Source organism: Castor canadensis, chromosome X, assembly GCF_047511655.1.
Source record: "Castor canadensis chromosome X, mCasCan1.hap1v2, whole genome shotgun sequence".
Taxonomy (NCBI): domain Eukaryota; kingdom Metazoa; phylum Chordata; class Mammalia; order Rodentia; family Castoridae; genus Castor; species Castor canadensis.
Window position 1 is genome coordinate 111,102,659 of NC_133405.1, and position 127,195 is coordinate 111,229,853.

Below are 127,195 nucleotides of genomic sequence, written 5' to 3' on the forward strand. Positions count from 1 at the left end.
AAAAAGAGGCTTGAGTTCTGGTAAAGTGCCGCTATCTATAGACCTGTTTTTGTTTGTTAAGCACTGCAGGTAGTTTGCAGAGCTTGTCTCATTTAATGCTCACATAATGTTGGAAAATAGAGCATATTATTATTTTTACTTTATAAATGAAGACACTAAAGTTCTGGTGAAATGATTTCTGTAAAGTGATTCTTCCAATAAGTAGCAGAATCAAGTTGCAAGCCCCAATCTGTCATATTCTAAACTACAGCTCAAAATTCTAGCTGATAAATTACTGTTTTGCAGATTCATCAAGTATGGGAAAAGGGGTGTAATATTTGGATTGTACTTTAGGGTAGGAAGAATTTGAGGGCTATAATAGGCTTTGAGGGTGTTATATTGTGAGTTTAGCATTTTTTGCATGCTGTCCCCATGATTGTGCCAAGCTCCTTAGGGAATAAAACATGATGGACTCAACTAGGTAGTTACAATTTGGATATACATCTCTTTGGTTAAGGCGTCCTATGGCTAGGAGAAATCCGAGAACAATACAAAAGAAAAGAAGCAGAGAAAAATAAACTGTGTTAAATTCAATTTGTATTCAAAATAGTATTTTCATTTCTTCTGAATAAAGAGAGTCTGAGAATGCTCAGTCATAGACCCAGATTTTGATTTTCAACTCTACGCTAGTCCAGGAGCTGCTTTCTCCAGAAACTATTCCTATTTATGTACCTGTTCCATTGTAGCACTGTTATAGCTGGCAGTGGACACTGAAGAGAGCTGATGATTGTATAATGGAAGTTGAATTTTAAAAAGTAGCAAGTTGAGAGAGATCAATATCAGTGGTCTAACTAGCATTGTCTAGTTTCTCATCCATACCTAAGCCCTGACTCTACACCACACAACCTACTCCAGCTACATAGCTTTGGCCTGAGTAAAAATTAGATCACTTCTTTATTTCATGAAATGATTATTGAGCATTGCAATAGACATTATTATTGCTGTGTATGCATCCCTCAGATTCCCTTTGGCCATGTATATACATATATACATATACCTTAGTTTCTCTTTGATTTGATTGTGCTTCCAACAGGCAGCAGCAACTTTACATCTTTTCTACAGCACAGACCTTGGGCTCCTACTAGCACCACTTTGCTACATGTACATGTGCATGCGTGCACAAAACCTCAGCTTTCCTTTCTTGGGTCAAGATAACTCAGAAGCTCAACTTTCACTCCAGCGTTACTCTGTGGAATCAGGTTCAAGTCTTACTTTCCATAGGAATTTCCCTGAGATCACATCCCAGCTTGATTTCCTCTCCTTGCTTGTCCTGCTTCTGTCACTCTCTCAGCAGTCTCCCCTCTGTCAGGAGCACTTCCTTGATAAATTACTTGCACAGGAGTCTTCATCTCAGATTTGTTTCTAACCTAAGAAAAGCACCTACCAAACCTGAGGCACTATGTTAAGCAGTAAGAATGTCTGTTGCTTTCAAAGAGGTAATTGAATAATCATTATCCTGTGTGCTATCATACATTATGAAATACTACTGAGAAGGGAATAGTTATCATTAGCAAGTGTCTTAAGAGAAATTAGTATTTAAGCAAATTCTTGAAGGGTAAACAAATGAGTTGGTATTCACCAGGATGAAAAGAAATGAAGGGAATTTTACACAAAGGAGACAGACTCTACAGTTTTCCTTGAAAAGATTTTTGTAGACTTCATTTTATTCTGAGCCAAAATTTAACAAAGACCTGTGGAAGAAGAGCTTCACTGTGAACTCTGAAAAGGGAGGGACCCTTCCTGAATTATTCTGGCTCTATCACTAGTGTCTAATTCAGTGTATAACAGAAGATGTGTGAACATTTTTTGGCAAGTGAATCCAGAAAACAGTTCATTCTGGCTTTTCTCAATTTTCTGCCATTTTCTCCAGGCTTAGCAAGTTGAAATTTCTTAGGTCTTCTGCATGTAACAGAATAAGATGTTCTTTGGGTTTTTTTTAATGTACAAATTCATAAAGGTAGCATTTAATCAATCTCATTGAGCATCATTAAGTCTCTACTGTGTTTCTGTGTTCTGATTATTAGTCATAGTAATTAGGAACTCAAAATTTGTAATTTTTTATATATACTCAGCAGATAATTCTGTGACTTTGAGCAAGTTTCTTACCTTCATGAGAATAAAAACAGTATCTATCTTTAGGGTGCTGAGAACAATATTAGATATTAAATTTATTATTAATGCATATAAAATTAAAATCATAGTTCCTGGCACATAGTAAGTGTTCACTCAGTATTAATTGCCACTGGTATTAGTGTTAGGACTATGGTGGTTGTTTCTGTTATTTTGTCCTGCACGAGATTTACATAGGTAATGTGACTTTTTTTTTGCTGTAAAGTCAGACTTTTATTGTGTTCCAGTCTTCTAAAAGATTAAGAAGGATAGATGATTACATTATACGATTTACAGAAACCTTGACATACCAGTCAGCTATGGAATGGTTACTTTCCTCATTCATCTCAAAACCAAATGATTAACTCAATATCTTGATAAGACAAATTCATATATAATCGGTTGGTTTCCATTTAGCGGATGACTGTAGATTTTCAATGTAACCAAAAGCACAATTGTCTGCTGAAATTTCTCCCCTGGCAAACAAGGAAGAACAAATGCCTTTTGTATAGTAAAAAAACAACTTCAAAGGTATTCAGTCAAACACTGGATAAATACCGGATGTTATATAAGTCTTTATAAGCCAATAAAGAAAGATTACATGTTCTTAATATCAAAATTTGAACATGGGCATTTTGCACATCTAATTCTGTTCTGTAATTCTGAAAACTTTTTTAAGTAGGATATTAGTTACGATTTTCCAATTGATAATTTTTAGGACTGTAATTCCCTACTTAATTTCTTGCAGGTGCTTTCAGATTAAAATGTCTAATTTGATAAAAGAAAATAGAGCCTCATAATAATTATTTATCTAAGATTTTAGTGTTAAATATGTAGGCCACATTTTTTATTCTATTTGGAGTAACTGACTTGCCACCATTTTAATATAGTTTTCTGCATTGGAGGAAGACACTGGAATATTTTAAAAAGATAATTTAATATCAAGTACAGTGAGGTATGCCATTTCTTATTGCTTTGTTAGGTAAAATTTGCATAAAGAATTAACAATGAAATATTATTATAGCTAGCCTTATCTCAACCAGCAAAAACCCTTGTTCCTTCCTATTATTGCTTATACTCTCTCTACAACAAAATTAGAAATAAGGGCAAAATAGTTTCTGCTGGGTATTGAGGGGGGGGAGAGGGAGGGGGCGGAGTGGGTGGCAAGGGAGGGGGTGGGGGCAGGGGGGAGAAATGAACCAAGCCTTGTATGCACATATGAATAATAAAAGAAAAATGAAAAAAAAAAGAAATATTATATGCTGCTTGACACTTCTACTTAAGACATAAAAAAGGCATTAAAAGAATGGTATTACGGGCTGGTGGAGTGGTTCAAGTGGTAGAGCACCTGCCTAGCAAGCATGAGGCTCTGAGTTCAAACTCTAGTACCATTCAAAAAAAATGGTTATTAAACATAAAAGTCTAATTTTGCATCCACTTATTACTTTGTACTTACAGTTGAGTTTAATTAAAATCAGCTTTAATGTTTTATATTATTTTATGCACTTAAGTTATTCCTAAATAAAAATGATATACAGTGCATACAACTTTTATTTAATTGCTTACCGTGATCTGGGAAATGGTGCTTGTTCTTTAGTATAAACTTGATAAATGGCTTTTCCAAGTTTCCAGTAATGTTCACACACTGTTGAAAATGTTCTTTAAGGGTCTTCAAATCAATACTTTTTTCATTTGGTTCCAGCAAAGATAGCCTTCCCTGCTATTGTGAAAATTACTTCCCTTGGCAAATAGAATAGCTAAATCTAGATCATGAACATCAGAATTTCATGAGTTTCCAAGTTACATTGAAAAGGTATAAAATATTATGCACTGAGAAAGCTTTGTATTTGATGATAATATTTTATAACAAAATTAAACTATCACCAAAATTACTCTTTGAATGTCTGGGAGAGTGTTGTGTGAAATTATATTTAAACCCTTAAGCACTTCATTGAATTTTGTCCTTAAGAGTCATCAGATTATGGCCCTAAAGAACTTATATTAAGTACTCTTATCAATGCATATTTATTGAACTCAAAATTTCTTTTTTAGAGCCATGTATAGTACAAATAAATGGAAGACTGACTTTTTACCTTTAAGTTTAGTGTTTATTTCAGGCAATACACTGAGTAGAAATATTTTGGCAGGACTGAGGTTTGAATTCAGAGCCTCACATTTGCCAGGCAGGTGCTCTTACCGCTTGAGCCACTCTGCCAGCCCTGAATAGAAATATTTTTATTTTTTTGGTGGAACTGGGGTTTGAACTCAGGTCTCATGCTTGCTAGACAGACACTTTACCATTTGAGCCACTTCACCAGCTCTTTTTTGCATTGGATATTTTTAAGATAGGGTCTTATGACCTATTTGCCAAGATTGGGTTTGAACCACATTCCTCCTGAGCTCTACCTACTGAGTAGCTAGGATTACAGACATGAGTCACCAGTGCCTGAGAAATAATTTTATTAGAGAACAGTTAAATATAAATCTGGACAGCACAAAGGGAGAGACTATCATTGCATTTATTAGATTTTTCATCTGAAATAATTTTTTAATTTTTAGAGAAAATACTAGATTGCTTGTTAATAATCAGTATAGATATTAATGACAATGTGTATTTTAGAAAAATTGATGTATGTATAGGCTTTAAATAATAATGAAAATAAGCCACTTATAAATTTTATGTTTTCTCATTTCTCAGACTACATTTTTTTTCTTTTTGTTGGTACTAGGATTTGACCTCAGGGCTTCCCATTTGCAAGGTTGACCCACATTGCCTGAGCCAGGCCTCCAGCCCTTTTTGCTTTGGTTAATTTGGAAATAGGGTTTCACATTTTTGCTCAGGCTGGCCTGAACCACAGATCTATTTTAGGCTTATGGTCTTGGCTGGGATGACAGACATGTACCATCATGCCCAACATTTTTCCCTTGAGATGGGGGTCTCGCAAACTTTTTTTGCACAGGGTGATCTGGTATTGTGATCATCTAGGTCTCAGCCTCTGGTATAGCTTGGTATAACAGGCATGGACCACTGTACCCAGCTATGGGTTGAGATAGGGTCTTGGGAATGTTTTGCCCTGGCTGGTCTTGAGTCATGATCCTTCCAATATCAGATTCCCAAATAGATAGGACTTCAGGTGTGAGCCACTGGTGCCAGCTTCCAACTACATTTTTGTAGTCAGAAATTTGGCTGTGAACCAAAGACTCGGACACATCTTGGTTCAAATCTTGACTCTGAAACCTAACAGATATATGGTCTTAGGGAAATTATGAATGCTAGTTTCTTCATTTATAAAACTGAAATAATAATTGGACACAAACCCATGGGTTTCTGAATAAATACTTCAAAATACTTGGGGATGTTTCCTGTCTATAGGACCATTGTAAATATTTAATATGTTTTATTTTTACTTCTGAAAGGATTTAGAATTTCAACAAACTATACTAAAATAATAATATATAGAATGATTTCTTAAAATTAGGTCAGAATATTTCAACTCATCTGGTCAATCCCTTAATGGATTTGACTAAATGTCAAATCTTTATAGTGGCTAATCAAGTCCTCTGAGTTCTTCTCTATTCCCCAACTTTATTGAGGTGTAATTGGTAAATATTTTCTTTTTTAATATTTAAAGTGTATGACATGATGTTTTAATACACATATATATTGTGAAATGATTACTATAATCAAACTAACCATCTGTCACCTTATTTTTTGTATTTAGTGAGAATACTGAACATCTAGATCTGAGATCACAAGGTATGGTGGTACAGATCTGTAATCCTAGAACGCTGGAGACTAAAACAGGAAGATCATGAGTTTAAGGCCAGCCTGGGCTACATAGTAAGACGCTGTCTCAAAAAAATCTACTCTCTTGGCAAATTTCAAGTGTACATTACCATCAACTTTAGTAATGATGTTCTACATTAGAATTCTTGTTTTTTGACCCCTACATAACTGAAACTTTGTACCCTTTGAATATCATCAACATATTTCCTCCATTCCCTTGCAGTTGGCAACCACAACTCTACTCTAACATATAAGTGAAATCATGCAGTGCTTGTCTTTCTATGCCTGACTTATTTCACTTAGTATAATGTACTAGAGGCACATTCATGTTGTCACAAATGTGCCTTCTATTTACAGACTGAATTTTATATATATATATATATATATATATATGTAAGATTTACTGTGGCCATTTGCTATCTGACTGATTTTTAGTCCTTTTTTCCTTGTTTGCTATATTCCTTTGTGATTTGTTCTTGTACTAGTGTGCCTTCATTTCTTTCAGGTATCTGCCACAGGTTTTCCCTTTGTTACTAAAATATTTTTAGTAAAGGTTTACATAAAATATTTATACATAGAGCAATCTATTTTAAGCCAATAGCAACTTAACTTTGATTGCATAGAAAAATTTTTGCTTTTACTCCCTTCCCCACCATGTCATTGCTGATGTTAGAATTTAACTCTTTTTCTAATGTGCATCAATTAGCAAATTATTATAGCTATATTTATTATTAATACTTCACTTTGTTTTGGGAGATCAAACTCAGGGTCTTGCACATTAGGAAAGCACTCTAATAATGAGCCACAACCCAGCCCAATATTTTGATCTTTTTTTCTCCTTAGACATATTTATTAAAGACAATTTCAAGGAGAAAGGACAACATAATGATTTCCATCATCACCCTGCTTCAATGGAGTATCAACTTCTACCTGATCTGGTAGCCCTGCCCTGTCCTGTTCTCCTTTCCCTCTTTTTTTTTTTGTGTAGTTTTAATTTTATTTTATTTATTGATTTATTTTTATTCATATGTGATACAATGTTTGGGTCATTTCTCCCCCCTTCCCTCACCCCTTTCCTTACGCCCCTGCCCCCTCCCTCTCACCCTCACTCTCTTGATACCTGGCAGGAACTATTTTGCCCTTATCTCTAATTTTGTTGTAGAGAGAGTATAAGCAATAATAGGAAGGAACAAGGGTTTTTGCTGGTTGAGATAAGGATAGCTATACAGGGAGTTGACTCGCATTAATTTCCTGTGCATGTGTGTTACCTTCTAGGTTAATTCTTCTTGATCTAATCTTTTCTCTAGTTCCTGGTCCCCTTCTCCTATTGGCCTCAGTTGCTTTAAGGTATCTGCTTTAGTTTCTCTGCGTTGAGTACAACAAATGCTATCTAGTTTTTTAGGTGTCTTACCTATCCTCATATGATAGATCAATGTTTACCTTTATAAGCAGCCTCCAGATTTTTTTCCAGAGTGGTTGTACTAGTTTGCATTCCCACCAACATTGTAAGAGAGTTCCTTTTTTCCCCGCATCCTCGCCAACACCTGTTGTTGGTGGAGTTGCTAATGATGGCTGTACTAACAGGGTCGAGGTGGAATCTTAGTGTGGTTTTAATTTGCATTTCCTTTATTGCTAGAGATGGTGAGCATTTGTTCATGTGTTTTTTGGCCATTTGAATTTCTTCTTTTGAGAAAGTTCTGTTTAGTTCACTTGCCCGTTTCTTTATTGGTTCATTAGTTTTGGGAGAATTTAGTTTTTTAAGTTCCCTGTATATTCTGGTTATCAGTCCTTTGTCTGATGTGTAGCTGGCAAATATTTTCTCCCACTCTGTGGGTGGTCTCTTCAGTTTAGAGACCATTTCTTTTGTTGAGCAGAAGGTTTTCAGTTTTATGAACTCCCATTTATTTATGCTATCTCTTAGTTGCTGTGCTCCTGGGGTTCCATTGAGAAAGTTCTTACCTATACCTACTAATTCCAGAGTATTTCCTACTCTTTCCTGTATTAACTTTAGAGCTTGGGGTCTGATATTAAGATCCTTGATCCATTTTGAGTTAATATTGGTATAGCGTGATGGATCTAGTTTCAGTTTTTGCAGACTGCTAATCAGTTTTCCCAGCAGTTTTTGTTGAAGAGGCTGTCTTTTCTCCATCGTATATTTTTAGTGCCTTTGTCAAAGACAAGTTGGTTATAGTTGTGTGGCTTCATATCCGGGTCCTCTATTCTGTTCCACTGGTCTTCATGTCAGTTTTTGTGCCAGTACCATGCCGTTTTTATTGTTATTGCTTTGTAATATAGTTTGAAGTCAGGTATTGTGATACCTCCAGCATTGTTCTTTTGACTGAGTATTGCCTTGCCTATTCGTGGCATCTTGTGTTTCCATACAAATTTCACGGTAGATATTTCAATCTCTTTAATGAATGTCATTGGAATTTTGATGGGAATTGCATTAAGCCTGTAGATTACTTTTGGGAGTATAGACATTTTTACTATGTTGATTCTACCAATCCATGAGCATGGGAGATCTCCCCACTTTCTATAGTCTTCCTCAATCTCTTTCTTCAGAAGTTTATAGTTTTCCTTGTAAAGGTCATTCACATTCTTTGTTGGTTTAAACCTAGGTATTTGATTTTTTATGAGGCTATTGTAAATGGAATTGTTTTCATATATTCTTTCTCAGTTTGTTCATTATTAGTGTATAGAAATGCTAATGAATTTTCTATGTTGATTTTATATCCTGCTACCTTGCTATAGCTGTTGATGGTGTCTAGGAGCTTTTGAATAGAGTTTTTTGGGTCTTTAATGTATAGGATCAAGTTATCTGCAAATAGGGATATTTTCACAGTTTCTTTACCTATTTGTATTCCTTTAATTCCTTCTTCTTGCCTAATTGCTCTAGCTAGGAATTCCAGTACTATGTTGAATAGGAGTGGAGATAGTGGGCATCCTTGTCTAGTTCCTGTTTTTAGAGGGAATGGTTTCAGTTTTTCTCCATTAAGTATAGTGCTGGCTGTAGGTTTGTCACATATAGCTTTTATAATGTTGAGGTACTTCCCTTCTATTCCTAGTTTTCTTAGAGCTTTCATCATGAAATGGTGTTGGATCTTATCAAAGGCTTTTTCTGGATCTATTGAGATGATCAAGTGGTTTTGTCTTTGCTTCTGTTAATGTGGTTTATTATGTTTATTGATTTTCGTATGTTGAACCACCCCTGCATTACTGGGATGAAGCCTACTTGGTCGTGGTGAATGATTTTTTTGATGTGTTGTTGAATTCGGTTTGCCATTATTTTGTTGAGGATTTTTGCATCAATATTCATTAAGGAGATTGGCCTATAGTTCTCTTTTTTGGAGGTGTCTTTGCCTGGTTTTGGGATAAGTGTAATACTGGCTTCATAAAATGTGTTTGGCAGTTTTCCTTCCCTTTCTATTTTGTGGAACAGTTTAAGGAGGGTTGGTATCAGCTCTTCTTTAAAGGTCTGATAGAATTCAGCAGAGAATCCATCAGGTCCTGGACTTTTCTTTTTGGGGAGACTCTTGATTGCTGCTTCAATTTCATTTTGTGTTATGGATCTATTCAGGTGATTAATTTCCTCTTGGTTCAGTTTTGGATGATCATATGTGTCTAGAAATCTGTCCATTTCTTTAAGATTTTCAAATTTATTTGAATATAGGTTCTCGAAGTAGTCTCTAATGATTTCCTGGACTTCCATGGTGTTTGTTGTTATCTCCCCTTTTGCATTCCTGATTGTACTAATTTGGGTTTTTTCTCTCCTCATTTTAGTCAGGTTTGCCAGGGGTCTGTTGATCTTGTTTATTTTTTCAAAGAACCAACTTTTTGTTTCATTATTTCTTTGTATGGTTTTTTTGGTTTCCAGTTCATTGATTCCAGCTCTTATTTTTATTATTTCTCTCTTTTATTTGTTTTTGGATTTGTTTGTTCTTGTTTTTCTAGGAGTTTGAGATGTATCATTAGGTCATTGATTTGGGATCTTTCAGTCTTTTTAATATATGCACTCATGGCTATAAACATTCCTCTCAGGACTGCCTTTGCTGTGTCTCATAGGTTCTGTTAGGTTGTATTTTCATTTTCATTGACTTCCAGGATCTTTTTAATTTCCTCTCTTATTTCATCGATGATCCATTGTTCATTAAGTAATGAGTTATTTAGTTTCACTGACTTCCAGGAACTTTTAAATTTCCTCTTTTATTTCATCAATGACCCATTGTTCATTAAGCAATGAGTTATTCAGTTTCTAGCTGTTTGCATGTTTTTTGTCTTTACTTTTGTTGTTGAGTTCCAGCTTTATTGCATTGTGATCAGATCGAATGCATGGTATAATTTCTATTTTCTTATATTTGCTGAGGCTTGCTTTGTGCCCTAGGATATGATCTATTTTGGAGAAGGTTCCATGGGCTGCTGAGAAGAATTTATATTGTTTAGAAGTTGGATGAAATGTTCTGTAGACATCAAGTAGGTCCATTTGATCTATTGTATATTTTAGATCTACGATTTCTTTATTGATTTTTTTGTTTGGATGACCTATCTATTGATGATAATGGGGTGTTAAAGTCTCCCACAACCACTGTGTTGGCATTTATATATGCTTTTAGGTCCTTCAGGGTATGTTTGATGAAATTGGGTGCGTTGACATTGGGTGCATATGGGTTGATAATTGTTATTTCCTTTTGGTCTATTTCCCCTTTTATTAGTATGGAATGTCCTTCTTTGTTTTTATTTTATTTTATTTATTTATTTATTTTTTTTTCATTTTTCTTTTATTATTCATATGTGCATACAAGGCTTGGTTCATTTCTCCCCCGTGCCCCCACCCCCTCCCTTACCACCCAATGTGCCCCCTCCCTCTACCCCCCCCCAATACCCAGCAGAAACTATTTTGCCCTTATTTCTAATTTTGTTGTAGAGAGAGTATAAGCAATAATAGGAAGGAACAAGGGTTTTTGCTGGTTGAGATAAGGATAGCTATGATCAATGTAGGTTTGAAGTCTATTTTGTCAGAGAGAAGTATTACTATTTCTGCCTGCTTTGGGGGGCCATTGGCTTGGTAAATCTTCCAGCCTTTCATCCTAAGCCTATGCTTATTTCTGTTGGTGAGATGGGTCTCCTGTAAGCAACAAATTGTTGGATCTTCCTTTTTAATCCATTTTGTCAAATGGTGCCTTTTGATGGGGGAATGAAGTCCATTAACATTAAGTGTTAGTACTGATAGGTATCTGGTGATTCCTGTCATTTAGTTTTCTTACTTGTTTGAAGGTTTCATTGTCTGTACCTAAGTTGAGTTTACTCTCTACTTTCTTGCTTTTTCTTTTCCTGTATTTTGGTGCTGCCTGCCCTTTCATGGTTATGTTGGGTTTCACTTTCTGTGTGCAGAATCCCTTGAAGAATCTTTTGTAGTGGTTGCTTTGTGGTCACATATTGTTTTAGTTTCTGCTTATCATGGAAGACTTTTACTGCTCCATCTATTTTGAATGATAGTTTTGTTGTGTAGAGTATCCTGGGGTTGAAGTTATTTTCATTCAGTGCCCAGAAGATCTCACCCCACGCTCTTCTTGCTTTTAATGTTTCTGTTGAGAAGTCTGCTGTGATTTTGATGGGTTTACCTTTGTATGTTATTTGTTTTTTCTCTCTTAAAGCCTTCAATATTCTTTCTCTAGTTTCTGTACTTGTTGTTTCAATGATGATATGCCATGGGGTAGTTCTATTTTGGTTTGGTCTGTTTGGTGTCCTGGAGGCCTCTTGCATTTGTATGGGAATAGATTTCTCTAGATTTGGGAAATTTTCTGTTATTATTTTGTTGAATATATTACGCATTCCCTTTGCTTGCGCCTCTTCTCCTTCTTCAATGCCCATGATTCTCAGGTTTGGTCTTTTGATGGAGTCGGTGAGTTCTTGCATTTTCTTTTCACAGGTCTTGAGTTGTTTAATAGTTCTTTGGTTTTTCCTTTAATTACCATTTCATCTTCGAATTCTGAGATTCTGTCTTCTGTTTGTTCTATTCTGCTGGATTGGCCTTCCATTTTGTTTTTCAATTCTGTTTCATTCTTTTTTCTGAGGTTTTCCACATCCTGAGTTGTTTCCTCTTTAATGTTGTCTATTTTTGTCCTGAGTTCATTTATCTCTTTATTAATCGTGTTCTTTGTTTCACTTTGGTGTTTATACAGTGTTTCTATGGTTTCTTTTATTTCTTCTTGTGCTTTCTCAAATTCTCTGTTTTTGTTGTCTTGGAATTTCTTGAGTGTCTCCTGTACATTTTGGTTGACCCTATCTAGTATCATCTCTATAAAATTCTCATTGATTACCTGTAGTATTTCATCTTTTAGATTGTTCTTGTGGGCTTCGTTGGGTTCTTTGGCATAGTTTATCTTCATTTTGTTGGAGTCTGACTCTGAGTATCTGTTTTCTTTTTTTCCCTCTGGTTCCTGTAGTAATTTTCTGCTGTGGGGAAACTGGTTTCCATGTTTTCTCTGTCTTCCCATCCCTGTACTGTGTGCAATTAAATATTTTCTAGCTTGTAATAATAACAATGGTGATATTAGAATGGAAGGGTGAGAGGCGATGGAAAGCAAAGAAGTTAAAGAAAAAGGGAAAAAGAAAGAAACAAACAAGTAGAAAAAAGCAAAACAAACAAACAAAAAAGTTTCAAAGATATAAACAGGGAGAGATAGTGTACTAACCAACATTAAGCTGAACAGGTGTTAGAGAGACAGAGAAAGTATTGAAAATAAAAAAAATAAATAAAAATTAAAAATAAAAATAGAACTAAAAAATAAATAAATGAAAAAAAATCTCCAAGTTCAAATGCAATAAAGTTTCAGTCTTAATAATTTTGGTGTTAATTCCTCAGCCTCCAATCCTGGAGATGGTGTCTCAGAAGTAGTTCTGTTGTTGTCTCATTAAAGGGGAAAAAACTAAAACAAAACAAAACAAAACAGCACAAAACAAAACAAAAAGCCCACAAAGTGTCCCAAGTTCAAATGCAATACAGTTTCAGTAAGTTTTTCAGCATGCAGGTTCAGTTTGGTTGTTGTCTCATAAAAGGTAGGGAGGAAAAAAAAAGTCTGGAGACAGTTCTGTGAATGGCTATCTGAGGCTGTGGCTCACCTGCCCACTGCTGTCAGCCTGCTGTTGTTGGAGGCTTTATTTATGCAGATCTCAGGGGTGAGCTTAACACTCAACTAGCCCCTCAGGGTTTGTTTACTCAGAGTCCTCCTGTGCACGATGCCACTGCTACAAGCTTTCCCCTTTCCAAGCACACTTGGGGAGGTGACACTGCACCAGCTTTCTCAGGCCAGCGTGTTTATTTACAGTTCATGTAGGAAGTGGGTCTTCCCCCTTCTCCTGTGGAGTTTTCCTCCCACCACCATTTTTACAAGCTTTCCTGTTCCTGATTGCTGGGTGTGTGCCACTGCTCCTGCCTTCTCTGGATGGCTTGTTTATTTACAGCTCAAATGGGAAGTGGGTCTTCCCCCCTCTCCTATGGAGTTTTCCTTCCACCGCCACTTTTACAAGCTTTCCTGCTCCTGGTTTCTGGGCATGTGCCGCTCCTGTCTTTTCCAGGTGGCTTGTTGTGAGGGATTTCCCCTCTCTCCTTCTTTGTTGCTCAGGGTGCCCTGCCCTCTTTGCTACATGTCTTTTTTGTTGTTATTGCTTATTATTCAGTTTTTTTTTTCTTTTTTTCCCTGGGTGGGGGTCAGTCTGTCCAGGGGGCTATGCTGATCTGGTCCAGGGTTGTTTGTGGGAGTACTGCATGCTGCTTAGCTCACTTTGTGGTCCACGTTTTCCCAAGCCATCTGGGCACTGCCATCTGGCAGCGGCGCGGGAGCCCTCCTGGTTTCTCCGTTTAACATGAAGTGGAGATGCTATGCGCAGGCTGGAGGTGTGGAGGAGTCAAAGTTTTGCCTCTTCTCAGTGGTTTTTCCTATAAGTTGTATCTCCATCGTCTCTCCAAGATTTTACTTTAGGAGGCACACTTTCTGCTTCCTCCCTCTAGCTGCCATCTTAGAATCCCCCATTTTGATCTTTTAACATTTACACTCAAGTTAAAAGTGTTTTATGCACCAGTATTACAGTATTAGAATATTCTGAATTTGACAGTATTCTTAATTACATACATTGTATTTTCATGCTGCTATTTAGCAACCTTTCATTTAAACTTGAAGAATATTCTTTAGCATTTATTCTAAGGAAGTTCTGGTGATAATGAATTCTCATCTTTTGTTTGTCTTGTAAAGTCCATCTCTCTTTTATTTGTATGGAACAGCTTTGTCAGGTGTATCATTTCTATTTGGAAGTTTTATTTTTCTTTCAGCCATTTTTCTTGGCTTACAAGGTTTCTGGCTTTTACAAGAGTTCTTTGACTAGAATAGACCTTCACTAATTAGTATAGCTTATGATATACTGGCCCAGCTTGTAATGACCTTGGTGAAAGAGAGCTTGCTTTTGGGTTCTTTAGATGGCTAGACTGCTACCTTTGCTCTAAAGTCACCTCACGCAGCTGGCTAGACTCTGCTATACAGCAAGAATACGGACTGAGCTCTGCTATTAAGCTGAGCTGCTTTATGGGCCCTGCAACTTCCTCTGATCTGGCTGGGTCACAGTGTGTATTCCTTAGCCAGAAGGTATTGCTACAAGTTCAGCAACTGGATAGGGTTGCAAGAATGGCTCTGGGGTTAAGTCAGTCAGGATGGATGGGACTAATTTTTATGCACACTAGACATAAACAATTGAGATTTAGCTCCCTTCCAGGCCATCCTATTTAAATTGAAATGTCACTGCTACCAGAAGACATTTTATTGTCTTTCTTTCCTTTTAATTTTCTCTAAGGCACTTGCCACTCTGTGATTCATTATTATTATTATCATCCTTATTTCTTATTTGACTTCCCCACTGGAATGTGGGCCCCTTTTGTGTATTGCTCTATTCACAATACAAAGAATAACCCTGTTGTTTAGTACATATTTAATTAGATACTTAATAAATAGTATTGATGATTGTGAAATTATTTCTAAATTTTATGAAATGCCATTTTGTTCCAAATAAAATTAACATATTTGGGTATCACTTTTTGTTTAGTATAGATTTTGCACATTTATTATCTGATTTAATATTCACAACCACCTTATAAGATAGGTAGAACAGGAATTAATATTAATTTTTCTTATATAAGAAAGTGAGAATCTTAGGAGTTTCTCATACCATTTAAATCATACCATTAGGAAGATATAGCATTAATATAAAACTAGTTATTTTCCTTGCTTTAGGCTCCTTTATGTGTTATTTTCAAAGGTAAGTAGCTTTGAATTAGATGTATGAAATGAAGTTTGTGATATGCAGTAGAAGTTTACTTAATATTAGATTGACCTGGGCATTAAACAGTTCAGAGTTTTCTTCAAGCATATTTCAGTCAGTTGCATAATTTTATCTCTGAGGAGCTGGTGAATTTTTCACTCATTGCCTGGGAATATTTTGTAGAGTCATCTTCTTAAATGCACATCTGCATAGCAATCAATGTTTATTCCCTACCTACTATGCATAGGAAAATGTGCTTGTCACCATGTAGAATATCACTATTTGCTCCATCTGGAAATGACCTTCTCCAGTCTAAGTGAGTTATCTTTCCTCATTACTTGGGTGTCTGCACAAATGTTACCTTTTAAGACAGGCTTTTGCTTAATACCTTATCAAAAAGATCTAATTCTCTCTCTCTTACCTTCTCCAATCATTTTCTTTCCACCTTGACTAATACTCTTTACACCATCATCTATCATGTACTTAAAGGCTATTATTTATTTCTTTGTTAATTAATTATTGTAAGGCTTTTTTACTAGAATGTCAGCTCCGTGATGCTAAAGAATTTTTTCTTGACAGCTGTGTCTCCAGTACTAGGACAGTATCAGGCATATATAGTAGGAATTTAATAAAAACATGTTGATCCAAAGATTATTCATATGGCATTTTTGTGCTCCACAGCATATATCAAGTTATAATTAAGCAATAGCTATATAGTTAATTGTGTATGCCTTTATCCATTCTCTTACTGGAATATAAAATCCAAGAGACATGAATTATGTCTTTCTTATTCATTGAACTTGGGTTAAATGGAGTGGATACCACAAAAGTTTTATTGCTTACTCTCACAGAATCTAGAAACTTCTCTATATGAAAGAAAAATATGACAAAATTAAAATACAACATAAGAATCTAAATAACAAGGCAGAAGGTGTAACTTAGTCAAACACTTGCTTAGCACGTGAGAGAACCTAGGTTCAATTCCCAGAACCAAGCACAAGAAAAGAAATTAAATTAAATAAAAGTTCAGGGCAATATAAAATTAAGTTTTTTTTTTTTTTGTAGCACTAGTGTTTGAACTCAGGGCCTCATGCTTGCTAGGCAGGTACTCTTACTGCTTGAGCCATTCTGCCAGCCCAAAATTAAGGAATTTGACATAAGCATTCAAATTTGTTAATATTAAGCTATTGTAAATAGTGTGATATTAGATGCTAAATAAATATTTAGCATGTATTCTTAGAAGTGTTACAAGAACCAAATAGAGTTGGGAAAGTAAAAAAAAAGACTCACATAACAGGCAGAGTTCAAGTATTTGAAAGATAATACTCTTACATGGAAATTAGAAAAGGGATTCTGGAAGCAATGAAATCAACACAGCTAAGGGGCACCACTGCAGGAAAATAGTGAGATGAAAAGCTGGAAATTAGGTTGCCAGATGACTTGAATTGAAATTTGGTTTTAGAATTCTAGACTTGGCTATTACTGGTGGGAGAGCCAGAAAGGCTTTTAATCAACTTAGTAAAACTACAAAAGTGACATTTTAGAGATAATTAAGGAGGCATAGCTATGTAAATATAGTGGTAGAAACTGGAGGAAGAAAAATCATATAGTAACCCAGTAATGATATAAGTAGCAAACTCTTCCAATGGAAACTTAAAAGCAAGTAATGAGGTAAAAGAGTTTTTTTTTTCCAATCACGATTGATTCCCTAAAATAGTTCCTAAATTGTGACTCAAAAATGATAGCTGAGCTGCTATACTCAAAGCTGGGATTTATCATTTGCTTCTTCTAGGCAGATGACATGTCTAGACATTTCTCAGCTTTTATATCCTATAAATTACCCATGGTTGTCTGAATACTTCTTCTAAGAAACAGGTGGGAATATCAGAGCAGTTACATTAATTATTAGGAAAAAAGTTTTCATTTATGTGCTTCCAGTCTTCAGCACTAATTTTAAAACAATGTGGTGAGAACTGACCATAAACATAGTTGTTTAAAATGTTCTCTGTCTGATGTGTATGCAAAAGTCCAGTTAAAGCTACTTGGGAATATATGTGAGGAATTAAAGGAAAATTATTACCAAGGAAATGAATAACCATGAACATTTAAGACAACTTATTTTCTTTTAAAAGAAAAAGTCAATCTTAGATGTTATAACTTACAAATATATAAGACTGCATTTCATGAAGCATTTAAACTGTTTCAGCGATAAAGAGATACAATAGGAGGTCGAGTAAAGGGGCTTGTTAAGTTGTATTCAATTCTAAGAAAGCACCTTTTGGTTATAATAATAGGAAAGAATATCTTTCATTAAAGAGAAAGAAACTTAAGAAAAAATTATTTCAACTACTACTCCTATTTTTTGTAAAACATGGCCTGTGAATCTGAAGATATTATTCAAGTTGTAATTTTTGGAGATGTTAGGTTATGTTATATGGCAATCCATAGACTAATTCAGCCTCATTAGGGTATGATACTAAATGCCAATGAAAGAAATGGATGATTCATTGCTTGAGGTGGAATTTGTAATTCTATAGGAAGTATGTTGCAATTTAGCCAGATGTAATGTACTACGATGCTTTTCATTATCACATAGTGCATCCCGGCTTGCCATAAATTTTGCTCAAAGGTAAAACATGCCAATGACTGCAATTACTATGAGTAGCTTTGTAAAAATGCCCTTTTGGAAGGAAAATGAAAAATTTCACACTGATATAAAGTGTTATATTAAAAGCAGTAGCTTTTACTAACTCAAACTACAGCTGATTCCACTTGTTTCAAATATTAGTAAAATTATAATAAAGTAATTTTATTTAAAATTATTATATTGTCATGTTTAAATAATTATTATCATTGTTATTATTTTACGGATTTAGGAGAAAGATATCTTACTTCATAAATTTTCTACAAATTAATAAAGCATCAGTCTAGGAGATCATAACACAACAAAGTCATTTTAAGGAAGGGGGAAATATCAGAAGAAATCTTAATGAATTTCTGATTTGCAACTGATTCTATTTCATTATGCCATATTTGGTAATTAAAAACAGCTTCTTGCTCTGAATTTATTAAATGGCTTTCTTTAAAGCAAACTTACTTTATCATCCCAATTCTGAGAAGAAAATGAGGAACAAAAAGTTTTGATATCAATTTTTCTTGGTGCCAGATTAGTATTGCTTTGATGATTGTGTTTTTAATGCTGACAAACACACAAATCTTCACATTCATTTCAAGGGTCACACTTTTTTTAAAGCTCTGTAAGTCCTCTGGGCCAGTCCGTTTCAATTATACTTTTCGATTTTTCAAGCCATTTGTTCTTCCTGGATGGGTAGGTGGTTCTACACAGGCAGTCATTTTTAATTACCAAACAACATTTTACTTTCCTTGATAGGTTGCAAGTGATAAGAGAGGTTTCATGAATGTGTAACACAGTATGTAATATCAGAGGAAATTGCAGGAAGCTTTACACAGCTGTTCATCAGCTGGGAGACTCAAGGTATGGCTTTCAGAAAGAGAAAAGAAATTTTTTTGGAATGCTCAGTAGATTCCACAGTGGTTGGATGTCATTTCCTGTTTGCTCCCAGGATGATTATGACCCTTTATTTTCTGCATGCCTATGATGTGCCTATGAAAAGTACAAGAAATAATATTAAGCAAGTTTGGTTAATTAACTTTATATATTAAGTATGCAGCTCAAACTATACGCAGTACGTCCTTTTCTATCCTCCCTCAGAATACCAAGCCAAAAGCAGATATTTCTATGCAGTTGTTTATAGATTTTTAAATATTGTAAAGAAAATTGGTTACAGCTAAATACTATTTAATAATTTTCTTATCTTTTTATGCTGTTATTTGTGAACTTAAATGGATGTCCATTTTTTGCTGATTGAGTGCCAGTAGGCTCAGAGGTAAATTTCTGGCCTATTTTTTACAAGTATGCAGGAGTCAAATAATGTTTAAATTATTGTTTTATAGGTATATTGCACTCCTATGATAATATACATAGATGTTAAATGTATAGATGCATGAATTTTTGTTAGGATTTTTGCACCCATGAACTCACCACCCAAATCAAAATAGAGAATGTTTCTAACACCCGAGAATACTGACCCCATGTCCTTTCCCTATCAGTCAGTACCCTAAAAAAGGTAACTACTTTATGAACTTATATATATGAGACTTATTTCATAGTACATACATTTTTTCTTTTAATTTTAATTTATTTTTCTTTGTCAACTGCTAGCTGCTACGCAAGGCAGGCACTTTTAGCGGCAGGTTTCCATACTTACGGGAGTTGAGAGGGATTGTGCTGCTGCCCCTTTGAAAAGAGTGGTAATGCTACTTCAAGGGTTTTTTTATTATTATTATTTTAGCAAATACTCTTTGGAAGAACCAAGTTTTGGTTCATTCTGTTAAGGCAAATTGGAGAAAACTTCAACATTTATATATTTTGTTTTGTTTTGAACATGTGATGATGACTCCAAACTGAACATGCTCAGGAATATGCCTGCCTTTACATGTGAAAATAAGTATTCCCTATAAGAATAGGTGTAATGTGTAAGCTTAAAAGCCACTATTTTCTTTTTTAGGGCAGAACACTGATTTGTACCTTAATTGGAATACTTTCTTTATATGTAACAAGTAATAAGCCTCTTTCCACTCCTTTATCACCTGGTTGTGCTTATCAGCTTTGCACTCACTAAGAGGTGAATTCATTGTGTTTGGTCACACTACTTCTAAATTATATTCTCATGATTTATTTTATTTAGAATTATATCTCAAATTCTTAACTTGGGACAAAATGAGACATAAAATATCCTTAGACAGGAGTTAATTTGCAAAATTACTAAGGAAATGAGACTGGTATAGAAATGTAGGAAGTTGGAAGGACAATTTCTGATATACAGTTGGCTTTTAAATAATAAAGATGAAATGCTAACACAATCTTACCTTTTAAATTTCAAAAGACCACCTTTTACCTACCACCATCCTCACCTATCTTCCTTAAAAGAGATGTACCATTAAATCTAATCCATATATCAGAAATAGAATTCTGTTGCCAGAAGTGTCCCTGATCAAATATTAAATCATTAACAATAATCCATGCAAGGAATTTTTGCTTCTTACCAAGAAGGAGCAAGAATAACTATGTTTATTATCCTCTCTCAAATAAATAAAAAAACAGGCAATATATCTTAGAAATAACAAAAAGTGGAAATAAGCAAAAAGGTGTAGGGAAGGGGACCTAGGTAAAATCCAGCAGACTCCTTATTTTCCAGTGTTCATAGGACAGATTATCTGAGAACAGAGAGTTGCACAAAGCCAGAATCCTAGAGCTCCCCAGAAGGGCCTTCTCCAGTGTTTAGCCAAGTACTGACATTTACAATAGTGAGGAAACTCACTAGGTGGCTCTTTCTGCAGAAAGACTTTTCTTATATACCACATCACCTAGTCTTCCTTACTTTCAGCTTGTGGTCAGGTTTAGATAGTAGGAGGCACTTCAAGGTTGTGGTGAGAAAGCAGGAGAGACATACTGGTATGTTTATTATTTCCATTTCTTCCCTGCCTCTTTTAGGTTCTGCAACCTTGCACACAGGGGTATCTAGTCAGCTGAGCACCACCCCCTGACTCAGTCAGCTAGAAAAGATAGCTAAGGAAAGTCAGAATGGAGATGCTTGGTCATCTTTGTCTATCTTGCCTTGAGGAGTATTGAGGCAGGGCAGCATATCTGAGTTTTTAGTCTGGTAAATTCAAGTTCATTAGATATTAAGCCTCCATATAATAAGTAATATTATATATCTAAAGGAAACAAGCTGTCATGTGATTTCAGGATGAACTTTCCCTGGAGCTGGCTGAACAGAAGGAATGAAGCCAGGGTCAGTCCAGTGGTCCCCACATGCAGGCCTCATGCCCTGAGTGTATAAAGTACAGAGACTAGTCTAAGAGCAATGCAACAGGTTTGGCTCATTTCTCCAACATGGTTTTTTTCATACAAGATCCTTGATTTTTTGTCATTTAAGAAATGTGTCTTGAGATCCTACTGTGTGTCAGAACCTACATGTATAAATGATATGGAGAATAGAGCAGAATGATGGAATTAGGGAGTTTCTGGGAGCTGGGTAGGCTTCCTTTCATTGAGAGTTCAGTGAAGGATTCATTGATGCATGATGGGAATGATGAGAGGAAGTACATTATGTGGGTTTTTAGGAAAAGGGTGTCCTAGGAATAGGAAACATGAAGTGCAAACACCCTGAAGTAGAATCTTGACTGGTTTAAAAAATTATAGCAGGGAGATTAAGGTGACTGGATTGAATTGTACTCTAGGATGAGTAATTAGAGTAGTCAGAGGGGTAGAAGGAAGCTGGATTATGTAAGATGTCTGTATTAGAGCTTTTCAGAGAAACAGAACTAATAGGATGTTTACAAACATATATTTTTTCATATATATCTATATGTACATGGAGAGAGAGATTATGAGATATTTGCTTATGTGATTATGAAGGCTGAGACATCCTACAGTCTGTCATCAACAGATGAGAAGTCTAGGAAATGCAGTAGTGTAGTTTTAGTCCGAGATGAATAAGGCCTGAGAACCACAGGGCCAATGATATATATCTAATACCACTCTAAAGCCCCAAAACCAAGAACTGCAATTTCTGATGGCAGGAAAAGATGGATGTCTTTGCTCAAGCAGAAAGAGAGAAACAGAATTTATTCTATGTCTACCTTTATATTCTATTTGGGCTCTCAAAGGATTGGATAATACTTGCCCACATTGGTGAGGGCCATCTGCTTTATTCAGTCTACTCATTCAAGTGTTAATCTCTTCTAGAAACATATTTACAGAAATACTTTGAAAAAAATGTTTTATCAGCTAGCTGGGTATCACTTAGTCTGGATTAGCACATAGGATTAACCACTACAATGTATCACAGTATGTTAGTCATTTGTAAGGAATTTGGCTATTTCTCTGAATGCAAATGTTCTTGGAGAGAGAAATGACCAGACTTGAAACTTAGTTTCTTTCTTTCTTTCTTTCTTTCTTTTTGTGATGATACTGGTGTTTTTCAAACTCAGGCCTCCCACTTGCTAGGAAGGTGTTCTACCACTTGACCTACTATACCAGCACCTTTTTGTGCATGGGATATACTCAAGATAAGGTCTCACAAACTAATTGCTTAGGATTGGCTTCGAACGATGATCCTCTTGATCTCTGCCTCCTGAGTAGCTAGGATTACAGGTGTAAGCACACTGGCTGTGACTTAGTTTAGCTTTTTTTTTAAAGATTCTTTAAGCTACAGTGTTAAAATTTCTGTGTGTGTGTGTTATCATTTATGAAAGTACTAAAACAGTTTAGGTAAGCATTTGTGCTGGCTGGGAACAGGGTAGACAATTAATGGAAATATTAAGATTGAGCCAATAACATTTGAGGATGAATTAAATTGTGCAGATGACACTTTTTCTTCACTGAGTCACTTAAATTCTCACTGTTTGTGCAGAGGAGCACATCTGGAGTTCCAAGGCAGAAAGGGACTCAAGGAGTCCTGTACCTCTTGATTTATGCCCTTAAAATGCAGTATCTAAGATTGAATGGGAAATCTGATGGTTGTCTTATCCTGCTGGGAACATTCAATTGAGTTTTACTTACATAATATTAGTTTGAGCTTAATAACCATATGGCATGTTTAGTTCTTTGATAAATGTAGTTCTGCCTGGACTCTGGTGAATCTGCTAGGAAACAAAATTAAAGGCAGAGAAGTAAAACCATCATACAGATAATTCCCACTAGGTATAAACCCATGGAGACGATGCAGCATTACGATTTCTGCAAGGTTAAATATGCATGTTACAATAAAAGACTTAAATAAATAGGAGGAATTTCATAAATTGGACAAGAAAGTGGTCTAAAACACATGATAGTCCCAAAAGAGGAATCATTCCTACAAGGACTCAGACACATTGAAAGTAACTCAGATAATTATTTATTTTCAGAAAAAGACTTTTAAAAATCTCAGTAGCTCTCTAAAAATGAAATGAAATGTTTGTCTGAAAATTTGAGGCCCAGTATTGGTGTGGCTTTTAAACCTGTCTCATAATAACTAAATAACAACATCCTGCAGTAGTGTCAGTTAGATGTTTCTTGTCTCTGTCACCAAGTATGACTGACAACAAGGGAAATGCTAGCAGCTAGTCACAGTGTGATTGAAATTCAAATTTAGCTTATCAAGGATAATGTATTAACTCTATCCCAGGAAATTTTTGTCCTTCATGAGGAAAATGATGATGTTTTATTTTTATACTTTGATTTGATCCCAATCTAAGAAGCAAAAATTTTAGGTGATAGCCAAATTAAGTGCAGAATTTTGGTCAAAAGTTCATAGAAAGAAGAACATTCATGAACATGAACTTTGGGGAAAGGGTAATTACTTCAAGACTGCAAAATTCTACTAACTAAAAAGTAGTAGAGAGACCATTTTCCTACATGACAGTGTGAAGAACTTTGCTGATCTTCCACTCCCCAGTGAAACTGGTGAAAACTGTGAAATATAACTATTTAGAGCACCCAGAAATAGTCCCAAGGATGAACAGCAATTGAATAAACATCTATTCGAGAACATCTAAAAATATAACACAGTAAACGTGAGAAATGAATATTCTTCCCCTTCTCCTGACTACCAGTTCATTGAGGCACAGACACCAGACACAGAAGATAGCAACAAAAACAAGAACAACAAAGAACACGAAAAGACAATCAAAACAGACTGTTGTCTCAAGGTTTAGGAATTATGAGGCACAAATTTTAAATAAACATGTTCCATATGTTCAAAGAAGACATGGTAGCTTTCCATTACTGTAACAAAACACCCAACATAATCAGTTTAGAAAGAGGAAAGGTTTATTTTGCTCACAGTTTTAGAGATTTTATCCATGGTTGGTTGGGTCCATAATTTGAAGGACCTGTGACAAGGCAGTACATCATAATAAGAGCACACGGCAGAAGAGGCTGCTCATCTCCTGGCTGTTGGGAAGCAAAAGTGAGAGCAAAAGGAGAGGCTGGGATCCCACTATCCCCTTCAGGGGCATTCCTCCACTGACCTAACTTCCTACTACTAGGCCTTACATCTAAAAGGTTCCACTTCCTCCCAATAGCACTAGAGGCTCACAGCAAAACCTTTAACACATTGATCATTGGGAGACAGTCTAGATTCAAATCATAAAATAAAAATAAAATAAGTAATTGATAATACTTATCAGGGAACTGAAAACTGTGAAACATAAGACACTGAAAATTCAAAAACTGGTAGTACACTTATAGTAAAAATAAATAGATTGGTACAACAACTGATTCATCACAGCAGAACAGAAAATTAACAAAATGGGACACCAGCCAGGAGAAAATATCCAGAATGAAGTAGAATCAAAAAGATGAGAAATACAGAAGATATGGTAAAAGACATGGAGGTTACAGGGAGAAAGTGTAAAAAGAGAAGATGAGAATAGAGCAGACACAGTATCTAAAGAGATAATGGCTAATAACTTTTATACAATGACCAATGACATTAATCCATGGATTCAAGAAGTCTTATGAACTCTATGAACATAAGCAAGATAAAAATAAATTATTCTAGTAATATTATATTAAAACTGTTGGAGGCCAAAACCATAGAGAAAAATCTTAAATGTACACAGTAACAAATTATCATAAACATGATAGCTTAAAAGAAAAGAAATGTTTTCTCTTACAGTTCTGGAGGTTAGAAATCCAAAATTAGCATCACTAGGTGAAATCTAGCAGGGGCTCCTAGGAAAGAGTCTGTTCCTTGCCTCTTCTAGGTTTTGATGGCAACCAGCAATTGCTTGGTTTGCAGCTGTATCACTACAATCTCTGCCTTTGTGATCACATTGACCTCTTCTCTTTTGCATATGTCAAATCTCTTTTGGATTCTCTCTTTTATACATTTGCAATTACTTTTAGGGCATATCTAGATAATCCAGGATAACCTCTTCACATGATTCTTAAATTGTCATGCATGGTAACATTGACAAGTGATAGCAATTAGGAAGTAGATAACTTGTGGGAAGGCCATTATTTAGCCAACCAAACTTCAAAAGAATAATAATTAAATTAACAGCTGGATTTTCAACAGAAAATGTGCATATTTAAACTTATATGTCTATAAGGGAAAACATGCAACCTTTGACCTTCTGAGCCTGGCTTAGTTTGATTAACATGATGTTCTGTAGTTCCATCCATTTACCTGCTAACAACATAATTTCATTCTTCTTTATGGCTGAATAATATTCCATTGTGTATATATGCCACATTTTCTTAATTCATTCATCAGTTGTGGGGCATCTGGGCCATTTCCAAAGCTTAACTAGTGTGAATAATTCTGTGATAAACACGGGTGTGCAAGTGGTTCTGTTGTATCCTGGAGCATATCTCTTCAGGTATATTGTGATTGCTTTTTTTCTTTTCAATGTGAATTATTCCCTTGAGTATTCTTTGCAATGCAGGCTTGGTGGACATGAATTGCTTTAGCTCATCCTTGTCTTGTAAGGTCCTTATTTCTCCATCAAGGTTGAAGGACAGCTGTGCTGAATAACAAATCCTTGGTTGGCAGTTATTCTCTTTCAGAGCTTGAATTATATTGATCCATGTGTTACTGGTGTTTAGGATTTGTGCTGAGGTCTGAGATGATTCTTATGTGTTTACCTTTGTATAGAAGATGTGGTTTTTCTCTTGAAACTTTTGGTAGCTTTTATTGTTTAATTTTGGCATTTTAATTATGATATTGTTATTTGGAAACAGTGCTTTCAGAAGATCTTCATACTTGCATTCCGTATGTAAGAATCCAAGTAGAACATGTGGATGGGGTGAGGTGGAATAGCTTTATTAAGGGAAGGGGAGTCATCCATTCTTTCAGGTGAGGGAAGGGAAGAATAAGGACAGGGGTTTCTTATTAGGTCATTTTTGTACTACCTTGAACTTGGAGGTGGTGAGACAATACATAATCACCTGGCTCCTCTCACCTGTGGGCTAGGGGGAGGAACCCTTGAGCCAAGAGGGGGAGCAGTCCCAGACTATTCCTAACCTAGCCTGCCTCAAACTCCCCCTGAAAGTCAATATTTCAAAAATTCCTTTTTGTGGTTGCCGAAGGGGGGATGGCCCATCTTTGGTAGCTACTTAGAGCTGACAAGGGGCTGTAGACCCTACACATCAAGAATATTGCCCCTTTGCTATCACTGTCCTTGGGGACTTGAACAGTGATGTTCATTGTCTGAATCTTTGTCCAGTCCAATCAAGATTGCTCACGGGCATCTTATCCATCTCCAGAAGCTGACAGTCCTGTCATGTCATGGTTTGGGTTTTAAAGGCTTTTATTCTGGAAGAGATAAATCTGGTTTAGAAAGCATGACCTTAACATCAATAATTATAGGAGTATTAGAAGAGGCCCTGTCAGGTATGGCAGGGAGGTTAAAGTAATTTTGAAAACTGACAGAGAATCTTATTGTTACTTTGCCTACATGTGTTTATATCTGTAGGTATCTTAACTCTCAGGTGACCCTCTATTTTACACTGTCATTTTAGTGGGCAGTTAAAGGCTGATTACATTAGGGTCCTAGTATACCAGGGGGGCAGGCGTTAGTCCAATTAGAGAATAAATATTAATTAGTCAGTTCTGTACAGAAAGACTCACAGTGTTCCTAAGCAGAAATTAGATATCATTGAAAGTTATATTGCCTTTACTTAAACAGAAGGCCTTGACCAAAGACATGAGTTTGTCTTTTGCCAGAAGCCTAGAAGGCTTAAATATTAGAGCACATGTGCAAGAGATTTTTAAAATCTCTTGGCTTTCTTTACTTCTAGAGGTCTGGCATAATTGACTCCATTTGGATCTGGAGAAGTACCCCTCATTTGTGTAGTCTTTTTGAAATGTTTTGGGTGGCTGAATGCCACTTGTTTCTCTAAGAAGTTGGGGAATGCTGGCTGCTCGGAGGCACGTCCTCTTAGACTGTTTCTCTGAACAGTCATCTCTGAAGATTTTGCTAATTTGGTAGTTTTGTCCCTTGGTATGGGAGTGGCTTCCCTGGACAGTCCAGAAATTCAGATTTTGTCCCACAGAGGAGGAGCAGTAACATGTCAAACAGATCAGAAGTCAGTGCCAATGTGACCTTTTTGGCCAAATTGAGCTACAAAGAGACTTATTTTAAAAAGTGGCTCTTAGGCTGTGCTTAATTAATCTAATTGTTTGTCCCACAGAGGATGTACCAACATGTTTAAATTGTTGTAAAGTGTCAGCAGGTAACAGTTATAAAGCTTTTACAAGGAAAATACAAAATGATCCTAATACTTACAAATGTCTGTCCTGGTTGATAGTAAGCACTCATCGAGTCATTTTTTATGAGCTTGTCTGTAAATGCTCCTGAAGGATCCAAACTGTAATAACAAAACTTAAAGTAACCATGGTTAATTACAGTTTAAACCTTGAGTATTGGTTAGGTAAAGTAACAAGTTAGTGGTTGTCAGTACTGTCAATACAGTACTGACAATTAAAACCCCTAAATTTTCTAATGGTTAAGGGAAGGCAGTATCAGTAATTTTAAAAAGCCCCTGTTTTGAGTCTCAATTGTATATCATATTATAAAACAATGTTTATCTAGCCAAGGTCAGATAAACCAAAGTTTATATGATGAACAGATGTTAGGTAAACCAATAGCTGACAAACAGATGTCAGGCCTAAATGGCAGAACATTTAGCATTTGTAATAAAGAGCAGAAATGTTAAAGACCTTATTAGGTGGAATGTACTTTAGATAAAAGAACTATAGCTGTTTACATATATGCATTTTTAACTCTGTAAATGATTTTGCAACATTGAGATAAAAGGCACTAGCAGTATTTTTTAGCGTTATTAGAAAAATACCTTAGGGCTTAGGCAGAATGTAAAGGATAGTAAATTATTTTAAATGGGCTGTGAAGAAAACTAATCATCTTATTGTTGGCTAGTAGGATCAAAACATCTCCTAGGGCTTAAGGATACAGTCAAATGAATAAGTTGGCTTCTCTTATGCTGGCTAGAGGAAAGGGAAGTGGGAAAATCTGTTCACTCCTCAACTCCTGCACAAGGACTCCTGAATGGAATTCCCTATGCTGACTGGTGGAAAGTGAAAGAGAGGAAAATGAAAGGAAGAAAGTTGCCCTTTTGGAGAGGGAGAACAAGAGAGAGCTTTTGAAATCTGCAAAGCATCCTTCTTGTACCTTGAAAGCCTCAACACAGGTCCCTCTGACCTGTTTCTGTTGGACTTCTCTTGAGCAAGCAAGTGGCAGTGGCAGGGTACCCTGACTTGCAAGTCAACCATTCTCCTAAGGGCCTGTCTCTTTAACCCCTGCACGAGGATTTTTAGATGGGATGCTGATCCTAAATGTGGACCCAATTATTAAAAAATCAGAACTATTATGCACTAGGCAAAGAGGATGATACCAAAACAACATGTAAAATGAAAAGGTAACAATATGCTGGAAGACAATCTGTTGAGTGTTAAAAGGAAAACATCTTAATACGAACTGTTGTAACAAGTACAAAATTAACTATCAAATCCAAATTGCACCAAGGTAAGCTTGACTATTGTTCATGGTCAGTTTTCAGTTTAGGCCAAGGGGTTATAGTCAGATTGTATACTGAGAAAAATGGGGGAACATGTACAGTTTTAATAATAAACCAATTAAGATTTATGTTTAAAATGATTAAATACAGAAACAGAAATAAGGGGATAAACATAAAGTTAGAAGACCCAATGATTGAGAGACATGACTTAGATGTTGTTAAGAAATTAATCCTAGACTGCAGATGTTAACTAACAGCATGACTTGGGACCCACAGTGGGGTTGTTATTGACCTGCATGTAGCTTCTGGAGCCCCAAAATAATAGGCTTAGTCATTGGGAGTTAATAGCATGCATAATTTATGGTTTTAGGATTAATTACATTTTTGTAGACTCTTAAAAACTTAAGGTTTTATTATCCCATCTAGAGGGTGAGCTTTTGTTTGGTTTTGGTAAAATTTTGTATCAGCGTATAGTATGAAAAGATCTAGGTAGTTATTTTGATAAAACAAACCCATTGTTTTGAACACACATTAGTACCTTAAACTTTGACCTTAGAAACTTTTAGGCAAACTTTAAGCTACAACCAACCCAATCATACATATAAACCTATAAGCTTTAAGACCTTAATTTGTATTTGAAACAACCTTTGTAAAAACCTGAATTTAGATAACATGGTTTTTAATAAAACTCTTAGCAACCTTATACCTTGAAAGACTTAGGGAGAAAATTGAATTAAGCCATCTTTTTAATAATAGCAGCATACAAGACCACATGGGTCAATAAACCTAATTATAAAAGAGTTAAATGTAAGTTACACTCATGATAGAATGAAACAGAGATTATTGTCCACAATATTTGTGTCTTAAGGCAGAGGATAGTTAGGCCTGTGTGAGATTAGAGCTTTAGATAACTTTCCAGACAGCTGTACATATTAAGTTTATAAAAGTAGCTTAAGAATCGTCTTAAAGACATCTACACACACACACACACACACACACACACACACACATACAGAGATGTTATGACCTAGGCATGCCAAAGGATATAAGTGCACATAATGAGCTCAAAGTAAAAATTAAGTGGCCACAATTGGTAGAAGCCAAAGACACAGACAGAACCCACACACAATGACACACAAAGTAATCACATTAATTTAGAGTGCACTCTTATTAAACAAACCATTTTTTGTCATTATCTTTAGTAGTCAGCTAGATTTTTAAGCAGTTTGTAAGAGATTTCCAATACACTCTACCTTTCATCCTTTTCACGTTGCAAAAACAACGTGTATAGAAACTATATTAATTTAGAGAATTTTAGCCACAAGGTAGTTGTAATTTTCCTAGAGGTTGTCAAGATAGCATCACCCATCCCTAGGGAGTGGCAAGATGGCATTGAATACATGGAGGCTCCATCATGGTGGTAGCATTTCTTGTGACCACATGTTCTCTCCAATGAATCTCTCAAATGAAACACAAAAGATATGTTACATGCAACATACAGGCTCAAAATAGTAATCTGTTCCAGGACTGAAAGATATCTCCCCCTGAGAGACAGGTGTCCATATGAGTTAGGCATTCTAAAGAAAAGACCAAATTGAAGCAAGCTAAGGTGGGATTTAAAAGGTTTCATTAGCCTTTTTGGATGTGACATCACTTGATGGTTTTAGAGAATTAGTCATAGGCTGTAGAACTTTTTCTCTTTGAATATAATGTCCTGTCTTTTAGTTTTAAAGGTTTATTTAAATTTAGGATTACTAGGGCTACTGCAAATGGCAGTAACCTCTAAGCTTTGAGGGGCTTTGTTAGGGGCCACTTTACTCCATGTGTTTATAATTAGATCCTGGATTGCCTCATAAAGGGGCTTTGTTATTACCTAAAAAGCAAAGAATCCAAACCCTGTAGAAACCAGCTATTTACAGATCCACAGTTTGGAAGGGACTTTAAACAAGTTTAGAATCTGACATACTACAAATAGAGAAAAATTTTTTTAAATTTTAAAACAAAAATAATTGTTAAGCATAAACCTCTAATTAAATTGCCTATTTAAAATACCCACACATAAGGACCCATTCTTTTTAACCTGTTGATTGTAAGTAAGCCTAATTTTATCAGCAGAGAACAGTTAAAGTTAGAATGTTTTTAAATGTTTATTGTATAGCACATTCTAGAATAATAATTATGAAGGACAGCATGAATTAGCAACATATTTTAATGTAAAGACATTTTATCAATAGAATAAATTTTCCATTTAAATTTTGCCTTTAGAGTAAATGAATTTTAAATATATTTAAATACATTTAAATGAATTTTTTGTTACAAATACAATTTATGAGTGACCAATGTTAAATCCTTAATTAAATGGCAATGTTTGTAATTTTAGAAAACATACTTAAGACACTTTAAATACATTTAACATTTAAAGATAGCAATAATCAACAGCACAGCTACACAGATGTAATCTATATACTAATTTAGATTTTACCTGCTGAGATAGGCAGACAAGTCCTTGTTTGCCCTGGGACAAGGGAGTGTGAACCTGGGGTAGCATTTATGCAACTCCTGTAGGCCTCAGGGGCAAGAAGAGCTGGGATAGGGTGTATAGGACAAAGGGGCATGTCAGGTAGGCAGGAAAGGGAGTGGATCAGAAGAGGAAGACAGAGAAGGTTGCAGATAGGAAGAAGGCGGTTTGGCCAGGTGCAGGATCTTGGTCACCAAAGGTGGTGCCCCTCTTTTAAAAAATTTTTATTTTGTTCCTGGAGCAGGGACTGTGGACCTAGGTCATGGGGGCATGTAGCCCCTAAGTTTCACCACTGTTGCCATGGGGTTGGGGAACAACATGCATTCACCAAGCTGTGTGCATCCACCATGATGTCTGTGCCCACCCAGAGAGGCAGGCTGGGAGGTGTGTGCACATGCCCATCCCCAGGTGTTGGCAGCAGTTGGGATGGGGCAGTAAGGATCCATTCCCATTCCTATTCCCATTGGAGAGCATTCCCTGACAGATCTAAATATCTGTAGTTTTATGACCCCCAGGGGCAAGTGCAAGGGGCACGCAAATCTCCCAACCTCTGTAATCCAGCACAGCCCCTAGGCAGATTGAATTCCCTCCAACAAAACTGAAAAGCATAAATAGCGAATTGCAATTTAACACTAACAGTGGGAGTTGGGTGGAAAGCTGAATCTGCCCCAGTGAACAGGGGTGGGACAAGGAGCCAAACTCTCAGTGAACAAAGGTGGGAAAAGTAACAAAGGCTGAAAGCAGGGATGGGGTGACAAGCCAACTTCCCAGAAGAGCTGAACTAGCACCAAGCAGAGGTGAGGCAAGGCACAAAGTTTGAAAGTAGGGGTGGGGCAACAAGCCCACGTCCCAAAATGGAGCTGGTGGTGGATCCCTAAGCTGATGTACTAAGACTGAGGGCAGGACTCAAAACTGAATTGCTCCACCTTGCTGGAGGAGAAGCTGACTAGACATCGTTGCAGCTGTAGGGCAATGCAGCTGCCACCTCGGGAAAACAATAGCTCTGAACATCTTGCACAAACTAGTAGTATGTTACTTCAGGCCCCAAATGCAACCTCCCTTGGACAGAAGGAACCAAATACTACTCACACCCTGTCACCTGGTGAGACCACATCAGAGCTCCCACTTGTACTGGAGGGGCCATAAGACCAAGGAAAGTGGGGAAAAAGAAAAAAAAGAAAAAACCCTCCAGCAACCTCCAACCCAAGCTGTTAGACAAGAAGGGCAGCACCTTTCTCCACAAAGCACAGAATACCAAGGTCCACTCTCAGGATTGGACACCAAAGGTATAACTCCACATCTTTAACCAAGCAGAATGAACTTTGTGTTGTTTCTCTACCCAGAGTTTTCTTTCTTTCTTTTTTTTTTGTATTATTAACTTTACTTACCCCCTCCACTTTCACCCCTCTTCTTGTGCTACAATCCACTGTTCTCCCTCCCAACTACTCTTTCTGCCCCTCCTCATCCACTTTCTCCCCTGTCTTCACCTCCCCCTCCTATCCTTCCCCAACCTGTCACATTACCCTTCCCTCCTACAAAATCACAACTCACTAACTAGCCTACTGTTCCAATTGTATGCATGTCTAACAACCAAGTCAGTCACAACACAAAAAATTAAATCAGGGAACGGTAACAGGCAATTAAAACCACCAACCAGAATATCAAGAACACAGTTGCACAACACCAAGTGGAGTGATGGAAAGAAGAAGAAGGGATGGAAACCACACTCCACAAAAAAATAATTCAATAGAGGATTTGGTGGGAAATGAAGAAAATGGATACCCAGTTCCCGATCCCAATAAAACAATGATAAATGTCACTAATGAGCCCAGTGACACACACAAAAAAATCCAAGAGGAAATCATGTAAGAAATCACTGAGAAACTCATAGATAGGATATTAGACATGGTTACCCAAAAAGTACAAGATGCACTCAAGAAATTTCAAGACACCAAAAATAACATGCAAAGACACAGAAATCCTGGAATAAAAAGTCCCTCTAGTCAAACAAAAAACACAGTGGAAGGACACTCCAGTAGACTAGAACAAGTGGAAGACGGAATCTCAGAGCTTGAAGATGAAATAGAAATTAAAGAAAAAACAGAAGAGCTCTTAGTCAAACAACTCAAGAGCTATGAAAGGAATATGCAAGAACTCAGTGACTCCATCAAAACACCAAACCTGAGACTCATGAGAATTGAAGAAGGAGAATAGGTTCAAGCCAATGGGATATGTAATATATTCAATAAGATAATCACAGAAAATTTCCCAAGTCTTGAGAAAGCTTTGCCCATTCAGGTACAGGAGGCCTCCAGGATATCATACTGACTTGACCAAAATAGAACCTCTCCACAGCATATTATCATTAAAACAACAAGCACAGAGAACAGAGAAAGAATGTTAAGGGCTGTAAGAGAGAAAAAATAAATAACATATAAAGGTAAACCCATCAAAATAACAGATTTCTCAACAGAAAACTTAAAAGGAAGAAGGGCATGGAGTGTGGTATATCAGGCACTGAATGAAAATAATTTCAGCCCTACAATACTTTACCCAGCAAAATGATCATTCAAAATTGATGGAGGAATAAAAGTCTTCCACGATAAGCAGAAACTGAAAAATATATGACCACCAAGCCACCACTACAGAAGATTCTACAAGGAATTCTTCACACAGAAGATGAAAGCAAACAAAACCACAAGAGGACAGGAAGTATTAAACTGTAGGAGAAGAAAAGACAATCAGAGAGTAGCACTGATTCAACTGCACACAATCAAAGGGTGCCCACTTTCCACACTCCTACTCAACATATTCCTGGAATTCCTAGGTAGAGAGTAAGGCAAGAAGAAGAAATAAAAGGTATACAAATAGGTAAAGAAATAGTCAAAGTATCCCTATTTGCAGATGAGAAGATCTTATAACTTAAAGACCCCAAAAACTCCACCCAAGAACTCCTAGATACCATAGACAGCTTCAGCAATGTAGCAGGATACAACATCAGCTTACAAAAATCAGTAACCTTTCTATACACAAACAATGAACAAATTGAGAAAGAATACAAGAAAACAATTCCATTTACAGTAGTCTTAATAAAAGTCAAACACCTAGGAACAAACTTAATAGGATGTAAATAACCTATACACGGAGAAATACAAGCCATTGAAAACACAGATCAAATAAGATTACAGAAGGTAGAAAGATCTCCTATGCTCATGGATTGGCAGAATCAACATAGTAAAAATGGCTATACTACCAAAAACAATCTATATGTTTAATGGAATTTCCATCAAAATCCCAATGGCATTCATCACAGAGATTGAAATATCTACCCTAAAGTTCATTTGGAAACACAAGAGACAGGGCAATACTCAGCAAAAAGTGCAATGCTGGAGGTATCATAATATGTGACTTCAAACTATATTACAAAGCAATAGCAATAAAAACAGCATGGTACTGGCACAAAAACAGATATGAATGCAAGTGGAACAGAATAGAAGACCCAGATATGAATCCACACAGCTATGCCCACCTTATTTTTGACAAAGGCACCAAAAACATACAATGGAGAAAAGACAGCCTCTTGAACAAATGTTACTGGGAAAAGTGATTATCTGCCTGCAAAAAACTGAAACTAGATCCACACCTGGCACTCTGTACTAGTATCAACTCAAAGAGGATTAAAGACCATGATATCAGACCTGAAACCTTGAGGAAAAAGCAGGGAATACAGTGGAAGCAGTATGTACAGGCAAGGACTTCCTCAATAGAATTCAAGCAGCCGAGCTACTAAGGGAATGGATGGACAAATGGGACTACGTGAAATTAAAAAGCTTCTGCACAAAACAAAAGAAATTTTTTTTCTCCCACAGAGTGGGAGAAAATATTTGCTAGCTATACATCAAAGGACTGATAACCAGAATATACAGGGAGCTCAAAAAACTAAACTCCCCCAAAATTAATGAACCAATAAAGAAGTATGCAACTGAAATAAATGGAACTTTTTCCAAGGAAGAAGTCCAAATGGTCAAAATACACATGAAAAAATGCTCATTATCCCTGGCCATAAAGGAAATGCAAATCAAAACCACACTAAGTTTCCACCTCACTCCTGTTAGAATAGTTAGCATCAAGAACACCACCACCACCAAATGTTGGTGAGGATGCATGAAAAATGAATACTCATATACTGCTGGTGGGAATGTAAGCTAATACAACCACTTTGGAAAACAATATGGAGGCTTCTTTAAAAACTAAACATAGATCTGCCATAATGATCCAGCAATACCACTCCTAGGGATATACCCAAAGGAATGTGACTCAGGTTATTCCAAAAGCACCTGCACACCCGTGTTTATTGCAGCAGTATTTGCAATAGCCAAGTTATGGAAACAGCCAAGATGCCCCACTACTGACAAATGGATTAAGAAAATGTGGTATTTATGCACAATGGAATTTTACTCAGCCACAAAGAAGAATGAAATTTTGTCATTTGCAAGTAAATGGATGGAACTGGAGAACATCATCTTAAGTGAAGTTAGCCAGGCTCAGAAGGCCAAAAGTCGCATATTCTCCCCCATATGAGGATTACAGACCTAAAACAAATGCAGTAATGTTATTGGACATGGGTCACACACTAAGGGGAGAACGTACACAAGAGGAATAGGGAAAGGGAAGAAAACCTAAAACTTGAATGTGGATGATATGCTCACTGTATAAAAGTGAATATAGTAATCTTAAACTGGCAGAGACCGCTATGGGAAGGGGACTAGGAAGTAGTGAACAGATCTGGTAGAGATGAAACAATGTGGGTTGTAATACACATATGCATGGTAACAACACTTGGAATCTCACTGTATAGCTATCTTTATCTCAGACTAGCAAAAACACTACGTTTTTCTTACTATCTTTTATGTTTTCTCTTCAACAAAGTCAGAAAACAAGAGGGCAGAACAGGTTCTGCCCAGAACCAGGGTGGAGGGGAGGTGGCCCAAAAAATGTATATACATGTAAGTAAATGTAAAAATGATAAAAAATGAACTAGAAATCTTTAAAAAATATAATCTACCCTGAAAAACATTTAGATTTGTAGTAAATTCACATAAAAGAAAAAAAGTGAGAACATATAAAATAAGAAACAATTTTTATTGTATAAGAAGAAAATGCTGGGAAATTTAAAATGGTATATGACTCCATGTATTAAAAGGAGAGAATCAAAACCATTATATGACTATTCCATTGCAAAGAAATATATTATGTGCATATATTTGTCAGACAATCTAAGGAAACACTTTTGGATCAAAATAATTTGGTGAAAATCAGGGATTTACAAGTTTTTGAATAAGATGTTATGGACAAAAACTAAAGTGCTCACAGAAAGAAAAAAATGCAATTCTACAAAGGATAAAATGGAGTAAATAATACAGTAATGAGAAAATTCCTTGGGCACAAAACCAATATTGAATCATAACAATGTGAGACAATTGATGACTTTGTTAAGATAGTCTGAGAATAAAAATGTCAAAATTAATAAATTGTGATTGCAGAAATTAAGAATGTGAGATGAGTACATAACAACAATAGTACAGAAGAAATATTAGCAAAGTAATTAATTATGGCTCCTTTTATATTGGATTGACTTTGTGAATGACAACCATGCATTAAGAAATTGTAATAATCTTCTGTGAAGGAAACTGCTGTTCATTCTTATGCAAATATACTATGCTTTTTAAAGATCAAGGAATGTTTAAATAAATGTACATTTTCAGGTTTTGGGATTAATGGTGGTAATGGCTGAAGTGCATACAAAAATCATTTGTTAATTGTGAACATGGAAAGGAGATATAAGCAGCATGCATAATAAAGCATATAGTCATAATAATTTCTTTTACTATGCTTACCTACCTACAGATCTTTTTATGAATCTTGTATTGAATCATGATATATAGAATATAATTTAAATATAAATACAATTTTTCTTTAAAATGGTAAGTTAATATTCTTTTTGAGTGAGAGCTTTGAAAGCAAAGTGCAAACTTATGTATGTAGCACTATATTTGAAAGTCTGAAAGAAGTTGGGTAACTACATCATAGCCTACTGATTGTGTTTCAAAATACTTGTTACTTTCTAGTTATGTAAATGGTTAGCACAACAGAGACTAAAGCAAGAGGTTGATGTATATTGGAATAAAAACATCTAAACAAAACATGTTTACTTTTGCTTGCCTATGTTATATTTTAAAATGTAATATTATGTAACTATAAGGGTAATTCAAGATTTTTGGAAAACACTAAAAGCACAGGTAAGAAAATTAAGAAAAACAATTGTATTTCCATTAGCAAGAGAAAGGCTTTGTTGCTTCTAAGTTTGTTCTAAGTATGTCTCTATGAACATACATAGGAGTATCACTGTCTTTCAATCCTGGTTTTAATTTAAATAGATTTGAAATACTGGGGCCTGTGTTGTACATAGAAATTAGATTTTAAATTCATTTTTGCCAAAATGAAGTAATAGGAACCAAATTTATACACCAACCTTAAACAACTAAAAACCATAACAAAATACATGAAACAACACTTTTCAATTATTGCGTATTCGGTAAAAAGGATGGTGATTTCTGATAAATGGAAAACAAATGAGGCAAGCCCTGCAATTGCCTCCAGCTTATTGCTTGAAAAGAAATTGCAGCTCACAGTGCACAGAGGATGGCACTGACTTATCCTTGAGTTGAGGGCATGGAACTGAGAGTCCAAGATGGTTGAGATGGCTCTAGCTTGCAGTATGAATTATTGGAAAAGAGAAAGGTGCATCCAGAAATCACCTGAGCTCACAGAAACCTAGAGATAGTTCCCATTCCAATCAGGTAAAGTGCAAAACCTCATAATTGATAGGGTGTTGGGTTAGAGTATTCAGTAGAATTTTGTCTTAGTAGTGAAGAAATACTGATTGTAGATCAAACACTGCTCCAATCTCACATTACAAAGCTTAAAGCAAGACTCAAAGGGATCTTGCTGTTTCTAAGTAACTGTGTCCCAGTATAAAGCTTAAGAATATTTATTCACAGAGATTAAAAATATCCAGCACTCAAACAAGATTTGGCATCCAAACATTACCTGGCAGTCAAAGAAACAGGATAGTAGGATAAACAAGTGGAAGAAAAATCAATGAATATCACTGACATACAAACAAGCCAGATGGATAGATAGAAGAGAAGGATAATAAAGCAGTTATTAAAGCTGAATTCCATATACTCAAGAAATAGAAAAAATAAAAATATGAAGTAGAGATATGGAAAATATAAAGACGACCCCAAACAATCTTCAATATATGAAAACTACAGTTTCCGAGTTGAGAAATTATAATAGTGTATGTTAATGGAAGATTAAACAGTCAGATAAAAGATTAATGAAATTGAGGATATAGCAACAGAAACTTTCCAGAACAGGGCTGGAAGTGTGGGTCAAGTGGTATAGAGCCTGCGAAACATAACACAGAAAGAAAAAAGAAAACACTGAAAGTAATGACCTATGAGGCAATTTCAAGTGGCCCAATATAAATGCCTTTGGAGACCCCCCCAAAGGAGAAGAAATGTGGGGAGTAAAAAATATTTGAAGAAATACTGAATGAAAATGATCCAAAATTAATGAGCACTGTATACTTTCCCAAGGGAAAGAAGCATAAAGAAAAATACATTATGTCTAATAGCCAGTGATAAAGAGAAATATTAAAATTATCCAGAGGGAAAACATGTTTTATCTATTTAGTAATGAAAATCAACATGACAGCATATTTCCTGTCTAAAACAATGAAGAGCAGAGAGGAGTAATATCTTTAAAGTACTGAAGGTAAAAAAAAATATCAATCTAGAATTCTATACCCAATGAAAAAATATTTTAAAACAAGGATGAAATGAATTATTTTTGAATTATATTGAATTATTTTTCAGAATCAAATACGAACAGACACATGTTGGTGCAAAAATTGAAGATCTCCAGACAGGCAGGAAAATGATACAAGACAGAAATTTGGATCCACACTAATGAATGAAGAGCACTGGGAATTGGTAAGTATAAAGATGATTTCTTAGTATGCAAATGGAATTAAGAAGTAATTATTTAAAGTAAAAGTAGTAGCAATGTATAGTGCAGTACATAATGCACAGGAATATGCTAACAATAGATGAGGCTAGGAGAGAGATGGAAATATACTATTGGTTTGCATGTGTCTGCCTATTCTAAGTTTTGATGGGTATGGCAAGCTGTTTTTCTTTGTGTTGGTGAGGCACAGTGGGACCCACATATACTACACATTTATCTGCAATTTTGCAGGGATCATTTCTCACTGTGTTGAAAGGAGTATGGAGCCCAGGCTGACCCCATACTTCTGGATTCAAGTGATGATCATGCCTTAGCCTCCTGAAGAACTGGAACTACAGGCATGTACCACCATACCCAGCTCCAGGCATGTAAATAGCACTCATTTAATAGGTGAACACAGTGTTAATTGAGGGGATCTATGAACTCCAGACCCAAAATTACTCATTTTTTTTCTCTGTTGAATAAGGAATATAGGAGTCACTTTTATGTTTTTAAAGGGAATTACCTATAGTTCTTCAATAGATTGCACTAGTTTCTATCATCAATGTAACACATTACTAAAAATATCCCTGTTTAAAACAGCATAATTTTAAAAATTTTAACTGCTACGTTTTTACCTATTCATCACTATACTGTGTGAAATTTTGATATGTGTATACATTGTATAATGTTCAAATCAAAACTATCTTCTCAAATATTTATCATTTTTATGGTGAAAACATTAAAAATTCTTTCTTCAAGCTTTTAAAAAAATGTTATCTATATTCATTCTACTGTGCAGCAGAACACCAGAACTTATTTCTCCTAACTCTAATTTAGAACCCATAGATCAACATTTCCACAGCCTCTGGTATCCACCATTCCACTCTAATTTGAGATCCACTTCTTTTCGATACTTCCTATGAGTGAGATAATGGAGGAATTGTCTTTTGAGTCTGGCTTATTTCATTTAACATAACGATCTCCAGCTCTATCCATGTTGCTACAAGTGACAAGATTTCATTCTTTTTATGACTAAGTAATATTCCACTGTATACATGTATTTTCATTATCTATTCATCAGTTAAGAGACACTTAAGTTGTTTCCATTTATTAACTGCTGTGAAAAATGTTGCAATGAATGTGGGAGTGCAGATATCTTCAACATACAATTTTCATTTTCTTGGAATATATACTCAATAGTGGGATTGCTGGAGTACATGGTAGTTCTACTTTTAATTTTTTCAGGAACTTCCATGTTATTTTCCTCAATGGTTGTACTAATTTGCATTCCACCAACAGTATGCAGGGATTCTCTTTTCTCTACACAAATTTATTACCTTGCAATTCTAGAGGCTAGAGGTCCAAATGAATCCTATTATGTTAAAATCAGCAGGGTTGGGGCTGGGGGTTTGACTCAGTGGTAAGGGGCTTGCTTAGCATATGTGAGGCCCTGGGTTCCAATACAGAACCACACACACACACACACACACACACACACACACACACACTCAGTAGGTTGGTTCCTTCCTGCTTTCCAAGCTGGCAATGTTCCTGGGCTTGTGACTTCATTATTCTACTCTTTGTTCTTAATGGTCATGATTCCAGATTCTCATGTTTTAAATTTCTCACCATTTCCCCCTTAAAAGAACTTTTTGATTAAAGGTAGAGATCACTCATACAATACAGAAAATTTAACATATCTGACTGTCCTTAATCACTTTTCCAGTGATTTAGGATATGGGTATGTTTGGGAGGTCACCAGAGAGTTTCATTCACTGATTAAAAATGTAGAGCCTGGGGCTGGTGGAATGGCTCAAGGAGTAGAGTGTTCTTACCTAGCAAATGTGAAGCTTTGAGTTCAAGCCCTGGCACCACCAAAACAAACAAACAAACAAACAAAATTCTCTAACCTTCAGTGCATTGATGAGGTTATGCTAGTTGGTTGAATTATTAAGCTTCAGGAACTAATAGGAGAGAGTCAAGAATTACTTTCACCTTTTAAAAACATAGATTTAAATGCATAGAAAAGTTTCCCCCATAGTGACTTGTAAACACTTACTCATTACGTTTTAATATAAAGAATAAAAACATAGTAATAAGGAGGAGAGGTACCAAGTATGATCTTGTTATGTATGAGGGATTTGATGGTCCTAATTACTACCGAAAAAATGACAAATTCATTAATAAATAAGTTGTTAGAAAAGAACATTGATTCAGATTACAAACTCATGTTTATTTGTACTACAACTCTGGTTTATGCTAGCTCTATCCTTTTAGGCACAGTTATAAAAACTGATTATTGATGTCTGCAAAAGTACCTCAAAAAGTATATACAAAATAAATGGTATCTTTTTCTCTCAAAAAATGTGGAGCCTGCCCCTGTCTGGGTCTTCTGCCTCCATGAAGGAACCCATAGTTCACTTATTAACTGTACACATTTACCTTCAGAATTCCCCTGGTAAACGATCACTCTGAGTGTCATTGTGAACCTCTCCCCTTAGGGCCCAAACACCATCTTAGAATTAAGGATGTTCTCAATAGAGTGGTGCACAATGTTTCCTATATTTCATTCTATTCATCCCAACCAGATTAATAAACAAGTGTGTGTCATCTCCACTGGATTTCCATGTACCATGTAAATGTACTTTGGGACAACTCTCTATCCCAGATAGGATCTGCAGGAAATGTATGCCAGCACTCAGAACCACAGGACACCTTCCACCTGTGAGGCCAAGAACTCAGATGTCGTAGGAGGCAGTCTAAGGCAGGGACACTATCTGGATCATTTTGCAAATTATGTCTACACCCATCCCAAACCATGAAGGGGTTGAAGTAAATAGTCCTGGACATCCTACCTCCAGTGTCCTAATCCATGCAGCTGATCCACTACCTTTCACTACTCATTGGTATTCTTGGTTTGTCTCAGCTGTTAGTCATCAGTCACTATCCCACCCCATCACATAGTGGGATTCAGAGAGGCTCCACTGAAACCAGGCAATAAAACATCAGCTCCCAGTAGGCATTAGGGGATATTCTATCTCTGGGACATTGGCCAAGGGGCTCTGCACCACTAAAATGGTCAATAGATGCAGCTCACCCAGAATGATACATGGGACAAGCTATGCTCTTCCTAACATAGATAGGGGAATCCTAAGGGAGGACTGGGGGTCTGGTGTGCTTCTGGTCCAATAATCCAATAAATCTTCCCATTTAGGCCTCATTGCAAATTCTAGCTGATGGTGATGATTTCCATAATTCTTATCTCTATTCATGTACTTCCTTCTTCCCCTCTGCTCCCTTTCCCATTGTGTTGAGCTCTGGATCCACAGCTCTGAGTGTCAGACACCTGAGGCTTTTTGAGTTGGTTTTGTATATGTTTCCTCTCATTGATGCTGGCCATTGCTAGACTCTGAATCCTCCCAATACCCTTTGCTAGGGTGTCCTCTTTGTTTTCCTTTCCTGACTCCTGGACATTTTACAGTGTCTTTGAGCCTCAAAGCAAAAGGGGGAGATATCTTGTTGACGTTTCAGAATTTAAAATCATCTGTGATTTTTATGATAAAACAAATTAGTACAGAATTTTTGAAATAAAATTTTGGCATCTATTTTATTAAGTGTTAAGGCCAATATAAGATCAATAGATACACCATTATCCATGTATGTTAAGTGATCAATATATTTTATAGAACATGTATTTATGAAAATGCCTAAAATGATACACACCAGATTCATCATCTGGTGTGGTGATCTCAGAGGGGACTGAATTATAGAAGAATTTTGAAAAGGATCACTTTATGATATATTTATATTTTTAGAATCTTTGCAACAAGGATAAATGCAGTATTTATGCAGCCAAAACATTTAAATAACCTAACAGAAAACAGTAGCTGTGTATAAGTTATAGTAACTGCTAGCTGATAAAACGATGAACTTTGGTATTTGAATGACTGAAGACAATAAAAGATTGTTCTGGTTGTTCTGGTGGGCATGTAAATTTAAGTGTCATTTGGTAGTACGTCTCCAATCTCAGGTGCCCCAAACATCTAGGCTGCTTTTATCTTGTAGTTCCATGATGCGAATGAGGGGCTGCTGTGTTTGCTATTGAAAGGCAGGAGAAGAATGGAAAGGCATACTGGCTGTCAAATGCCTGGATGTGACAAATAGCACCTCTACTCATACTTCAGTGGTAAGGAATAGTCACATGCCCCTTTCCTAATTACAGTGGTCAGTAGTGTTTCCCTGAGATCAGGTAGGAGAGAAGTTGTGGATGGATACTTCTACTTTCAGAAACTGTTACCTAGTAGTGCTTGGCAAAAAGCAACTACTATGGTTTGTTAAGCAACAATGCTTTTTATCTCTAGGAGAAGTTTCTGAGAAGGCCAGGTTTGCCTTGAAATTCTCTGAATTGTTAAGTGCCTACAGATGTGACAGATGTCTTTAAATTGTACACTATATTCCATGTCATTTGAAGAAGATCATGTAAATATGAGCAGAGAGGGTTCACCTTTTTCACTCAGTAGCAGTTTTCTGTACTTCCCTTTGAAATACTCTCCATCCTCTTGGTAGGATGAGAATTTTCTCCCTTCATTTCATTCAGGGGTAAATTATTTACCTCTGGGTCTCTGCTATGTTCATCATGACCACTCATTCCTGAACACTTGAACATTAGTGACACTGAAAGCCAATATTTTCCTGTGGAGCAGGTGCCAGACAGGAAGCAGTGGAAGGACCGTGAATAAAGAATTTTCTTCAAATTTGTTAGAGCACTTGCCCAGCAAGCATGAAGCCCTGAGTTCAAACCCCAGTACCGTCCCCCCAAACCCCAAAACAACAACAGTAACAAAAACAAATTTGTACTAGCATGGCCACCAAGGAACTATTTCTCACTTCCAAGAGGATTCCAGTGTCACACTTAAGAGGGGGATCCAAGTTCTGATCATCCAAAGAAGATCTGTTTATGCATCCAGTTCCCAGTTTCAAATAAGAAGCTCATTAAAAATCCTAGAGCAAGGCTGAAAGAGTGGCTCAAATGGTACGAGTGCCTGCCTAACAGAATGAAGCCCTGAGTTCAAACCCCGGTGTCGTTAAAAAAAAACCAAAAAAACCCAACCAACCAACCAAAAAACAAACAAAAAACAAATCCTAGAGCATAGCCAGGCACCAGTGGCTCATGTTTGTGATACTAACTACTTGGTAGGCTCAGATCAGGAGGATCGTGGTTGGAGGCAGGCCAGTGCAACTAGTTTCTGAGACTCCACCTCTAAAAGAAACAGAGAAAAATGAACTGGAGGTTTGGCTCAAGTGGTAGAGCACCTACTTTGCAAGCATGAAGCCCTGAGTTCAAGTTCTGGTCTCACCCTCCCCACACACAAAAAAGTCCTAGAGCAAATATTCAAATGCCCTCAAAACTACTCCATCTGCCCAAGAGGTGGTAAATTAACGGCCAAGTCAAAGTCTCCTCACATCCCACTGGGAAAGCAAAGAATGTGTTAACTCCCAGGTAGGGATGGCCAGGTGTCTAAACTTACAGTATGGAGTGAACTTTTCTGGCCAATGGGCCAGAGTTATCAGATCAGACTGAGGGTGAGATGTGGGAGAACCAGGGAGTAGCAGCACTCTGTGTCAGGGGGAGGACAGGTGATCCTTTACAGCCTCCAGAGGTGGCAGCAAGGAAGGGCCTGGTGACATAGTGGAAGGCACATGGTAGATGACCATGCAAGAAAGTGCTGAGACTAGACAGAAATGCCTGCACTGGGGCAGAGTCAGGTCTCAAGGAACCAACCACACATAATCCCTAAATTGTGTTTGATTTGCACTGTCACCATTTTTTAGGGCTGCTTTAAGCATGTTGGCCTCCTCCAGGATCTGTTTGTCACCAGAGAGACATTACATAGTGCTAAGAAATGGATTATGGGTTAGAAGGTCACCCTTAGGCTGGGAGAAGTAGGAAAAGCATAGGCTCCTGATGAATTAAGACCCGAGATCTCCTTCCAGCCCTGTCACTTACTAGCCAGTGATCTGGGGAAATTTCCCCAATGCTGTGATTCTCTTGCAATTCATCTGTGAAGTGAGTTCGATAAGACCTGTCCAGTATGACTGATGAAATGCATGTTTTGTATGTAAAATCCCTGCTGCAGTGTCTTATGTATGCCAGAACTTAGTGAATGGCAGTGGCTGTTATTTCTAATGGTATTTGATCCCAATCCTGTCCACCTTGGAATGTTGATCATGAGTTTACTATTCTCTAGGAAATATCAGAGAAAATTCAGCTTCATAGGACATGGAATAGTTTGTCATCTGAAATGAAATTTCATGAATAAAATTCAGGAAATATTCCCTCTTAAAGGTCACATTGCAAAATTGGGGTGTGAAGGACTCTTCTTTGTTGGGAAGCTCTTTCCTTTACTCCCAGCTACTTTTTCATCCAAACACATATTTTCTTATTTTTAATGGGTTTTATTATTCTGTTTTCATGTATACATCCTTTATCCCTATTCACCTCCCTTCCACCTTGATCACCCTCTTCTTTCGTCTGCCTCCTCCTCCTAATTCCCCTCCTCCAAATAGTCCCCATTTAACAATTATGTCATTTTTGGGAGAGTCTAGATTCTGCATATGAGAGAAATCATGGTATTTGTCTTTCTGAGTCTGGTTTATTCCACTTAATATGATGATCTCCAGTTCCATCCATTTTTTTGAAAATGATGTAATTTCATTCCTTTTAAAGGTGAGTAATAATATTCCATTTCCAAATAACTATTTTCATTCATTCCTTCACCACCCCAAATCTAGTGTTTTCTTACAATTGGCTAAATTTTGTTCAAAATAAACCAAATTAAAATGTCATTTTATAGTTAGCTCTGGCTCTTCCAACCAGGCAGATGAGCACTTGGCAAGGAGCCACTAAGGTCTCACTTCACCAGATATTCACCCTTAACTCTTGGGAAATCCTTGCACATGATGGGGATAAATAACCTACCTCTTATGCTGGGTTCAGGTGCACCTCTCATACCTGCCCCAGGAGGAGATTCCTCTCTGCCTTATCTGGCATCCAAAGGGAATTGCTCAGAGCATTTTTCTATTCTCCCAGCCCTAAGTCACACCATACAAGGATCTGGCCTTGGACCACCACATAGCTTTATTACAATTTACTCCCATGAAAAGAATTGCAGTTTCCCCAAGCCCTAAACTGTCTTGGCTCACGGCACTGATACTCAGAAGCTCTCCCCTGGAGTCCTATTTCTTCATCTCTCTTTTACTTGTTCTTGATGTTTTAGAAGAAAGCTATCTTCCCAATATTGCTGCTAGTTCTACTAGACCCTACCATTCCATGGGTAAGGGTTGGACTGGCTGATCCTAGTTTGCTAGTATCTCCACCACTAATCAAAGACCTTCCAAAGAGCAGATGCTCAATAAAGGTCTGAAGAATAAGACAGTCAGGGATTTATATTTGCTAAGATATAATTTCACCTGGATACTAAAATAGCCAAGGAAATCTAGGTCAACTTAGGTTTTTAAAATGTAACAGGGAAGACAAAATAATAAGGCAAGAATTAACTTTTAATTCCTTTATTTCCTTACACCATCTCTTTTACAGCTAAGTCCTTTCCCATTTCCAAGGAAATATTTAATCCAATGCCATGTCATCCTATTCCAGATCACAAAATGCGAGTGGTTTCTCAATTGGTTGTACAATTAAGCAAGACTCACACCTAACTTATATTAACAGCAGTAAATGCATGGCTACTGTCATTCATAACCTTTTATTACGAAGCTAAACCTTCAACTAAAAGGGACATCTGAAAAAATCCAAAGGAAATGAAGGTCAACTCTGAAATCACCCAAATAGAACAGGAGGACAAAAATGGTAGACAGTTTGTTCCCTTCAACCTGCTGTAGTGCTCCACTAAGCAGAAGGCTTATATTTCACTCTAAATATAAAGTGAAAAAGGGGCGTCATTTCATGTGGGGCAGGAGAGGCTACTGAATGTGACCCTGGAGTGTTTGCCCTAGAAGGTCATCTAAGCCCCATTCACCTTTAGTAGCCTCACTTTACCTCATGCTTAAACACCCTCTTTTTCCTCTCTCAAAGCCTCTTCATACAGGAGTGGGAAGGATCTGGGATCACTCCCACTGAACTGGGCCCAGTGTTTCAGGACTTCCATCTTGCTGGTTTCAGCATGGGCTCTTGGGCCCCACAGGAACTCATAGCGAGCAGGATCGCTGTTGGGCACCTGCCGATACTCCAGGTACTGTTCCTGCACAAAATTTTCAGTGACAAGCTTTCTTGAATTCCCATATATGTAGTGCCCCCATCACACTCAGTGTTTCCCAAATGACCTCTTCAGTGGCATGGTTGCCCTCCAAGAAAATGATCCACAGGATGATTATCAGGAGGCCTGTTTTGGGCATGCCCTGTGCATCACTAAGCATCCCATCATATGTGATTCCTGCAGCAGGGACAAGGACATAGGAGTGGTCAGTGGATCCACTTCCTTCACCTCAATGCCAAAGACCAGCTGCATGCACTGACAGGCTCTGCTGAAGACTTCAGGGAAGTAATCCTGGTGACATTCAATGACAAGATTAACCATTTCTTCCTTGGTGGTCAGCTCCTTCATTTGATACTTGAGGAGTAGAAAGGGCACCAAAGCTAGTGCATCATGCAGCAAGGACACAATATCTACCAGGTTGTGTCGTGGGAACAGACCTTCCCTTTCTTGACTTCTGGAGCCCTGACTGAATTGGCTCTCCTGAGTGGAGACCATGGCAGTAGGGGGAGAGGAGGCTCTCTGAGGACTCTGGAGACAATGTGGTGTCCCAGCAGCAGGCACCTCCATTAGGGTGGCTGGGATCAGATTCACTGCTACCTCCTCCCCCTCCTCAGCCATGGGGACCAGCATACCCATCAGGTCTGAAGCCTCTCTTTGGGCTTGAGGGCTTCCCTCAACCTTGGAGTGCTGGCTCTTTTGACCATGAGGCATCATGACTTTCGTTGGGTACAGCAGGCAGGAATAAGGGCAAGAACTCAGTGATGTTCACTCACAGGCCTAAGGGAAAGAAGGAACATGTGAGTGGCCTCAGCTGAGAACTGCACCCTTGGCAGCTCTCACAAGGCCTATTACAGATCTTCTCTTTGGGTGGTGCTCTAGGGCCATCTAAGCTCCTGTTTTCCTGGTAGGCTTGTTCCCTGAGAACCTGAGAGAAGTGAGTCAGCTTCTCAGGGGCAGGCAACTCAGAGCCTGAGGTTGTGAGGCTACCAATAAGGCATGGGAGGTCAGGTAATGAGGGAGTCCTTGTGTTCTAGGAGGGTGGAGCCCTTGGTACACTTTTAGGGTGTGCATCTCACCTTGACTGCTGACCCTTCCTGGTCCTTGTCTGCTCTGTAACCTGAGGGCACTGCCTCAGATCAAGACCTTCACCTTCTGGTCCCCATAGCAGGTATAAGAGGCACTGAGACATCCCTCCCTCCTCTCAGGCTGCAGACTGCCCCCAACCCAGTGGGCTAAACTCTGCAAGATCCTTACTGTTCTGGGGTGTATGGACTCCTCTGTCCTAGCTCTGGGCCTTCAATATTTCCCTGGCAGGGCCTGAACCCCAGTCCTCTGCTGGCCTGAGGACTCCCCAGAGGAGAGTCTGACTTAAGGAAGGTCAAAACACTATTTCTGTGAGACACCAGAAAAGGATATGAGAGGAGGCCTATCTACCCATATGCCCTAGGTTTTCCTGTAGCTAACAGAGGGAAAGGTTGGGGCTGGAGTCCCATGTGTTTGGGTAAGGGGGTTCCCTCTGTCCTTACTCTGATTCTCGGATACCTCCTTCTGCTGGCCAGATGTGGCTCCTCTTCTGTCCTGATGACTCTTCTCACTTCAAGTCTTTACCTCCCTGAGACCTGTGAGACAGAATGAGGTTATAGCTCATCTGAACATCCCTGCAGAGGTTTCCCAAGGCTGACAGAAGAAGCACATTTCAAGGGTCTTCTTTTGTCTAGAATGTCTTCAAGGTATTCATATTTACTTCTCAGTAGGCCCAGGATCTTTCACTCTGTTGACCTATAGATCCTGCTTGTAGGTCAAGGCCACCAACTCCTCACCCCCAATTCTTACTCTACGTAGGAAGCTGGAGGTGGCATCTCTTCTCCACAGAACCTTCCTGGAACCACCCTAGGCTGATAGGTGGAGCAGGTTCTCATGTCCTAGATCAAAGATCTTCTTGGTCCTCCCTCAGGACTCTGCTGAGCAGAGATCACACTCCTCAGACCAAGGCCCACTCCTCTCTGACAACCCAGAAGCAAAAGTAAAGGTGTCTTGCATCTGGTTACTCTGCCAAGAACCTCCCATGGCTGATGGAAGAGTGAAGGGTACATTTGCTTTGGAATGCTGTGTCTCTTCAATAGGGGCAGGGTTGGACCCTGTTTGGGACCTGGGTCCCTCAGTCCTGCATCATAGGTCCTGACCGGACCTGGGCCCTTCCTCTTACTGAGGTGATGTTCTTTCTGCCAAACCTCTATACCCTCTCTCTATATATCCTCTCTCAAAGAAGGATGAAGACGTAGGGATCACATGCCTGGCCACCCTCCTAGGGCTCACAGCAAGGGTGGAGCTGGATCCATCCAAAGTCCTTGCTAGGTCCTCATCTTGAAGTCCAGCAGTATCTGGCTCCTCACTCTGCTCAACTGAGGCCCTGCTCCATCTACCCAACCACTAACCCCTCTCAGACTCAGATATGAAAGTAGGGTATCACCTATCTGGTCATTTTGCATGGAGCCTCCTAGGATTGACAGCAGTGGCAGGCTTCCATTGGGTCACCCTTGTTCTGGAGTCGAAGTTCCTCTGCTTCACAATCTAGACCCTGTCCCCTTCACCAAAGAATGAATCCTGAATTCTTTCTAACCCTGAATTAGGGTACCTGAAATATGGTCACCTGACTGGGCTAAACAGTGCTAATAATAGGATTTGGGGGCCCCTCTGTTCTCTCTCAGGAACCTCTCATTGAGTCATAGCAGAGCTGAAATGCTGCCCTCTACCAGCCTCAGTCTGCATACCTCAGACCAAGGCTTTGACTCCCAGGGTGTTGATGAAAAGGAATGCTGCTGAATTTTTTAAGGATTCTCTACCTATGAGAGCAGGCTTCCTCTGTTCACCCTCAGCTCTTTCTTCTTCCCATCACAGAGCCTATGCCTCTTCCCTCCAAGGATCTCAGACCAAGACTTGATTCCCAGTGTACCATTAGGCAAAAGGAGAAGGTGGGGGAGGGGCTTGCCTGACTGGACTCCACCATGTGCATGGATGACAACAGCAGCAGGGCTGGATTATTTGGGGATCATGTATTTGAGAGGTCACCTGAGGTAGAAGGAGGATAGATTGTTTGGGGACCCTCTGTGGTGGGGTGCTTCCTCTGTCTACCCTCAAGTCTCATCTACCCAACTCAGAGCCCGGGACTCTCCACTTCTCACACCTGCATAACTCAGAAAAAGGCTCTGACTCCCAGGGTACCCTGAGGCAGAAAAAGGAGAGGGGTAGGATGGACTGCACTTGCTGAACTAGATGCACCCCCCCCTCCATGCAGGGAAGACAACTGAGGTGCAGCTGGATTATTTGGGGACCCTCTATCTGTGGGATGGCGTCCTCTGTCCACTGTCAAAGTCTGACCTCCACCACTCACAGTGCCCAGGCAATTCCACTCCACTCCACTCCACAGACCTACGGATTTCAGAATAAGACACAGACTACCACCATCCCAAGAGAAAGAAGACTGTGCTCTCCAGACTAGATGCCCACCTGTGCAAGGATGACAAAAGGGGTACTGTGGGACTATTGTAGATCATTTTATAGGGTCATTCCTCTGCCTACCCTTTGCTGTTGCCTCTGCTTCTCACGGATACCAGATATCTCACCTCCAAGGACCTCAGACCAAGGCTTGACTCCTATGGTTCTCTGGAGCATGAGGAGAGGATAGGGTTACTTGTCTGACTAGATTACCCTGGGTGCAAGTCTGGCAACAGGGTGTAATGGAGTTATAGTGGGTCCCTTTATGGAGGGGGTCCTCCTCTGTCCACCCTCTACTCTCACCTCCATCACTTTTGGAGCCTGGCTTCTACTCTCCAAACACATCAGACCAAGGCTTGACTTCCAGGGTCCCCTGGGGCATATGGAAGAGTATGGACTAATGGTGGGGTTGCTCACTTGACTACTGCCACCCTATGTGAACAGCAGGACAACCAGGGTACATCTGGATTGTTTGGAGACCCTTTATTGGGGGAGGTTTCCTATATTCAACCTGAGGGTCTCACCTGCACTGCTCACAGTGCCCAGGCCGTCCACTGCACAGATCTGAAGACTTCAGAGCAAGATTTTGACTCACAATGTCCTCCAAAGCAGAAGAGGGCGCTCTCCTGAATAGATGCCTATGTACGCAAGGCTGACAAAGGGAAATAGCGAAATTATTGTAGGTCCCCATAAGTTCCTATGTTCCCACTCTGTTCTTATTACCTCTCATGGAGCCTGGGCAAATCCCGTCCAGGCTTGACTGCCAGGGTTCTCTGCGGTATAAGGTGGGGGTGGGGTGACAGGTGTGGCCACTTGCTGACTAGACACCGCAGGGTGGAGGACTTATAAACCCGGGTGAAATTGGATTTCAGGGGGACCCTGCATCGCATTAACTTTATCTGTCCACCCACACAATCTCATCCCCCTCACAGACCCTGGATCTCACCGCTCCGAGGAACTCCAAGGCTTGACTCCCAGGGTCCTCTGGGGCATAGGAGCGGGTGGGGGTTGGGGGCAGAAGGACTGGCAATCTCGTGAGACTGACAACAGCCAGTGATCACCATTATGATAGGGCTCTTTGTGGGAGGTTTTCTTCTATCCACTCTTGGCTCTCACCACAACCTGCAATATGGGGTCTGGCACTTGGGGTGTATTAGGGTAATTTGGGGACTCTCATCACCACCAGGGACTCCTCAAACCCCCTTATAGACTCCAAATCTCCCTCCTCTTAGTACCTCAGGTAAAGGCTCGGCTCCCATGTTCCTCTGGGGCATTAGGAGTGGGGCGCCACGGATGGATGAGTGGGGAGTTTTGCAAGACTAGGCTGTCCAGGGTGTATAGTTAATAACTGGGTTGCAGATGGATTATTTTCAGACTCATTCTGGGGTGGGGGGACTTTGTAAATTCACGGTCTCACCTCCACTCCTCACAGATTCCGGATCCCACCCCTCTGAGGAAAACAGAAATGGGATTGACCAATACAGCCCTCTGGGGCATTAGGAAGAAGTGAGGGCAGAAGGGTATGCTCTGGAGACAAGAAGCTTGCAAGTGCCCCTCTGATAACAGGGTGCACCTGGGTTATTTGGAGCCCTCTTTTGGGGGTGGCTTCAACTATTCTTCAGCGTCTCACGTCCACCCTCACAGACTCCAAATCTCAACTTTAAAGGACTTCAGACCAGAGGTACTTGACTCCCTGCACCCTCTGGGACACAATTAGGGGGGTGGGGATGGAAGTGTAGGGGTGCTTTCCAGACTGGATGCCCTCTGATGTATAGCTGACAGTGGGGGTTAGGTGGATTATTTGCAACCCTCTATTGGCGGTGGGTTCATCTCTCCAACCCCTCTGGCCTCACTTCCACCCTCACAGACTCAGGATAGGAGTCCTTCAAGCACCTCAGGCCAAGTTTTGACCCCCAGGGTCCTCTGGGGCATAATTTGAAGTGACTTTGGATGCATGGCTTATAACAGATGCATGGAAGAGGCAGAGAGAAGGCACAAACACCAGTACAGGGTTTATTGTTTAGGCAGGAGCCCTGTGGGAGGGGGACCCCAGCAAGAAAGCTAGAGCCCATTGCCATACACAGGCTTGGGCTAGATATAGGGGGCTAGTGGAAAAGTACCAGGAAGGCCACTAAGGGATACCATTGCTGGGCAACCAAGAAAGATAAGGTGTGGTTAGGTCATTGTCTACTCAACTGTTTTTGGCACCCATCAGGGGAGATAAAGGTTACAATTGTCCCTTTGTCCGTCTTTGGGGTTGGGTGGGGAGTTTCTAGTAAGCCATCTGCAAGGGAGGAGGGGGTCTGGTCCTTTCATGGCTGTCCTCATTGTTAACCCCAACATAAATCAGCTCTTAAATGAACATGACTTAGTTACCTTAGTAGTTAAAACTCTGACAAAAATCACAGAGAACACAGGTAAATATTTATGGGGACTAAGTGTGGAGGTAGGAAACCTAATGGCCAAGAATCATGGCTCAGATGTTGATAAGGGATCATATCCCAGACTGTTGACATTAACAGATGGCTCTTGACATACAGCAGGAACCCATCAACCTGTAGTCAATGGAGCACCCCCACCCCACTAAAATTACAGGCCAAATCTAACCATTCCAGGCCAAAAATTCCCTCCGCCTGCCATGTGGAAGGAGTAGGACTAATATCTCCACTCTGTTGACTCCAATAAAAACTAGAGGTCTTTACCTCCAGTGTAATGCTCCTTTGTTGGGTTTTTTCCTTTGCTTTACATAAGTAAATCTGTCTCAACCTTCATACCAGTGCAGCAGTACTCCCTGTGCTCAGCTGTCTCCTGCTTCTCTGTGTTTCAGTAAACTCTTGTTGTCTTTACAAATTTGTGGATTAACCTATAACACTAAAAATTTCTGACAGTTATCTTGACAAAACAAAAACCATTTTAAGACAGTTTTTTGTAAATGTTATTAAGAACAATATTTTTAAGATAGTCTTTTTGTTATGAGCTTAGAGAATTAAGTTTTAGTTTAATATTAGTAAATTTTGACCTTACAAAACCTTTAATGTAACTGGATTTTAGTCAACTCAATCATTTACATAAGCATTTATAAGTTCCATCTTTTTATGACAACTTATTCTGTACCTTTATGACAACTTATTTTGCATCCCCTCGGGGAGCTTGTCTTCATCCTTTTTTTTTTTACTTAAAAGTATTTTTTAACCTTTTATTTTTAAAAACCATATTTTTAATACCATATATATAATATCTATATGTTACTTGTTAAAGATAACTCATAAAACCTTTTAACTTAGAACCTTATATTTGTATGAAAAAATCAGAAAGAAATCAACCTTAAAATTATTTTTTGTATAAAAACAATTTATAAAAAGCCCATTTGTTAATAGACCCATGTATTATAAGAAAGAATAAATCCCAGATTTCATTTGTGACAGAATAAAACAGGCTAAGGTCATTTTTAACTACCCAAAGTTTAAGATTCCTGTTGCAGGCCGTGCCCCCCCCCCTTTTTTTCTTTCTTTTTTTTTCCTCCTTGGGTCTAAGCCAGAGTGTTAACCTCTGAATGCCTGCATCCAAGTGAGACCTTATTGAAATAAATTTGAAAAGCTGTTTTCTTAAAAGTGGCAGTAGAACAAAGCAATAATTTTTTACATTTACTTTATAATAAGAACCATCCTCAAGATGATTACATATTCATGTGTAAAAAGCTTAAGCAGTTTATAACAGAGGTCTTTAAAACAAATACCCTGGTTTTTTGTTACTTTGAATATCACATTAACCTATAATAGCAGTTTAAGAGCCATTTTGAAGATGCTTAGACATACACACATAAACACACACACATAAAAGTTTTATAAATTAAGTATGCCAGAAAAAAATTTCAACTTAAGTGTGCATAAGATAAACTGGAATTCCCAGAGCAAATTAAATTTTGCCAAGTTCTTTAAACAAATTGACATACATATACTCATAAAACTAGAGTGCACTCTCGAAAAAAAAAGAAAAAACTTTTAAATTATACCCAGAGGGCTATCCAGTGGAATGGTAGATGATGCATCTGTTCTCTGTGAGTCTCCCTCTATGGAACTGAATTTTTGTTACCCATCCCTTAACCTGGTTGTGGCTATTTCCAAGGAAAAGCTCAACCCTCCTAACTCTTAGGGGTGTCTCACACATTTTCATATGGCACAGTTCTTCCACCCTGCTCCCTGAACCTGACAGACACAGTTTCACCCCAAAAGGCAGTTACTAGTGGTCTCTGGGAAGTGATCAGTCTCCCCTTCTGCCTTCTGAGGCAGGGCTGAATTCGAACCTGGGTTCTTACCAGTCTGACGAGTGGTGCTCCCCTCCCCTTGCTGGTTCCTACACCTCACCAGGTTCCATTGTGCATCTGAGGCCTTCATCCCAACTTCCCAGGAGGACGAATCCCTCCTCCAGATCAAGCTGTCCTTTGGTGCTTAGTGGGATCTTCTCCTGGCAGTCTGGGGGATGCACTCTGGTGACAAGGGAGGTGACAAATCACCATTTCCACAGTCCCAGCAACGAGCCCCTAAGAAATGTTGCAGGAATCTCAAGCTGAGATAGGGTGCACTGAGGCAGTTTAGAAGGAAGCAACATTTTATTGTGCCAACACAGACTCAGTGGACTAGTGTCCAAAGGCTGAGCCCCAAGAACAAAGAGGTCTCACCTTATGTACCCTTGCATGCAGGTTACAGAAGCAAAAAGCAAAGCTCAACCCACATATGGCTGCATGTGACTTTATTGGCTATTCTATTCCCCCAGTGCAATGTGACCTTCTTCATCTTTCACTCCTTTAAGTTTTACCTCTTTGTTTTGCCATCTCTTCTCCCGCTTAACTATCAGAACACAGCTTGTCTGTTTCTTTTTTGGCCCTCCTCCCTGCTACAATAATACTTCTATTTTATATGTTGAGTCATGACAGAAATAGTGTTTATATCTGGTGGTTATTAATCCTTCATCTTCTTCCATCTGTTTTGGAGGGGGGGAATGAAAGAGGGAGAAAGGATTGCATAAAATCAGATGTTGGATGTGCCTAATATTCTACAGTCTCACCTTTGCTTAGTAAGAGCATTTTTATTAATTACTAGTGCAGATTAAAGATTCTTTTTAGGAAACTCTTTGGTAGAAATTTCCCACAAAACTACAGGCACACTAGTATGTAAATATGCATGTAATATACATAGATATATTAAGCACTGTACTTAGGTGTTTGTTGGCCTAACATAATAATTAGCATTGGCTGTATGAGTATAAAAAATTCAGCTTTCTACAGTATTTTTTAAATGTAAGAGAAATCAGTTTTATTATATTTAGTTCGATTTCTTTGTGCTTACCTCACTTTTTCAAAAATAATTTTGTCTCCATGACTTTAGGGAAATCACTATATTTTAGACTGAAAATGATTTTTGAAATCTTTCCCATGTAGACTTACTAGTCACAATACAGTCATTGCAAAACATCTTGATTTTCAAAAGAATTATTTTAGCCAGAGGATCGTGGTTCAAAGCCAGCCTGGCAAACAGTTCAGGGAACTCTATCTCAAAAAAATCCTATCACTAAAAAAGGGCTGGTGGAATGGTTCAAGGTGTAGGCCCTGAATTATTTTTGAAAACCTTTTTAAAAAGAGTAATTATTTTATTAATATTATAAAATTGACACATGCTCAAAAGTAATTCAAGAACTGGATGAAGATGAAAGGAATTCAAGGGATTAAAAAATCTCATTCCATGTTCCATTTTTCAGCAATAAACATCACCATCATTAGATGAATACAATTTATTACATCTGTATATGAGTGTTTGTAAAAATTTAGGTAGACACACAAAATATTGGGTCATGAAGAAATGGTGTTTTTAATTTCTAGCAGACACTGTTACCTAACACCTATTCAACCTTTATTTCTTTCTGGTGAAAACATTGCCCTTTTTGTGCCCAGACCCAAAGAATGCTAGATCCTAATTTCTCATTCTTTGTAGCTAAAAGTGGTCACATGTTGAAATGTTGGATAATGAAATCCAAGATTATACTGCTCTGAGACTTCTAAAAGTGATTTTTGTCTTCTTGGAAACAAAGATTCAGAGAAGGCCTTTTACCCATAACCCTTATTTTATGCTTGAGGTACTGTTATGTGAACCTGATACTTGGGATTGCAGCACCCCTATGTGACTGCAAAGTGACAAACCTGAGGATTAAAAGTGAATATGATGAGGGTAATAGACAACAAGGATTTAAAAATCACAGTACTTAGTGGTATTGTTGCACTGATCAACAGCTACTGTAACTAACCATGTCCAGACTTCTGGACACTGAATCTGTTGGCATCTTAATCATAGACTCCCCAGCTTCTAGAGCTGTGAATAATAAATTTCTGCTGTTTATAAATTACCCGGTCTAAGGTATTTTGTTATACCATTTGAAAGGACTGAGATACTTCCCTTATTGCCTTTTTGAATTTGCTAGAACTACTCAGACTATTGTATCTTGTTGGTTAATTTCCAGAGTGCTAAAAGTGTTTTCATTTTTGTTTTAAATTTATAGTTGCCTTTTGAAGACAGGATTTGTTGTCTTTCATACTTAGAGATAGACCGAAATTCTGCCTCTAGCCATCTTTTTCTGAATATGTGTCTATAGTCTCTTTATATTCCTCTTTTCCTTCAAATAAATAATTTCATCTGTAATATCTTTTAGGTTATGCAAAATAATTTGCACCAAATATTTCTGTATTCCTTTAGGCAGTAATTGTACATAAATGCTATGTTGATTTTATTATCCGTATTTGACTGGGGCAGACTATGGTGAAGAATAATGGGAGGAAAATGAAGTGAGCTGGCCAGTCTGTTCTCCTATTTAGGCTTTCCTTTCACATCCTTTTTCAAAAAGGGCTTCCCACCTCCTGAAACAAAGTTAGGTGTTGGGCACAAAGTTATTTAGAACAGATGGCTCTCTATAGTAGCATTTTGCATTCCAGACCTTCCTCCATCTTTTGTCCACTTCACACCCTCCCCATTCTCCCTTTCTTAGCAAAAGGCAAGCTTATAAATAAGAGAAAGACTTCTGCCTTGCCAGCATTTATGTTTTCCTTTAGCTCCCCTTCCCTGTGTTTTTGTATTACTGTTATGAGGCTTCTTCAGTGATCTCCTCAACTTTTCCTGTGACCCTAGATCTCAAAGTGCTCTAATCAAAGGGACATTGATTATACCTTTGATTATATTGATCCTTAACTTGGACAAGATCTGAGGTGGCACTGGGACTGTCTGCATTGTTTTAGTCCTGACCTCTTACTATCATGTGGCACTGAGGAAATTTTTGACTGTGTTGTTTACTTTCCAGTTTGTTTTTTACATATTCTTTTGGGGAGATTTGAGGCAGGATATGTAGCAAAAATTCTATTTTATTGTATTCAACCAGAAGTCTTTAAGCACACTCAATTTTGACAATTGCTTCTTGAACTAGGCACACTGGCATGTTGGGAACATAAAGAACAGAGATGAGGCATAGTTTATCGAAAGAAATATAGTTAGCCATGCAAAAGAAAAAAAATCCATCTAGCTTAAGGGTCATTTGTGGCCATCCTACTAATTATTATCTTGGTCACATAATCCTTATAGAAATGATTTCTCCAATCTAACAAGGAATGCAGAACAGAAAAACAGAGAGCTTTAGTATCAAAAAATATTTTTACAACAACCTAGAGAAGTGGAGAGCATGTGAAACAAAAAAGAAATAGTTAATATAAATTTATATCAATGTTTAAACTAGTTCATTAAATAAACCTAATTTAAAAACCTTAGATTAAGTTTTCCAACCTTTTTTCAGAAGTGCATATACTACTTATATTGCTGGATGCTTAGCCTAAATGTGTAGCTAGGGTTACCACTACTTTCTCAGATGTGGCTTCACAATCATAAGAATTAACCCAGAAGGGATAAAGTATAATAGCTCCAAAGAAATCAGTAGGCTTTAACTCTTTGAATTGCTTCTTTCACTTTAAATTTTTCTACAATGCTTTTAAAAAATAGTTGCCACAGTAACCTCAGTAATCCTCCGTCTGAGAATCATGTTTTCTTTTCCTTCTTTCTTTTTTTTTTGTACTGTTCCTCTGGCGAATTTATTGTTCCTATAGCACTGAGAGTGAAGGGACGTTGGGGCTAAATGCTGTGATTTTATGTTCTTACTTGGTGATTCCAAGTGAGACTAATGGAAATTATCTTCTAACATGTAGGTTTTTTTTGTTTGTTTTCAGTTTTTTGAGAAAGGACGAGGTGGCCCTTAAGTCACACAGCTGCAGGCTACTAAAACCAAACAGAATACAATCAAAATAAATTCTGACATCAGAGCACAACACTTTTAAGTTCTACTTTGGTCATGCCTATTTATACCCAATTACTTGAAAATCACGCACAAATTGCTAAAACCAATGTTAGTTTCAAAATGTATTTGTAAATAGTTGACTCTGTTCTATTAATTTAAACTGACTTGTATGCATTGGTCTAGACTTTGTTAATAGTAACAATAATAATACATAGACTCCAGAGAGGATTCCCTAACATTCATAGTGGGGCATTTTAAATGAATTTTTAAAAACCTGCGGAATTTCTCATAAGAAGTTTTATCCAGATGCTACTTCATAAATGAATCTCACTCTCATTCTCCTCTTTCTCTCTGTTTCTCTCCTTAAAATGATTATACAGCTGCATATTTGCTCCTCAAAATTTTTATGTTTAAATTTCAGTTAGTTATCTCCAAGGAGTTTAAAACTAAAGCTTTTCTTTATGTAAAGCCTAAGCATGAAGCCCCTGCAATATTTCCTTGCTGGAAATGTGGCTCAAGTGGTAGATCACCTGCTTAGCAAGTACAAGGCCCTGGATTCAAACTTTCCAGTATATCCAGGAAATAAAAAAAAAGAAAATTATAATTATCATTAGATTAGAATGCTTTCAACATTTCATCTAATATTTCCAGAAAGATCCTCCCAGGAATACATACCAACAACTTATTTGTCAAAAAAAAAATTTGCTGGGAACTTGGCTCTACTGGTAGAGTGCTTACCTTACATGTTCAAGGAAGGGCCTGGATTTAGTCCCCAATACCTGAAAAAAAAAAGTTGGACTGGCAGAATGGCTCAAGTTAGAGCACCAGCCTAGAATGTGCAAGGCTCTAAATTCAATCACCAGTACCACAGAAAAGAAAAAGATGCAGTAGACAAAGTATTACAGTGGAATGTACCTGTGTACATTTCTAAAATGGAAAATGTCAGTAAATTGTAAACCATTCAAATAATTGGTTGTTTTGGTGACATGTGGCACACTGTATTTTCCCTTAAAATAGGATTTTTCCCCTCCACTCTTTCTGCACATATACAATTTTGGTGGGAAGAGAAAAATCTACTTCACTTTCCAGTTAAAATAATGCATATTTCTATTCTGACATGATGTCTTTTGAAGAGATAGTGTAGGGATCTTCCCAATTTAACCACAAATAAAATGTAGATTCCAAGCAAACATCTGAACTTAGAAAATTAAAATCATATGTTTCATTCACAAACTTTGTTTTGCAGTGCTATGGATCAAACCCAGGGCCTCAAGCATGCTAGACAACTGTTCTACCACTGAGTGATATACCAAAGCCTTAACTTAAATTTTTTCTATGGATCTTTAATTACATATTTGTAAGTTGATTCACATTTTAGATTGCAGTTTATTATCAATGCGTGGCAAATATCAAATTTGGAAGATATGCTCATTTACACTTAAAATTTAGTTTCAAAGTTCATAGACAGGAGGAAGGGAGGGAAGAGGTGCAGACTATCAAAATAAACATGTTCCATACCAAAATCAATTTAAAAATATTGCAGGGTGGCCCTTGGTAGACACAGGCTTGGCTAATAGGCACCAACTGATCCCCATGACTGCTATGCTTAAGCCTGGTAAACCTGGGAAAGACGTGGTTTTTTAAAATTTTATCCTTGCCCTTTAAGCTCCTAGGAGTTTTAGATGTTGAAAACATTCTCTGTGCACAAGATTTAGTATTATATGGCTCATTAGGATTTATTGTTGCTGGACTTGAACATTTTTTCTTAACAATTTGAATTAGAAGATCATGTGATGTTAGATTTATCTTGATGACTTTAGGGCACTAGAAGGCCTCAACTGTTTACCTTCTCCCAGTGGGTTATTCCCTGCTTACACATCACATCTGAGATTGGAACTTTGAGTATGTTGACAGGTACTGATGAATTAATATAAAACAACATGGATGAATTCCACATATATATTCTTGAGCAAAGTAAGCCAAACCCAAGAGTTCCTACTATATGATGTGGATGAACTTTCATTTTAAACGATATCAGACTTTTCTGATATTCACAAAATTATTTACAAAAATATTATTTGTTCTCCTTAATTTACTATTACTGATGTTGAGAAATATAGATAGGATTTTAAGGATTTTTGTGGTGCTATAGATTGAACCCAGAGCCTTGCACATGCTAGACAAGCACTCTATCATGAAGTTACCCCGTCAGGCCTTTTTAATTTTATTGAGAGACAGGCTCTCACTATGTTAGGTCTCAAATAGGGCCTCAAATTCGTGATTCTCCTGTCTCAGCCTTCTGAGCAGCTAGAATTACATGTGTGAACCACCACACACTGCAGATTTTAAAAATATTTTAATAACATCTCTTACTCTATAATTTTTCTCTTTCACACTTTCCTTCTTTTGGGTAGCACTATAAAATTTCCTATTTCAAGCTTTGCATATTCAAAATTTTAATTAACATAATTATAAAATTTTTATTAATGTAAGTTTTGTATGTACAATTTAGTTTTAATTCATTATTTTTTAGGTTTTACTCAGTTTTAAACATTTATACACAGGAATCAACTAAATACATTGCTAAAATAGGATTATGTAATCAATTATCATTCACTATTTCCTCAAAAAATGACATTTCCTTTATGGTTTTGGTGGAAACAAAGGTAAAATTACCTACTAAGAGATAGCAGCACTCACTAAACAAGTAGTGCTCTATAAAGCTCTGAGCTAATTCACATATTGGAAATTAAAGATAAATATTCCTACTTAAATGGCACTTTCTATTATATTTAGTGTTTACTGTATTTTGCAAGCAACATGAGACATGAGCTTAGATTCTCTGAGTAGGTAAATTGACATTTTTGTATTTTGTTTTTACTTATTTTTTGTGGTGAATGAAATTAGGGTCTTCTGCATCAGTGCTCTACCACTTGAAACACATTCCCAGCCTCTTTTGCTTTGGATTGCTGGGACCACAGGCTTGTGCCACTACATCTGTCTTGTTTTGTTTTGTGGTACTGAAGTTTGAACTCAGGGTCTCCATGCTTGCTAAGCAGGCATTTTATGTGAGCCATGTCCCTAGCCATATTTTTGTTTGTTTTTAGTTTATTTTTGGCAGTACTGGGGTTTGAACTCAAGGCCTTATGGTTGCTAGGCTGGTCCTCTACAACTTGATCCACAACCCTAGCCCTCTGGCTGGTTTTTGACATAGAATCTTGCTAACTTTTTGCCTTGGCTGGGTTCAAACCATGATCATTCTGTCTCTACCTCCCAACTAGCTGGGATTATAGACATCCTATCATGTCTGGACAACTGATGTTTTAATAAAGTGTGTTGCAGCAATATTTTTCTGTGTTGAAAAAATGCTTAGAAGAGAGATTTTAAAATGCTTCAGTAAACAAAGAACATGGGGGTGTGTTATATTCTCAGAAGTACCTTGCTTATCTATTATTTAGCTACTTTTTGCTGGTGTTAATATTTGCTAATTCAATTAGCTATAGATAAGATTTTATAAATTCTTTCTTCTTATTTTAGAATTTAAAAGTTCTATCACGTAGACTGTTTAATACTAGTTTATCTATACAGCAAAAAAAGAGAGAAAATTTATATTGAATGTTTTATTTTGGCAGTACCAGGTTTAAACTCAGGACTTCGCACTTGCTAGACATGTACTCTACCACTTGAGTCATTCTATCAGCACAATATATATGTTTTTTTTTAAAGTTGGTTTACTGCTTTGTTCTTTTCCTCCTACTCCAGTATCTATCTGTCTGTCTGTTTATCTATCTATATATGTATGTATGTGTCTCTCTATCTTTCTGTCACTCTAGATTTTACTGAATTAACTTAATCCATGCATTTAATAAATCCAATGAATCCCAAAATAGATAAATGAAACAATTCATAGACACATTACAAAAAACAAACATAATATATGGAAATAAGCTAGACACATTACAAAAACAAACATAATACATGGAAATAAGCTAGAATAAAATATTGTACTGAAATGAACAGCAGTTGCACTCACAACTGAATTTTTAGCAGTCACTAAAGTTAGAAAAGAGCAGGTTATCACCAAAGTGCTGCAAAAAAAATACTACATATCAAAACCTTTGGAAATGCTTAGATGAAAATTCAGGGCCTTAAATGCATGAGTTTAACAATTAATGAACTACATAGCCAAGTGAATATGATATATGATAGGAGAAATTTCAGTAAAATAACCCTAAATAATTTAGGAGAAAGCCAATAGTAATATTATAATATATTTATAAATATAAAACAAACTTCTAATAGACAGCATGGATAAGCCAAAAATGACTCTCAAATGATTCAAACAAATAAAAAAAATTAAGGAGACTAACAAAATCAAAATGTGAGAAACACAAAATACAAATTGTGGAAATGAAAAAAAGGGTATCTCTACAAAGACTGAAAGTTCTTAGAAAAAGATATTTGAAGAGGTATATGCCATTCAAATCCAAAAACCTAGATTAAATTTGCAAATTGTCAAGAGCAAAGTTATCAAACTATCTCAAGCAGAATTGTAATATATCTTAAATTACGTCAGGGTTCTTTTTTGGGCTTTTTAATCTGTTCCTATTGTTCATTGTTTTAACATAATTATTAAAATATTTTAATTGGATCAGCAATCAGAAGTTTTTCTACACAGAAAACTCCAGAACTAAATACTATCCTTTATAAAATATAAAATATTTAGAATTGAAATAAGGCACATATCTAGTCTCTCTTCCACTTCTTCCTCTTCTTCTTCCTTCTTCCTTTTTCTTTTTTACGTTTTTTGTGATCCTGGCCTCTCAGTTGCTAAGCAGGGCTTCACACTTGCTAAGGCAGGTGCTCTAGTACTCAAGCCAGTATGCCAGCCCTTCAGTCTTCTAATTTTTTTATTACTTTGCTACCAAAGCACAACAAAAATATGGAGAACTAATGTGAGAGCTGGATTTTGGTCATGAGCATACATGTACAATCTTAAGCATGTTTCCTTCAGGAATTCATGAATAAAAATTTATCACAATCATCTTAAAAGAATAACAAATGCATGTCTGGTAAAATTTAATATTCATCAATGAATAAAAGAAAAAGTCCACTAAAGTAGAAACAGAATGGTACTTTCTTAATCTGATAGAGTATAATTATCCAAAAATATAAACCTCATCTTAATTCTAAAACACTGAAAGCTTTTTCTTTGAGAGCAGGAATTACATAATGATTTCCACTGTTATCACTTATACACAATGTTGTTCTGGGTATTCTAGCCAGTCCAGGAAGAACAGAAGAAGGAAAACCTGGTAAGGAATTGAAAATTAAACAGCTGTTTTCTATAAATGATATGATTGTCTAGGAGCAAAATTCAGTAATCAATTATTATCAATAAAATACCACTTAGAACCCTGTTTGACTTTTATGAAATTTGATATTCTATTTCTCCATTGTACTTGGAATAAAAAGGGACATATGTAGATAAGTGATACTGGAAATATAGTTATTAAGTCTTTTGGACACAAAGATAGTGTAATAAGCAAAGGGAAGAGTGACCAAAAATTACTCTTTTATGTGTGACTGTATGATTCACGACAGACATATTTCCTAAAAGTAGGAAAAAATGGTCATCTCTATAAATGGTGCTGTGAAAATTGGTTTGATGAAATAAAAACAGATGGGAAGCCTACTCCATTTAATAGACAAAATCAATTCCACAGAGATTAGTGCTTTAAATGTAAAATATAAATTAATTAACCTTTTAGCTGGGCACTGGGGACTCACAGCTGTCATCCTAGCTACTCAGAATGCAGGGAGCAGGAGGAGTGCAGTTAGAAGCCAGCCCAGGTAAGATCTTATCTCATAAATACCTAACACATAAAAAAAGAGTGGCGGAGTGACTTAAATGACAGAGCTCCTTCTTAGCAAATGTGAAGCTTTAAGTTCAAACCCTAGTACAGTCAAAAACAAAAACAAAACCCTAAGCTCTTAAACAGTAACATGCAATAACTTTTAGAATTTTTGAAAACTAATTACATCTTAAATAAGACACAGTCACACCAGACATTAGAAAAATGTTTGATATATTTGACAATATTAAAATTCAGACCTTTTGATGATTCATAGATGTAGAAATAGTGAAAAGATAGTCCGCAGAATAGAAATAGTTTCGCTATACATACAACCAGAATTGACTTGTACAAAATACTTCTACAAATTAATTAGAAAAGGGCAGATAACTCGAGAAAAAATGGAGAACACTTAATAAAAGCTAAAAAATCAAATAGCCAATGAAAAAATAAAGACTGGTTACCTTATGGTATGCCAGTAAAATAATAAACCTATAATGCAATATTTATCTCATAAGTAGTCAAAGCAATTAGAATATGGCAAATCGAAGAGATGAAGAGATGGGAATAATGTAGAACAATGGAAACTTGTTTTTTTTTTTTTTTCTGTAGTGGGGCTGGGGTTTGAACTCAGGGTTTTGCACTTGCAAAGCAGGCAGAGCAATGGAAATTCTTGTCCTGTGAAATTTGAATTGTAAAAGCATTTTAGAAAATAGTTTGCCTTTATTTAGCAATTTTAAAGTTATGTGTACTGGGTGGCACTGCATTCCTATGCCTAAACATAGGCATTAGAAAAACACACATGTAAGCACCAGGATGTATGTGTAGGCTCACACCTGTAATCCTAGCTACTCAGGAAGCAGAGACTAGGAGGATCACAATTTCAGGTCAGCCTGGACAAAAATTTTTTGAGATCTCATATAAGCCAATAAAAGCTGAGCATTGGAAGAATAAATACAGTTATGGTCCAGGGTGTGAGACTCCCTATTTGAAACATAACTAAAACAAAAACAGCTGGGAGTGTGGTTCAAGTGGAAGAGCACCTGCCTAACAAGTGCAGGGCCCTGAGTTCAAATTCCAGTACTGCCCCAAAAGAATATTCATTATTTTTTATAATAACCCCAAAATGAACTAATGTAAATTTAAAAGAATGAACAAATAATTATAGCATATTCATCTGATAGAACATCATCAGCAATGAAATCAAGCAAATTTGCATTCAGCAAATTTATGTTGAGGGAAACCAAACAAAAGGATATCAATTGTGTGATTTTCTTTATACAACTTTCAAAAATAAATTTAAAAAAAGTATATTTTTAGAAATATCTGATCACAATTTAAAAAGAAACAATAACCCAAGTGCCAGTGGCTCATGCCTGTAATCTTAGCTACTTACCAGGCAGAGATCAGGAGGATCTGATTCAAAACCAGCAAAGGCAAAGAGTGAGAACCTATCTCAAAAATACCCAACACAAAATGGGCTGGTGGAGTGACGCAAGTAGTAGAGAGTCTATCTAGTAAGAATGAGACCCTGAGTTCAAACCCCAGTACCACTAAATAAATAAGTAAATAAATAAAAGTAACAGTGAAGTATGAGATTTGTAAGGGAGCTTTTGGGGAACGGGTCAAATTACATTTGATTCTTCAAGCATTCATGTCTTCTACTTTCTTTATGATTGCCTTATTAATCTATTAAAATACATAAAAACATTAACTAGACCACATAGTGTTTTTTGTGCAGATTTTCAAAGCCTCTGATGACATTCATTTGAATAATACTTGCTATAACAGAAGTAGATTTGTTAGAAATAATGGAGAAATTAGAAAAGGTATTGTTTTTGTTCTAGACAACCTCAGATTTCTTTTTTAGTATTGAACTTGGTTGCAATCAATCAACAATTTCTCTGCCTCCTTACAAAGTTACATTCCGATGATGAAAATATGATTATTGGTATCATCTTCTTTCCTTGGGAAAATATACAAAAAAATGAAAAGAAATGTTTTTCTTTTTTTTTTTGAAAAACATCCGATAGAAGAAGAAACAAGAGGAACTGTTCAAAAAAAGTGGGCAAAATGGGGAAAGGAAGAGGAAATTTGATCATGACATTATTTTGAAATTGCAGAGAGAAGTCAAATGGAAGGGAAAAATTGTGGAGACTTCTAGTTAATTTAAGCAGTGCAACAATGTCATATGTACTTGCATCTTGCAAATAATATGCATCAATGAACAAATTATACATTGAATAGCCCAGATTTCACTAAAAAGCAAATCTTTGGGAAAATGATCACCCAATAAAACAAAGTAGATTTACTGCTTTATATGCTAATAAATCAAGTGTGTGTGTGTGCGTGCGTGTGTATGTGTGTGTGTGCGTGTGTTCTAAGAAAGGAGGTAGGAAACTAAAGACCTTGTGAAGTGAGATAAGCAGCCAAAATTCTGTAGCAATGATATGGAGAACGTAATTTTATGAACAAAGCTGATTAATGTTTAATGTATAGTGTGCTGCACTAATGAAATGCATTTTCATCAGTCTCTTCATCCACAAATCTGTCTCACTCATGGATGGTTTACAAGTCTTTGTGTTCCCTAGTTAAAGTCACTATGACACAGGCCAACCTGTGAAATATAGGTTCATAGTCATTACTTGAACTAAAATTAAATTAAATGTAATATATAATATTAATACAACTACATCATAGTGTGGGTCTTCTTCATAGTATACCTCAGAGAAGTAAATCTACTTTCTCTCCAAGATCTACCCCTTACCATGATGTATATTAGGGCCAGTGCTCCCTGACTACAAAGCATCAAATATTGGGTACTGCACCACATATGAAGATCCTATGAACCATAGGACCCAAAGCCCAAATATTCAATGCAATTCTTCTCAAAGTGAGGTTACTGTACCAGCCAAATTAGCAACCTTTGAGAACTTTAGAAATGGTAATTATGGGACTCCATTCCAGACCTATTAAATTAGAAACTCTGGAAGGATGAAGTAAATCAATCTATGTGGTAATAAATGTCTTCAGGTGATTCTGATGCTCCCTCAAGTTTAATAACAAGTGACCTAAGCTGCCTGCTGGCTAGGAACAGTTATGTTCCTTTGTGATGGCCACACACCTTTGAAAACAGCCAAGCATGAGTAAATGCCCATTCATACTTGTCACATTGTCTTACATATGAAATCATGTCTAGTTAGGCTAAGGTGATTGTGTAACTTAACAATAATAAAGAATTTATATCCTAGAAGGTGACATTTTATTAAAGAAGACTATGGAACTGGTCTGCCAGGGTTTGTGTCCGAGCTCTGGCTATATAGTTATGTTGCCTTGAGCAATTTACTTAACCTCATTGTGTCTTAAGTGTTTTTCATCTACAAATGGGAACAATAATAGAATCTATCATGTAGAATTGTTGTAAGATTAAATAGGTCAGCATACATAATGCTCTTAGAGGAGTACCGTTAATACTAAGGGAATGTATTAGAAAGAGCAGAAAACTGGCATGCAAACACAGATCATATTAGAAATTTGTTGAGAGAACTTAGTACAGTTAACCAGGAAAAAGAAGACTAAGAAAATGCATTGTCTTTACAAAGCTGTGTCATTTCAGAAAAAATATAGGAATATGTAGGAATATTAGGAATTCAGAGTAGACTCACAAGAATGCAATCTTTGTTTCAACATAAGAATACAGTATATAATAAGTAAAAGTATATGTAATATGTCAAAATATCTAAGTGGAATAAAACTCAATAATAAGCTTCGCTGGATGTTATTGTGATTACTGCACTCAACCTCTTTCTTACTGCATTTGTGATGCTACAAACAGAATACAAAGAACAAAATTTTATTTTCTGGGCTGGATTTGTAGCTCATGTAGTGAGAGCCTTCTTTGCAAGTGTGAAGTTCCAAGTTCATACCCAAGTCTCACCAAAATAAATAAATAAATAAATAAACTCTCCTTTATAAGTTATTTTCTTACAGTTCTAGGGACTTAGAATCTAAGATTAAGGCATTAGCATTTGTTGTCTGATGAGAGCCTTTTTGCTCTGTAAGATGGCAAGAGACAGGCAGGCAAGAGAACAAGCTAGCCTTCAAAAAAACAGCAAGATAGACCCTCAGAAGGAGGCTGTGTATAGCTTCACTTTTAAGTTTTAATTGCCTTAATGAAGAAATAGCCCTTAGTCCTAATCACCTCTTAAAGGCTTCACCTCTTAATACTAACATATTGACAACACTTGAATTTTGAATGAGACACTTTCAAACCATAGCATCCTGTTCATCAACCTGTTCTTAAATGCAACTGGGAAAGGCTTTTATATTGGGAATGTGGGGAAGAGCAGCATCAGAAAGTATTGGTCACCTGACTCTTTGGGAATTTCTAAATTCAGTACATTGTTAAGTAAAATACAAGCTTCACTTCATTTACATTTGTGCTTTTGAAAATGTAGGCTGTTTAAAAATAATTCTTTTTATTAAACTCAAAATACCGTGACACCACATTTTCTATACTTAAGTTTTTGGATGCCACGTAGTATGCTCTGGTGGGGTTTTACTGAATTCTCATGAGAGTTAGTAAAGAGCCTTTTTTCTAGCTCCTGAATGGACCTCTGCTGCCAAGACCCCTCAACTTCACTCTTGAGGCCCTAAAACCTCCTCATGATCAGGAGATTGCCCAGAGGGTACCTCCAAAATGCTGCTCCAAAGTTAAGTCTGCTTTTCATTTGTCTAATATGGTTTATCAATCAGCAGAACAGCATCTAGATTCCCACAACCTACTTGGTTTTTCTTTATGGTATATGTTGAGAAACAATAAATGCACATACATTTGGTTATTTATTTGTTCAATGCCAAAAGGGTACCATCCTATTCTGTCATTCATCACTGTAAACCTAGCACCAAGAAGAGATGCCAATACAATGAAGTATATTTAATTAATGGATGAATGAATCACTATATTTTTATTCTAAGTAGAGATTATCACATTTTGAAGAATGTGCTCCATCTAAAATCTGTCAGGAAATTATCAACTAAATTGAATACACAATAGTTTTAGTTTAGGGGGCATTTAAGATCTGTCAAACATGTCTTAATGTCATCATAAAGGATGTAACCATTCAGCTCTGCAAACTACTAACTTTTACATTACTAATGGATTTCGGTAAACATTTATCAGATTATCAATAACTTTAAGTATATGTAATAAATGATTGGGAGCTTTGTAGAATATGGTCTATAAATACTAAGAATCTGAATAACAAAAATAATCTAGGAGTCTAAGATTTGGGGGATATGTTAAAAATAAGTTCAAATTTTGAGGCTATGGAACTGATGTAAAACAATTTTGGACTACTTATATATCATCTAACACTGGTCTTCAATGGGGGTGTCTCTTGGAATTCAACAACAAAGATTTCTGCACCTTTGATTGACAAGACATTATATATTGAAAATATTCTGACAAAAATCATGGTTATCTTCTTTGTATGTGAGGAGGGTTTTAGTTTGTCAAATTAATAGTCTTCATTTTGTTATCCTAAATTTGTGGTTAATCTACCATCATTTCTGCTCAATTATCATCATCATTTTCAAAATGTAAATCCTGTACTTCTTTATCAATTTTAAGATTCTGTCTACTGCTAGTGAACCTCTAGGTATTTTCCTACAAGCAGAAGAGTGCCAGAAAGAGGAGCAGGATGAACACAAGAAAACAGTGTTAAGTCAAGGTAGAAGTAACTGATGTATACATTGAAGATTCTCAGTGAACATTATTAGAGAATACTTATAAAGCTCTTGCTAACGGTGAACATTAAAGTACTCTTCTCTGCTATTATCGTAGTAGTACATAACTCAATAAATGATAGATTTTTCACTTTTCCCTAAATCCTCTTAATATCACTTCTAGACACTTATCTATCAATATACTATTTTTCTATGCCTAATCTAGGAAATGGTTTCCCCACTTTTTGACATGAATAAAATACATTAGATTTGGAAACAGAGTAACCTTGCTTCAGAAATGACTCCACCTAAAGGTAGCCCTGTGATGATTTAAGGTAGGTTATTTAAATTCTCTGAACCTGTTTTTCTCATTTGGAAAATATTGTAATTTTATAGTTTTCAGTAGTTTAGAGTAGTAATGAAATGTACAGAGATCATGAGTAATGAATGCAATTTGCAAAATATAACACACTTTTTAAGTTGTCATTTAATTAAATGAACATTTAACTCTAGAAATTCTCTAGAACAAAAATTTTTTTAAGAAACTTCCCCTGTTACTCTAATCCTTTCTCACATCCTTAGCCAGATATTTTCTCTTTTTTCTGGAAATGAGGGTGATAAAAATTGTTGTGGTCTTAAGGGGTATCAATGCATTAAGGCTACTATCACAACAGCTTGAACAACATTTAGTTCTTCTTTTCAAGAAGTTATTTAGTCCACTTGTAATTGATTAGAATAAACCACAGGAAAAATTTCAAGCCTAAAATTGATGTCTGGTTATCCATTTTAGTGCTGGCTAAATTGGCATTGTCATAGTGGAGAAGGGTGTCTTTTCTATTATAACTGCAATCATTTCAACTCTGTTTTACATTTTTCCTAGGAGGCTAGATTATTTCAAGAATGACAATGAAAATTCATGGACTCAGAGAAACTTGAAATATGAATTTACCCTGGGGAGATTTGACTAGTTAACTGAAATTTAATAGTAATGATATTGAATTATCTCTTATGGACCAATGGAGTATGCTCCATTATATGGCCTAGAGCTACCCCCTACCCCAATTTAGCCCATTATTTCAGTATTGCTTACTAGACTGAACTGGATGAATCAGCAGAATTATATCTCCATAACTTCAAAAATGCCTAAAATTATATGCCCCAGTGTTATTATTTGAATCTTAATTGTCTCACAAAAGCTAATATATTAAAGGCCTGATCCCAAGCAGGTGGTACTATTGGAAGGAGTTGGAAACTTTAGGAGTTGTGGCTTAGTTGGAAGAAACAGGTAACTAGTGATATGTCCATGCCAGTCTCTCTCTCTCTCTCTCTCTCTCTCTCTCTCTCTCTCAACCTTCCTCCCTCCCCTCTCCTTCCCCCTCCCTCTCTCCCTTCCCCATCCCTCCTTCACTTCCTCCTTCCTTCTCTCCCTCTTTCTATCCCTCCCTCTCCCTTTTCCCCTCTCTGTGTTTCTTCTTCCTGGCTGCAATGAGACAAACATCTTTCTTACATCATGATACACTGCCTCACCATAGGCCCAGAAGCCACCAGGCCAAGCAACCATTACAGAAACCTCTGAAACCATGAGAAAAAATAAACATTTTCTCCTTTATGTTGATTTATCGCAGGTATTTTGTCACAGTGGTAGAAAGCTGACTTACATACGTACTCTTTTGAAGTAGAAACATTATGTTCTGATTAGGAGAAAAGCAAGTGGATAGTTAATATAAACCTTTAAAATGAGTCAAACTCCCCAAGTTCTTCTTAACTTTGATAATAACATTTGTGTTTACATTATATCTCTAGTCAAATCCCAGTACTGCCAAAAATTACTTCTCTAATTGTCAGGTCCAGCATGAGAAAGAAAAGTGCATAAAATATTTGGTTAATAAGTTCCCCATTCTGGAAATAATTGATTCTAGGATGCACCTCTTGTTAGTCTGAAAGATCATATATATTATTAGGTCCCTCAAATCACACTGGAGTTCTTGACATATACCAAATACATGACACACATTTATTCAGTGACTGACAATATATCAGAAGACTTTGGTTGAACATTCTGTTAAGAATTAACTTCTAACAGACTACCAAAAATTCCTGTTGATCAAGTAAATTTAACTTTCTTAGACTTACTGCAGTAGAGAGCACCTTGTCAGAAGATTAGCAGTATCTCCAAGTGGGAAATTAGGGAAGGTTATTTATAGTTCTTTGGGGCCTTGGATGAATGATTATTTTTTTGTGTGGAGGTTGATGTTTGAACTCAGGGATTTTCACTTATAAAACAAGCACACTCCTGTTTGAGCCATACTTCCAGTCCATTTTGCTATGGTTATTTTGGAGATTGGGGTCTTGCAAACTATTTGCCCAGGCTGACCTTCAACTGCAATTCTCCTGATCTCAGCCTTCCAAGTAGCTAGACAGATGAATGATATTAAGGTAAGTCTTGCAATGTGGGAAACTGATTGGATGTGGGTAAAATTTATGATATCACAGCTTTCTTTTTGTTGGCATAATGAGGCAAGGGCTTGAAATGAGTATTGATGAGCATGCTCTTAGTCTTCATAAGAGAGCCCTTCATTGGCATTTCTTTGTTCAAGAATTAAGATACTTTTCTTTGGTGTCAGTACAATTTTAAATAGAAAATGAAAGTATTTCTGGGAGTCTTTACTCCCATTTCCTGCATGGGAAACAGAAGTCTCTCTCTCTTTTCTTCCTTCCCCTTGTCTATATTTTATCCTATTATATTAAAATAAATACTTGCTAAAACTTCCACTTGTGAAACTCCTTATTGTGAGACATCTTGAAATGCTTTTCATGGTTGGGGATCTCAAGGACCTGAGATTTTGCATGGAAACTGTAGAAACTGAGAAGCTGTGGGATCCCCCTTGTCTGTATGCTGGTGACATAAGTAGGCAAGCCTGAGCCAGGAGTTGAATCTCACAAATAAAAGAATAACTTGATGTCTCCTGGTACTGATCTTCACAGCTTGTCAACTAAATTCTCTGCCTTCCAAATTTCCCTTATCACCTCCTAAATTTAAGATAGGGAAATGACTTTTTGATTCCCTTTCTAGGTAGGGCCAGTACCCAAACCTAGCAGGAAGTAGCCATAGAAGATTGGACATTCATCCCTCTGCCACCCCTTTTAAGATTAAAAGGGACCAAGTCATTTAGGGGAAAATGAGGCAGAAGAGATAGAGGAGGAGACAGGGAAATTATATCATTTTAATAAATATTTAAAAGGCCATTCCCTGACATTAAAACAAGGAAATAAAAGCTGGAGAGCCAGAGCACCTAGCCCCCTCCCATGTCTGTTAGATGCTAAATTACAGGAACAGGGAGACATAGAGGAGCTACCTGCTTTTGCTTTCCTCTCTGAGATGTTAACAAGCTTGCAAGGATCCTTAGATGGGTGGAGAATAATAGTGTTTTACAAAGGGAAGTATCAAAGCACACTTATTGTCACTGTATTTGGTGTGGGCTAGGATGAATCCCTCCCTGTTTTACTAGCAATCTCAGTCACCCAGACCAATTATTTTTAACCACGTGTATGTGTATTTCCCCAGCCTCCAATATAAGACGAGGAGATGGGGGCCACCATTTTGAGTCTGTACTCTCATTTCCTGCATGGGGAACAGGAAATGTTTCTCTTTCTTTTCCTCTACCCCCATCCTGGTCTATTCTTTATCCTCTTAACAAAATTAAATCCTTGCTAAAACGTCAAAAAAAAAAAAGAAAAATATTTCTGGTCCAAGTATTATTTAATGTAAGAGTATGAAATAATGTTGATTTTAGTCACCAATTAAAAATTAAACAATTGCTTGCAAACAACTGGAAGCTGAACAGCACATTGTTCAATGATCAGTGGGTCATTGATGAAATAAAAGAGGAAATTAAAAGGTTCCTGGAAATTAATGAAAATGAAAACACTACCTATCAGAACCTATGGGACACAGCAAAGGCAGTCCTAAGAGGAAAGTTTATAGCCATGAGTGCATACATTAAAAGGACAGAAAGATCTCAAATCAATGACCTAATGCTACATCTCAAACTCCTAGAAAAACAAGAACAAGCAAAACCCAAAACAAGCAAAAGGAGAAAAATAATAAAAATGAGGGCCGAAATTAATGAAATAGAAACAAACAAACAAAAAAACCATAAAAAGAATGAACAAAATATGAAGACTTTATATCTAGGGCAAATGCAATAACGTTGTTGGACTTGGGTCATATGCTAAGGGTAGAGCACATACAGGAGGAATGAGGATTGGTAGGAAACCCAAAATTTGAAAGTGTCTGATGTCCCCACTGCAGAGGAGCTAATACAGTAACCTTAAAATGACAGAGGTCAATATGGGAAGGTGACCGGGAAGTAGTGACGAGGTCACCTAGACGTGAGTCAATTCGGGTTCTAATACACTTGTGCATGGAAGCAAAGCCAGGAATCTCTCTATATAGCTATCCTTATCTTAACTAGCAAAAGCACTATGTCTTTCTTATTATTGCTTATGTCTTCTCTTCAACAAAATTGGACAAAAGGGCACAACAAGTTCTGCCTGGAAGCGAGGGTGTGGGGGAGAAAGGGAGGGGGTGGGGGCAGGGGGGAGAAATGGCCCAAACAATGTACGCATAAATGAAGATATGAATAAACATTAAAAAAGAAGCTGGTTCTTTGAAAAAATAAACAAGATTGACAGACCCCTGGCAAATCTGACTAAAATGAGGAGAGAAAAAGCCCAAATCAGTAAAATCAGAAATGCAAAAGGGGAGATAACAACAAACACTGCAGAAATCCAGGGAATCATCAGAAACTACTTTCAGAACCTATATTCTAATAAATTTGAAAATCTCAAAGAAATGGACAGATTTCTAGATATTTATGACCATCCAAAACTGAACAAAGAGGATATTAACCACCTGAGTAGATCTATAACACAAAATGAAATTGAAGCAGCAATAGAGTCTCCCAAGAAAGAAAAGTCCAGGACCTGATAGATTCTCTGCTGAATTCTATCAGACCTTTAAAGAAGAACTAATACAAACTCTCCTTAAACATTTCCAGGAAATAGAAAGGGAAGGAATATTGCCTAACACATTTTATGAAGCCACTATTACACTCATCTCAAAACCAGACAAAAACACCTCCAAAAAGGAGAACTTTAGGACAATCCTTTTAAGGAACAGCAATGCAAAAATCCTCAACAAAATAATGGCAAAATGAATCCAACAACATATCAGAAAGATCATTCACCATGACAATGTCGGCTTCATCCAAGGGATGCAGGGGTGGTTCAACATACACAAATCTATAAATGCAATAGAGCACATTAATAGAAGCAAAGACAAAATCCACCTGATCATCTCAATAGATGCATAAAAAGCCTTTGATAAGATCCAACACCACTTCATGACAAAAGCTCTAAGAAAACTAAGAATAGAAGGAATGTACCTCAACATTGTAAAGGCTATATGTAACAAACATATAGCCAACATCGTACTGAATGGAGAAAAACTGAAAGCATTTCCCTAAAATCAGGAAGGAGACAAGGGTGCCCACTATCCCCACTCCTATTCAACATAGTCCTGGAATTCCTAGTCAGAGCAATTAGGCAAGAAGAAAATATAAAAGAAATATAAATAGGTAAATAAACTATGAAAATATCCCTATTTGCAGATGATATGATCCTATACTTTAAAGATCCAAAACAATGTAGACACCATAAACTGCTTCAGCAAGGTGGCAGGATACAAAATCAACTTACAAAAATCTTTAGCTTTACTATACACCAATAACGAACAAACTGAGAAAGAATTTATGGAAACAATTCCATTTACAATAGCCTCAAAAAAATCAAATATCTAGGAGTAAACTTAACAAAGGATGTGAATGAACTTTACAAGGAGAACTACAAACCTCTGAAGAGATCGAGGAAGACTACAGAAGATGGAAAGATCTCCCATGGTCATGGATCGGTAGAATCAACATAGTAAAAATATCTACACTACCAAAAGCAAGCTACATGTTTAATGCAATTCCCATCAAAATCCCAATGACATGCATCACAGAGATTGAAAAATCTACTCTGATGTTCATTTGAAAACACAAGAGACCATGAATAGCCAAGGCAATAATCAGCAAAATGAGCAATGCTAGAAGTATCACAATACCCAACTTCAAACTATATTACAAAGCCATAGCAATAAAAACAGCATGGTACTGGCACAAAAACAGATATGAAGACCAGTGGAACAGAATGGAAGACCCAGATATGAAGCCACACAGCTATGCCCACCTTATTTTTGACAAAGGCAGCAAAAAGATATGATGAAGAAAAGACAACAGGAATCAAGAATCTTAACTCTGAAGTTAGTAGAGGAAAGAGCAGGGAATACTCTGTAAGTAAGAGGTATAGCAAGGACTTCCTCAATAGAACCCCAGCAGCTCAGCAACTAAGAGAAAGTATGGACAAGTGTGACTACATAAAATTAAAAAGTTTCCACAAAACAAAAGAAATGGTCTCTAAACTGAAGAGACTACCCATAGAGTGGGAAAAAATATTTGCTAGCTATACATCAGACAAAGGACTGATAACCAGAATATACAGGGAAATTAAAAAACTAAACTATCCCCAAATCAATAAACCAATAAAGAAATGGGCAACTGAATCAAACAGAACTTTTTCAAAAGAAGAAACTCAAATGGCCCAAAAACACATGAAAAAATGCTCACCATCTCTGGCCATAAAGGAAATGCAAATCAAAACTACACTAAGATTCCACCTCACCCCTGTTAGAATAGCTATCATCAAAAACACCACCACCAACAAATGTTGGTGAGGATGTGGGGGAAATGGAACCCTCATGCACTGCTGGTGAGAACACAAGATAGTACAACCACTCTGGAAAACAATATGGATGCTTCTCAAAAATCTAAACATAGATCTACCATATGATCCAGCAATCCCCTTCCTAGGCATATACCCAAAGGAATGCAACTCAGGTTACTCCAGAGGCACCTGCACTTATACCCATGTTTATTGCAGCTCTATTCACAATAGCCAAGTTATGGAAACAGCCAAGATGCCCCACTACTGATGAATGGATTAAGAAAATGTGGTATTTATACACAATGGAATTTTACTCAGCCATGAAGACGAATGAAATCTTAACCATTTGCAAGTAAATGGATGGAACTGGAGAACATGATCTTAAGCAAAGTTAGCCAGGATCGGAAAACCAAAAAGCGTTATGTTCTTCCTCGTATGCGGACTTTAGATCTAAAACAAATGCAGTAATATTATTAGACTTGGGTCACATGCTAAGGGGAGAACACATACAGGAGGACTAGGGAAAGGTAGGAAACCCGAAACTTGAAAGTGTTTGATGTGCCCACTGCAGAGGAGCTAATACAGTAACCTTAAAACAACAGAGGTCAATATGTGGTGGTGACCAGGAAGTAGTGAAGAGGTCAGGTAGAGATGAATCACTTCAGGATATAATACACTTGTGCATGAAAGCAATGCTAGGAATCTCTCTGTATAGCTATCCTTATCTCAACTAGCAAAAATGCTATGTCTTTCTTATTATTGCTTATTTCTACTCTTCAACAAAATTGGAGAAAGTTCTGCCTGGAAGCACGGGGGTTGGGTGGAGAAAGGGAGGGAGTAGGGAGCAGGGGGGAGAAATGGCCCAAGCAATGTATGCACAGATGAATAAATGAATAAATAAAAAAATTAAACAGGGTGAATAAACCTTCATAGAATTACCTAATGACAAAATTATCTTAATGAGAATGGTGACATTATATACTTCTTCAAATAAATTACTGTCTCAATGAAAAGGATTCACTTGCATTATTTTTAGTTTTTTCTCTCTCAAGGTTAATTCTAATGTCTTCCTGAAAGTAATTGAATAGACTGAGAGAACAATCACATCTTTTCTGAGATAGTCAATACTTTGTATCGCTTTTAATTAGGTAATTTTGGCACTAATATCTGTGTATCAGCCTAATTTATTTTTCCACACTTCATGGCACTAGCCAGGAAGAGAAGATTTTGAATTTTTATCTTTCTACTAATTAATATTTCTGGCATGTTAAATGTTGGTAACTTATCATGTGTAGAAAAAACTTTTGCTTTTTGAGTTAATTATTTCAGAGTTTGATTGGGAAATAAAATTTCTCTTTGGCTACATTAGTCCCATGCATATTCTAATTCTCAGTTTTGGTACCTTTTTGTTGCTTCATTAGCTCATGGAATTATGTCTGTAGGAAATTCACAGACTTTTCTTCCCATTCTCCATTATTAGGGGGTTGTATTTTTTTCATTCCTTCACATTTACTCAATGGGGTCTTAGGAGAGATAAAAGGAAAGAGTAAATATTTGGTGTGTCACTTTTAATTAAATACATTTAAAAAATTTTAGACATTAATTTGGATATGACATTTCTTTAAAGTAGCTATTAAGTAATTAAACCTATACTATAAGGTATATTATACATACTAATTGAAAGGAACATAAAATGTTGAAAATAACTCTATCTTGGGAGTTAATCAATTTTTAGTTCCATTTTTGAAGATTCTAGCTATATGAATTCAAAACATCACTAATATATTTGATTTCAATATCTACATCTGTGAAATAGTTTATTCGATATATCCTTCTAATACCTTTCCAATGTTAATATTCTGACGCTTCCATTTAAGACAGGGAATCAAAAGTAACAACATTTGAGTTCACATCGATTTGATTATTTCGTTTATCACCTTTCCAACTCACACCTACAATTAGTGTCCTACAATAAGTGTCTTACAATTCATTTTAATTCAATTCTGCACCAACTACTCAGAGTTAGTGTCAAACTTCACAAGTTAAGGACTTAGTTTCACAAGATTGCCTTCACTTTGGAGGGTAGTCATAATTGTCAAATTTCTAGGTTACCCTTCTTTTATCAAACTTGGGCATAAAATCAGTGGTTCCAACAACCCCCATCCTCAAGCTTCATAATTTGCTAAACAAAGCCACAGAGCTCAGGAAAATGCAATACTTACTACTGTAAAGTATTATAAAGTATACAAATAAACAGGCTACATTAAGAGGTCCTGAAAGATTCCAGCATAGAAAGCACTATCTGCATGTAGTTGGGGTGTGACACCCTCCTGCCATGTGAATATGTTTACCAACTTGGGAGCTCTCCAAACCCTGTCATTTAGGTATTTTTTTCTTAGTAGGACTGGTGTTTGAACTCAGGGCTTTGCACTTGCAAAGCAGGCACTCTACTACTTGAGCCACACCTTCAGTTCATTTTTCTCTGGTTATTTTGGAGGTGGGGGAGGGTCTCAAGAACTATTTGTCCAGGCTGGCCGCAAACCATGATCCTCCCGGTCTTTTAGCCTCCCAAGTAGCTAGGATTAAAGGTATGAGTCACTGGTGCCAATCTCATTTAGGGATTTTAATGTAGGTTTCATTACATAGGCGCGATTGTGGCCAATGGTGATTAACTTAATCTCTAACCCATTTCCCCTCTTTGAGGGGGTGGTAGTTGGGGCTGAAAATTCAAGCTTCTAATGAAAGTATGGTCTTCATGACAAACAGCTTTTATCTTGCAGACATCCAGGGATCCACCAACAGAGCTGCTTCATTAGAAGAAAAGATACTCCCATTGCCTTTATCAGAAAATTTCACAGGTTTTAGGAACTGCATGCCAGAAACTAGAGACAAAGATCAAAAAGTTTTCAAATCTCACACACACACACACACAAACACACACACACTTACTTGAATACATAAATATATGTACAAACATAAGAGTATATGTTGTTGAAATTTAACAAATATTTCTTTCCCTTTAAAAGTTGGTGGAAATGTCTCTTCTTACTTGATTGTCTTGGATTTTTGTTTCTTTATTAAATGAACTTTTTACAAGAAACTGATTAGAACTACTTAAGCAAACAATATTTGTAATACTAAATTGGTTTCATCAGGGGGCAAAACTACTCTCCTGTGGTATATTAGCTACATAGAGAACCTATGTTGACTTTGTAAGTCACCAGGGTACCACTTAGGAAAATTGCGACTTTAATGGATTATTAACTTTTTACATTATATATAAATATATATATGTATATAATAAAAAAAGTGAAACTGAATCCCAATAGAATAAAATAGTTGATGCTGAGCTTAGTTTATAAGCAGGAGATAAGTAATGGCAAAGTTGCTTATGGACACTTTATGTACAGGAATCACAGTAATTTCAGAAATAGCTCACTTATATTTGACAATAAGGAACCAAACATAGAATGAATGGATACACATTTTACCTCTTCTTCCTTCAGAGACTCTTCCAGATATTATTTCCAAAAAAAGATTACAAAGTAATCCTCCTCATAACACTATAAATCACTTCTAAAAATTAAAATTGAAAGACATAAGTATCAATTTCATCTTACATTATTATTCTGAATAAGTTAAAATTCTTCATACCTAATATACTTACAGAGCCAAATCGTCTCAGTGACCTAAACTGCAATCTATAAACAAGAAGTTTGATTTCAAAGTAGAATTAACTATTCCTTACCCACTAAGGGCCCATTTGATCCAGTGAAGAAAAGTTATTATAACCCATGTCACCTAGATTCACCGAATTCTATAAAAAGAAACAGTATATTGTTATACTGACATACAGTATGTTTTTGTTTTACTACTTTAAGTTTATGCATTTTCACTGTCTTCCTTCAAGTAAGCATCCTGCCTAGTGTTTATACACAACCTATTGAGGTGTGAATCCATTAAACTGTGTCCCTTTTAATAAAATGTGAGTTCTATATAGCTCTATCTAATGGGAAATATTTGATGGAATAGTTCTGTTTCTTTTGAGTTTTGTGCTAGCTTTCATGATGTACTTTGCTGCCATAGGCTCAAAGCAACATGGTAATGTGACCTTCATCTGTAACCTCTAGAATCACCACCTCAAATAAACCTTTTTTCTCTTTATAAGTTGAATCCTCAGGTATTTTTCTGATAGTGATGGAAAGCTAGCACATTGTCTAAATTTTTAAATAATAACTATTATGAAATAGATGGAGAGTTAACATATATTCTTAAGACAAATTAGCTAGGAAACTTGAATAATAAACTCCTTAGTTTTTCATTTATTGGAAACAGCTTCACAAGTGGTTTGAAAAATCAACCTTGAGGTAAATGCAATAAACCACTTTATTCCCATTCTTGAATTCAACCATTCTTGAAAAAAATACATTACCTCTTGTTAAACATCACATTAATGAGAAAATCTTATATTAAAGTCTTAGCTCTGGATCAGTAGTCTGTCTTGGACTGCCAAGAGTAATTTTCTTCTCAGAATTCTCATTAATAAATTCAAGCAAGTATGTGTAAGAACTACCTTCTGTTTCAGCTCTGGATTCCCTTTCCCAGATCATTTTTAGTAGCATACATTAGTTTTACAGGTGGAGGGGGATTCATTGTAACATTTCGGAATGTGCTGACATTGTATATTGGTTAAGTTTGCTGTATCTTTCTCCCTCATTCCCCTCCCTTAACTTAAAACAATTACAAAAGGTTTCATTTTTTTTCTCATTGCTTTTGGGTAGCACACCATCGTGGGACCATACAGTGGAGCAAAGTTATTCACCCTTTGGCCAGGATAAAAAGATAGAAAGGAGAAAGGAGAATCCGAGGTCCCACAATCCCCTTTGAGAGCATGCCCTCCATTATTAGAAATTTCCAATTGACCACATGTATTAAATTTTATATCACCTGTCAATAGTACCATGGACTGGTGACAAAACCTTTAACATATGGGCGTTTGGGGAGCATTTACGATCTAAACTCTAGCATTTGTGATTCTCCATCTCAGATATACTTACTTCAACTTTTACTTTTAAAAGAGAGCACATCATTAGTAAGATAGAATTAATCTCCAATAGCAGCCAAAGCAGCACGGATAGAAAATGATGCAAACCAATGGGAATTTCACAGGAATTGCAGAATTAAAGAATAGAGTGCTTCCAAAATGATACCGTCATTATCTTCTTGGACTACAGTCAGAGTTTTGGATTCTCTGCCCCCAGGCCAGTGGACTCAGTGGTGAGGCTCCTTCACTGTTCTAGCCATGGAAGTCATAACAGAAGGGTTTTCAATTGCTTTCTTAGCTCCACTATTACAAAAGTCACTGTAGCAACTTGGGATAGTGTAGGAACCAGCCTTTTGTCATCTGAAGATGAACTTTTTAATATGTCTATGTTTATTTTTGACTTTTGGTTGAGGTAGAGAAATGAAGCTGTAATTTTTCTTAGTGTAAGAGTATATAAATAAGACTATTCTTTTCTGATTTGAAATATTTTCCTACCTCTGGAGGGTATTAATGAATTAGATCACACAATCTCCAAAATTAATGGAGGTCTATTTTAATGGGCTTATAGAGAGTTAAAAGTGCTTCTCTCTATCTTATTATCCCAAAGAACTGCAGAAGATTCAAGTGATTGGGTCTTTAAATGTACCATCATTTTAAAAGAAAAATAAATACTTCTTATAGAAGCTGGGAGCATGTTTATATAATAAGCTAAACTCATGTATTCAAAGTAACATTTTGTATTATTTTGACCAATTTGAAAACACTTATATGACTTTCTTTTTTGTAAGTGTTAAGTATAAGACTAGAAATGCATTTTATATTTTATTACATTTAAATTTGCTTTTTGCATGAGGACACCAATAATTCTGAGTTTCCAAACTTTTTATATTGATTTATTCATCAGCTAAGCAGACATATTCTTGTACCAGTTACGATTGAGAAAAATTTAAAACTATGTGTTCTTAAATCTGACAAAGTTATCATGTAAACAGGAAATATGTTCTGAAATATGGATGTTGATATGATTTCAAAAATCTTTTGCTTACTTGAAGGTACCTGTTTTGTGAATGGCCATCATATACATTCATGAGCTTTGCTCATCTGCCAGCTATCATATGATAGCTGATTATCAATTACACATTCCAGATTGTCTTTATGTACAATTAGTCTGATTAAAAGATCCAAGTACTGTGGGTAACTGAGAATCTACTAAGATCAGAGATAGCAGAAAAGCACAAGTGTTTATGCAAGGTACTAGGATATTTGTTTTGTTTTGTTTAAGACAGAGTTTTACTGTATAACCAAGACTGGTCGCAACTAGAACTCTGACTGCCTGAGCCTTCCAAGTGCTAAGATTACAGGAATGTGCCACCAAGTACAGCTAGGATTTGTTTTGTTTATCAAAAAATAAATGAGAGTAGTTTGCTAATTACTCTCTCAGTTTCAAAACCTGAAAGGATGGTAAAAGGCAAAACCAATACAAATACAGAAAGCTTCCAAATTTTTGTGGGAAGGAAATCTTGTCTTGGTTTATTCTAAGTGCAAATAATGGTGCTGAAGAGAGACATTGAAATGTATTAACATTTTGACAAAGTTTGCTTAATGTTGATGTGCTTATTCGTAAGATAATTTTTAAAGCAAGGAGCTTGAGATTCTTTTATTTGGTTGTCTATGAAAATGACAATTGATCTTGAAGTTTATAGTCTTAATAAGGAGTAGTAAAATGGTTACAGTCTGTTGTAATCTGCTCAGAAAGCAGAGATTCAGTATCTCAACAAAACAATTTTCAATACTTTGTGTTAACTTTATTGAGTTCTTAAACAGACCATCAGGTCTCTGTCACAACTATTCTGTCATTATAGTGTAAAAGTGACCATACATAATATATAAGTGGTTAAGCATGGCTGGGTTCAATAATACTTTCTTTGTGAGCACTAATATTTCATACATTTTTCACATGTCACAAAGTATTACCATTATTTTAATATTTTTCAAACATTTAAAAATGTAAAAACCATTCTTAGCTCATGAAATGTGCCCATGAATTCATTTCTAAACCATGGACTATGGTTTACTGATCTTTGTGCTAGATCTTTAAAAAATAACCAAAAGAACAAAGTGTTTTCATTTTTAAAAGGGCTAGATTTCTTATAACATTGTAATCTTTTTCTGTTTATTTAAAAGTATTGTATTGCTTCTTTTATTAAATAGGCAACCAAATATTGCTTCTCAACTTCTCATCATCATATCTTAATCAAGTGCCTAAATATCCTCTGGTACCTGTTTTGATTTTTATCTTCTCAATATCAGACCTTTAATTTTAAAAAAATTAAGATTTCTTTGCACCTGAAAGTCTATTTGACATTTTCCAATGGCTTGCTAGAAAATCTCAAGTATTTCTTTTTTCACTTTATTAGAAAAAAAAATTTTATTTAATGTGCTTCATGTTTATTAATAAACACAATGTTCTTGTAAAAATGTATGAAAAGAACATCCAAAAACTAACAGAAAGTCATTCTTACCTAGATTAATCATTTACATGTAAAATATTTTTAATATAAATACCCAGGGATTTATATCCTTTAAACCTTTTTATAGCAAGGTCCTGGATATTTCTCAACTTTTTTGATGGTACTTGGGTTTTGAACTCAGGACCTTTCCTTTAGATGGTGCTATACCACTTGAGCCATGCCTCCAGCCCTTCAATGTGTTTACTCTTTCTAATATTTAGTTCTTACCCTAACATTTAGTTCTTAAAATATCATGAAATAGTTACATGTTATACACACAAGTAGCTCTTTTCCACTTGGTTACTGTAATAAATTAACTGCAAGCATTTACCCTTATGAGTAAACTTTGCTTTCTTTTGATTTTTCTGAAAGACCCAAAGGTCAGACCTCGTGTCTTCAGAAAAGGACTCTTTCAGATATTGTAAATATTGATATTGACATATTAAAGTTTGGACTCTCAGCTAAAGAATGTTAAATTGGATTATTTTCCTGAGGGGTGGGTAGGGGAGTTGCAAGTGGTGCATAATGCTCACCTGTTCTTTCTGCAGTTTCTCACAAGCAACTTTGGAGCTGGCTGGCAGGGAGAAATAGCCTGATTTTTCCAGTATGGCATGGCGTAGGGAGGGTTTCCCCAGGCTGGTGTCCAGGATGTCACAGAGTTTGATTCTGATTGATGCTCTGTCTTCTGCTTGTTGGGAGAAGAAAAAAAAGAAAAAGAAAAGGGAAAAAGAAAAAATAACTGCTGGGGGCCTTTTATCTCAGGGCCTGAGGCCAGACACACCCTGCTGGCTGTGCCTTGCTGGATTTTTGCAGCTGTTAGGTGCAATTAAAGGCTTACTTAAGGGCCAGTCTTTGAATTTTATGTGCACCTAATGTGATGGTGGTTATTATTTTGGCTAGGAGCAATTAGAATTACCCAAATGTAGCTCCAATGTCTCAAGGAGGTTTCTGAGGACACGGAGCTTGGGATTTCTGATTACCTACCCTAGCCGCCATCTGCCCCGCAACTAAGAAGAAAGGATGGACAAATGGGACTACATGAAATTAAAAAGCTTCTGCGCAACTAAAGAAATGGTTTCTAAACTGAAGAGACCAACCACAGAGAGGGAGAAAATATTTGCTAGCTATACATCAGACAAAGGACTGATAACCAGAATATACAGGGAGCTCTAAAAACTAAACTCCCCTAAAATCAATGAACCAATAAAGAAATGGGAACTGAACTAAATGGAATTTTTCAAAGGAAGAAGTCCAAATGGCCAAAAAACACATGAAAAAATGTTCATTATCCCTGGCCATAAAGGAAATGCAAATCAAAACCACACTAAGATTCCATCTCACTCCTGTTAGAATAGTTAGCATCAAGAACATCACCACTAACAAATGTTGGTGAGGATATGGGGAAAAAGGAACCCTAATACACTGCTGGTTGGAATGTAAGTTAGTACAACCACTTTGGAAAACAATATGGAAGCTTCCTTAAAAACTAAACATAGATCTGCTATATGATCCAGCAATACCACTCCTAGGGATATACCCAAAGGAATGCAATGCAAATTATTGCAAAGGTACCTGCACATCCATGTTTATTGCAGCACTACTCACAATAGCTAAGCTATGGAAACAGAGAAGATGTCCCATTACTGATGAATGGATTAAGAAAATGTGGTATTTATACATAATGGAATTTTACTCAGCCACAAAGAAGAATGAAATTTTGTCATTCGCAAGTAAATGAATGGAACTGGAGAACATCATCTTAAGTAAAGTTAGCCAGACTCAGAAGGCCAAAAATCACATGTTCTCCCTCATATGTAGATTATAGACCTAAAATAAATGCACTAATATTATTAGACATGGGTCACATTCTAAGGGGAGAATGCGCACAGGAAGAATAGGGAAAGGGAAAGAATGTGGTTGATGTGCTCACAGTAGAGGAGCAAATAATCTTAAACTGGCAGAGGCCACTGTGGGAAGAGACCAGGAAGTAGTGAAGAGGTCTGGCAGAGATGAACCAATGTGGATTTCAATACACAAGTGCATGGAAGCAACACTAATAATCTCTCCATATAGCTACCTTTATCTCAAATTAGCAAAAACACTATGTCTTCCTTATTATCTCCTATGTTTTCTCTTCAACAAAATCACAGAACAAGAAGGCAGAACAGGTTCTACCCAGAAGTGGGGATGGGGAGTGGGGGGAGGCGAGGTGTCCAAAACAATGTATACACATGTAAGTAAATGTAAAAATGATAAAATAAACGAAAGAAAAGAGGTTTGGCCCTGCCTCTGTATGCTTTCACCAGGAACCAAGGTCACATGTTGGAAAGAAGTCACCTGGGATGAGCAAGGTGGCATGTTTCCATCCACCATCCTTCCACAAAGACTTGTTGGCATCCACTGTGTGCCAGGCCCTGGACACATACAAGGAGCAAGTCAGTCACTGCTAACATGGAGCACAGTTTGGTGGATCTGGAAAAGCACTGAGCAAATTGTAGTAACAAGGTGTGTGGGTACTCAGAGCCATGGAAGAGCCTCGCCCAGGGTAGCATGCAGCTGAAAACAGAAGGACTAAATTAGGTCATTGTTCCTTCTTATTATGGCTTATACTCTCTCTACAACAAAATTAGAAATAAGGGCAAAATAGTTTCTGCTGGGTATTGAGGGGATGGGGGGGAGAGGGAGGGGGGCGGAGTGGGTGGTAAGGGAGGGGGTGGGGGCAGGGGGGAGAAATGACCCAAGCATTGTATGCACATATGAATAATAAAATAATAATAAAAAAAATTATTTCTTGTTGACCTCAATCAGCAGTTTGCTTACCTAAAGTCATCATCCTCTGAAACAAACAGTGTTCTGGAAAGCCTGTCATATAGTCAAAAATATTTCTAAACAGTACCAACTTAACATTCTTTGTGTGTGTGTGTGTGTGTGTGTGTGTGTGTGTGTGCAGATCATTTATTTTGGAAGGGGTTCACAGAGGAACAGGGTGACTGGGAAGAACAGGGAAGGTGGAGGCCAGTGCAGGGCTGTGTGGGGGCACTGTTACCTGGGGCTAGCTGGACTCAGTTCCTGAGCAGCCCTGGTGTGATTGGCCTGAGACTAGAACATGGGATGCCATTCACAGTCCATGCTGAGTTCCTGCTGCCTTGCCCTCATGCATGAATTGGGTTCCCTGTGGGCTACACTGCCTCCCCATCTTACCCTTCTCCTCACCCCCAATTTGTGTCATTTTTCCACTTCAATACATATGAGCACAGTATTTGTACTATATTCACTCTCCCATACCCTTTCCCTACCTCTGTACCCCTCCCACTGGTATCAATACCCCCAGGCAGGACCTGTTCTGCTCCTCCATTCTCCGATTTTGCATTCACCTTAACTTTGTTCTTGAAATTTTATTCTTGATGAAGTCTCATAATTCAGAAATTAATATTTTTATTCAATTTTTTTTATCTTCGTGGCAATATTTTCATTATTTTAATTAGTCAGTCTTCATTTTAACTCAATTTGGACAAATTAGTTGTACAGTCAAATCATATTGCCATGAAAGTAATAAATAATTTTTGATCAGTTACTAGTGAAACCTGGGGGACGGATTTTCTTGGCCTTGACTTCTTAGTCTCTATAAGAAATTGATAGTCCAATCCCATATTCTTTAATAAAATTTATAAGCAAAATATTTTTGCCTCCACAGATACTAAATGCTGCATAGTCAAGGAAGATTATGTTGTTAACATTTAAGTCTGTTGAATCTGTTAAAATAAACTACATTGAGATTGAGGCCAGCCTTTTTTTTTACTTGATCAATGTTTAGACATTATTCATGTCAAAAGCAGAGGGATTATTTAGAAAATTATTTCAAAAAACCATAAAAAAGAAAACAAAAAATAAAGCAACCATGAATGACATGTGTTTTCAGTGTCATTTTAAGAATTTGCTTGACAAACTCATCTAAGGATTATATAATTTTTTTAATTTACTATGTAATCAGATTCCAGATACTATGAAATTACTTGCTTATTTATACAGTTCTTTCTTTTTTAACAGGTATTATATTGAGAATTTTTGTGTTTATGTTCACCAAGGAAATTGGTCTATACTATTCTTTTTTGTTCTTTCTAGTTTTAGTATCAGGGTAATTCTGGCTTCATAGGATGAGTTTGACAGCATTTCTTCTCTTTCTATTTTATGCAACATTTTGAGGAGCATTGGTGTTAGCTCTTCTTTAAATGTTTGGTAGAATTCAGCAGTGAATCTATCTGGTCCTTGGCTTTTCTTTGTTAGGGGACTCTATTACTGTTTGAATTTCATTGTTTGTTGTAGATTTGCTTATGTATTTTATATCCTCATGGCTTAATTTTGGTAGGTTATATATCTAGAAATTTGTTCATTTCTCCTAGATTTTCCAATTTATTAGAATATAAGTGTTCAAGATGTTTTCTAATGATGCTGTGATTTCATTGGCATTTGTTGTATATTTCCTTTCTTATCTCTAACTTGATTAATTTTGTTCTCTCTTTCTTTTGGTTCACTTAGCTAATGGTTTGGCAATCTTGTTTATCTTTTCAAAGAATCAACTTTGGTTTCTTTGATTCTTTTCCATCTCCATTTTATTAATTTCTGCTCTGATTTTCTTTTCTTTTGGCAGTACTAGGGTTTGAACTCAGGGCCTCAGGCTTGCTAATCAGGTGCTCTACTACTTGTGCCACTTCACCAGTCCCCTTATGTCTTTCCGTCTACTGCTACTGGGTTCAGATTGCTCTTATTTTTCTCAGAGCTTGAATCACAATGTTAGGCAATTTATTTGAGATATTTCTGATTTTTAAATTAGTAAGTTGTGTTTTTATTTTGATTCTAGGAATTTTTTGAATTGCTACTTTATTTCTTCAATGACTCATTGATCACTCAAGAGTGAATATTTCAGTTTCCATGTATTTGAATATTTTCTGTAGTTTCTCTTGTTACTGGTTTTTAGTTTTGTTCTAGCATGGTCTGAAAAAAAATACAGGATAGTATTCAAATTTTCTTGTATTTGTTAAGACTTATGTCCTAAGGTATGATCTGTTTCAGAGAAATTTCAGTGGGCTGCTGAGAAGAATGTGTATTCTGTGGCTGTTGGATAGAGTACTCTGTAGATGTCTGTTAAGTACATTTAATCAATAGTATATTTTAATTCTGAGGTTTCCTTATTGATTTTTTTATCTGGATGATGTATCTATTGGTGAGACAAGTGATCCACTATTATTGCACTATTATTTTCTGTGTTTTTATGTTTACTAATGTTTGCTTATGTAAATGGAAAATGAGACCTGTTGAAACTATTCTTGAATGGGGGGTGAGGTAGGGGAGAATGACAGAGGGGGTGAATTCAACTATGATATATTGTAAGAACTTTTGTAAATGTCACATTGTACCTCCAGTAAAACAATAATAAAAAAAAAAGAAAATGAGTGTGCCAATGTTAAGAACCTATATGTTTACAATTGTTTTCTCCTCCTGCTAAATAGTTTGCTTTATCAATATGAAGTAGCTTCTTTGTCTCTTGTAATTTAGCTTTGTTGTCTCTTTTGTCAGATATGAGCATATCTACTCCAGCTTGCTTTTAGGCTCTATTTGGTAATCTTTTTCCATGTTTGTTTGCCTTTGTGAGTGAGGTGCATTTTTTTTTTTTTTTTGCAGTACTGGAGCTTGAACTGAAGGCCTACACCTTGAGCCATTTTACCAGCCCTTTTATGTGATGGGTTTTTTCGAGATAGGGTCTTACAAACTATTTGTCCAGGCTGGCTTTGAATGGCTTTGAACTGCAATCCTTTTGTTCTCTGCCTCCTGAGTTGCTAGGATTATAAGCTTGGGCCTCCAGTGCCCAGTGATGTTCATTTTTTTGTAGGCAATCTGGTGTTTTAGTCCAATTTGTCAGTCTGTGTCTTTGATTACAGAATTGAGACCATTAACATTCAGAGTAAATTCTGAAAGATATGTAGTAATTTCTTCCATTTTATTGGTTTTGTAGTGTTTGATTCATTTTTACTTATTTACTCATCTGATGAAATTTATTTCTTCTTACATTTAGACTTTCTTGATTTTAATGGTTCCATTTATCTTCCATTTCTGTGTCTAAGATTCCTTTAAGTATTTTTTGTAATGCTGGTTTATAGTCATGAATTGGCTTAGTTTTTGCTTATCCTGAAAGTTTTCATTTCTCCTTTAATTATAAAGGACAGTTTTACTGGATATAGTAATCTAGGCTGGCCATTATTTTTCTTTCAGGGCTTGAAATACATCATTCCATTCTCACCTTGCTTTTAAAGTTTCTGTTGAGAAATCATTATTCTGTTGGATTTGACTCTATATATGACTTGGCAGTTTTCTCTTGCAGATTTCATTATTCTTTTCCTGTTCTGTATGCCTAATGTTTTAACTATACTATGATATGGGGAGTTTCTTTTCTGTTCTTGTCTGTTTGAAATCCTAAAAGCTGCCTATTATCCAGATGACTATTGCTTTTTCAAGATTTGAGATGTTTTCGTCTATTATTACATTGAATATGTTTTCTAGGTCTTTAGCTTGCACCTGTTCTCTTCCTTCTATGCCCAGGATTTGTTGGTTTGGTCCTTTTTTAATGGTGTCTCAGATGTCTTGTTCTATTTGTACTTCTTTTTCTGTCAGTATCTGCATTTTGTAATTCATTTTCCTTCTCATCAAGTCCAAATACACTGTCTTCAATTTTATGCACTCTACTGGAGAGACCTGCAACTGAGTTTTTCATTTGTGTTATTGAGTTTTTCATTCCCAATAATTCAATTTGTTATTTTTTAGAATTTATATATCTTTATTGAATTACTCTTTTGTGTCATGCTTTATTTTCTTTATTTCATTGATCTTTTTGATTGTTCTAGGAATTGATTCAGGTAATTTTTCATGTCTTCTTTAATTTCATTAATCACTCTTACAATCATGGTTTTAATTCTTTGATATTTCATCCACTTCAGTATCATTAATGTTTGTTACTGTGGAGTCGTTTAGTTTGGGTTCAGTCACATTGCCTTGTTCTTTTACATTTTGTATGTTTGTTTGTGTATCTGAAGCCAAGTATTTGGTTCGAAGTTTTAATCACCTCTGGCCTTTCAGGTGAAATATTCTTAATACTCAGGCAGGACAATGTAGTGGCAGGACAATGTAGTCTCAGCACTAGACTGCCCAGAATATGCCAACATGCTAAGGCACTGGACCTTATCCCCAGCACTACTCAGATTGACATAAACTAGCAGGCTGGAGTCTCTTATAGAAGGTCAGTTGTCTACTTCTGGGCTGCACTCACTATAGAAATTTCCCTTCTTTGTGTACTGAAAGATTCTGTTGGCTGCCAGGAGTTTTACAGTCTGTGGGCCAGGCATGTTTTTACTTGCTCCAAAAGCCTTCACCATCCACTCCAGCACCCACAGTTTGTGTCTCCAGGGTTAGTAAGTGTCCAAGCTTCAGGTGACCCCTGAATGTGTCACAAAGGGGAGCTCAAATGGAGCATTGAGTTCTGCAAAGGCTAGGGGAGAAATGAGAAACGTAGTTGCACTGCCTGCTGGTCTCAATGTTTATACACCACATCCAACCATTCATTTTCCTATGAGGAGAAGGAGTCTGTAGAAGTCTCATGATTCAGAGTGTATGGGCTTGGGGCTCTCAGTCCCATCTGGGAGCAAACACACACTAGGGGCAATTTTTCAGTGCTTTCAGATGCTGTGCAGCAGATTCCCTCCCTGTGTAGGGTAGGAGGCTATGGAAGTTGCATAACTGAGAGGGCCTGGACTTGGGGCCTCTCACATAGCATAGCTATCACATGCTAGGATGCAGTTGCCAGAGATGAGCCTCATTGCTTTCAGAAATTTCTTAGTAGTTTGCCTTCCTGTGTGGTGAAGGTAGCTATAGAAGTCTTGTCACTCAGCAAGCCTGGGATAGAGGCCCTGAGACTAGTGTGACAGGAAACACATACTAGTACGCATTTTCTGGCATTGGACATCAGTGCTTCCATACCCTGCCCAGCAGTTCACCTGTCTGTTTGAGGAGAGGAGGCTGTGGATATTCATGTGATTCAGAGTGTCTGGGCTCAGACCTCTGCAGACAATATATGTGTCCAAGAAAGCAGGCCCTAGAGGACAAATACTATATCAGTTACAGGCTCGGTGCTTTGTTTCTGCTGAGATTTAGATGATGAGACTTTCTCCTTGCAGGAGAGTGTAGGGTCCTAAATCAGTGTGATCTTTGCTGAAGAGCTCCCCACAGCTTTAGCATCCTTGCAGGACCATATCAGACCCTCTCACTCTACACCACCAACTCTTGTGGCCAGCTTCCCCAAGACACTGGTAGGGTGTCTGAAGATTCCTTGAACATAATCTTCTTGTTTTCAAGTCCTTAAAGTATCTCAGTGTCAGACAATAGACCATTTATCATAATGGCATCTTTCTATAGCCCACCAAGATAAGGGGAGTCTTTATTTTTAATTCTAGTCTTTCACACCAAAGAAGTCACTGTCTCACCAAATCCCTGCACAAGACTCAAAGTTGAAAGGAGGTATGGGCTAGAATTGCCAGGGTGTCACTAGATGTGTCTGTCTTACCTCAAGAATATGTCTTTGGCTTCCCTTTTCCTTACAGGTAATTGGGGATGAGCTTGGAACTTTTTGCTACTCTTCTTTTTTTCCCTCAGTTTCTTTGTGCTTTCCTGTTGTCCTATCACATCTTTCAAGAGTCCCAACTCTCTTTCTCTCTTCAGAATATAGTCTTTCCTGTGTTACCTGACTTTTTCATAAATGGATTTTAAAAGGTGGACATTTTCTAATCTGCCACCACCTTGTCCTGCCTCTATATTTCTTTCTGAAAGAAAAGAAACCTTAATGTCTATGGTTTTATTGTTCTGTAGGACAATAATGAGTTACCATCTACCTGGAAGTCCTATTCTAAAAGTTTTAGATGTATTTCCTGATGAACTTTATGTGTCCTGTTGATCAAATTCTCTTGTAGTCAACTTTACCAACTTACTGGATCCTTTACTAATTAATCAGCTGAATAAAATATTTGATATATGTTTATTTTATACTTGTATAAGTCATACTTTAAACTTTTTTTCTAAAGTAGTAAAGATTGAATCCAGGACCTCATGCTTGCTGAGAAAACACTTTACTACTTGAGCCATGCTCTCAGCCATTTTGTTTTTGAGTTGGTGTCTGGCTAACTTCGTCTGGGTCAGGTTTGAACTTGTGATCCTCCTGCCTCTGCCTCCTGAGTACCTGGGATTGTATCTATGTACCTCTATGCCTAGGTTATACTTTAATTTTTTTCTAAAATACATACTTTAATCCACATAAGATATTCATGTTTACAAAAGTTTGAATTTTATATAATATGACAGTTCATGTGGGTAATCTCATAAGGTTTCACTGTCAGATAATACAAAATAAGGCTGGATGTTAGCCTTCTTTTAATGTGAGTTACATTTAAATTTTCTGATGAGCTACTTGGGAAGCTGAGATTGGGAGGATTACAGGCCAGCCCTGGCAAAAAAGTGAGACCCCCCCCATTAAGAAAAAAAGCTGAGTGTGGTGGTGTATGTCTGTTATCTCAGCAATGGTGGGAAGCATAAAATAGGAGGAGTGCAGGTTGGCCTGGACAAAAGGGGAGCCCTTGTCTCCAAAATAATCAGAGCAAAATGGACTGGAGGCATGGTTTAAATGGTAGAGTGGATGCCTATCCAGCACAAAGCCCTGAGTTCAAACCCCAGTACTGTGCATCCCTTTAAAATGGTAATGAGGAAGATGGGCATTCTGAACACAGACTAAATGGTGTTAATATCACAAACCAGGAATTGTCACTAGAAATAACTGATCTTATTTTCTAACTACTTTCAGAAAGGACAGCATAGTAGTAAATCTGCCAAAACCAAAATTGTTTTGGGTAGATATTTTCCAAAGGTCATATTATGAATGCTAATGAAGCTAATGCAATGATTTGAATAGTTATTTCAAGGTGCATTTAGCAACTGATTCAAATCTGGCAGGTCATTTGGAAATGATATTATGTAAAATCAAATTATTTTCCCACAGCTTTATACTGAAAGTTTGCTCCAGCCAAGATAAATCACTAAATAGTCCTGTAATTATGGACTTGAAAAAGTATTTTGGCATCACATCTGGGTGAGAATAAGGTCACTTGGTAGCCTCATCTGAACACTTACACCCTCCCTACCTCAATCTTACTATACTTTCTCCTTAGTGCTTACAAAATAAGCATAATAGATATGCTACATTTTCCCTAATAAAGTATAAGCTTCATGAAGTCAGAAATCTTGGACTGTATTTTTCCCACTATAATCTACTACTTAAAAGTAAATCTGATACTTAGTAAGTTCTCAGTATAAATATGTTAAATGGATTGAATAAAGTGAATATATGATATTATTATATGCTGCAAGGTTTAATTTGCTAATATTTTGTTTGCATTTTTATTAGAGTACTTTGGTCTCCTATTTAAATTTCTTTGTCTGCCATGGGTAGGTTTATCTCTTGAAGTTATACTGTCATGGCTATTGTGGAGTATTCTATTTCCTATTTTTTTATTCCCCAAGAATGTATTTATAAGATTAGTTTTATCTTTTCTTTGCGATTTTGTACCTGAAAATCACTTAGTCCTTGTGTTTGCTGCCATTTTACATTTTAAAATACTGATTCAATGTATTTATTGTGGAAATATTTTTGAGTTAATTTTTGTTATTCTCTGGGAAATCAACTATTTTGTATAAGTTTTAAGTTTATTGTGATAAAATTTTTCATGGTGTTTTCTCTACAATCTGAGCCTTATCTTTACTTATATCCTTTCTCTTTTTTGCTCCTTCTTTGGCTGTTTTTTGTTTTGCTTATGTTGGCATTTTTCTTGATTATTTTGAACATCTGCACATTTTATCTATCTTTTTAAAAATAACCAACTTTTGTTGATTCTCCCCATTGTGCATTCGTTTTGAATTTAATAATTCTTGATCTTAACTTTATTATCCCCCTAATGTATCACTTTTGGTTTATTCCATTGCTCATATATTATCCTATTTTGTGAGTTTGAAAATTTCATAATAAAAGTTTCCTATTTGTCAATATTTCTCATATCTACTCTACTAGTTAAGTCTTAACAAATGGGTTCACTTTATTTTTTTGCAAGAATATTTCATAAGTAGTGCTGTCTAAATCATATTATTCTTCCTTTTGAATTTTCTGAATAATAAGTTGATTCTTAAGTAAAAGCTCAAGAGATTAATCATGAAGTATTAAATTTAACAATGAATTTATCAACTTTAATAGATTTTATACATTTCAATAGTCAATCTTCTTTTTGAAGCATACGTTTTTCCATCTTTTGTTAATGAGAATTTCTTCAAGTTACCTCCTTTGTCCTTCTTAGTCTGTGATTTATAGTTTACAACTAGTATTTTAAAAATAGCAGGATGGTCCTGCTCATATTGAATATTTACGTTCTCAGCTTGGAGCCATATACATCCCCAAGGAGCCTTGACAGTTCCTTTTGTGGAAGAAAATATTTGTAAGCCACAACTGGGTGATAAGTTTGATTTTTCTACTTCATTTTCACAGTTTCTGAGGCATGGCAATGGAGCACAAAGAGACATGTATTTATTTTAGAAAGAGAAAAAATTCAAAACTTTATTAATTTTTATCCATTTAAACTTAAATTAAGATTATAGTTTTTATTTTATTTATATCTTTATCTTTTCTTTTACACCGAAAATTCTGGTTCCAAATGATATTGATATATTTATTTGTAGACTTAAATCTACTTTGTATGTAATGGAGTGTGTATGTATATTTATAATAGCTTCAAAATTATGCCTACGTTAAGCCCAATAATAAGACTACTAAATACAACTTAAGGCTTGGTGGTCATTTTTACAAAAAATATTGCATAATGTGAATTAATTGCATATGTAAGTAAAGTTCAAGCCAGGCATCAGTGGTTTATGTCTGTAATGCTAGCTATTTGAAAGGCTGAGATTGGGAAGATCATGATTGGAGGCCAACCTGGGGCAATAGTTTGTGAGACCCCATTTTAAAATAACCAGAGCAAAATGGACTGAAGATGTGACTCAAGCATTAGATTGCCTGCTTGCAAGTGTGAAGCCCTGAGTTCAAACCCAGACCCACACAAAAAGTAGGGTTCAGTGTTATATTTCAATACATGGCTACAACATGTACTGATTAAATTTAGCCTTCCTTTATCCATCCCCTGTTCCCAACATGTAATAATCTAATCACTATTCATGAATATGTAGACTATTTGCATTTTAAAACAATTTGCATTTACTGATATATAAAATATAAAACATAAAATTATATATATTAATGTTGGGCTATGTAATGTTCAATACATATACACATTGCATAATGTTTAAATCAGGAAAACCATATTTACCTCCTCATTTATCATTTCTTTCTGTTGCATTTGTCTCTGTGTCTGATTTTGTGCCACTACCACAATGCTTTGATTACCATAGCTACAGTATTTTGAAATCAGGTACTGGAATGCTTCCAGCTTTGTTTTTTTTTTTTTTTCCTGAGGATTGCTTTGGCCATTCTAGATCATTTTTGGTTTCATATGAACATTTTATTATTTTGATTCCATATGAGCTTTTTTGAAGGATTATGATGTCTTAATTAATATACAATGTGTACATGAATTTTTTCTCAACGTGCTCAAGTAAACATGATCCCTTGGTACTCATTTAAAGATGCACATATAATAATGCGTATTACTACATAGCAATTCATATATATTAATACCTGGTCAAAAGAGCATTATAATAAGGGTCACATGCTCTGGTTCTAAAAGAGACTATGATATTTTCTAATGATATGACTTTGGCTCTGTCATTTAAACCATTTGAACTTTAAGGACATTTTCAATGAAATTGAAATTGGTGACCTATTAGAGTTACTTGCTCTGTGAGGCCTAAGTCAGGTCAGACTTAGGCAGACTAAATCTGGCTTCTAGCTTGTTTAATAAATAAATCCCATTTGTTTACATACTATCTATGGCTATATTCACACTATAAAGGCAGAATTGAGTCACTGCAAAAGAGATCATATGGTCTGCAAAATCTAAAGTATTGTCAATATGGCTCTTAATTGTTTTCATTGAATTTTAAATGCAAAAATGGAGATAACAACAAACACCATGGAAAACCAGGAAATCATCAGAGACTAATTTGAGAGCCTATACTCTAATACGTTTGAAAATCTTGAAGAAATGGACAGTTTCTAGAAACTTACAATCACCCAAAACTGAACCAAGAAGATATTAATCACCTGAATAGATCTATAACACAAAAAGAAATTGAAGCTGCCATCAAGAGTCTCCCAAAACAGAAAAGTCCAGGACCTGATGGATTCACTGCTGAATTTTATTAGACATTTAAAGAAGAACTAATACCAACCATTCTTAAACTGTTCCATGAAATAGAAAGTGAAGGAACACTGCCTAACTCATTCTATGAAGCCAATATTACTCTCATCCCAAAACCAGACAAAGACACCTCCAAAAAGGAGAATTATAGGCTAATTTCCTTAATGAATATCGATGCAAATATCCTTAATAAGATAATGGCAAACTGAATCCAACAATACATCAGAAAGATCATACACCATGACCAAGTCGGCTTCATCCCAGGGATGCAGGGATGGTTCAATATATGCAAATCTATAAATGTAATACAGCACATCAATTGAAGCAAAGACAAAAACCACTTGATCATCTCAATAGATGCAGAAAAAGCCTTTGACAAGTTCCAACACCACTTCATGATAAAAGCTCTAAGAAAACTAGGACTAGAAGGAATGTACCTCAATATTGTAAAGGCTATGTATGACAAACCTACAGCCAACATCATACTTAATGGTGAAAAACTGAAACCATTCCCTCTAAAATCAGGAATAAGACAAGTGTGCCCACTATCCCCACTCCTATTCTGGAATTTCTAGCCAGAGAAATTAGGCAAGAAGAAGAAATAAAAGGAATACAAATAGGTAAAGAAGCTCTCAAAGCATCCTTATTTGTAGACAATATGATCCTATATGTTACAGATCCAAAAAACTCTACCCAAAAATTCTTAGACACCATAAAAAGCTACAGTAAGGTGGCAGGATACAAAATCAACCTACAAAAATCATTAGCATATCTATACACTAACAATGAACCAACTGAGAAGGAATTTATGGAAACAATTCCATTCACAGTAGCCTCAAAAAAAATCAAATACCTACGAATAAATTTAACAAAAGATGTGAATGAACTCTACAAGGAGAATTACAAACTCCTGAAGAGATCGAGGAAGACTACAGAAGATGGAAAGATCTCCCATGCTCATGGATCGGTAGACTCAACATAGTAAAAATGGCTATACTACCGAAAGCAAGCTACATGTTTAATGCAATTTCCATCAAAATCCCAATGACTTTCACCACAGAGATAGAAAAATCTACTCTAAAGTTCATTTGGAAACACAAGAGACCACAAACAGCCAAGGCAATACTCAGCAAAAACAAGCAATGCTGAAGGTATCACAATACCTGACTTCAAACTATATTACAAAGCAATAGCAATAAAAACAGCATTGTACTGGCATAAAAACAGATATGAAGACCAGTGGAACAAAATAGAAGATCCAGGTACGAATCCACACAACTATACCCACCTCGTTTTTGACAAAGATGCCAAAAATATGCAATGGAGAAAAGAGCCTTTTTCACAAATGTTGCTGGGAAAAGTGGTTATCCATATGCCAGAAACTGAAACTAGATCCATGTCTATCACCCTGTACTAGTATCAACTCAAAATGGATAAAGGACGTAAATATCAGACCTGAAACTCTGAAGTTACTACAGGAAGGAGCAGGCAACACTCTGGAACTAATATATATAGGCAAGGACTTCCTCAATAGAACCCCACCAGCTCAGCAACTAAGAAAAAGGAGAGACAAATGGGACTTCATAAAATTAAAAAGCTTCTGCACAACAAAATAAATAGTCTATAAACTGAAGAGACCACCCACAGAGTGGGAGAAAATATTCGCCAGCTATACATCGGACAAGGGACTGATAACTAGACTATACAGGAAACTTAAGAAACTAAACTCTCCTAAAATCAATGAACCAATTAAAAAATGAGCAACTGAACTTAATAGAACTTTCTCAAAAGAAGAAATTCAAATGGCAAAAAAGCACATGAAAAAATGCTCACCATCTCTAGCCATAAAGGAAATGCAAATCAAAACCACACTAAGATTCCACCTCACCTCTGTTAGAATAGCCATCATCAAAAACACCATCAACATCTGTTGGCAAGAATGTGGGGAAAAAGGTACCCTAATCCACTGCTGGTGGGAATGCAAGCTGGTATAACCACTCTGGAGAAAAATTTGGAGACTTCTTAAAAATCTAAACATAGACCTGCCATATGATCCAGCAATCCCAATCCTGGGGAAATACCCAAAGGAATGCAACACAGGTTACTTCAGAGGCACCTGCACACCCATATTTATTGCAGTGTTATTCACAATAGTCAAGTTATGGAAACAACCAAGATGCCCCACTACTGATAAATGGATTGAGAAAATGGGGTACTTGTACACAATGGAATTTTACTCAGCCATGAAGAAGAATGAAATCTTATCATTTGCATGTAAATGGAGAGAACTAGAGAACATCATTCTGAGCTAGGTCAGCCAAGCTCAGAGGACCAAAAATCGTATGTTCTCTCTCATATGTGGACTTTAGATCTAGGACAATGCAGCGGTGTGGTTGTACTGGGACCACATGACAAGGGGAGAGCACATTTTGGTGATATAGAAATAGGTAGAAAACCCAAAACGTGAAAGCATTTGATGTCCCCACTCCAGACAATCTAACACAGAAACCTTAAAGCAACAGAGGTTATCATGAGAAGGGGATCAGAAACCAGGGTAAAGATCAGTTAGAGGTGAATAAACATGGATCATAACACATGTAGATGAAAGCAATGCTAGGAATATTTCTGGATAGCTACCTTAACTCAAAAACACTTTGTCTTCCTTATTATGCTTGTCTCTTTTCTTCAACTACACTAGTGATAACGGCAGAACAGGACCTGCCTGGAACTTAGGGGAGAAGGGGAGAGAGGGTGGGAAGAGGGGCAAGGGGGAGAAATGACCCAAACAATGTATGCACATACATTTATGTGAATAAATGTATAATAAAAAATTTTAATTAATTTTTGATTCATCATATATCAATAAAAGTAGATTTCATTGTGATAACTCCATATATGCATACAGTGTACCTTGAACAAGCTCACCCCTCCATTATATTCCCATTCCCCTTTTCCCTCTTTCCCTCCTTTCATATACAGTTTGGTGAGTTTCGTTATGCTGTTGTCATATGTATATATGTAGTGTACTTCCATCTTCTTCAGCCATCAGTATCCTATCCTTTCTCCCTCCCCCTGATCCCTCCTAGACAGTCACAAATAAACATTTGTTTATTTGTTATTTATGATGTCTCAATATCATCATCATCATCACCATCATCTTATATCTAGTTTCCGCAAATGAGTGAGAATATGTGATGTTTGCCCTACAAGAGAGATACTTCCATACGCATGCTTAATATAGTTTTCTTCCCAGTAGCCAAACTTTTGAATCAGCTGAAGTGCCCCAAAATGAAATTATGTCACTTGCAGGAAAATGGACGGAACTATAGATCATCATGCTGAGTCCATATGAACTTTTTATTATTTTTCTAGTTTTGTGAATAATGTCATTGATATTTGATGGTCAACCAACTGGGAAACTTTGATTAACTCTGGAGGATCACAAGAATACCTAGATTAGTGTGTTCATTTGTCCCAGACTGGACTCCAGAAACAAAAGAGTTGAGTTTATACACTGAGCTATAGAGCTCCACAGTGAGAAGCTTTGGCCTGGTGACTAAGGAAACCTTTCTTAGCTCATATTAAGTTTCAAATTACAATCCTTGATTATATGAAGGAAATAAACTAAATTTGACTGCTATGCTGACATACCATAGGGCTGTGATCACATGGCTAGAACTCGAAGGAGTGGAAAATGGTGCCCAGTTGCCATAAGTACTGAGACTACAAGGCAGGGTTAAAGTCAAGTTTTTACCTTATCAAATCACTACTGTAGCCTGTCCCCTGTTCTAACCATGAAGACTGGTGTTCCCTGTGATAGTCAGCTTCCCATCACTATAAGAAATATTTGAGATAATGAACTAATGAACGGTTAAGACGTATTTTGACTCAGAGTTTTAGAGGTTTCAGTCCATGATTAGCTGTCCCATTGCTTTTGGGCCTTTGATGACACAGCACATCATAGCAAGGATTGTGTGGTGGAGCAAAGCCACTCATCACATGACTGAGAAACAAAAAAGAGAAAGGGGAAGATACTGAGGTCCCATGATGCCTTTGAGTGCAAACCACCAATGACTGAAAGACTTCACAACAGGCTTCACTTCTTGAAAGTTTCTCATCCTCAAAACATTACAACTCTGGCTACTAAGACTTTAACACATAGACTTTTGGGGAACATTCCATATCCAAAATATAGCACTCTTCAAGGATGAATTATACTTAAAAGCACTACAACTTATATGGTAGAATTTTATTGCAAAGTTGGAGGACTTTCTGAAGTATCTCCTCATAGTTTTAGATTTAATGGGCATCAGAAAACATGCACATCCGTTACTGTTTTTTATTTCCATGAGTTTTTTCCAATAAATATGACTCTAGTGTGCATGCTTCTAGACATGTACATCTTATACATGTATGTGTCATACCAAATTTTTGTAATGCCTGGATTGCTTTCTATAATTTCACTTTTCTCTTTATAATATATATAAATGTGTGTGTGTGTGTGTGTGTGTGTGTGTGTGTGTGTGTTCGAGAGAAAGAGTTATTTGTCTCTAGGAATCCATCTTTTTAAAGTGCTTTAAAGTTTTGCTATTTATCTTTTGGGTTCCTCAAGTTTAAATGTTCCTAAGAATAGATTAATATTTTTCTTAATTATGCTATATTTAATATCTCTGCATTACAACCACTTCATTGCATTGCAATTTAATCACTCTTCCAATACGTTGTTTAATACTACTACTCTTTCAAATTAGTTCACTCAAAGGTCACCATACTCCACCAGATTAACTATATAGTGGCTTTTATTAAGTACTCTGTTTTGTTTAGCCTACTTTAGCTATTTATACTTGGTTTACCTACTTGTACTATAAATCTATTTTCCTTGGTTATTAGATGTGTGAGTTAAAATTCTAAAGAGGCAATCACACACAGATCTAGGCACTGTTTTAAATGGAGCTTGCATATCTAATCAAAGTCTCAACCTAATTGGCATGAAAATATGGGCATTATATAAAAATGGGACTCACTTGTTCAGTTGAGCTTTTTATTTACTTCGATAGTGTCTTGCTGTTTAAGCCAGGATTATTTCAAACATGCAGTCCTCTTGCCTTTGCCTCCAGAGCAGGTATTCTCCAGCTAGTTGAACAAAGAGAGGTCAAAGAGATTTGAAGTGTGTAAAGGAATTGATGTTTCAATGCTGGTTTAAAGATGGAGGTGTAGAAGCATGAATGCACAGTCTAGGCAGCTGTAAGTTGGTGAAAAAACTCCCTAGCCAGCCAGAAAGGACTATGGACTTTGGTCATAGAGCTACAGCGAACTGAATTCTGCCAGTAACTTGAATGAACTTTGACATGGATTCTTCCCCACAGTCTCCAGTTAAGAAACCAGCATAACTGACACTTCAATTTCATCCTTGTGAGGCCTTGGCCCATATTTCTGACTCTCAGAACTGTGGTATTCTAAAATGATAATGATTATGATGATGATGGTGGTGGGGAATGAGCATAAAGGAGGACTGTCTAGGGGGAATCAGTGAGAGGAGGAGGGATAGAGGAGAGGGCAGTGGAGGTGAGCAGGATCAAAGTATTTTGCACATATATGCACACATGTATATATATAGATAGATAACATAATGAAACCCACTAAATACTGATTGAAAAAAGAGGAAGGAGAGAAGAAGTTTAAGGTAGTATATTAGAGGTGATGAGCTTATTTAATGTTCAGTGTAAACAAATATCAAAATGAAGCCCTCTTATATAATTAATATACACTAATTAAAAAGGACTGTGGTCTAACAAATGGATGTTACTTCAAGCTATTAAATTTGTGGTAATTTCTTACCCAGCAATAGAAAGGAAATACTCTGGACCCTCAATAATCCTGGCTTTCCTATGACCATTATATCTGTTCCATCTTTAAATTATGTTCTGGATTATCTTCTCTTTGTCTGTTTAAGACTTAAATCTTGGGCCTTTTCATAAATCTTCATAACAAGTCAGTGAATCAATCCTATCCAGAACCTCTCTCCTTCTTTTCCTTTAATCCTCACTTTATAAATTTATTAATCTCATTATGGTTTTATATTTAAATAACATTTGCAAATCTTGAGTTTTTCTCACAATTCTTTAGTTTAAAAAAATTATGGATAAATATAAAGAAAACACTATTATATAAACATTTTTTAATTTGATCTTCAAACTTCATTTATATTTTAATTGAAATGATGGAGTTTAGAATTCTTTTTTAGTATGCTCTTATTTCTAGTCTATTTCCATTCTTCATCTACTATGAAATTGATAACATGGAGAGAATAGTAATATTTTAATTTGGATCATTGTGTAATTGTTTCAAGTATATGAATCCCCTTTCCCTAAACGTGAAGGAAATCCCAGAATTTTGAAGGGAGACTTTGCATATTATATTTACCCTTCCCCCCAAAAGAGAAAGCACATATCTGAGAACTTTGAGTATGTATAAGGTAAGTTTTCTAACTGATGAAATACAATGAGAACTACAAATGGGGATTCTGAATAAAAGGAGAGAATGAAATGGGTTCACAATAATTACCTGCATATTGTCTTGAAATTTTTCTTATATATCTATGAAAAATTATATATACATATATATTACTGGGGTTTGAACTCAGGACTTTGAGCTTGCAAGGCAAGTGCTCTGCTGCTTGATCCATACCTACAGCCATTTATGCTCTGGTTATTTGGAGACATGGTTTGTTTTTTGTCTAGGTTGACCTACACTCCCATCCTCCTATTTTAAAGCTTCCAGCTATTGCTGAGATGACAGGCATGATACCATGTCCAGATTTTTTGTATTGAGAAGGCGTCTTACAAACTTTTTGCCCAGGTTGCCTGGAAGTCTTATTTTCCTGATCTCAGTCTCCCAGGTATCTTGGAATGACAGATGTTTATCACTGCACCCAATTATTGGTTGAAATGGAGTCTTGTGAACTTTTTATCTAGGTTGGACTTGAATTGCAATCTTCCTTGTCTCAGCTTTCCAAGTAGCTAAGATTACACGGTTTTAAGTCACCAGTGCCTGGCTCCATTTATATTTTAACTCAGCAATACCAATGTCATGGTACTACTACAGAGAAAGAAGGGGATCATACTGTGTTTGCTTGCCTTTCTTAACATAAAATACATAAATCTCTGTCCAGCATCTCCTGTATATATCTATTCTAACTGTTAATATACATTTTCTTTGTGGCCTTATTAAAAGGTTTTTCAAAGCAGGAATCTTGGTGTGTTTTGACAAAGACAGCACGGGTTATATTTGATAAATACTCAATAATCAGCACCTGAAGATTCATGTCAGGACTGGCAGATCATGACCATTTGACTTTCTCTAGTGTCCATATCAGCCTTGTGCACAGAAGGGATACAATAAGCCCTTTCTTATGACAGATAAGAATACTACTAGGTTTATGGGCTGGAAAAACCTGAGGTTATATTTAGCCACTGTACTTCTCTTTTGTCCCAAATCTGAATTTATTAATGATTAGTTCTTCATGCTAGTATAATCAGTAGGACTAAAGAGGTCATATGGAAATCACAGGACAAAGATGTGACAGATATAGAAACAGTAGGAAATGATCAATGATATACCCTCTGGGCTACAGGTTACAAAAATTGCATGTGAAAGAATAGATTTTCCTATGCTCTGGATGTATTGTCAAAGAATAAAGTACTAAAAATGCACCTTTTAAATGTTCTCATTTGTCTTTTCTAGATATCTCAATTGCATCCTTTTGCAAAAGCCAAAAATCATAACCAGATTAAATATTAAAAATCCCTACACAAAGAGTTCCTGATAAAATGTTATGAGTGTCTTTAAGGCTTTTCAGAACACTTTAATACAAGGTATGTGAAAAAAATTTAATAACTATAGAAATGTGCTGATTATGGATAATAGTGATAACATAATACTAACTACTGTTTATTTAAGATTTTCTATATGCTAGGCACACTGTGAAATAGTTCCTATGAATTAATCCAGCATTTAAAAAAGTGTAAGCAGGCAAATAATGAGGAAGAGGAAAGACTTGTCAAACGTCATATAGCAAATATATGGTAGTAATGGGTGTTTATTTATTTATTTTGCAGTAGTGGAGTTTGAACTCAGGACCTACACCTTGGGCCACTCCACTAGCCCTTTTTTGTGATTTTTTTTGAGATAAGGCCTTGTGAACTACTTGCCTGGACTGACTTTGAACCACAATCCTCCTGATCTCTACCTCCTGAGTAGCTAGGATTACAGGTGTGAGCCACTGGTGCCTGTCTGAAGTGGGTGTCTTTAAATCAAATTTTATAAGCTTTGTTGCATACTGCCTCTCAAAAAGAGTTACAATTGATTTTGAAAATAATCCAAATCGGAGGCCTTTAAGGTTTACATATTGTTTGATACTATTTCACTAGTGCTATACTAACAATTACTGTTCCAATAATGGACATGTTTATATGAACAACGTTATTATGCATTCACCTTCTTTGTTTTATGTCAAATGATGTTTATGGATGCATTCTTGGAGGATAATGTTAGGAAAATTTAAGAAAGTCGCATCCCTTTATCTGACTATAAATGAAGCTGAGAAAGCTTGAGGGACTTGGTATGAAAAAAAACTTTTCTAGATAAAAATATTTTCAAGCACAAATTGCGTACATAAATAAAATTTAGCTTAACTCTAATTTAAAAAATCTCTTGATATTTAAAGTAGTAAATACAAGTTCAGAAGTTTTCCTCTTTACAATTTTGATGGTTTTTCTTTGTCTCTATATTTCATCTACTAATTTGAATGTCATTTTAATGGAGGCAATTATTTTCTTTTATAGTGTTTATACTGATATCTTCTACCTGGCATTTAAATAGGTAACATGTCTAAGGAGGGTAAATAGAAATATTACTATGCTTCTTATGATATATTTCATATGTGATAAAATGAAGAGTTTTAAAAGAACTTGCACGTTTTATCTAAATTTTTATAGTTCTCATAACTAGTGGATTTTGGAGATAATGTATAAGTTTCAGAGAGCAAACATTTGTGGAAAGTTTTTGGGAAAATATATAATACATAATATTAAATGTTGTGGTAGAACTCTGTGAAGAGATCTTGAAACAGATAATGTTAGCCAAAATGGACTATTTCGGTTTTCTTTGTTGAATGGCTCTTCACAGGTTTTGTTGCAAGGCAGGGAGAAGTTTTAGAGTTTGGACCTGGAACTAGATATACTTACTAGAGGCAAAATTGCTGATGAGATGGGGAAGTCCAACCACTTAGGAAAAGTTGATTATCTTGAAAAAAAGGTAAGGAATTGATCTTGAGATGAACGTACATTCCTAGAATGGTGACAACGTAGAATGGTAGGAATAACCACTTGAACTTGAGTATTGATTACAATCATGACCTTCATTTTCTACAAAACTTGGATTATTTCTAAAACTGAGACAAGGTATACATGTTGGCATTAGTGGTTATAAGCAAGATAATTGTGCTACATGTTTAAAAAGTCTTTGGGGCATAATAAACCTAATAAACTTTTACTTTAGGACTCGTATTTAAGGTAAGCAAAAGTATAATTCACTTTGGTTTTCACTGAGTTTGTTTTAACCAATCATTTTTCCTATTAGAAGCACATGCAGGTTAGAAGGAAAACATGATTTGAAAGAGCTACATCTTGACAAACCAAATTGGAGAAACTATAAAGAAGAAAGATACAAAAAATCCTTAAAGCCATATTGAAACATCTTTCAAAATTATGATCTGGCTCATAAAAGTATCAATTATTTGATCCATCTGGTAGTTTACTGCTTTAAGGAAAATATTTGTCAGTTTTTTACTCAGGAATTTGGCTAAGGGAAGGGATATTTTACTTTTACTTCAAATTTGTTCACCTTCTAGCTTGAAAAATTCTTTGAGCCATTGATTTATTATTTCCTAATCAACAGTAAAGGAAATGATATTTCTTAGGAATACCAGTGTGATTCCCTATTTAAGGAAAATTGTTAATGTAATATAGTAATCAAAAAATTAAATGATAAAATCATGATCACATATCTGCTTTTCCATCACACCCACATTTAAAGATTCTAATAATATCAGTTAAAAACAACTTTGAATATAAAGTCCAATGCTAAATACCTATAATTTCACAAATATTGACCCATTCTTCAAACTCTAATAATGATTTCAGATACCTAAGTGGACTTTAGGTTCTAATTTATATTTTATATTAATTGTATTAGTTCCAACAAAAATGAGATAAGCAAGTATCTCATTTTTAATCATGAAAAACAATGATATGTTATATATTTTGTAGCCTTAATACAAAAAACCAACTTATTTAGCTTGATAAGCATAGGCAGATGTAAAAAAAAACGGCAATGAATGTAGAATACTGAAAAAATAAATCAGTCATATTTGGGGATTTCCCACAACTGTGGAATAAAATGCTGACACAGTGCTGAGGATGTATTGCTGGAACCATCTTAACAGTTGTATGCATGTGTCCTTCCTTTTACCACTCAGAGACAGAGAACTGCTATTGTTTGGCCATGGTAGCACAATCATTTCACATGCTGGCACATGCTGTTTTCTTTTATTTTTTTTTCTTTTTAGAGACAAGATTTCACCATGCTGTCCAGGCTGTCCTTGAATTCTTGATCTTACTGCCTCAACATCCTGAGTGGTGGGATAAAACTCCTACAAGGTGTGTACATCCCTGCTCAGTTTGGCATCTAGACTTTTATATTTTGATAGGATTAATAACCCAAATGAAACATACATAGTTTTTCTCCAAGTGACTTTATGGTAACATTAGAAGGCAATTGAGGCCCAATCCTGAGCTCCTTGGGCCACTAGCCCTTTTTTGTGATGTTCTTTTTTGAGATAGGGCCTTGTGAACTACTTGCCTGGACTGGCTTTGAACCATGATCCTCCTGATCTCTTCTCCCTGAGTAGCTAGGATTACAGGTGTGAGCCACTGGCACCTGTCTGAAGTGGGTGTTTTTGCCTCAAATTTTATAAGCTTTGTTGCATACTGCCTCTCAAAAAGAGATACAATTGTCAGTAAGACAGTAGAATTCTATTCTTCACAGTTTCCCGTGTGCAGAAATATCAAATTGAACAATTGAGCTGAAAAATTCATTAAAAAGGAAACCACATGAGGGATTATAGCAACTGGTATAATACAGAAATGAGAAAAGACACAATTAAGAGTGTAGAAAGGATGGTTTTACATTAGTCATGTCACCCCTTCTTAATTCCAGGCAACATGTTGTGGATAGTGATATACTCCATGTGGAAGAAGGAGAGGATAGGGTAAAAGGACTTAGTTTCAGACTCTAACCCTAGGCCTGCCCCAGTATAATACCAGTGCTCCAAACTCCAAGATAGTACCTGCTGACTGGGCCTCCAAGTCTACCCTGGTGTCAATTTAATCCTGCAGTCCCTGCTTAATGGACTTGGTCTCTGGACCATTCCACTTCCAGGCCAACTTCAGTGGCCCCATGCTCTGGACTACCATCAGTGCTGAGCTGGTCCTCACAGCCACATATATCAGGACTGCTCCATCATCAGGCTGACTTCTGCAATCTTTATCAAGTGAGTATATGTGGGTACAGATTCCTTGCTGGCCCTTGCAGAAACAGGCTCCAGACTCATCAAGGACCAGGGTATTTTTGCTTCCCCAGGTTCTAGGCCTACGTGATAGGACTGAGTCTCCAAGCCCACTCCAACATTAGGCAGTCTTAGAGTCTAGGCTAGTCCAACACTCTCAGACTCTGGATTTGCATTGGCACTATGCTGATTTCAAAAGCTCCAGACAAGCCTCAGCATCCAGTGAATCTAGGATTCATGCTAAACTCTGTTTACCCAGGGAACATCAAACAATTTAAATGCAGGGCAGGTGGAGTAGAAGTATACAACATTTTTATGTGATGAAAATTAATTTTTTATCAGTTTAAAATATCCTGTTATAACTATAAGATGTTTTTGTATCTTATTAACCACAAAGCAAAAGCCTATCATAGGCATAAAAAAGATAAAATATAAGAAATTGAAGCATACCACTAGAGAAAAATGTCTTACAATGGGAGACAGCAATAGGGGAAAAAATAACAAAACATTCAGAAAAAATGTAACAAAATTTCAGTACTTACTCCTAACATATCAATGATTATATTGTATGTAAGTGAATTAAATTCTCTAATCAAAGGACAGAATGGTGAGATGACTAAGTAAACAAGATCCAACTATATGCTGCCTACAAAAGACTCATTTCATCTGTGAGGATATACATAGACTAAAAATAAAGGAATGGAAAGGATTTTTCCATGCATATGGAAACCAAAGGAGAATAGGAGTAGCTATAGTTATAGAAAATAATATAGAATTTAAGCAAAAATTATAAAAAGAGACAAGTCAGGTCATTATAAAATGATCAAGGAGTCAATTCATCAGGCTAATATAATACTTGTAAGTATATATGCACACAACATTGGAGCACCTAAATCTATAAAGCAAATATTAATAGATCTGTAGGACCATAAAGATTGTAGTAATAGAGAATTTGAAAACTCCAGTTCAGCAATTGACAGTCATGCAGACAGATAATTGACAAGGAAACACTGAACCTGAAATATGCTCCAAGAGCTGGGTGCTGGAAACTCATAACTATAATCCTAGCTAATTGGGAGGCTGAAATTGGGAGGATCATGGTTTGAGGCCAGCCTGGGCAAATAGTTCCCCAAACCCCATCTCCAAAATAACCAGAGCAAACTGGAGGTGTGGCTCAAGCAATGGAGTGCTTACTTTGCAAGTGTGAAGCCCTGAGTTCAAACCCCAGTTCCACTAAAAAATATACACTCTAGGCTAAATATACCTAATAGGCATATGGAGAACATCCCATCTAACAGCACCATAACACACATTCTTCAAGTACACCTGAAACATGCTATAGGATAGATCATATGTTAGGCCACAACACAAATCTTAACAAATTTAAGAAGACTGAAATCATATCATATGTCATCTACAACTACAATGATTTAAAACTAGAACTAGTACTCAGTAATGGGAGAAATTTCAGGAAATACACAAATACATGGAAATTAAACAACAAATTATTAAAGACCAAATGAGTCACTGAGGTAATTAACAGGGAGATTAACAAACATCTTGTGATAAATTCAAGTTCAGCTTCTTATTAGCTGTGAGACATTAGGGGACATCATCTCTAAGTGCATTGCCATTTTCTGTAAAATGAGCCTAACACTAGCATCACCCCTTGTGTTACTTTGGGGCAGAAATAAGGCAATTTTTATAAATGTCTTAACTTGACATCTGATACATGGAGTGCTCTCAATAAGTGTAACCTCTTTTTATTAGTGGATGAATGTAGTAATAATGCTGTAAAAGTCTTCAACTAGTTACTGTATTTTTTTCTGATATAAAGAGCTGCTCTTCAGGCTGCCTTAAATTGTTTTTAGATTGCTTTCACTTACAGATTTTTTGAAATTTCACAGTGGAAATAGCTTTTTTCTAGTTTTAAAAACATATAAAAATAAGTTCCTTAGAAGACTCTGGTGTGAAACATACTTTCCTTTGTCTCCAGTCAAAAACGTCATGAGATATGTAAAAATAATGTGTAACCCCCTTATTTGCTAAAAGCTAATATGTTAGTTGTGTTGAATTATTTTCAAACTCTCCCTCTTATTCAGGTAATATCTTTCATTATCAAGAAGAAGAAAGTCCTAACACATTTTTTCTACAGAAAACCATATTGAGATAATTGTTATCAGTAGTAGTTTAGATTTGTTTAGAGTCCACCGTTTTGGCCTATGTGCTTATTCATACCTTGTAAAAATTATCACATTCCTGTTTGTGAAAGTTTGTTGAACAACTACATAGTACTATCTCTTGAATAAAGACAAAGTGGAAAGTGATAAATGAAAATACTCCCTGGCTACATTTATTGATTTAATTGGTTGTTAAAATAATCTCAAATTTGTACTTTACTCTTAGAAAATTTACAAAATATGTTTGAGTTAACTGGGACAAGTCCATGTTTTATTTGAGTCCCCAGTACCAACTGATTTATTAAGAACAAATGCTTGTTGAATTGAATTAAGCAGCCAAATAGCAGACAAAAGTTGTGCTTAATAAGATGGGCCAGGCTGAAACACTGTTTCTTGTTGAGAAGCTTTCTTTAATAATCTTGTTTTTTCAAGCATAATACTATAATCATTTATTATAATGACTATATAATTGAGAAAATAATAAGTTTTGTATTATGTTGATTTCTTACTGAGAATAAAATAGATACCTTATCAAATTTAGTGGAGTCACGAGAATTGATATCTGAGAGTAGATGTGGAAACACATTTAAATTAAAAAATCTGCAAGTGTTCACAGTTAGATATTGCTGTGTAGGCACTATTGTTTGGGAATAATTCAGTTTCAATTTATAGAATTACATCATGTATTTTAGGGTTGAAGAGAAGATTGACATGTCTTCTATTGAACCTAAAAAGGAATGTACTATATAGTAGAATGCTCATCCAAAATTAAATAATAAATTAGAAAATGTTGATGATCTCCATTAGAGGAAAGAGATGGAAGTGTAAGATGCTGCACATTGATTATATTACCCATTATACACTTACTTTAGCAAATTTTGTTTTTATTAATGAAAGGCCATGTTGTATGCATTTCTTGTTTTTTTTTAAATCTCATAATCAAATGCCCGAGTTTTGAGGAATTTTGGCATTTAAGGAATTTTGAGAGCGCATATAATTCATTTAAAAAAAATCAGATGTTGATGGGTTTTGACCAAAGGATAGATTACTAAAAAAATTCTGCAATCTAATATGGAAAAGCAAAAAGAATAACTGCTGCTAATGAGATGAATACATAATTACATAGGTAGAGGGACAGAAGAATATAAGCTACTTAGCAGCACGGAACAAAATGTATAATGTTTTATCCCTTTGTAAAATGAACAATGTTTCTATTTTTATTAAAGCTCCCAATTCCAAGAGTAAAAAACAAAAACTGTAAACCAAATAGACAAAAATCTTGTGAATTCAATATATTTCCTACATATATAAATACAAATACATATTATATAATGTTACCATGAATCAATGTTTTTTACTGAAAAACTATCATGATTTTGTAGGACTGCGTGGTAGTGAAATTAGTCTAGAAAGGTTAGTCTGAGGAATTAAATACCTGTATATCATGAAGAGAATATACTTCAGTATGAGAAGGGGTGGCTATGGTAACAGCATTCACTTCTCTGTATTTTCTTTCTTTTTTGTGGTTCTTGGGTTTGATCTCAGGGCCTGAAACTTGTTAGGCAGCCACTCTGCCAGCCCTGTTTTGTGTTGGGTATTTTTCAAGATAGGGTCTCACCAACTATTTGCCCAGGCTGATTTCGAACCGCAGCCTCCTGGGTATCTAGGATTACAGGCATGAGCCACAGGTACCTGGCACTTTTATGTGTTTTCATTGAGATAATTAAAAAAATTCTTTTCACTCCTTCATTTTTTAACCTTTCTGTAAATTCTGTATTTGGAATAAACAGAAAAATGTCATTAACTACCATAGAGAAGCTACTTACTCTCCTTTAAATAATGACAGTAGAGCCTTTTCAAAGCTCAATAATAGTAAGACATATTAGCTTAAGCTCTTTGGTAGCAAATAACAAAAACCTATTCAAATTTGGATACATGAAACCCAAGGGAAGAAATACAACTAAGCTCTGAAAAAACTTAGAAAGCACCTATATTAATTCCAGTAACACAATCACTGAACTGCTTTGAACAAAGTGCATTTTCCTAGGCAAAAATTCAGAGTCTAGTTTGGAGATTGAAAATAAACTTTGCTGCTGGTAGAATGAATACAAAAATTTAAATAAATATATATAAGCAAAATTTATATATATGTGCATATATAAAAATTATTGCTAGATTTGGTGATCTATACCTGTAATCCCAGCACTCATGAGGCTGAGGCAAAAGAACTGTGAATTCAAGACCAGCCTGGGCAGCAAAGAGAGTTCCAGTTCATCCTGGGCTACCTAGAGAGAAAACCTGTGTCAAAAAATTACTTTACTGAAAACAATAGTATTAATTAATGAAATCCTAAAAAAAACACAAGCAGATGTTTATAACATATATAATCAGCACTGGTGACCACAGGAATTCACTCTCTATAGGGGAATCCAAGCTAAGTCTGATTTCCTGTTATCACTGTGGCCCAGAGTAAGCTGGTCAAAAAGGTACTCTGCCATGCTATGTTCCAGGGCTTTCCTCTTACTACTCAAAATCAAGATATTTTAACTTATGCATATCTTAATAAACTTAAAGTTTTCAGGTAAAGTTGAAGATCCCTTCATTTTAATACCTGTTCAATTTCACTCCCCAGCCTTGTGGTTTTCAGATCCTCTAGTGAGCTAAGTAGGTTTTTTGGTATTGGGTCACTTCAATGGAAGATGTACATTTGGAAAGAAACAAAAGTGAAAGTATTGTGAAGGCAACATGCATGCCCCAGTGGTAACTACAGTGAATTACCCTGTGCTTGCAGCCTGCCTGATGGCAGGCTAAGTTCAGTTTCATATCACTGTGACCCAGGGTGACTTGATCAAAGAGGTTCTCTGCCATGTCATTTTCCAGGGTTTCTTGCTTTCTACCTAGAATCAAGAAACTGACATTTGCATATTTTACTAAACTAAAAGTCTTCAAGTAAATTCGAAGATCCCATTCTTTAATTTTTGGAGGGTACTGGGGATTTAACTCATGGACTCACATGCTAGATAGACATCATACCTCTCTCACTGTGCTCATTGTGAGGGGAGGGCCAATCTGTTGTTTTCCAGAGGCTCATAGATTGCCTTCCCTCTCCACCCATGGGAGACCCTGAGCTGCAAGAGGGTGGGGTATGGATATGTGGAGAGTCTCCTGGATACCCATTTTAAATGTGCATGGGGATATGCCCTCATTCTTTAAAGGTGAGAGTTTTGCATACAAGAGTCAAGTGGACACTATGATTTTGCTCACAACCAAATAACTTTACTGGAAACAATAGTGAAGTAAAAAGGAAAAACAAGTGAACATGCTGGAAGGGCAATGTGCATGCCCTATCTGGTGGCTCCAGGGAAGGCCCTGTGGCTATGGGGGCAGTCCCAGCTCAGTCCTTGTCTTTGTCGCCCAGGGTGAGCCTGTCAAAGAGGTACTCGCCCAAGCCTTCTCCCAGTGCCCACATCTTGCGCAGGTCAGTCAGGTAGCCATACATGTCTTCCAGGGTCTCCACCTGCTGGCACAGATAGTGGTTCCGCAGGAAGTCGCACAGGTGCAGATCGCCTTTGTCGGTGGCTAGCCGATACAGCTCCAGGATGCTCTTGGTCATCTCCAGGTGGAAGGCGCACTCCATGGCCTGGAGGCCACTGAGCCAGTCGTCGCGGTCTGGCTTGGCGACATCACCTAGGCAGATGCGGCCGCCACGCTGGTTCTGCACGAACAGGAGCTTTTCCGCACGGGCCTTCCATTCGTGGGACTGGCGCAGGAAGAAGCGCGCGAAGTTCCCCAGGGCCACGTCGTCGCGGTCGCAGTAGAAGGCCATGGACAGGTAGACGTAGGAGGCGTACAGCTGCAGCTGGATCTGGGCGGTGACTGTAGCTTCGCAGACGGGGTGGTAATTCTGTCGCACTTGGGATGGAGCGGCTGCCATGGCGCGTAGTTTTGAGCACAGCGATTAGGAAAGCAGAGGGAGTGGTGACACTCTGTCTGGAGCAGGCAGCAGTGGCGCTGATGGCAGCCGGACCTTGGTGGGAACCCCGGGGTAGGCACAGAGGCCGCCGAGGAGGGCTGGCTCCTGACCAGGTGGATCTGAGGCTACAGTGAGGTAAGACTCAGCCTGGTCTGAGGCAAAGTGAGGCAAGTCTGAAGCCTTGCTGGAAGTGCTCAATGGCAGCCAGGAAGTGAGGCAGTGAGTGCTCTTTGAGAGATCCGATGAGTAAGGGTCAGGGTCAGGGACATGAGCTTTCAGTTCCTAAAGGAATCCAGGTGGTTCTGCACTGACCACCTGGCCTATATATTTTAAATGTTATTGATGAGTAAAGCATGAACTTTTTGAGTTAATAATTTTGATAGTTTCACTTAGCAAGTTATTTGAATATTGCCTAAATGTGATTATTTCATTACACGTAGTGTTTTTACGATGTTGTTTGTTAATTTAATATCAGAAAGCTTTGAATGGCTGCTCTCCTCTCTGACTTCCATGTCTATACTAATGACATTTCTGAGGGACAGGACAGGGGTCAGGGGTCCAGGACAGGTGTGTCAGTGCTGAGTTCCATCAGTGGCCTGAACAACTTTGCACTGTCTGGTCATTAATGAATTTATAATTGCAGGATAATATTTTAGCATCCAAGCACTTTCTCTTGTCCTTTACTGCACCCTTCCCTCACAGCCTATTTTCATTTTATGAACTTAGTGTTTTTCTTGTAATTCTAAGAATATGAATTTGAATTTTTTGGTAAAGTTATTTTTGTTTCCTATATTATATGTTTTTTCCCTCCAGAATTACTTCTATTCGTACATCATTATTACCTCTTTACTTTCTGCTTCACTAGCAGATTTCTATGAATTGAAGGATGGTGTGCATCAATTAGGGAGTGTTCCTCTCCTTTGAGGATATAGTGGCAAGGAACTTGCAGGTGGGATGGAGACCATCCCAGTTGCCAACATCTGGGTATATCTAACACTGGAAAACTTTAGTGTATCTATCCTCTAGATGATAATATGCTTTGGTTTTGTGACCCTTCTCTGCATTTCTGCTGTTGTCTCGAGTTCTACAGTAACTCAAGTACTTTTCCTGTTCAAATGGGCCACTTTGGTGTGTAGTTTTTGAGATAAAAGGGGTTCAAACACTACTGGTGCTTACTGCCCACTGTACGCAGGGCTGTGAGAGGGTCAAAGCAAGGAAGGAGTAAGAAACCTGCTGTTTGGAATAATTATTTTAATCTCACAGTTGAACTAGGCTCTTCTACAATTCTTTAATTTCATTGACTGTTGTCTCAAGTTACTCTGAATGCGTTCCTTTATCTCTTGCAACTGTTTCAAGTAAAGCAATGTGACAGCATCTGCTTAGGCTAGCTTCCAAAAACTCAAAAAATTTGTTGGATAGTGGGACCCTTACATAAGTGTTGTGTTTGTGTGAGGGTATAGATTTTTTGTGTATTTAACCACTACCATGATTCCATTGTCATTTAAAAATTTTAAAGGTGAAATATTTTTCTGAATAAGTAATATATTTGTTTGTCTCAAATGTTGCACAGCTGTCTTTCTGTAGCCAGCTAGAATAGTTGTTATCACAAAGAGAAAGGATGAGAAAGTAATAATACTCAGGTGGTTAGAAGAAACTTAAAATACATTATCTAGGAGTGTATTCTTCTCAAGTGCACGTGAGCTGTTTAACAAAATAGCCCATATAGTGGGCCGTAACAGAGTCTCAAAAAATCCAAAAAGATTCAAATAATATAAGAAGAAAAAAATCTCAAATAAAAAAATCTAACCTTCTACTCTAAGAAACTGGAAAAAAGAGATATTATATATATATATCTCCTTTTATATTTATATAAAAGAGAAGGCAATGGAAAAGAAAAAGAGAAAAAATAATATCCAAAGCAGACTTCTTGATATTTAAAAAAAGATAAATCTTTAGACAGCATGATTAGGAAAAAAAGAGAGTGACATAATGTAGGAATGAGAGAGAAGACATCTTGACTTTTATGACTAAGTATGATTTATTTATAGCAATAGGGTATATTTTCACTCCTAAAAAGTTGACTTCTCTTGATAAAAAAGAAAAGTGAAAATCATTTTTAGATCAGTAATCAACACTGTCTATTTTCTTCATTAGTGATGTACTATATATTAATTCTGGCATCTGCTTTCTTTTCTCCTCAGGGTTGATGGTGGTAGGCCAATCAATGATCAAATTGCAATGATCATAGAATTTCTAGGATAGTGGAAGTGAGTAGGAGAAAGAGTGACAGAGTGAAGAAGGAAGAGTGGTACATAGTGGCAAAACACCTACTTATTTATGTTTGTCTAGAATTATCCTTAAGTTTGAGTACTTTAAAATAGAAACCAGCAAAATGGAATGGAACAGTTATGATAAAACACTAATATATGGGCTAAGGATATATCTCAGTGGTAGAGCACTTGCCTGGTATGTGCAAGGCTCTGGATTTCATCTCTAGCACCATACAAAACGAATATAAAATCTAGGACTCTGTGGAATTATGATTTTATTTGTTAATTTCATTTTACTTATTAGCACATCCCAGAACTTTATAATATAACCTGTCCTTCAGAGTAATAGAATGAATCTTGGTAGTATTGAAAAAACTTCAACAACTTTAGATAGAACTACTTCTTTATCATCTCTTCTACCTTTTTAGACATTATTCTGGACTTATAAGGAAACCCCATACATTTACATAACTCAAAAATAGCTCCCTTGAAAATGATGTCACTATCAAAGTTAAAAACTGTCTAAGAGTTCAGGTTGCCAGTTCTCGGATAACAGGAAATCTTAGCCCACCTTTAAATTCCTTTTAAATTGTCCCGGTTACATTACAAATTTTCTTCCAGACATCCTGCCTTGTGTTCCAATCACATCATCTACATGGTATATTGCTGCTGACTATTGGACTGGCAATAAAAAGCTATGAGTTTCAGTTCCAGTTAGAAATCATACCATTGGTCATTTTGGCATTCACAATAATGTTGTAAAGATAAAAAAATACCACCTTTATCTATCCCAGTGGATATCGTGCTAAAACAATAAAATAAAAATGGCCATGTCTGTAATCCCATCTACCTGGAAGGCCAAAGTAGAGGATCAAGAGTTGAAGGCCACCCCAGGCAAAGGTAATAGCAAGACCTTGTTTCAAAAATGAAAATAGTAGGTCATCATGTTAAGTGAAATAAGCCAGACTCAGAAAGACAAATATTGTATGCTTTCTCTCATATGTGGAATTTAGAGTTTACAAAATAAAAAAATGACATGAAAGTAGAAGAGAGACTGTTTGGTCAGGAAAACCAGCAAGAGGGCACAAGATGTGGGTAATAAGGCATTGTGAATATTATTGAAGTACAAAATATGCATGTAGGAAAATAGAATAATGAAACCCAGTAAAAATTATTTAAAAATGGGAGGGGGATAAAATAAGAGTGCATTATATACTTGTATGAAAATATCACCATGAAACTCCTTTGCACAATTAATATACACTAGTGAAATGTTGATGTGAAAAATATAATAAAACCACATTAGAAAACAAAAATAAAAGGAAAAGTGTTGGTATAGCACAAGTACTAGAGTGCTTGCCTAGCATGTGCAAGACCCTGGGTACTGCAGAAAAGTAATAAGAAAGAAGAAGGAGGAGGAGGAGGAGAAGGAAGAGGAGGAGGAGAAGGGAACGAAGGAAGGAAAGAAAGAAAGGAGAAGAAGAAGGAGGAGGAGGAGGAGGATGACAAGGAGGAGGAAGAGGAAGAAGAACAAGAAAGAAGAAGAAAGAAAGCTAAGACCAGTTACCAGCCAGCACCTTATCTGTTTCAGCAACACTGGCGACTATCCCACCAGCAGCTTTTGAAACACTGTCCATTCTCCTGTGCATGTTCTTATCACCTTTCTGGAAAATTGATTGGCTGTAGACATATAGGTTTATTTCTAGGCTTTCTTATCAGTTCTGCTGTCTACGTGTCTTTTTTGATGACAATACCTTGCTGTTTTTGTTACTATAGCATTGTAGTATGTTATGAAATTGGGTAGTATAATGCCTCCAGCTTTGTTGTTTTTGTTTAAAATAGCTTTGAATATTTAGGTTTTTTTGTGGTTCCATGACAATTTTGGATATGTTTTCTACTTCTGTGAAAAATATTGATATTTTGATATGAGTTGTATTGAATCTGTAGATCACTTTAGGTAGCATAGACATTTTAATAATATCAATGCTTCAAATCAATGAACATGGGAAATTAGAGAGGAGTGAAAATTTCCTAGCATATACACACACGCACACATATCACAGTGATAGTCATTGTGCAACATATTCAGCAGGATTAAAAACAGACTATTTTATTTCACCCTGCAGGGCACCCGGTTCTGGGTCATCAGGGGACACACAAACCTAGGAAGGCAACCTGCCTGGTGCATATGGCACTCTATGGCAGTCAGTCACATTGGCCCCGGAAACGCATATACAACACTGAGGCTGCTTGTCCTCCAGTGCAAGTGTGCTCACACACACAAATAAAGCTACAAGAGTTGTTTATGTCCGAGGATAAGGAAGGGTTGTGGAAAGAGCATCACATCTCATACATGAAAATACACATGTAATGACTTTTACTTAAATAACCCATATGTCCACCAAGGACCATGAGACGAAAGGGCAACAGAACTTATTACAGCACAATAATTTATAGCAAATGGTCACCAGAGCAGCTCCTTTTGATGATGGAGAACTGAGCTGTTGTGTACAAAGCAAACTTGGTAGGAAAATGTGATGCTTGAGGAACCCCTCACACACACCTCCACCTAAACACACACACATACACGTGCACATTAAACAAGTTATTCAAATACATTATTAAAACAACTGTTCATGTTTTTAGTTTTGATTTTGCAGAGTAATCCAGCTTTCTTGACTCTGTCAGAAAGCAGGATAAGGGTGTCTGGAATTTGCCAAAGGCACACTGCTGCACAGATCAACCAAGAAACAAAAGGTACCACGTTTTAAGTCATTAAAAATGGAATGATCAAGGGCTTCTATGATTTGGGCACTCATGATGTAAAATCAATAGATTGGGAAAAGTAAAACCCAGACAAAATCTTTCTTGCATTTTTGCTAACCCTGTAGCTACAGCGATAATTTTGACATTGTGTTGTGGTGGTTACACAGTCTAAAGGGCCAGGTGTCCACAGGACTGTGGCTTGGGCTCTTGCATGAACAGTACTAACCCAGAGATTCACAGTTAAAATGATCCAAAATGTAGAGGCAACCTAAGTCTAACACAAAAAAGGCCAAACATATCCCAGCTCCCTCAACTGTTTAGCTCCACTAGTGATTTTTTAAATAGATACAGAATGAAAATGCTTACTACAAATTTATTATCCTGTTTGATTTTATACCCTACAGCCTTTTTGACTTCATTTATTAATTCTAATTTTTGGTTGAGTATTTGTGGGTTTTCTATGTATATGATCACGTTACCTGCAAGAAGTGCCAACTTGGCTTCTTTTCCCACTTAGATGCCCTTATTTCTGTTGCTTTTTTGCTCTGGCTAGGACATTAAGCAATATGGTGAATAAAAATGGCATAAGTAGGCATCCTTGTCTTGCTGAAGATCTGAAAAAGAAATCTTTCAGCTTTTCTCCACTCAGTGTTAAGCGAGCACATATTTTTAAATGATTAAAAGTTGTTTTAAATGGCTTATATTATGTTTTGGTACATTCCTTCTATACCTAATTGGTTCAGAATTTTTATCATGAAGTTAAATATGTAAATTAATTCCTATAATTTTACTCCAGACATTTAAAATAAAAATACTGTTTTATGGTTATATGTGTACTAAGGTAATGGTATTTATCAGGTATTTCATCTCTCATCATTAACTTTTAGGGGAGTAGTTAACTATAAAATATATTCAAAATTATATGTCATAACCAAGGGAAATCTAACATTTAAAAGTCTACAGTTCTAAGGGAAATCAGTAAATAAGCAAGAATTGGAAACTCAGATATGAACATGTTTAAATAAAAGCGTGCTATTTTTTGCTTTAATGAGTAATATAAAATTAAATACAGATGAGAAAACTTTAGAGCAGATCGTATGTTTTTAAAAGTATGAATATAGTACTATATAATTTAAGATTCTTTGAAATGTGTGGTCAGTATTTGTATTCATCTATTTCTCCAGAGAAACAGAATTAATAAGATTATGTGTGCACAGAAAAGTGGGAGAAAGAAGTGGGAGAGGGAGGGGGGAGGAAGAGGGAGTCGGACAGAGAGAGAGAGAGATTAATTTATTTTAAGGAATTGGCTCACACAATTCTGGAGCCTTATAGTTCCCAAAATCTGCAGTATGCCAGCAGGAGAGCCTATGGTGTAGTTCTGATGTAAAGGCTGGTGGGCTTGAAACCTCAGGATGAGCTGACATTGCAGCTTGTGTCAGAAAGCAGGAATAATCTAATGTCCCAGATCGAAAGCAGTCATGAAACAGTTCTACTTCATTTGAGGGAAGGTCATTCTTTTTATCCAAAGTAGGACTTTAGTTAATTGGGTAAAACTTACATCAGGAAGGGCAATCTACTTTACTCACTTCACCAATTCAAATGTTAATCTTATCCAAAATAACTTCACAGACATACCCAGAATAATGTTTCACATTATTCTGGACACCTGTGGCCTAGTAAAGTAGACTCATAAAATTAGCCACCACAGTATTACTCACAATAAATTTAGAGTGAACAAAAATATTCTGGTACTTTAACCTGTGGAAACTCTATTTTGACTTTCAGTTCTTGTCATCATTAAAAAATGTTACAGAACTAAGAGTTACACAATTGATAATACATGTTAAATTCTGACTTAGTGATGAACTCGTTCGCTTATTCATTTCTACTAAGCACTTATCATATGACAGGTATTTTTATAAGTACTAACATTAAATGTTTTTCTATAAACTCCTCATATTCAAATTATCTTGCAGCTAAGTGCTATTTATGTTCCATATGAACCCTTCTTTAAAAAATTGTGTATATTGGAGCCTCAATGATATATTCACAAGGAAGCTGACTGGAAGTAGTTGGTGTTGGTAGCTTGTCTGTTTCTCCATAAGTGTGATTTGTACATGTATATATGTCTGTATTATGCACGTTTATGGCTACATACATATGAATAAACAAAATCATTCTTTAATAAGAGTAGTAAAAAGTTATGCATCAATCCAAAAATTAGTATTAACTCTCTCTCATGTATTCATTCTATATTATCACACTGTAGAAACTCCCTAAGGTAACTTTTATTATTATCACCTATATTTTACCTATATTTTATAAAGAAATTAGATAGTACATAACATGCTGAGGCACATATCTTGTAAAATTTGTTGTTAGGTTAAGTATACTTGACATTATATCTCCTCTCTCAAGATTTTAAGTATACAATAAATTATTGTTTACTACAGGTACAATTTTGTACAATAGATCGCTATAGAAGTTTTTCTTCCGGCTTGACTTAAATGCTTTGTCTCTGCATTAGTACTGACCATCGCCCTCTCCCCTAGCCCTTGGCAATTGCCTTCTCTTTCTTTCATTCTATGAATTTGACTGTTTTAGAAACCTAATGTAAGTTAAATCAAGAAGACATTTGTCTTTCTGTAACTGGCTTAGTTCACTTAATATAATGGCTTTTAGGTTCATCTGTTTTGGCACATATTTCACAGTTTTCTTCTTATCTAAGGTTGAATAGTATTCCTTTGTATATGTATACTACATATATGTTTTTTATTCACCTGTTGAGGGACATTTAAATTGTTTCCACATCTTTGAAGCCTACAACTTATAAATAGCAGAGAGAAATGCATAATTAGACTCTTATCTACATAGTTTGGAAGGTTGGTAGGACCATTAGCTTCTTTGTGGCAAAATGTGTGTATTTTTAATGATAAATTCTATTTAGTAGGATCTCAAAATATGAATTAAAGGATTAAATGGTCTATTAACAGGTTTAAAAGAAACTTTCTATTATTCATTTATTCACGTGTGTACATTGTTTGGGTCATCTCTCCCCTCTGCCCTCTCTCCCTCCCTCTCCCTACTCCTTGCTTCCAAGCAGACGATGTTCTACCCTTATCTCTAATTTTGTTAAAGTGAAGACATAAGCATAATAAGGAAGACAAAGCATTTTTGCTACTTGAGTTAAGGATAGCTATACAGAGAGATTCCTAGCACTGCTTTCATGTACAAATGTTTTACAACCCAAGTTGATTCATCTGTAACTGATCTTTACACTGGGTCTGATCTCCTTCTCATGTTAGCTTTTAGGTTTCTGTATTAGTTCCCCTGAAGTGGGGACATCAAACGCTTTCATGTTTTGGGTTTTCTATTTATTCCCATATCTCCCGTATGTGCTATTCCCTTGTCATGTGATCCAAGTCCAAACACATTGCTGCATAGTCCGCATATGAGGTAGGACATTCGATTTTTGGTCTTCTGAACATGGCTAACCTTGCTCAGAATGATGTTCTCCAGTTCCATCCATTTGTTTGCAAATGAAAAGATTTCATTCTTCTTCATGGCTGAGTAAAATTCCATTGTGTATAAATACCACATTTTCTTGATCCATTCATCAGTAGTGGGGCATCTTGGTTGTTTCCATAACTTGGCTATTGTGAATAGTGCTGCAATAAACATGGGTGTGCAGGTGCCTCTGGAGTAACCTGTGTTGCATTCCTTTGGGTTATTTCCCCAGGAGTGGTATTGCTGGATCACATGGCAGATCTATGTTTAAATTTTTAAGAAGCCTCCAAAATTTTTCCAGAGTGGTTGCACCAGCTTGCATTCCCACCAGCAGTGTACAAGCGTTCCTTTTTCCCCACATCCTGGCCAACACATGTTGTTGGTGGTGTTTTTGATGATGGCTGTTCTAACAGAGGTGAGGGGGAATCTTAGTGTGGTTTTTATTTGCATTTCCTTTATGGCTAGAGATAGTGAGCATTTTTTCATGTGTTTTTTGGCCATTTGAATTTCTTCTTTTGAGAAAGTTCTGTTTAGTTCAGTGGCCCATTTCTTAATTGGTTCATTGATTTTAGGAGAGTTTAGTTTCTTAAGTTCCCTGTATATTCTTGTTGTCAGTCCTTTGTCTGATGTATAGCTGACACATATTTTTTCCTACTCTTTGGGTGATCTCTTCAGTTAGAGACCATTTCTTTTGTTGTGCAGAAGCTTTTTAATTTTATGAAGTCCCATTTGTCTCTCCTTTTTCTTAGTTGCTGAGATGCTGTTGTTCTATTGAGGAAGTCCTTGCCTATATCTATTGCTTCCAGAGTGTTTCCTGCTCCTTCTTGTACTAACTTCAGAGTTTCGGGTCTTATATTAAGGTTCTTGATCCATTTTGAGTTGATACTAGTACAGGGTGATAGACATGGATCTAGTTTCAGTTTCTTGCAGATGGATAACCACTTTTCCCAGCACCATTTGTTAAAGAGGCTGTCTTTTTTCGATTGTATGTTTTTGGCAACTTTGGAAAAATGAGGTGGGTATAATTGTGGATTCATACTCAGGTCCTCTGTTCTGTTCCACTGGTCTTCATGTCTGTTTTTGTGCCAGTACCATGCTGTTTTTATTGCTATTGCTTTGTAATATAGTATGATGTCAGGTATTGTGATACCTCCAGCATTGCTCTTTTTGCTGAGTATTGCCTTAGTTATTTGTGGTCTCTTGTGTTTCCAAATGACCTATAGGGTAGATTATTGAATCTCTGTGATGAATGTCATTGGGATTTTGATGGGATTTGCATTAATCATGTAGATTGCTTTCAGTAGTATAGCCATTTTTACTATGTTGATTCTACAATCCATGAGCACCAGAGAGCTTTCTATCTTGTGTAGTCTTCCTCGATCTCTTTCTTTAGGGGTTTGTAGTTCTCCTTGGGGAGGTTATTCACATCCTTTGGTAAGTTTACTCCAAGGTATTTGACTTCTTTTTGAGGATATTGTAAAAGGAATTGTTTCCATACATTCTTTCATGGTTGATTCGTTGTTGGTGTATAGAAAAGCTAATGATTTTTGCAGGTTGATTATGCATCCTACCACCTTGCTGTAGCTGTTTATGGTGTCTAGGAGGTTTTGGGTAGAGTTTTTTGGGTCTTTAAGGTATAGGATCATATCATCTGCAAATAGGGATATTTTGACAGTTTCTTTACCTACTTGTATTCCTTTTATATTTTCTTCTTGCCTAGTTGCTCTGACTAGGAATTCCAGGACTATGCTGAATAGGAGTGGGGATAGTGGGCACCCTTATCTTGTTCCTGATTTTAGGGGAAATGGTTTCAGTTTTTCACCATTAAGTATGATGTTGGCTGTAGGTGTGTCATACATAGCCTTTACAAGGTTGAGGTACATTCCTTCTATTCCTAGTTTTCTTAGAGCTTTTATCATGAAGTGGTATT

At 36.6% G+C, this 127,195-nt stretch overlaps 2 pseudogenes; both read right to left on the reverse strand.

The window, feature by feature from the left end:
* Positions 1–47,016: 47,016 nt before the first annotated feature.
* LOC141410416 (melanoma-associated antigen 11-like) lies at positions 47,017–104,207 on the reverse strand (annotated as a pseudogene).
* Positions 104,208–116,143: 11,936 nt separating this feature from the next.
* Positions 116,144–116,683, reverse strand: LOC141419496 (ferritin heavy chain pseudogene; annotated as a pseudogene).
* Positions 116,684–127,195: the final 10,512 nt, after the last annotated feature.